Raw genomic sequence first — 144,179 nt, forward strand, 5'->3', positions numbered from 1 at the left:
ACTACTAGCTTACGTATAAACTATATGAAGTTGATGAGTAGTTCTATAGGCACAAGTACCAAGCAACAAAATTCCGGCAGCCAGACAACTCAGTCATTCCATGTCAACAGCACAAATTGTGCTATATCGTACAATGTTTTGTAATTAGATTATCGGCGGACTTTATTAACCACTCGAATTACGATCTGTTCCGATTAAATAATTTAATACATAATAAAGGTTTTTTTTAAACACACTTTAAGCTCAATATTGAAAAAGATTATGCGCCTATTCTCAAACTCCCATTACGTTAAGGACATAAAATATATTACTTCCTTTAATTATATGAATTACCCTAATTAAGCCGTGAAACTCCAAACATGCTCTAATTTAGGTTGACGTATATAATTAAAGAAGATGGTATATTTATGTTATTAACTTATCTGCGTAATAGATGCACTCAACATTCCTTTGCAAATTAAAAGGAAAAGTAGCGTTGGCTGCCGGACACAATCAACAAATGTGTCACTTTCACAGCCTCCGCCAAAAGGACATTCCTCTTCTTTTTAACATGGTTTAATCTTAGGTGAAGAATCACACAGGCTGCAACTGCCCAAATACAGTACGGGGGCTGCTGAAATGACGATAATTGAGTCAATAAAGCTATAATACCTATTTCCAAAATTTTGTTATGAGAATATATGGAAAGAGAAAAAGTTCCTACAATTTTTGAGTACTCATACGAGGCGAAAGGTATAATGATGTGGGGTGGGTGACAAAGAAAAGATGTATATGGCAAAATTTTGCATAAACGTAGCTTTTATTCCTCGAACATATTACTAACTCCCAAAAAAGAGAGGATTTTCAAATAGTGTCAATAATCGTGAAATCTTGATCCGGGAGTATGTTGGAAAGACGAAAACCGTCTATCTACCCACAAAGATAGAGGTAAGGTCAGCGTATACCTCATCCTACCCAGATCTTATGTGTGGGACTATACTGGATATGTTGTTATTAATAGTAAAGACTTTAGCACAACCAGTGACGGATTCAGAATTTTCACTCAGAAGGTTAGGAAAAACAACAAAAACTAAATATAAAAAATAATGTTATCCATGGGAATCGAGTCTAGGACACTAGAAACAATTTTGAACACCTTGAACCACGTGAGCTAACCTTTTGCATTTGTTCAGGGTATTCAAAAGTTAATACATGTTTTAACACCGAAAATCTACGCTATATATACAATGTAATTTTTTACCGAGGGTGTTCGGGTGAACACCCTCCCCACCCTCTAAATCCGCCCCAACTGTTCTTTATAGACGAAGCACATGACACCAAAGAGTTTAGCATGTAAATAAGATTTTACGTAGATCTGAATCTACAAAAGTTAATAAAAGCGAAGGCTTACCGATGTACTAAATCTTAGATAATCATGGTTTAACGAAAAGAATGTCACAATATTTAAGCAGGATCCTGACTTGACGATACAGCATTTACTACTTTAAGGACTAAAGGTAAATTGTAAAGTTGTTTTGTACGACTTTTGTTAATCCATGCTATAGCGTAATGGAAACATAAATTTAGGGACCACATAATTGGTCTATTAAGTAAGAATTAAGTGATAGGAGTACTAGGTTCGCTCCATTTTAAATCTTGTATTGTTTTGCACATCTAGTAATTTTTTTTAATTAACATCAATTATAAAAAAAATATTTGACGTTATTACCTTTGATCTCACAGGAAAATGATAATAATATTGTTAAGAGATTTATTAGAAAATTGTATACATCATTTATAAAAAAGATATAGATTTTAAAAATAATTAACTTTTTTTTTTAAGACCTATGCTTATTTTAGATCAAGTTTATTGGACTAAAACATACATTAAAATTGTAGGGGTAATTGATGTGTTCATTTGCTCGTGTGGCAACAAGATCTTCATCATGTGCTTCCCTATTGTCATGTCGTTATTGTCATTACTTGCTAATTCTTTTTCAGGTTCTCATTTAATGTTTATTATAAAGAGTTATTTTTATAATTACTTTGAAAAAGATATAGTTGAGTAATTTTTATATCATCGGTATGTAGAAAGTTAAATTTCTTTTATAAAATGTCGTGTTAATCGTATTTAATTCATTGACTCTTGGTGGTGGACAATGTTTTTAGAGGCATTTTAGGGGTGCCCAGGGACGGGGCGTAGTAAAAACGCATCTGGGCGTTTTCGAAAGGCAAAGATCCCGTGGGCGTACGCCTAAACGGCGAGGCGAACGCCGGCGTTAACTCGCCCCAAGACTAAGGCTTACGCCCACTGAAACTAAACTAATTAAGGTCAAAATTGACAATTTATCTCTTTTATTTTAATGCCCTTAGCCGGTTACCCACTTACCCTAAACACTCTTTCTTTATTTCACTAAGTCTTTGTCTTTTTAACATGGCATATGAATCTTGCAGATAAGGGACATCAAATAGCAACAGTTTCTTTGGCTCCAACCAAATCTAATTGTGAAGTATTGTTCATGAGAGCTCAAGAAAACACTTGAGAATATGATTTTTGTCGATGTTTACTTTTGTGGAAGATGACTCTCATTTGAGCTATTATGATGATATATCTGTATCTCTGACTAAATTTTTTGTATGCACCAATTATGTTTTAATATTTAGTAGTGGATGAAGTTTTATTCTCTCATGTTTTTAAGTATTGCAGAATTGGTCTTACAAATGACTATTTTTAGCTTATCTTGTCTAGATTATGATATCACTAAGAACATTACTGTTAAGATGTATTTGGTTAGTTTAAAAAGTCATATTTTTTTGTGTTGTTAGTTCACTCGTATAATAAGTATAATAATGTTTCCAATAATGGGGACTCCGCCTCTGGTAGTTCATTTTATGCTTATTAATTAGTTGATTAATAAGCATAAAATGGCCAAATCCCCCGCCTCAGGTAGTTCACTACTCGTCCCGTGTTTATGTAACAATCAAAGCCAAGCATCAATTTCTAAGTTTAAATATTGTAAATAGTTTAGCTTAAGTTAGTATTGTTCTTTTACATACTAACGATGTTTATAATATATCGATGAAACGAATGTTATATTTTCAGTGATGAAAATTATATTTTATAAATATATTTTGTTCTTCAGTTTTCTGAGTTTTTTACTATCGATTCACGTATTTTCTACTCCACATTTCATCATGTTACTTGAAAAAGAAAAGAAATTTAGCTTGCATTAAAAGCTTATTTGTAATGTGTAATCTTCTAGAGTTGACTTTCTCTGAGGAAAGCCACAGTCATAAATAACCAGTCGGTTGGAAGGGGGTTGTAAATTAATCTTTTAACTTTGATTAAACCTGAAAAAATCGTTTTTTATTTGCTTTTAATTGTTTATCCCCAACTTTTACTGTAATCGGCCCCTGCACCTTCATAATCAATTGTGTGACCCCCATCCTTTTTCTCTTAGAAAACCCCTTTTCTTAAATAAAGACTTGGGATCTTCTAGTCCAATTCTTTCCAAGCAAAGTCACATAAATTTTAAAGGGGTGAAGTATCTGTCAAGCTTCTTATATATGATCCAATTAAAAGCGTTGTGAAACATAGATATCGAGAAATTAATAACCTAAACCACAAGACACTAGTAACACCCTTTTGATTAAAACATGAAGCAGCCTCCCCTTTAGAAGTTTCAACTCAACAATTAAATATCCACTTGCCATGACTCCCCATATAGTGGAGGAGTCAACAAGATAGTATATAACATGTAGCAATTGCCTATGGGAGCTAGCTTCCAACTTAAAAAAACATACACATTCACGTCTTTTGATTTCATATTCCATTACAAATCATAATAACAGTTACTAGAAGATAAACACTAATTATAATTGACAATATCTCAAGAGCTGAGAGAAAAGTCAACGGTCAAAGATTTGCATCACTGTCTCTGTCTCCCTCTTATACCTACAAAAAAATTCTATCATGTGGGAAATATAATAATAATTGAAATGTTGTACGTATTTCTCTACACTTTCTTCTGTTTGTATGTAAAACATTCCCACAAAATCCTCAACTTGATACTCACATTGTCACCAAAAACGGAGAACAATTAAATTTATGCGTGACGCCAAAGATATGTGGCTAAATTCAATTCAAGATTAAATAGCGAGATAAGCCAATAAATGAACAGAGAAGCAGATCTGACCAACTGTTAAGTACGTCTGGCCTCGGGTATAGAAACCGAGGTCGATACCTTCCGTTAAGAACTTACACGAAGTATAATAAAAATGAACTTAAGAACATATGGGAATGGTTTTAAAAAGATTCTTATGATTGTTGATGTAAACTGTTTCTCTCCTTGCTATTGCCAACCCCCTTCATGAATGATAACCTCCTCTTTATATAGTAGAGGAGTTTCAACCCTAGTACAATTCTAAATAAAGCAAATAAATCTGGTAATAGTTGTTTTGCCGAGATTGACGCCGAAATATCCGGTTGAGGACGAATATTTCGGTCTCCTCGCCGATGGTCCAATCGCCCTTCCTTTATCGCCTCATCCCGGCCCGAACTCGAAGCCTCGTTCCCGGTGAGACGGTCGTATCGTGACCGAGCATAACCATAACAACGGGAAACCGAGCGTGCCTGTATCCTCGGTTTTACCCGTATACAGATAGTCCCCCATTTCCCGAGGTACAATTACTGACGGCGGGGAATGGACCCAAATAAGCTGAACAACCGCCTCCAATTACCTAGAGCAAGACCTTTCAGTCAAATCTCACTCTGCCCGATGCTAGGTCATTATTACCCAACCGCCAAATCTTTTTGGGAATCCTCCTTGTATCAGAATCCTTGATACGCTACAAGATCTCTTGAATCTCTTTCTATATAAAGCCCATGTCTTCTTTCTTTTCCATGCATCTGCACTTCTTCAAATCTCACTTTGCTCCACCTCAAAACCTACTGATATTCCTGTACTGAGCCCATAATACTCTTCGGATCTTCAATCTTCTTGTTCCAGGGTGTGAGTACTTATTGTTAAGGAGGACCTTCCACGATCATGGCTTACGTACCGTTATTGACTCAGGGTGAAGATCAGCATTCGTTCATGCCATCAACTGGAGCCGCTGGCTCTGATAGGGAGTTAGAATCTATCGCTGCTGGTATTGTTCCGTCGGGTTTTATTTATACGAACGACTGTAAAGTTCTTCGTCATCTTGACCCGGTGGAGAATTTCGAATCTTGTATCGGTGATAGCGCCATTACTACGGTCAGGGAAGATTGCCATCTAGGCGCAGACGTCGACATCCTCCCCGTTGGGGATGGTGTGAAAATAAATCATCATGTTGCCGGTTACTCGTTATCATACACTTATCCCTTTGCCATAGGGTTCACCCTCCCTGTTCATAGAATAATCGAGGACTTCTGTCGTCGGCATCGAATATGTATCGGCATCGCGCCCTGCAAATTTGGAGGCTCGTGTTCTGCATTGAGAAGTTGGCCAATGCGGCCGGAGTCGCTTTTACCCTCGATCATTTGCTTCATTTATATATACCTCGGGTGATCCGAGGGGGAATTGTTCAGATGCTTCCCAGGGGAAGCCGAAGCCTAATCGACCCCGAAGACGATTATGATCGAGGATGGCTTCACCGGTTCGTGATGATACGCACGGTTCAACTTCACCGTCCATCGTCTGTCGATTTTCCCGAAGTGTGGAACCCTTCACCGGATCCGGTTGAGCCCACGCTCGAAACTGCTATTTTTGAATGGGTGATTGCCCTTCTCCGGGCTTCTCGTAGCTTAGGCCGTTCTTGGAGAAGAATGGCACCTGAAGGGTGGAAAGGCAAAGACCATGGTAACTTCTTAATCTGATCGTTTCGACCCTCATTTCCCTGTATTATATCCTAACTCAATACCTTTGGTTTCCAGGACTTCGGACGAGGAGGGCTTCCAAGGGAAAGTCGGTAGCTGAGGACGTAGTTCGAGAAAGAAGAACACCCGCTCCATCGAGGCCACCTAGACGCAGGGAGGCTGGAAGTTTTCCCGTTGTGCATTCGGGGGTTGGATCTCGAGTTCGAACTCGCCATATTATGGGGACCCGTCGGGAAATGCCTTCGGGCGAAACTCCACCAACAATTGTGCTCGATGAGAAAGATTTACCGGGATTGGATATCCCTGGGTCATCCGCCTCTGGTGCAAGTCACGGGGATATCTAATCGGTATCACCCATCATTGCCGCATCCCGTGGATAGACTCGAAGATCTCATCCTCCGACTTGTTAGGTTGAGTAAGGGTGTGGCTGCCTTACTTTTGTTTTCCAATTACTGGTCGTAGAGTAGGGTTTCTTCTGCTTTTTCTGATGTACTGATGTATCCGAGATAGTCGGAATTTTGTGAAATGAAAAATTGGTTGTTATTGGACTTCATTGAGCATTCCATATGTATTATTTGTACCCAAACCTTTGTATATGCCCTTGTTATATTCGATCAGCAATCACTTACTCCATAATCCGTAAAAACCCGACATGTTTTGCTACCGGCCACCGTAATCGAGCATCTTGTTATTAAACTCGGCCACGACTGGTTCGAAACCATATCCTTTGCGACCTATTCGGAAGCTTTACTCGATCATAGAGGTGTTCGTACGAGGTCCCGATCTAGGTCTCTTCGGAAGGTCGACCCGTTTAAGCACGATCTGTTGGTTGAGTGGAAGCCCCGGTTCCTTCTCGCATACGCTTCCCATGATTAGATAGGATCAAGGTCACATCCATCACATCCGTCTGACATCGACACGTGTCGAAGCCCTGTTGGCTCTGAAGACGGTTGCGGAAGGTAGAGCGTCTCGGTCCCACTCTATAAAAGCAAGTTTTCCCCTTCTTTTTTCACTTTCCGACTTTTACCAAAGGGAATTTTACCTTCGTGTGCTTTGGATACGTTGATCTTCATATCTTCAAACCTTCATACCTTCATATCTTCATATCTTCTTATTAGTTTCCTATTCAATCTTCAAACCTTCATTCAAAACCTTCTTATCTTCATAATTTCAAAATGACGAGCAAATCTTCAAAGGCTAAAGCTGGTGAGACCTCTTCGGCTCCTAAACCAGAGCCACTGCTGACTGACTTTGTTCCTCAAGACTGTTCGACCATTCGGGACTTCAAAGTCGAGAAACCTTCTCAACAGGGGGATCGAGGTGTCGAAATATCAGCCTATTTGTGCACGATACCCCCGAATAAACTCGAGCAAGTCAAGGAAGATTGTGGGTGGAAAGGTAAGGAGGTCGTTATTCCCGACCAGGATGAAGCCATATCGACCTACGTGGAAGGGTACTTAAGTGTTTATACTTACCCTTTCACATTCAAAGACACTCGACCCTGTGGTGGTCGATTTCTGCAAACGGTACGAGATTACCCTCGGCCAAATTCACCCGTCATTTTGGAGGATCGTTGTGCTCCTCCGTTATTTTACTACAAACGTGAACATTCCGTTCACGGTGCACCACCTACTTCGGCTATATAGCCCCCGTGTCTTCAGAGGGGGAATGATAAAACTCTCAAAACGAGCTGGAAAAACGCCCTTCTCCGGTCTGGACGAAGATAGAGACCGAGGCTGGCAGGGCAGGTTTGTCCGAATCAGGACAGCGGATCTGATTCCCGCTGACAAATTGCCGTTTCCCGAGAAATGGAACCCAAACCGTAAGTAACTTTATGTTGATACGATTCGGCCACGTGCCTGCACCTATACTGAACCTTTTATTTGTTCGTGTGTATACAACGCTTATCCGAACCCTTGGTGCGGTTCCTAACCTCGACCAGTGGATTGGGAAAATCTGTTCCCAACTTACTTATGCCGAACGTACCTGGAGACGTTTGTCCCGGTCCCGTTGGGAGGCCGGGACCCACGGTAAGTCTTTCCCTTAGAGCGTCGTCCTTTCTACTCTGTGCAATACGCCACGTTAGTTAGGTAATGACTGTTCTTCTTTTTGCTTCACAGGTTTGTCAAAGGCCACCAGAATTCGGGGCCAGGAAACTGCCGAGGCCTCAGCTGACGAGCAGGATATCGAAGCTCCCGATCAGGGAGACCTAGTTGAAAGGAGGAAAAGAAAATCCTCCGAATCATCTCGAGCTCCTTCCCAGGCCAGGAAAAGATCGAGGGTCGTTATTCGAGAGACCTCATCGGAAGATATCTCGGCCCGTGCTTTGGACGCTGAGGTTGTTGGTCAATTATTGGACCATTCTGACGACGATGATCAGGCGTTGGGTGGGCATCGTCTTATTGACGAGCTCCTCGAGCATGATTTGACCGGTTCTGTTGCAATCACTCCACCATTGGTGGAAAGCTCAAGTCGAATTTCGGCTGGGTCGAGCGGCATCTCGAGGCCGACGGACGCAGGGATCATCGGGTCGAAGGTCGGGGCCTCCGATCACACTTCTACTCGAAGTATTGAAAAACTGCCAGCCGCAGCCGCTGGATCGAAGGCAACTTCATCGGTATCAGGCTCTAAGGTACCTACTATTCCGCCTTTGTACGGTATTGGTTCCGTCCTTCCGATACAAGCTGTGGCCTCATCTGAAACGATAATTTGCATACAGGATTCTCCGCCGCCATTGGTGGATATTCCCGCCGATGACGAAAAAGCCAAAGGCAAGGTGACCGAGCAAAGGGCAGCCGGTCATGAGGGTTATGAAATACCCGCTCCGGGTATGTCGGGTTTTGAGCATTTGTCCATCCCCGTGGCCGATCGTTTCGGGGTTAATTCCGGCCCTAGGTTGGAGAAGCTGTTTCCTGCCCCTAGTTCCGACCCGAATCGGAAGAGGCTAATAACCTTCAAGGTGCCGCCGACATGAACATGCTGTCGGGGCCGGTCGGGGTGGCCAGCTATTTATACCCTCTGGTGTCCCAGGAAGACCGTCGAAAAATGGATGAAGTCAGCGAATCATGCCTTTTTAACGAGGCCCAGCAGGCATTGAACCGGGTAAGTTTTGTTCTTGTGCTCCTTTCATTTAGTTTTAACTTCATGTCTCATTTTACAATCGTTCCTCTTTCTCTTATAGGCCTCCGTGCTTCATCATGCCTGCTTTCACCGGCTTAGGCATGAAGTGGGCCGGCTCAAGGAGGAGCTTAAAAGCAAAAGTCAGGAGGTGGACGAGCTCATGGATCTGTACGAGCAGAAATTGCAATACATCTCGTCTCTCCCTGACCTTTCTATCCTGAAGTCGGACTTAACAGTGGCTCGAAACGAAGCTGCCGAGGCTAAGCGGGAGCGCGATCAACAGGCAGAGAAGCTAAGGGCTTTCGAAGTTTTCAATAAATCTTTAACGGCCGATGCTAACGCCCTTCCTTCTCAGGCCCGGGCTTATGTTAGCCAGATCGATCAACTTCGGGCAGAGCTGGATGGGATCAAGCCCGAGTTTAATGTCCTCCACGAAACGACCATCGGTGCTGTGGCCGAACGTGATGTTCTCCAGGAGCAGCTTCGGGCGTCGGTGGAACAAATGAATGGCCTTAGCTCATCACTTGCTGCGGCCGAAGCTGAACGGGATCGATTGAACCAGGTCATCACCGATCTGCAAGCTGAGCATGGAAAGGCTCTTGACCAGATCTCGGGTTATGACGATATGTTAGAGCAGTACAAGGCCGATGTGACTGCTGCCGAAAAGGCCAGTAATCTTCGAGCTGAGTACGAGCGGTGCTTATCCCGAAGGAAAACCCTCGAAGAAGTTCAAGCCACTGGTGTGGACTTATCAGATCTGATCGAGGAAGCCAAGAAGCTTGAAGCGGAAGCAAAGGCTGCGTTCGACCCTGAGGATTCGGATATCGACCTCGAGTCAGCCGATGAAGAGGCCGAGGGGTCGGATGAAGATTAGGTTCGGGGCCTTGTGTCCCTTCTTTTGTTTTTACACCTTTGTTTTGAGGCCACTATTCCGAGCCTTTGTAAATCTACTTTATGTATGTATGAATCAAAATTTGTATTTGATATTTGCAAAGTACTCCTCGGTTCAATGTTTGTTCGGTTTATGCCATCATTATAATTTGCCATATTGTTTCGGCCAGGATAAAATTCAAATGGTAACGGCTCGTGATTGGGTTTTAGTCCGTGTTGACGTTAGTCGTTGCTTTATTCATAATTTGCAAGACAGACCCGATCACGACATTTTTGCGTTTTTAGACCGTGGTCTTTAACCGTTTTAGGTCGCAGCTTTCGAGCTTGCATATGTTTTTTAGACCGTAGTCTTTAACTGTTTACGCCATAGTTTAGACCGTAGTCTTTAACTGTTATGCCATAGTTTTTCGGTATTTGGCAACATTGGATCCTTTTGATCGAAGTAAGTTTTTTATTGAAAAAATTGGCCAGAGATGCATTCGCAATTGTTGCCGCGGCAAGAACAAACTAAGTGGACACGATTCAATCGATCGTTTGGTCCTTACATCTGATCCTATCGTTCAGGCCTTGGCTTTTACATAGTTATCACTTAACTCATGGTATAATAGTCCCCTAGTATTCGAGTCCGAAGTATGAGGGCTCGGTACTATTAGCCCGTATGTGCGATTCGATCTCCGATCTTTTGATCGGTATGCTCTATATGTGTAGCACACTGTTCGGCGCTGCCTCATTAAAAACCTTGCCGAAAACCCACTTCGGGATAAAACGGTCAAAGGGAAAAAGAGTGCAGAACGTGCTTTCAGTCCTAAGTCTATGACTTCCGAGTATCCGCTGTGCTGTTTCGTTGTCTCTCGGGCTATATCCCTGCGTGGTTAGATCGAGAGAGAAGAAAGCAAAAGAAAAGTTATTCGTACCTTTAACAGTAATATCGTTTTAGGTGTGCTACATTCCAGTTGTTTTTCAGCTGTTGTCCGTCTTCATTCTCGAGCTGATAAGAACCTTTTTCGGTTATTCCAGTGACTCGGTACGGTCCTTCCCAATTCGGGGCTAATTTCCCTTCGTGAGGGTTCTTCGTATGAAGTGTGACCTTCCTCAGTACCAAGTCCCCAATCTGAAAATGTCTGAGGTTGGTCCTCCGATTATAATACCTTTGCATCCTCTGTTTTTGTGCGGCTATCCGGATATGAGCAGCTTCCCTTCTTTCGTCCACGAGATTCAGATTGACGGACATTGCTTCATGGTTCGAGTTCTCAGTGGCATAACGGAATCTTAAGCTTGGCTCACCAACCTCGACGAGTATCAGGGCCTCGGCTCCGTATACAAGGGAAAATGGAGTCTCCCCGGTGCTTGATCTTACCGTTGTGCGGTAGGCCCATAAAACCTCGGGCAGAACCTCCTTCCATCGGTGCTTAGAGCCGTTCCATTCTTTTTTATTTAAATTTTGCGCAATTTTATTGATGGTTTTATTGGTAGACTCGGCCTGGCCATTCGCGCTCGGATGATACGGGGTTGATAAGATTTTCTTGATTTTGTATTCTTCGAAAAACTTGCTGACCTTGCTACCTATGAACTGCTTCCCGTTATCACACGCGATCTCCGCTGGTACCCCGAATCGACAGATTATATGGTCGTAAATGAAATCAATGACCTCTTTTTTCCTGACTTTCTCGAGTGCCTGTGCTTCGACCCATTTAGAGAAATAATCAGTCATAAGTAAAATAAATTGCATCTTACCTGGGGCCCATGGCAAAGGTCCCACTATATCCATGCCCCATTTCATGAATGGCCATGGGGAGAGGACTGGATGGAGCTCTTCCCGGGTTGGTGTATTGACGGGGCGTGCCTTTGGCATTCGTTACATTTTCGAACGAAGGTTTTGGCATCTTCCTCCATCTCGTTCCGAGTATCCTCGCTCGATCGCCTTGCAGACCAATGAATCGGCTCCTGAATGGTTTCCACAAGTCCCCTCGTGAACTTTCCTCAGAACATAGTCAGTTTCCCCTGGTCCTAGGCATCTCGCCAAGGGGCCGTGGAATGACCTTCGGTACAACTGGCCATCGACCAAACAAAATCTAGCTGCTTTGGTTCGGAGGGCCCTTGATTCCTTGGCATCGGATGGTAGCTTTCCTGTTTGGAGATAGTCTATGTATTTGTTCCTCCAATCCCAAGTGAGGCTGGTCGAGTTTATCTCGCGTGGCCGGTCTCTATGACTAATTTTGTCAACTGTACCACAGCTCCGGAGGCGAACCCTTCTGATTCGACCGAGGATCCCAGATTTGCCAGGGCATCCGCTTCATTATTTTGATCCCGGGGTACGTGTTCCAACGTCCACTCCTTGAACCGGCGAAGGACAACCTGCAATTTTTCTTGATATCTCCGCATTCTATCATCTTTGATTTCGAAGGTTCCGTTCGTTTGGTTGACCACCAGGAGAGAATCGCACTTGGCCTCTATGATCTCGGCTCCCAAGCTTTTAGCCAGTTCTAAACCTGCAATCATAGCCTCATACTCGGCTTCGTTGTTAGTTAAATCAGCCGATCTAATAGATTGTCTTATTATGTCACCTGAGGGAGGTTTGAGAACGATCCCTAACCCGGACCCTTTTACATTAGACGCACCATCCGTGTAAAGGGTCCAGACTCCCGTGCTAGTCCCCGAGGCAAGAAGCATCTCCTTGTCGACCTCGGGGATCATGGCCAGTGCAAAATCGGCCACGAAATCCGCCGCATATTTGGGATTTGATTGCAGTTCGGGTTTGTATTCAATATCATACCCGCTAATCTCCACAACCCACTTTGCTAGTCGGCCTGAGAGTTCGGGTTTATGCATGACGTTCCTTAGGGGGTACGACGTTACGACGCATATGGGATGACACTGAAAGTAAGGTTTTAATTTTCTAGATGCACTTAATAAAGCCAAAGCGAGTTTTTCCAAATGTGGGTACCTGGTTTCGGCGTCACCGAGGGTTCTACTTACATAGTAAACCGGGTATTGCGTACCTTTCTCCTCTCGAACCAGGACACCGCTCACCGCTATCTCGGACACCGCCAAGTATAGATACAACTGCTCGTTCGCTTTTGGTGTGTGGAGTAGAGGTGGGCTTGATAAGTATCTTTTGAGTTCTGCCAAGGCCATCTGACATTCGGGGGTCCATGCAAAGTCAGTCTTTTTCTTGAGCAATGAGAAGAAACGGTGACTCTTGTCCGAGGATCTGGAGATGAATCGGCTTAGGGCAGCTATCCGTCCCGTTAATCTTTGTACCCCTTTGATGTCGTTTATCACGGTGATATCTTCGATTGCCTTTATCTTATCCGGGTTGATTTCGATTCCCCGATTTGATACCATGAATCCGAGAAACTTGCCCGATCCGACTCCGAAGGCACATTTTTCCGGGTTCAGCTTCATGTTGTACTTTCTTAATATGCTGAAAGTTTCCTGCAAAAATTTCAAATGGTCCTCTCTCGCAGGGACTTAACGACCATGTCATCTATATAAACTTCCATGGATCTCCCTATTTGGTGTTCAAACATTCGGTTGACTAAACGCTGATAGGTGGCACCGGCATTTTTTAAGCCGAAAGGCATTACATTATAACAATATGTGCCAAACCTAGTTATAAAGGAGGTTTTTTCTCGATCCTCCGGGTCCATTTGTATTTGGTTGTACCCGGAATAGGCATCGAGGAAACTCAGCGTGTCGTGACCCGCGGTAGCGTCGATCATGCGATCGATGCTGGGCAAAGGAAATGAATCCTTCGGGCAGGCTTTGTTTAAATCTTTATAATCTACGCACATTCTAAACTTATTCCCCTTTTTAGGCACTACTACAACGTTAGCTAACCAATCTGGGTATTTTACCTCTCGAATGGATCCTATATTAAGGAGCTTGGTTACCTCGTCCTTGACGAATGCATGTTTTACCTCGGGTTGTGGCCTCCGCTTTTGTTTGACCGAGGGAAAACTTGGATCCAAGCTCAACTTGTGTGTCGTCACGTCCGGTGGAATACCTGTCATGTCTAAATGGGACCAAGCAAAGCAATCTGAGTTAATTTTAAGAAACTCAATAAATTCTTTCCTGAGCTCGGGGGTTAACCCCGTGCCCAGGTATACCTTCTTTTCTGGTAGATGGACGAACAATATGACTTGCTCGAGTTCTTCAACGGTGGACTTAGTGGCATCAGAATCATCGGGCACCACAAAGGTTCTCGGTACTCCGAATTTTAACTCTTCGTCTAGTGTGTCTCCGTTCCGATCTTCCGAAGATTCCGGGATCGGGATCTGTGATTGCTATTTGGCATTCTTCCCTTCGCTCCGATCTGGCGCCTTTATAGTCTTAACAGATTCTTCAACCGCGAACATTTCTTTTGCGGCCTGCTGTTCACCACGGACGGTTTTGATACCTTCTGGAGTCGGGAATTTCAATACCTGATGCATAGTCGAGGGAACCGCTCTTACGAGGTGAATCCACGGTCTGCCCAAAGAATGCATTGTATCCCATGTCTCCCTCTATCACATAAAATTTTGTCCGTCGCGTAGTTCCCGCCATACTGATCGGTAAAGTGATCTCACCCTTCGTCGTTTCGCATGCCATGTTGAATCCGTTGAGGACCCGTATTGCCGGCACGATCTGATCTAGTAGTCCCAGTTGTTCGATGACTCTCCATCGGATGATATTAGCCGAGCTACCTAGATCAATCAGCACACGTTTAATTCTAAACTTATTGACAAGGACAGATATTACCAGTGCGTCATTATGCGGCTGGGCGATGCCTTCCATGTCCTCGTCATCAAACGTGATGGGGCCATCGGGGTCATCGTTCCGGATACGCTTTTCCCTCGTTATGACAATTTTTGTGCGCTTTATAACCGGCCCAACGGGAACGTCAGTTCCTCCCATGATCATGTGTATCACTTGTAGAAGCTCTTCCGGCCTATCCTGCTTGTTGGAGTCCAGGTTTTTAAAATGGGTTTTTGCTCGTTCACTTAGGAATTCTCGAAGATGTCCCAAATTGAACAGACGGGCGACCTCCTCTCTCAGCTGTCGACAATCCTCGGTTCGATGGCCGTGAGTATGATGATACTTACAAATAAGACTTTTATCCCGCTTCTCCGGGTCAGATTGGATTGGCCTCGGATGCCTTGTTTCTTTGTTTCGGATAACGGCTGCCGCTATGGTTGCTACATCGACGCAAAAGTTGTACTCGGATAACCTTGGAGTTTCTCTGTTTCCCAGAGCTCTATCGACAACATTTCTGTTTACCAAACCACGACTATTTTGGCCTCGATCATTCTTTCGATCGTTTCTCCTATCATTCTTGCCCGATTCGCTGTTACGCCCGTTCCCCCTTCGATCGAGCGGGTAAGGCTGGTACCTGTCATATGACGATCTGGAATCTCGATCTATCACTCTCCTCGAGCGATCACTCCCTTTACCGGAATGCCATGATACTGAAGCAGCCCTCAGAATCTTATCATCTTCGACCCTGATCTTCGACTGATACCTGTTGTGTACATCAGCCCAGGCGATCGCCGGGTATTCTATCAAGTTTTGTTTTAGTTCCATAGATGTGATCGAGCTCCTCGAGTTGAGCCCTTGGGTGAAAGCCTGAACGGCCCAATCGTCAGTAACTGGAGGTAAGTCCATGCGCTCCATTTGAAATCGAGCCACAAACTCGCGAAGGGTCTCGTCATCTCGTTGCTTAACGTTGAATAAGTCCGATTTTCGAGTTTCGACCTTGATGGCCCCGGCATGGGCCTTAACGAAAGCATCAACGAGCATGGCAAATGAATCAATCGAGTGCTCGGGCAAGTTATGATACCAAATCATAGCCCCCTTTGACAGAGTTTCCCCAAATTTCTTAAGCAGCACTGATTCCCTTTCGTCATCGGCGAGATCATTGCCCTTAATAGCGCACGTATACGCAGTTACATGCTCATTTGGGTCCGTTGTCCCATTGTACTTCGGGATATCGGGCATGCGAAATCTCTTGGGGATTTTCATCGGTGCCGCACTCGGCGGAAACGGCATTTGAACAAACTTTTTTGAATCCGGTCCCTTCAACACTGGTGGAGCCCCCGGAATCTGATCGACCCTCGAGTTGTAGTTCTCCACCTTCTTGTCGTTCGCCTCTATCTTCTTTTCACCGGACTCGACCCGTTTGGTCAATTCTTCGAGCATTCTTATCAATTCGCTGCTTTGTCCGGGGTGGTTCTCGTTACCCCGTGGGATGTGTCTTTCCTCCGTATCCTGGGTCTGTTCTGATGGGGCAATATCGGGTGCCTGACCCCGATTTTGCAATTGTGCTATGATCTCTTGCTGGGCCTGCAACTGAGCCATAGCCATGTCTAACTGGTTTTGGAGCTGTTGCAGCATGACCCCGTTATTCTCGCCGGCCGGTACGTTGCCCACCGATGATCCGACTTGAACAGGATTAACGGGGGGCGCGTTGTTGTTTGGTACGTCCCCGTCGTCATGCTCGTGATGGCTTGGTTCCACTTGGAAGTTGACGGAATGGGAATCCGACATTTCTGGTATACCTGAAATCAAACCTTAAAAAACAAGTGTAAAATATCGAGCGTGACCAGAATGTTGTATTGAACCGCCACTACTATCTAAGGCCCCACGGTGGGCGCCAAACTGTTTAACCTTAAAACGGAGAACAATTAAATTTATGCGTGATGCCAAAGATATGTGGCTAAATTCAATTCAAGATTAAATAGCGAGATATGTCAATAAATGAACAGGAAGCGAATCCGACCAACCGTTAAACGCGTATCGGCCCTCGGTATAGAAACCGAGGTCGATACCTTTTGTTAAGAACTTACACGAAGTATAATAAAAATGAACTTAAGAACAAAAATGGGAATGGTTTAAAAAGATTCTTATGATTGTTGATGTAAACTGTTTCTGTCCTTGCTATTGCCAACCCCCTTCATGAATGATAACCTCCTCTTTATATAGTAGAGGAGTTTCAACCCTAGTACAATTCTAAATAAAGAAAATAAATCTGGTGACAGCTGTTTTGCCGAGATCGACGCCGAAATATCCGGTTGAGGACGGATATTTCGGTCTCCCGCTGATGGCAGTCAATCGCCCTTCCTTTATCGCCTCATCCCGGCCCGAACTCGAAGCCTCGTTCCCGGTGAGACGGTCGTATCGTGACCGAGCATAACCATAACAACGGGAAACCGAGCGTGCCTGTCTCCTCGGTTTTACCCGTATACACCAATAAAAAATAAATTTTCATTCGTAAACATTAATGCTCCTATCTATATTTCATAAATTGTTCATGTAAGCTTGTCTGCGTGCCCAACCGGTTGGTTGACTTGTATGGACAACTGGGGAAGGGGATGTTTTGGCAAGGACATATTGACATGGAAAAAATAATTCTAATTTCCCGACCACAATAAGAAAGGTGAGAATATTAATGTAAAACAATCTGAACATTAAATTTTGATTTGTCATGAGATATTTGGGTTCTAACATGGCGTACACATAATTTTTTTTTTTTTTTTTTTGGAATTACCATCGGCAGCATTCAAAGAAGCAAATAAATGGATAAATTAAAAACAAAATTACATATTGATAAATAAAGTTCAAATATATTATTACAATAGTTTTGAACGAATTTTCATTTTTCAAAATGTATTCATGATAACATCATTAGAAATATATTTCTAAAGAGATCATAAAAATTTATTTTATTCTTACATTTTATTCATATATAGTTAATTTTCCAATCAAGCAGTATCTCCGGATCGGACAATGCTTAGCTTAATGTGGCCACTTTCCTATAGCCAAAAGGTAGTCAGTTGAACACCTTTCATTCGAAAATTATATTGTATATATAAGTGAAATATTATTTTCTATTAAGACAACACATGATCTTGTTCCTATACCTGGTACTCCCTCCCTGTATTTGATTTAATCGACTCAACACAAAGTTGTGTTTCTTTTTTCTTTTCAAATTGTTCTTTCTTTTGATTATCTTCCCATATAATCTTATCCCATCCTACGCAAGTCCTCTCTGAAATTTAGTCAAACTACCTTATTATACAAATTAAAACGAAAGGAGCACCTACTAAATCCAAAAATTAAGTAGGCCATCCTATCTAATTTTTTATTAATATAGTCTCTTTCATTATCATGCACAGTCAAATAAGGCTAGGGTCTAAGTGTCAATCCTCCCGACATTTCTTGCTTTCTTTTCTTCTAACCGTGAAGTATTTTTATTTATATCATTTAACTTACATGGAAATGGCACACTAAACATGCTTCATGTATATACTCTTCTACCAGTGACTATTTCAAAGGAAATAAATAACACCATTGCTATCATGCTATTATAAGTTTTATATGCAGATTGCAGAAGAGCAGTAACCCTGTTGAAAATAATAAACTTAAATGTTTAAGTGTATAGATTCAAATGTATTTTAGTTATCCTAGGTGCATGATTTTTTGTATTACGGAAAAGGGCTAAATATACCCTTGTACAATTGGAAAAGGGCCAAATATACCCTTCGTTATACTTTGGGAATATATATACCCCTGTTGTTATACTTTGGAACAAATATACCCTTATACTTAACGGACTGCCACGTGGCAAGCTTAGAACAATAAACCCATACCCAATTTAAAATACCCATATCTAATTATAACCCGCCCCACCCCAATTAACCTAACCCGACCCAATCCCCTCAAACTTAAGCAACAGACATAACTCGTACTGAAGAACAACCTTGTTTGGATTCATTCGTCTACTTCTGAGTATTTATGCTCCTTTCATCCTCAAATTTATCTTATCTTTTAGTTTCATAACAAGGTTGTATTGGGTCCAAAAAGTGGAGTATAATGTCCGAAGATAGTTGTTCATCAAAAGAGGAATTGTCACTGCGCTGAAATTGCCAATTTCTTTACTTCAAAAACTGCTTCAAACCCCGGAAGGAGATTTTATTAAGTGTCCTAAACCTGAGGAATTTTCTTTTATTTTTCTGAATTGTCAGTTACCCTCTTTATATAATGGTTGATAATTTGAAGTTATTTTGATTGTGATTTACAGAAAAATTCATGAGGTTACTGCAAGTGCCATGACAAATTATTTCCGGATAGAGGTGTGATCGTAATAAATAATTTAAAGCTCAATGGATGTGGCTATGATTAAAATTGATGCTCTGAACGCTGTTGGATGCTGTTCATATTGAAAGAGATAACTTGAAGGAAAAAGTGGATGCAATGAAGGTTTTAACCATTTTTGAAGGAAATTAGAAGAGGAAGTGATGAAGATGAACAAATCGCTCTGTCGGCTCTTTTTCCAGTTGGTATATGTTGTTGTCGGCTGTTTAAGTTCAAGCGGATTGGGTCGGGTTAGATTAATTGGGGCGAGGCGGGGCGGGTTATAACTAGAACTGTGTATTTTAAATTGGGGATGTTTTTTTTTTGTTCTAGGAGTGCCACGTGGCAGTCTGTTAAGTATAAGGGTATTTTGTTCCAAAGTATAACAGCAGGGGTATCTATAGCCCCAAAGTATAACGAAGGGTATATTTGACCCTTTTCCAATAGTACAGGGGCATATTTGGCCCTTTTCCGTTTGTATTATCTAGATGACTCTTATGTTATCAATGTGGTTAGGTTCAAATGTGTGTGTGAAAATATTTAATTGACGTGACCAGAATATTCTATATACACCTATATAAACCCCTAGAGTGGAGTTCTTTATAATAATACGAAATGAGCGTAATGTTTCTCTCCCCTTTCCATCCTCTTTGTACCCTATGATATCATCAAGGACCCGCCTCATAGTTCCAACAAGTAGTATCAGAGCGTTGGTTCGATCCTGGAAAGTGTAAAGCTGAAATTTTGACAACCTCCATTGAAGGTGTGTCTCCAAGTTTGATGGTCTATTGAGAGGCCGACTGTTTGCAAAAGAAGAGTGAATTCTTCGGATTTGTGAAGAGAAGAACAACTCGTTGAAAAGGTGTGAGTCTTGAAGGACTTCATAAGATAGGAAGAGAAGACAAGAGAAGTCTTCCGTGAGTTTGTGTTTGGTACAGCCAAAAGTTAGAATCTGATGAAGAATGAATGGCCTATAATTGTGGATGCGTATACAAAGAGGACGTTGAAAATGAAGTTGAAATTGTCAAGAAAGATTGAAGAATATGAAAAGACATTTAAGTTTAAGAGGGGATGTTGAAAATGATAAACTTAAATGTTTAAGTGTCTAGATTCAAATGTATTTTAGTTATCCTAGGTGCATGATCTTTTGTATTATCTAGGTGATTCTTATATTATCAATGTGGTTAGGTTCAAATGTGTGTGTGAAAATATTTAATTGGCGTGAGTCTAGAATATTCTATAAACACCTATATAAACCCCTTTGGTGATCTTGTTATGCAAGAGTGGAGTTTTAATATATAATGAAGTGAGCTTAATGTCTCTCTCTCTTTCATCCTCTTTGTGCCCTATGATATTATTAAGGCACCGCCTTATATTTCCAACACCCTATATTATGTTCAACTGGAGCCTTCCTAATTCTTTGAAATCGGACAATATAAATAATTTTTTATGCTATTAAGTAGACCATATTTGCGGTCTCTTCTAGCTGGTAATATGTGTTATACTCAAGATTACCAATCTCATCTCTTATGGATATTTCGTTTGTGAAATTTTCTTTACAATATCAATGTATATAAGTTTAGATATTTATTAACACACATTATGCGGCAATGAGTTATGGCAAAATAAAAAGAAAATACAGTGGGTTGCGTATACTACAAGTAGTTAGCAACGTGAAGCAACAAGAGAGAAGTGTTTGTGTTAGAAACTAGTACCCCACAAAACCACGTTCTCTCTGTAACACGTGTACGTTGTCCCTTTTTGTAGCCAACTGTCAGCTCCAACATTTACTTAAGGCTCTTTCTTTTAAAAAAAAAGAAAAAAAAGAAAAAAGAATTAGTCTCTAGGCAAAATGCATTACATAATCACTAATGATAGAGCAATAAATAAATTTATTAATTTTTATTAAGGAATACGATGAAAAGCCCCGTTTTGTGTTACCGGGAAGTGAAACCGGGGACGAGCTGCTGGTATAGACAGGAACAGCAGCGGTACAAGCACATAATGATAATTACTGAGAAATTTACATCTACCAAAAGGTCTGGAGATGCTATACTCTTAACTAGGGTGTACCAAGAAAATCGATAAACTGCGTCAAACCGACAAATTGAGAAAAATTTGGATTAAAATCCGACAATAATAGGTTTTATTTGCTTTGGTTTTAACTAACTAAGGTCAAATCGAGTTCAAGTTGACCAGTGCTGACCAGATTACATATACAATTTTTAATTATTTATACATATATAATTTATGAATATTAACTCTATCAAAGTTTATCAACTTTATCAAAGTTTTAGTTTCATAATATTTTAACATCAAGTTTAGACGTCCAAAAATTAGAAAAAGCCCAAGCCAAAACAAAATTTACACCGCCTTAATTGTTAACAACAGATGAACATTGTATCAGCGGGCGGAGCTAGAAATTTTGTCAAGAGTGTTTAAATTCATATAATCTATATATTAAGGGTGTTCAATATGTAATATATGTCTGTAATACATAATAATTGATATATTAATTTTTCGGGTGTTTAATATTGTATCATATATATCACTGGAAGCTAGAAACCTTCCAGCGACAGTGCACTCGTTAATTAGTTCAGTTCTAGTCACTTGTTTATAAGAAGCCAGGTTCTCTTTTAAACTTACATAGAGATGACAGATCATGTCAAGATCATAAGAATTAAGATTAATGAAATACTAGTTAATCCACTGGTAACACAAAACCGGGTGTTCATACCATGCTCTTCTGATTTTGAAAATAATACAACAAAAATATTTTACAACATAAATAAAACATTCATGCAAATCAAAATTTGATGTGGATGTAGTTTAGTTTTATATCGATCATAACTATTGCTTGATGAAATTACATTTTATTATGGCTCCGCCACTGCATTGTATAAACCGAGTAAACTGCCCGATCACTGGGTTTGGTTTGACTTGGTTTGATATTAAAAAAACCCGAGGTTTGATTTGGGTTTAACCTTCCAGCGACAACCCGACATTACATGTATTCAATTTTTAAAATATTTTATACATAAAAATATATTTGTAATGTAATTATAAATATTTCAGTTCTAGTCACTTGTTTATAAGATTTTTATATCCAGGTTCTCTTTTAAACTTACATAGAGATGACAATAATGTTGGATATCATGTCAAGTTCATAAGATTTAGAGATTAATGAAATACTAGTTAATCCACTGGTAACACAAAACCGAGTGTTCATTTATGGCATGCAATATTCTGATTTTGAAATATAATACAACAAAATTTTATATTTTACAACATAAATATATAGTTGTAACTAGGACTTCAATTCATATGTTTTGTATCAAATCAAAAAAACCCGAAAAATGATGTGAGATGTTGAAAAACCTAATTTATTGGTTTGGTTTTATATCGAATTTAAAACTATTGCTTGATGAAATTACATTTTATTATAGGCAGTAGCTCTCTTTCCACATGTCCGTGGAAATTACTAACTTGAAAAGAAAAAAGAAAAAAAGGGAAAAAATGGACAAATACCGGACGTTTTTTTGGTTTGATTTTGTTTATAAATTTAAAAAATTTGATACTATGTATTGATTTGGTATTCAAAAAATCAGAACTAATCCGGTCCATTTACACCTCTACTTTTAATGTTTGTCTGCGTCTCAGCCTACCTTTCCATCTGTGAGTACGACAAATATACCATCCTCACACCAGGTAGTGTCGTTTTTCTATGATTCCGGAATCAAAATAACCCCAAAAAAAACCTTTTGAACCAAAATACCCCAACAAAAAAAAAAACATACAAAACTGCCTTTAGCGCAGTAAATTACTGCGCTAAAGCACTTAACTGGGACGGCACTGTCAGTAATTTACTGAGCTAAAGGGTTCCTTCTTTTTTTTTTTTTTTTTTTACTCTTTTGGTTAACCCCTCTTTCATTACACTTTTTAACGTACTTTGACCATAGATTAATCATGCTTCGGGACCCCGAAACTTTAATATTTTATATAGAATCCTACTTATTTTTGTGCGATTAATAAGGTAGGCTCAATACATCAAGGATAAGAAAATCTTCGGATTGCCGTTTGGTTGAAAAGTGCTCGAACGCCATTTTTGTTTGAAGGCTTGGTGTCATTAGCTTTAAGTTCTTCACGAATACTTGGGTTTAGATTTAAGTTTACTATTTTTTAGTCAAAATTACGAAAGATTCATACAAATCTCAAAATAATTAAATTGCATCATTCATAACAATATGAAAATACTTAAACTTGTTCATTAATAAGAAACCCAAACTTTTTAAAATACAATCATCAAAGAAAGAAAAAAACTTAAAAAACATTCATCAGTTAATGCCCTTGAGTTAATCTTCCGCTACCACCGCAAGATGTGCCACCACCACTAGATGTGCCACCACTGCTAGATCTACCACCACGAAAGTTTCTTCCATCACGAGAGGTACTTCCACCGCGAGATGTAGTTTGACCACCATGTCGTAAGGGACACTTGCGCTTATCATGACCAACATAATTGTAAAATGAGCATTTTCGAGTGTATCTCCCCCGGTGGAACATCCATTTCATTATGAATACGGAGTATGCTTTCTTTTTTAATTTACGGATAAATGCTTTATTTGCAACCATTGAAAATGGATCCGGTGGCCAATAACTCTCACTACCAAGTGGTAGAACCTTCAAAGATATGTTCTTACATAATTTTCAATTGTATATTCCTCAGCCATGTACGAGGAGGCGTTCTTTCCCATTGCGATAAAACACTTGAAGGCATGAGAACATGGCATGTGATATAATTGCCACTTGCCGCGTGTGCATGTTCTTAGAATCTCACAAATTGTGTGGACGTTACCTCCTTTATCTTGGTGCACACTTGTTGTGAGTTCAAATATGCGCTCTGCAGAGTTGTAATCCATCCGGTCATATTTCTGAGCCTTATATTTGTGGTACTCGAACAGTTGTGACGGTTTTGGCATCCATCTTAGACCTGCTGCTGCATGTCCTTTAGCCTCTTTTCACCATTGCGGTGACGGGTAGTCCCCATGCAGATTTCAACAAGCCATTGCAGAGCTGTTTGTTGTCAGCATGCCCCATCGCCTACCTTCATCCTGGTATAATGTCCATTTGTCTTTATCAATTGCATTCAACTAGTGGAAGGCTTCCTCATTTGCCCGCCTAATATTGTCCATCTGCAGTTAAACTTTTCTCTCCCGATGCTGCTTGCAGGCCCACATCCAATTGCAAATTGTTGGGCTTTGATATGCCTTTTGGAAGTTCGCCTTCAAATGCCTTAAACAATAACGATGGTAGGCAAAGGGTGGCTGCCACCCCTGCAAATTGAACATATTGTGCAATATGCCAGCATTTCTGTCTGAGATCACACATATTCCCATGCGATCCTTAATAACGTGTTGCCTTAAGTAGTCCAAAAACATACCCCACGTACTAATGCTCTTATTAGCTGCAATTGCAAAAGCTAGAGGGAATATAGCTCCATTTGCATCCATTCCAAGCGCAATTAGCTTGACTTTATGTCGTTTACCCCGTACACATGTGTTCCATCTATTGATATTACAGGCCGACAATGAGCAAAACCATCAATGCATGGTTTGAATGCCCAAAGCACAAACTCAAAAATATTACCTAGCACACCAGGCTTCGATTTGACCTTCCATTCAACAACAGTACCATGATTGAAGTGTTGTAGAGCCGCCATGTATATCGGCAACTTCTTGAAAGGGCCCTCTCAATTGCCGTAGACTATCTCATGTGCACGCCTACACCCATTATACACATTCCTCTTGCTAACAGTTTTGCTATATACTTTCAGGACGGCTGTAATACAATCTTTAATAGGGAACTTGAATAATTGAAATATCAGCATATAGCAATGAGGAACATTATATTAACACCAAAAATAAAGGATAAGAGTATTTAAGAGGTTTAATTGTAATGCAATAAATGTGAGTAATTGAAGAGTCTAAACGTGTATGAATAGTTACACAATTCATCATGGTTTAAAGAGTATAATAAAGTTCTAGATAACCAAAAGACTCAATGCATTATTTAGCTAATTTAAATAATACTATTTAATTAGGATTTGACTCAATGTTGATGAAAATTAATTACTGCTCTTGAACGTGTATGAACCTTCATAAAATTAAAATATAGTACTATTTCATATTTAATATATTAGATGTTTTTATTATAGTATGATTTATTGCAGGGGCAAAATTTTAATCCACCTTTAAAGGTTGGAGCTTCTCACTCTTATTATAGTATGATTTAATCTATTTTAATCCGCTCAAATTCAATTCAATCCATCATTTGATACTCCTAAATAGCACCATGTTTATGCTTGGAAAAGATTATGACAGAGACAAATTAGAAATGGATAAAACAACTTATCTGTACATTACATGTGTGTGAATATTGATTGGATAATTTCGTGGAGATGATAGAGAGGAATTTTACAGATACACGACACAATTATACAGTGCAGGCAGGATGAATCATATTATTAAAAGGGAATGTTAATTTAGTAGATGGTTGAGAACCAACAGGTTGCTATTCACTTTTTAACTTGCCAAAAAAAATTGGGACACAGATAACGAATCCATTTGTAGTCAAAAGATTCAATTGTCTAATTGAATTTAATATAACAGCACTAAGAAATTAAGCAGATTTTTGATACCTTAGCTTGTTTGTGATAAACATCATCAATTACCCCGTACGGTTGAAAATGAATGTCAACGAAAATATTTCTGGTGGTGAAAAATGTGGTGCATTGGAAGATCGTTTTCTTAATTATTTTACAGTATTTACTCAAAAAATAGATAACACCCTAAAATCATAAAATTTGATAAAACTTATTTTCCTTAATGAAAACAATTTCTTAACATTTCAAAGTAGCCAAAAACAAAACAGAAAATGACTTTATTAATGAAAAATTCTAGTGGAGAAAACTTTTTCTGTAATACAAGATACACAGTTCTAAGTCATATAACTTATTCAGTTATATTTCAAAAAACCTTGCTTCAAATGAAAGAAAGAATTGTCTATTCTTTCCACATATATAATTTGTCGGTCAGATCAACAATTCTCCTCTCAAAAGCTTTTCCAACATGATGAGCCATTGGCATCTAATTTAACTTTCCAAAAGAAATTGGACACATAACTAATTCGTTATTTGTAGCCAAAAGATTCAACAACAATATGCAAACTGACGTTAGACACGTTGTTTGAGATAAACATCATCACTTTTATCGTACAGAAGAAAATCATGACTTTCAAGGAAAATATTTCAGGCGAAAAATGTGGTGCATTAGAAAATACTTTGTATTTTACAGTGTTTACTCAAAAATAGGTAACACATTAAAATCATACAAGGTGGAGGATAAGACATCGGAATGGTGTGTTTTAGTGTTGTAATAAACACCGATGATAATGTTCAAGTATTAGTTAAATGCATGATAAAGTAAAAGAGTTTGAGATATTTATAAAGAAAAGGCTTCCATCCTAAAAAGTAATTGTAGCCAAATACAGAAATTGACTTTATTAATGAAAATTTCTAGTGGAGAAAATGTTTTCTGTAATACAAGATAAACAATTCTAAGTCATATAATGTTTTAGAATGAAAGAACCATCCCTTTGTATTTCTCGTTTTTTGTTTGTCCATAGAAAGAAATTTAGACCCATACATAGTAAGTATGAGTTCAATTATCAACATCGCAACTTCCCTAATCACCTATTGTGATTAAAAAACAAAAAAGATTTAAACCATAAAAAATTATGGTTGGATGGATATAACACCTTCACCCTTTTATAAGAGATTTTAGATATAAAAAAAATTTATTACAAGGGGTATAACCCCATATTCTCCTTTAATAAATTTTATGCGAATCTGAATTAATCAGAGATCAAATGCGGGGATATCGAATAAAGAACAAGAAAGAAAGATATATTCTTTTTAAACGCTATAGTAAGTTGGAATAGAGCCACCGCTATCCAAAACTTTTCACTATATAAAGCCCCTTTTTACCTGATCTACCCACACACCCAAAAATCAGTTTCCTTCTGATAACAACTCTTGCCTAAACCATCCTATATACTTTGACAATTGCACCTTTTCTCTGCCTCATTATATACATATTACAGGTTTTTACTTACTACCTTAACAATGCCTGAGGCACCAAAGACTTTTAGTGTTACAGAAGAAAACAAGAAAACTCTTCATTTCATTGAAGAGGTGACAACCAAAGCTGATGAAGTCCAAAAGAGAGTACTTTCTGAAATTCTCTCTCGAAATGCCAACGTTGAGTACTTGCAGCGCCATGGTCTTAAAAATGGCTATTGTACCGACAGAGACACCTTCAAGAAAGTCATGCCTGTTATTACCTATGAAGATATTCAGCCTGAAATCAACCGTATTGCTAATGGCGATACATCTCCCATCTTCTGCTCCCAACCCGTCTCCGAGTTCTTGACAAGGTCTGTCTAATTTTTTTTTTTTTTTCGAAACTCAGGGTGACTAAACAGAATTGGTTGCCTAAAGCCAAATTATAATAAGAGGCCCTAAATATAGTGCATAAAATTCATATTACTAATGACTAATGAGACACAAAAATCTTTTTTTATGATCTATGGACCAATCAAATGAGATAAACTTGCTTTATGATCTTCTGCTCCCAATCCATCTCTAAGTTCCTAACAAGGTAGCTTTAATTTCTTTTTTTCCTCCCATCTAAACTAACGTACTACAGTCACTCAGTCAACCTCTCTATAACAGGCTACCTTTATAATAACATTTCACTATAAGGACAAAGTTCTTTTTTTTTGGACCGATTTTCATATTACGTTATATTACATGTTCCCTATAATGATATTTCATTATAACAGTCAAAAAGTATACAACGTCGTTATAGAGAGGTTTGACTATACTACTATAATACAATAACAAGAAGGGAAATATTTATTGTCAAAAGGTGTGGTAGAATGGTAAAAGGAATATTAAAACTCCTCATAATGAGCTTTTATTCAGACAGTGGTTTCAGACACCGGACACTTAAAGAGAAAAAAATCCATATGTTTTCATTTTTTTTTATAATTCTGTTGGAATTTGTCATTCTTGCATAGTTCTTGTTTTGTAGCAAGTCTTTAACTAAATGACATTTTTCTATATGTAGTTCTGGCACATCAGGAGGGGAAAGAAAATTGATGCCAACGACAGAGGAAGAGCTAGGGAGAAGATCACTTCTCTATAGCCTTTTAATGCCTGTGATGAGCCAATTTGTTCCAGATTTGGAGAAAGGAAAAGGAATGTACTTTCTGTTCATAAAATCTGAAGCTAAAACCCCAGGTGGACTATTAGCTCGCCCTGTTTTAACAAGTTATTACAAAAGCCCTCATTTCAAGAACAGACGACCCGACCCTTATACAAACTACACTAGCCCGAACGAAACAATTCTCTGCCCTGATTCTTACCAGAGCATGTATTCCCAAATGCTTTGCGGACTCTGCCAAAATGCAGAAGTCCTAAGGGTTGGCGCGGTTTTCGCCTCTGGCTTCATCCGCGCCATCCGCTTCCTCGAGAAACACTGGCCTCTTCTTTGTGACGATATTCGATCTGGTACCATAAACGCCGAATTGATTACTGATCCTTCAGTGAGGGAAGTTGTGATGAAAATTCTTAAACCTGATCCGGACTTGGCTGATTTTATTGAGGCGGAATGTAGCAAGAAATCATGGCAAGCGATTATTACTAGGCTGTGGCCTAATACAAAGTACGTTGATGTTATTGTGACTGGAACAATGTCACAGTATATACCAATTCTTGATTATTATAGCAATGGTCTCCCTCTTGTGTGTACCATGTATGCTTCCTCTGAATGCTACTTTGGTGTCAACCTTAACCCCCTTTGCAAGCCTGCAGATGTCTCGTACACACTTATTCCGACCATGTGCTACTTCGAGTTCTTGCCAATTCATAGAAACAATGGTGTCATGGATTCTATCTCCGCGCCAAAATCGCTCAATGAGAAAGAACAGCAAAAGTTAGTTGATTTAGTTGATGTCAAGATTGGCCAGGAGTACGAGCTTGTTGTCACCACATATGCTGGTAAATTTAGACACATTTCTAATACTTCTTCTAGTTCAATTTGTTTGACTTACGTTCTTTTTTAGTCTTATTTTTTTTTTAAAAAAAGTTTTTTTTCTAATTTGACAACTCTTTAGTTTCAACATCCCAGGTGACATGTTTAAGACCACAAAATTAAAGAGCGTTTTGGTATCTTATACATCTATTTAGATTAACACTACAAGATTGAAAAGTAAAAAAAAAAAAAATTCCTAAATTTTTGTCAAGTCAAATATGACAAATTAATTGAAACAGCGAGAAAAATTGTTAGCGGTACTTTATCTTGCCACACACTTTAGTCTAAGCTTAGTTTAATCAATTTTATGTCGATTTCAGGACTCTATCGGTACAGGGTTGGTGATGTGCTTAGAGTTGCTGGCTTCAAAAACAACGCGCCTCAATTCAACTTCATTTGCAGGAAAAATGTAGTCTTGAGCATTGATTCAGACAAGACTGATGAAGTTGAGCTGCAAAACGCCATGAAAAATGCAGTGAGCCACTTGATGCCATTCGATGCACACGTGACCGAGTACACCAGCTACGCGGACACAACCACCACAATTCCAGGCCACTACGTCTTATTCTGGGAAATTAACGTGAATGGCTCAACCCCAGTTCCTCCATCGGTCTTTGAAGACTGTTGCCTCACAGTTGAAGAGTCGTTAAACAGCGTCTACCGCCAAGGCCGTGTGTCGGACAAATCCATAGGCCCTCTTGAAATCAGGATTGTGGAAGTTGGGACATTTGATAAGCTAATGGACTATGCTATAAGCTTAGGTGCTTCAATAAACCAGTACAAGACACCACGGTGTGTGAAATTTGCACCTATTATTGAACTTTTGAATTCAAAAGTCATGTCCAATTGCTTCAGCCCAAAGTGTCCAAAATGGATTCCAGGCCACAAGCAATGGAACAACATGAACTGATTAATCCCATGTCCTACAAAGAACAAGTGAACAATTGGGATTCAATTTAGTATTAGTGATTATTAAGAACATCCTACATAGGCTAATTAACCCTGTTCCCTTCCTCAAAACCACCACAAATTTTGTGGGTGTTATTACTTTTCCTTAATTAAAAATCTGTTCTTACGAGTTTCTTAGGAGCCACACTTTATCCATGAGAATTGTTTACTTTTTTCGGAATAATTTTTTACTTTATTTCAACATCAATGTTTGGTTATAAAATTTTAAATCTAACCTGGAGTTGGATTCCAGATTTGGAAAAGTGCTCCCAACCAGCTTTCCAACTCTATATTCATAAATTCTAAATAAAATGCTCTTTTCTCTCCTTTGCAAAAGGTATAACCAAACACTAACTCTATCCTCCAATTTCAAATATTCCAAATAAAGTAAAAAATATTTGAAATTTATGGCCAAACGCCTACTTAGTATTTGCAACTGTTTTTTTCTTTATGTTAGAAACTTTAAATTAGCCACGTACATAAATTCAGTTCCTATTTCAAGAAAGGCTTTTGTGGGAAATGTTTTCTTTTTTCCGGGCAAGAAATCTTGCCCACTGAACTATCTTGAACCACTTGCCAAAGTGGTGGTACCCTTTAAGCTGTTTTTGTTATCTAATCAAGGGCAGACGTGGAGTCGAAATTAAAATTTATGGGTCGGGATTTTAATCTTTTTAAATTACCGCATTCTAAATTAGATAATTTGTATTTGTACAAATACAGTATTTAGACTAAAGTTTCTAAATTCAATCAAACCTGTAACTTGGATTCTAGCTCCAGTAGTGTTCGCGGTTTGGTTAAAAATCGATCCAAACCGAAAATTGAACCAAACAGATTAAATAAACCGATGTTTATTTAGGTTAGGTTTGATTGGTTTTATATTTTTAAAAACCTCTAATATTTGGTTTAATTTTGGTTTTACTAAAAGCAAACCGAAGAAAAAACTGAACCGATAAATTCTATACAAAATATTTATAATTATATATATGCAATATTTTAAATTTTACAAATACTTTTAAATAATTTGTATTCTCTTTAAGCACAATGTTATTTATCTCTAAGCTAATGAACTTTATACCTTAAACCCGTTATTAGAAAGAAATCCATGAATTCAAACTCATTTATTCAAAGAAACAATTAGGGGTGTTCATGGGTCGGTTTTGAGTTAAAACCAAAACCAAACCAATCTAGTCGATTTTTAGAATTATTAAAATCAAACCAAACCAACTATAATACACATCCATCGGTTTGATTGTAGTTGGTTTGGTTCGGTTTGAGTCCATTTTCAGTTCTTAAGAAAACTAATGGTATTTCTCTCTTTCATGTTTTTCCCTACAATTAGGAGAGAATTTTCTATGCTTTTTCAACTTATAATTCATTATTACCCTTTTATTGTGAGTAGCTATAGTTGTCTTGGATTATAGAGAAATTCTCTTAGGATTTATAAGTTTTAATTAAGTGAATAAAGTTTATAAGAATACAAAAATTAAATCTTGGAAAATTTCATAATTGTTTCTTTGAATGAATGAGTTTGAATTCATGGATTTCTTTTTAAAAATGAGCTTAAGGTATAAAGTTCATTAGCCTATTAGAGATATTTGCTTAAAAAGTATACAAATTATTTAAAAGTATTTATAAAAATTAGAAGATTGTACATATATAATTATAAAAATCACGTATAAAATTTATCGGTTCGGTTTGGTTTTTGCTTTTAGTAAAATCAATACCAAACCAAATGTTATCGATTTTTAGGAATTTAAAACCAAACCAAATCCAGTCTAAGTAAATATCGATTTATTTAATCGATTTGGTAGCATTATTTTTGGGGAAAAGTGGGCGTTCCGATTTAAGCAAATCTTAATTATCCTCGTGGAACTTAACTAAAAGACCTGAATCTATACAAAACGCGGACACAGCTTCAGTCGATTTCTCCCGTAAAGTAGATTGGTCCACAAAAAGCTCACACTTAACAGTGAGATTGTTGACTAATTGAAAAAAATTTACCCCATCACAAAAAGCTACTTTTGAACTACTATTATGTTTGAATCTCTAAATAAGATGACTACTCAAATTAACCTGATTAATTGTCTTTGGTAAAGCAAACTGACTCAATAGTAGTACTATATCATTTCTGATTTTTTGCATTTTAGTATAAGGGACAACAAAAACGATGATAATTTTAATCCACCGTTAACGTAATATATTTGATTGTTATTTGTAATTACTAAGGACAGTTTTTGTAATTATCTTTCAAATAATGTGAATGTATTAAATAAAAATTAGACGTTGACTGTGTGCCAAAGTTAAAGGGTCGTTTAGTATACGGGATGGGATAAACAAGAATATCTCATGAAATAAGTTATTCCACCTTATATATATATCAGCTAGCTAATCTCATCATTTTAGTACAAGTATTAGAATAAAGTAAGAGATAATTACAGGGCAATTAGGATTGGCCTTCGCTAGAGGTGGTCTTTAATTTTTGTCCTTCAAAATGGTGTTCTTTAATTTTTTCCCTTCAGGCAGAATTTGCATATGGACAGAATTTGCAAATTTCTGCCTTGCGATTTTTTTTTTTACTGAGCTGGGGTTCGAACCCATAACCCCCATAAATTATTAAGCGAAGGGAAAAACTTAAAGACCACCAATTTGATGGGCAAAAATTAACTGCGCATAAAAAAAAGAAGATAATTACACTGTATATCAGTTGGATTGGGCCCATATTTGAGGTTCTTGCCCGGATTGGCCGATTTTCTATGTAAATATACTTTGCATTTGTTAACCCATTAAATTTAAATGTATCTTTTCTCTTCATACCGATTTTAACTTCTAAAGGTATATTCCATTGTTGGAGTTCAAGTTTCGTAGATCTTGAATTTGATTGGTTAAAGAAAACTCTATTGAAGCTTCAACTATATTTGAGATTTTGAGTTTGAAACCCAAACTTAGGTCTGAGAAATTTCTTTACCTAATAATGAATTACAATTGAAATTTTGAGGTTGTAACTGGAAGACAACCTTGGCAGCCATTGAAGCTTCAAAACTTCAATTTCGGGGTTTCGAAATAGCATTTTATTTGGATTGGGTGTTACTCTAAAAGTTCGGGTATATTCTAGAGAGCTTAAATCTTAAATTTGAGGGAGTTTGGAGGAAATTCAACATGTGTTTTGTTTGAGTTTAAAGGTGCTAAATAGAATGTAGCAGTTTGTATCAACACTGTATAATAATGTTTAATTGTGTAAATGGATGTATAAATATCTCTTAAACACTATTATACATGTTTATACAAGTTAATACATTATTTATAGTAGTGGACAGAAGGTGATTTTTAGTACAGATATTGCATAACAGGTATTTATACGCACATATACAATATTGTGTAATTATGTATAATTGTGTATAAATGCATCTATTTTTTTATAACGCTGTGTATTTTTTTTTTTTCCAGTTTATAGGGGATATACATTGTTAGCGTATAAGAGGCCTCCATGGAAGTTTTACTATTTCTTCTTCTCTTCTTTTTCTTATTTTACATTCTACCTAAAAAGATTGAAGGAGATCATCAAGATGATGCTTTGATTTAATTGATCATGGAAAAGAAACTGTATATGCCGGAAGAATTCTAAATTCTCTTATCAAATTTTATTTTTTCTTCTATTTTGTTGGATTAGCCTGTTGATTATCAAAGATTGTCCCTATTGTTTTAATTTGGCCAAAACTTTGTAAAGTAAGTTGTGGGATATATTTTTGCAATGTAAGTTGGCGAATTGTATTTTCTTGAAATTACCCCTATTTTACATATCTTTAGTTTAAGACCACAAGACTCAAAAGTCTTCTTTACTTTTTTAAACTTCATGTTAAGTCAAAATCAGACAAACAAATTGAAATAGAGGGAGTATATAATAAAGTGAAGGTTGAGTGGTACGACGAAGGGTACTTTCGTATTATCCTGACTACTAGCTTCTTTACTGTTTCTCTGTTCTCTCAAAATGTGACTGCTAGCTTCACTTCCTTCTTCGCCGCCTTAGACCTCTACCTATTTCTCTTCTTATCCTCCTTGTCCACACTTTCCGCTAGTGCAATGTAAGCCACCTTTTTGGCCTTAACTTTTCCTTGGACCTCTCCATTCCACCACGAATCCCCTTTATGCCCACCTCCCTTACCCCTCGAGACCCCTAACACTTCCCTAGTTGTGTTCCTGATGCAGTCGGCTATCCTAGCCCACATTCTATCTACGTCCCCGCTACTTTCCCAAGCCCCCATAGCCACCAACTTCTCCTCAATCTCCTCAGCTTTGGCCGCAGTTAGGCCTCCCTATCTAATTCTTGGCTGGTCATAAGCCACCCTCTTCTTCTTTCTCCTGGCCACTAAATCCATAACCACAAGCTTGTGTTGAGTTGTAAGATTCTAGCTCGGGATAATCTTGCAGTCCGTACAAGTACCTATGTCACCCTTCCTAAGGAGTAAGTAATCTATCTATCTGAGTCCTAGCCACTGCACTACTACAGGTCACCAAGTGCTCCTCCCTCTTCAGGAAGCTTGAGTTTGCTATGACCAACTCAAAAGCTTTCCCAAAGTGTAAGAGTAAAACTCCTCTTTCATTTCTATCCCCAAAGCCGAAACAACCATGTAGATCAACATATCCTTTTGAAATGTTCCTTATGTGACCATTAAAATTCCCTCCTATCAATATTTTCTCGATCTACAGGATACCCGTCACAACCTCGTCCAGCTCCTCCCAGAAGCGCCTCTTGTGCTCCTCGCCCAAATCCTCCTGCAGCGAATAGGCACTATTGATGTTAAAAGTTAACCCTCCCAAAACAAGCTTAATGGTCATCATCTTATCTTTCCCCCTCTTAACCCCTATCATGAGATCTCTAAGTTCCCTGCTAAAATGCCTACTTCACTCTTACTCCTCGATTCTCCTGAGTACCACAAATTAAATCTGTCCACATTTTTAGCCTTAGTACTTACCCATTTGGTTTTCTAGACACATGCTACATTAATCTTCCTCTTCTTAAGAATCTTCACTAACTCAATCGACTTCCCCGTCAGTTTCCCTATGTTTCAAGACCCAACTCTCAACCTAGAAGCCCCTCGGAATCCTTACCACCCCCGCCCCCTGCCCCCACCCCCAACCGAGGACACGACCTTAAAGTACCATCATGCCCCGAAGCCACTAATGCAAATTAGAAATAAACTGTAAAATAGTCAAGCGTAAGATAATAAGTGTAACTAACAAGCAGACAATATGAACAGCAATAGTGCTCGTAAAGCAAGCAAACAACACAAACAGTAGTGCTTCACTAGGCCTAATACAACAGCAAATACAAAGCGCGAATGGTAACTAAGAAATCCTACTAAACAATTCACTATGCCTAACAAAACAACAAATACAGAGCAAAAATGGCAACTAACAAAGCAAAGTAACACGGACAGAACAAACATTACCTTCCTACAGGGGCGGCTCAATAAGATCAGTGGTCTAAAACCAACTTTAACAGGAGGCCTTATTTTTTCTTCTCAATATTTTTTAAAAGAAAAATTAACAAATAAATCTATTGTAGGAATAGGCCTCATCCTCCCTTAACTAGAGGCCTTGGGTTCGAGCCTCAGAACAAAACATTTTTGCTCGGGAGGGCTTCCCTCTTTAATTGGCCTTGCGTGTCTCAAAATCGAATTAATCGGAAAATTCAATACAGTTACCGAACAGCGGATGAAAAAAAAAATGGAGCCCCCAAAATTTTGGGCCCTAAAGCCCCCGCTTTAGTGGCTTGGTCCTCTAGCTGGCCCTGCGTTTCTATGACAAAGAAGCACAAATTTTTTTTTTTTGCCGTTCGTTTATTTTTTCTCTCATTTAAGTGCTATACCAAAAAGTTCAAAAGTCACTTATTAATTATATTTTCTTAGTTACACCTCCCTCTTAACTCTTATTTATCCACCTTTTTTTTCCCCTCCAGTTTAGGAAGCCCAAAAGTCTATCATTAATTGTCTAAATAATTCCACTTAAATGGATGTTGACACCAAATTTTTGACCTCTCATAATTTATTTTTTACCCAAAATCTTTGGATATCAAACGGAGTGAAGAATATATTTTGTACAAGTCAAAATGACTTTATAAAATTTATTTAGATAATATTTTGCTATATCTTTTGGCAAAGTAACTTCTATAATATTATAAATCATTTGGAAATTAATCTACATATTTTTTATAATTAATATGGAAATTTGCTAAAATCAATCAACGGAATAATTTAAAACAATTATTTATTTAAATGCTCAAATTATCAGAAAAATCAATTAGCTAGCATTTTACTCCGTTTAATTCAAGAAATCTGATTAATTAAACGAATTAATCATTTTAACCCTCAATTATTAATTTTTCATATTCAACTTGTTAGAATTTATCATAATTAATTGAGTGTTTAATTGCGATTAATTCCATAAAATTATTTATTATTTAATTAATAGTGGCTACAATTGAAACAATCAATTATTGTTTAATTATGGCCCTAATTGAAAAGCCAATTCTATGGTTTAAGTTTAACTAAGGTCATTTTTGCAAATTAGCTCTTAATTGGTCTGTTATTTATAATCTGGTTATAATTGAAATGTTCAATTAATTGAAATTTTTTCAAATGTGGCTACCTATTACGTGTTGCATATTTACCCCTCCCTATATACATATATACATGGATATACACCGGTGTATACATATACACATGTATATCACATGTATATATATAATGGACTACCCGTTGTATCTTTTAATTAGCCTGGCCTGGTCCATTAAGACCGCAGCCTGGCCCACGAACACGTTTAAGGGGAGTAATACCCCTTTCATTCTCATTTCAAAGGACCAAACATGTCCCTCTCATTCCTCAAGGGTTTGAGGAAAACCTTAGCGCCACCTTGATTTCCTTTTTCTCTCTCTTCGTCATCCATGCCTGAAATGGCAAAAACTCAGAGAAGGACAGAGTTTGCTAGTCCTTGCAAGGCCGATTTGAGCGAAGCATTAGATGCTTCCACCACTTTTCACCTAATGCAATCCCAAACGCGGTATAATCACCCCCATCTCTCTATTTTTTTTTTTTGCTTTTCTGTGTATCAAACGGTCAAAACTCTGTAAATGTTTAATTATTTTTGTTTGCACTTGAATTCAAATTCTCGTCTCCAATTGGTTCATGAAGAACCGGTCGGTCAAGTTCATTTGGTCAAGATTTGACCCTTTATTTATTTGATTACTCGATTCTCAGCCATTGGATGTGGTTTAGACATGTAATTCTCAAATTACAAAACTCCCACATCGAAAATGAGCTAGGGTTTCTGAGATTTTGGGGTTCTGTAAATAGAACCCCCAATTTGCACTATTGGAAATCTGGCAACTGAAATATCACTTGCATACTCAATATACTTAAGTTTTTGAGCTTTCGCTTTTAAGAATGTAATAGTTTGAGTTAGTCTAAATTTTAAAATATTTTTCTGTTCTTGTGTGAGTTTGTGGCTGAGTGTTAGGGACTAAGGAGGCAACAAGTTTTTCCAAGTTCAAATCTCGACCTAGGCTGCATTCAAAACAGGTAATCCTTTTCCATTTTTAATTTCTTGTAATTTTTTTGCTAGATATGAATCATCTGTTAATTGTGTGTTTGGATTAGTTCAATTATGTATTTAGCATTATTAGTTAAAGTTTTAGTAAATATGTGTTTGTTTGTGTGTTAGCTTAGCATCATGTACTGTGATTAATATCGTTTGTTTTGAACTCTGGCTATATAGTTTAGATATGATTAGTGTATGGTTGTAGTAGTCTCTCATGTATGATTTGTAATCCCGCTACTTAAATTATGTTGGATTAGTCGCATGTTTGATTAACCTAGTAATGCTAATGGGTCAGATTCAGTATGCATATGTTAGATATTAGCTGTGTTTGAAACTGTGTATTCTTATGAGTTAGAGATGCATAAAAAAACCTATTGTCCCTGTTTCCTATGTGGTGCTGTCAATCTGAGGCTTGTTTAAGCATGTGAGTATGTGGTTTGATGGATATTGTGTCAACTTCAGCATGCTGTTTGGTCAAAACTATTATTAAAAATACTTAGTTTAGTCAATTTTTTTGGTTTGGTTGGTCTGCATATGGTTTCATTGTTTGTTTCCTGATAGTATAGAATAGCTTCTGAGCATATATGAGACTGGTTTTGGTTAAATGCAGCTGGCAACTAAAAAATGGTCGTTTTAAAGGATTTGAGTTTTATCTGCATGACATTGTTGATAAATCTTGATGTTGATTTGCATACAAACCTGTCTAAGTCTGCCTAGACCTAAAACCATTTTCATTGAGATTAAGTGACATTTGACCTGATTTATTAAGTGAACCAGGTGTTGACACCTAATTTTTGACTTTCCATAATTTATTTTAATTACCCAGAGTCCTTGAATATTAAACAGAGCGAAATATGTATTTTTAGAAGTCAAAATGATTTTATAAAATAATTTCTATAATGTTATAAATCATCTGGAAGTTAATTTTCAACAATTATGATATATTTGCTAAATTTAATCAAGGAAATAGTTTAAAACAATTGTTTATTTTATTGTTGAAATTATCATAAATCAATTAGCAAGCATTTTGCTCCGTTTAATTCAAGAAATTGATTAATTGAATGAATTAATCATTTACCCTCAACTCTTAAAATTTTTCATATGCATTTGTACAATTTGTTAGAATTAATCATAATTAATTAATTGTTTGATTTTGGTTAAATTCCATAAATTGTTTGTTGCATGAATAATAGTGGCTATGATTGAAATAATCAATTGATAGTCTGGCTTTAATTGAAATAGGCAAATTCATTGGTTCAAATCAATTTAGGTCATCGTTGCAAAATTAGCCTTTAATTATTTGATTAGTTTGATTTTCATTAAATTCCATTAAAGCTATGTTGGCAATTTGAGTCTATTTGCATAATTAACTGTGCTTATTAATTGTTTATTTGGTTAATTAATCTTAAGTTGACTATGATTAAGGGGTTAAATTAATTAATCTTTTCTTAATTGTGTTCAGTTATTAAAATAAGTGTCAGGCCCTCGTGCTTATACACATATATACACGGATATACTTGAGTGTACATGTATATCACATGTATATACATATGTATTTAGGGCCCATTTTTCCTATCTCTTTAAAGCTAGCCAAGCCCGATCCAATAAAGACCACGACCCGGCCCAAACCAAGTCTTAAAGGGGTAATACCCCGTTTTATTCCTTCAGCAACCAAACGAACCTTTACGCATAAAAGAGGGTTTCCTTAGCTGCTCTCGGTCTCTTCCTTTCTCATACGCCATTTGTTGCCAAATATGGCATCAGAACAGTGTACTATTGCTTGTTTCAGAGATTGGTCATCCGCTTTGGGTAGAACAATTAATGTTCTACCCTCTCTCTTACCAAACGCCACCGTTGAATCACCAAAGAGGTGAGGTTGCCCCTCTTTTATGCTTTTGCTGCATTTTTCAACGGTCATAGACTGCTTTCTCTTAATTATTTTTGTTGTATTGTGATTTGAATCCGCGATTCCTATTGGTTCTTGAAGAATCTCGCAGATTGACTATGCTTAAGCCAAATCTGGCCATTAATTTGCTTATATGTTTGATTTCTGGCTGTAGGATGTGGTTTGGAGAGAAGTTATTTTAAAAATTGCTATACTCCCACATCGGTCACAAATTAGGGTTTTTGAGAATTAGGGGTTCTATATAAAGAACCCCATTTCTACCATTTGAAGAGAAAGCAACTGAAAATATCACTTGCACACAAAAAGACTCGAAATACCTAGGGTTTCAATCAATTTGAGACCTTTAATTTTTCTAAGTCAAGTTAAGTTTTTATATCTTTGTTCTTCTTTGTTTTGTGGCTGAGTTCTGAGCTTGGGTGGAGTAGCTAGGGGTCTCCAAGTCCATTCTCAACAAAAAGGCTGCACAAAAAAGAGGTAAATTCCCTTTCTTTAGTTATTTCTGTTCATTTTAATTATTTGTTATTTATGTTGGTTTTGCTATTTAAGCTATGTGTTTAATTTTGTGTTAGTAGCAAGCATGATTAGGATGATTCTGTGGTTTTAATTATAGTAGTAAACGTGATTAAAGGTTGAAGTTATGACCTTTATTTAAGGTGATTAGTAGATAATTAGTATGTCTATACTATTTAAGTTAGAATCATTTTTTTAGATATTGTGAGCATGATTAGGGTAAAAATATGGTAACAAGGTTGTGATATTTGATTGAGGTTATAAGAATGTTATTAGTAAGCTTGGTTAGGAGTCTTTGGCATGCTAGTTAGGCAAATTTATCACTGAAATGCTTCTCTAAGTAGCCTGTTAGTTGATTAATTGGTCTATGTATGATTTAAGAGCACCTATTGATTTTTGTTGGCATGTTTAACCTCTAAATGATGGTTGTTGAGTATATATTTAAATGTGTATTGAGACTGATCTTCTGTTAATATGGTTAACTATAAAAAAATGATGTTATCTTAAGGTGTTTTGAATACTGCTTATGTGTCCTTGATGTTAAAACATGGTAATAACTTGCATGTAAGTTTGCATGAGCTTTTCTAGACCTGAACTGTGTTTAATGATAGTTTATTAAACTAAAATGGGAGTGGGTTGAATAGATCATTTGTGTGCTTCTTACAATGTTCAAATCCAAGCCATGAAGTGTTTGTAAATGATTTTGCCACAAATATAGTCTGTATGATCCTATAAACTAGAGGATATGCTTATTAAGGTTAAAAAGTGCTTTAAATTCAGATTCAGTACCTTTGCATATGTACAGTGTCCTGGTTGAATCTTGTAAAGATGTTAAGGTTCATGTTTGATAAAAGGGTGATAATTACCTGCTATTTGAACACTCTCTGTCAAATTTAAACTTGTTTTACCCTCCCTAATATCATTTAGGAGCATTGTATGAATTAGATGAGTGTAAATTCCTATGTAATACTTGTTTGAACTTGCAAAAATGGTGGTGTTGCTATATTAAAGCTATGTTTTGTTCAATATTGAAGTAATATTAGAATGAGAATGTCAAAATGCATGTTCATATGATAAGACACTATGCACGATCCATGATGCATCCATGTGCCTTCATGTGTTAAAATATTCATGGAGCTTATACAATTTGAAGTTTGGTACATGCTTTCAAGTATTGGAAAGACTTCACTTGACACTTGGTATATGAATGATTGTGAGTGTGACTCACCAGGACTAGGGGTTGGGTTGAATATGAATCGGTTATTGGTTAAACATAATTTGAAGTTTGGTACATTTGCTTTTTCAATTCAAGTATTGGAAAGACTAAAATGAAAAGAGATAGTAGACACTTTTACCCTATCTTATCTATATGAATGATTGTTGGAGTTGTGACTCAAGACAGGACCAAAAATAAGAAAAATTAAATTAATAATTAAAAGGAGAATAAATTATTTATGAGTTTATTATACATATAAATAATTATAAATTTTATGTATATAATTATCGGTTTGGTTCGGTTATTTATTCGGTTATTTTTACCATAACCATTCTAGGTTTTCAAATTTAAAACCAAACCAAACCAAACCAAATGTCGGTTTTTTTATTCGGTTTGGTTAAATTTTCGGTTTGGTTTTGGTTTTAACATAGGAAAAGGAGAATAAAGTTTGGAGTTTCTAGCTAATTTGACCCTCTAACTATTAAGAATAAGTAGGAATATATGTATACTTGCATTCTGAGTTACCCTTTAAAAAAAAAAACCTGAATTGATAGATAACACTTTGCCTTCTAATAATGAACTTTAACTCTGCTAATCCTGAATTGTGCATACTGTGCACATGATTTGGTTTTTCTTTGTATATTGTCTCACATTCTTTTATTCTGCTTGCCTTTTGTCATAAAATGAAATTTCAAAACGTTGAGGGCCTTGATATGCTTTCCTCATGTTTTTTGCCTTAAAATGATTGATTTGCTTCATGATGTACAAGGGGATATACTCAGACATACAAAGTATATCCAGTTTTCTATACTTGTAGGTGTACAAAACTTGGTATATTCAGTATATCATGGGTAAATCACCCATGTAAACCCACAAAACATATTGGTTTTGGTGTTAGTGTTTTGTTTAGTTTTAGGCCTCTTCTCCTATGTTTTATTGTTGGGCCTCGGCTTCCTCTGCTATCATGTTATTCTGTTTGGGCCACAGTCTTGGGCCAAAGTTTGTTCTGGTTTGTATCTGTTAGTTTTCATTGGATTTTCCTTGAGTATGTGATCATGTTTGGGTTGTTTTCTTTAAAAATGTGAACTTTGCATAAGTATGTTTGTCATTATAGCATGCCTTGTAGAAAAATGAGTAATTGAAGCCCCAAAACATTTGTCTAATCCTATTACCTTTTTTACGCTGCATGTGACACCTCTACGAGCCATTTGGGCCATTGATACGCTTAAATTACACCTTTAATTAGCGTAAAGCGGATGATGTCAAGTATAGTAACTCAATTAGGTTGGGGTCGAATCCCACAGGGAATATGGTGTGAAAAGGTTACTAAATTTGTAGAATGCTTAATTTAGATCTAATGTCTTAATCCGATGATTTTTGTAAAGGTTTGATTGTATAGGACTAATGGATAACTAATTTCTTAGGAATGTAATCTAGGATAAAAGAAACCAAGGTTGTGTCCCCCTTTAGATAGGGCATATGATCATGGGTATTGATCTCGAGATACTTCTAATAGATTGCTATATGAATGCACTTAACCTCTATGCGAATCTCTACTATTTCCCAGTAAATAAAGACTATTTCTTTCTATGATTTTCCCAAATATAAGAAAGTGATATGAAGAACGGTTAACTATGCCAAGTAAATTCTTCTTATTCCTAAGTGAATTTATTAAACAAAGTTTAAAGCTTTGAGTTCTTGTTATTTATTCTTACCAACCCTAATTATTTTCCCAAATAAATCAAGGGTTATGTCTTTAATCAATGTTTGCAACCATTAACTATGAATAAAGAATTAAGAATAAATAAAACCTAACAATCCATTATGCATATAACAATTACAAATCCAATCACAAAACACCCATCATTGGGTTCACAACCCTAGTAAGGAAATTTAGTTACTCATAGAAGAAGAAGAACAATTAGAAATAATTGAGATTATAATGCTTACGAATTGATTGCTTGGTATTGAGGAGAAATTAATTCCAATTGTTTGTAATCCAAAAGACTTCAAAAACTATGAGTATTTAGTACTAAGAAGAATAAAAATTGAAATCTGATGTGTTATGTACAAGAAACCTATATCAGGTATTTATAGGACCCTAAGTTGTGAGAAGTGAAAAGACAAAATTGCTCGTCGGGTCCATTCTACAGTCCGTAAATTCGTTATGCGGACCGTTAAATTGTCTTGCTTCACCGTCGAAACGATCTCTTGTTTTTCTACGATACACTTTGACGGACCGTCAAACATTATGCGGTTCGTGTAATTGTTCTGCAGGGTGGATCTTCGATGCACTGCTTACTGTGACCATTATACGGTCAATTTGACGTTTCGCAAAAAGTTCTGCGGTCAATCTAATTGCTCCGTCAAATTGCCTCTTCAGTGATATGTTATTTTCTCCACTTATTTATGCATTTTCACCTAATTCTCCAACATTTGCCATCAAAACACTTAATACCTGAAATTCAATAAAAACACGTAAAATAACAGACTTGCTTAAAAACAAGTAAAACTTATAGCCGAAAAGCATCTTGTGGCGTAAAATCACGCCACATCAGCCATCCTTCTGCATATGAAAACCTGTTGGGCCCGAGGTCCAATATAACTCCTTGATCGAGTCTGTGAGATAAAAATTGAAAGGGAAGCTAATATTATTGAAGGCCCAACCATGGGTGAAAATAGCCAACTGGTGAGCTTAAGTAGGCCCACCAGCCTAGCCGCCTCATTTATATTCATTTATATGTATGTATATGTAATATGTAAAAACGCGTGAAATATTAGAACCCTTATGCATGTTTAGAATATAGGAAACGCATAGTATTCTAGGAAGTCACCCTAAAAACATTTTGCAAACTCGGTTGGTCATAAATCTGCATAAGTTTGATACTTAATTTAATTTTGACCGAGATTTAAAATTGGTTTTACATGGCAACAAGGCTAAATGATCGTTAAATAAGCTAAGTTGCAACTTTTTGGCCCTCTTCCCTTAGCGAAATCTGATGACTTAACAGGTTTTGGGCCCTAAGCCCATTATTAACATTTTTCGAACTGCTTATTGGATTTCCCACCAGAGTTGAGTTAAAAAAAGAAAAATGATCTCAAGTGTAATAGTTTGTGGTTAAAACTTGGATAAAACTTTGAGAACAAAGAGGCGCCTAATTTGGAGATTTTTTATATGACAAGGACTGTGATTATGGACTTGAAAACTTTCAGAATTTTTTTTAGAGCTGACGGGTCATGTCACGACCCAATTTCGGGTTCGTGCGGGCACCTACCTTCCTACCTTAGTAGGCGAACCCTATCATGTATACAACGTTCAATCACACAACATCTCATTAAAAACGTTTTATAAGTAAGAAATACAGCAGAAATCCATTTATAAATATTCAATAACATAAGGTGTACAGGTTTACAACAACACCTATTTACAGACTTGATACGATTTCCCATGACCTAGTTTAGACTAGTACAAGAGTGACTATTGACTTAGATTACCATTACATTCTACGACGCATCCTCCGTCCCGGATGAAATGGGAGAAGGCCTTCCGGATAGGCATCGTGAGTTCCTCTTCACATAAACAAATACCTGAAACAATCTACACTACAAAAAGGGTGTAACAAGTGCAATATCAGTACAAAACATGCGTACTGAGTAAGTATCATAGGCCGACAATGGTTAGTGGTACATATCGGTAAAGAATTCACGAATAATGATGATAATCACTAAATCAGATCACATATCCCAAAACAGTAGATCACAACGTCAATATAACTTAAGTCACAACTACTCTTCAATGAATTATAAGTTGGCCAAACACCTATACTGATTCTCAACATCTTTGTAATTCATGCACTAACAATGATTTCGGGATAACATCGGAATTGGCCATGCAACAACGATGCCCGAATATAACCATCGGACATTAGCCTCCTCACAATCACTCAAAAGAGTTTGTCAAATATCAATTTCACAAATCAACGATTCCGGAATTGAACCTCGGACATCAGTCTCATCACAATCACTCAAGTAAAAGAGTTCATCAAGTATCAGTTTTGATAAATCAATGATTCTGGAATGCATCTTCGAACATCGGCCTTTTCATAATCACTTAAGTAGATGAATTTATCAAATACCAGTTTCACTCAATCAGCGATACCGAATCATCACCCTGTATTGGCCAGGCATGATAAATATGAGAAATGCATGCAATGCATCTGTCAATCATTAACAATCAAGTCCAATATCAGAAGTACCTCGACGGGGTGCGCCAATAACATATCGCATCACCATACCAACAGTGGGTATGCCAATATATATCAGGTTAAGTACCGATAGTGGGTACGCCAACATATACCTATAACTCAAGTACCAACAATGGGTACGCCGACATATATCGAGCACAAATACCAAAGAACGGTATGTCAATTCTATCAAAATCAGGACGACAAACAGACCTCGATATCTACCAACTACACATGGCATCAAGCTAACACAATTAAACAATCAGGCACGTATAACGGGGTGGCTAGCCCCAACACACATCAAGTCAATCATTTTAACATACGGTATTACTATTTCCCTAATCGGCATATTTGCTTAGGATAAGAATCTCATCCTACACTCGAGTCATTCATCGCCATTTGACTAGGACATCTTTCGTTACCGTGATACATTTTACATTCCCAACTAGCGTCTAGATTTCACTACAATAATTTCATCGATAGGCATAATTAGATTTCGTCCGTTACTCCCAAGTTACATTAATCCACCGATAATCAACAAGCCACATCAATACCTAAGGAGTCTACAGGCCACTAGCCCGAACAAAGAAGTCACACATAACAATACCAACCTAAGGTTCTGTGCCATATCTTCAATTTCCTATACATGCATTCTCCGTTTCTTCTGCACAACAATACGAAAAACTAACCGTAGTCTACCGAAAAGAAAGCCGTAACCTACTTCATGGCCGAGCGGGTGCCATGAACATCCAATGACGCTTCAATTAATCACCACCGCGTAATCCATACGAAAATCTTGGAGACAACCATGAGACCCAAGAGTAGAATTCACTATTAGAGCTTTTTCCAAGTACTTCGAAATTGCTAAGGTAGATATGAAAATTTATTCTACCTATAAATTCACTATCATAATGCTAGATGATCAATCACCTTCTTTTATGACTTCGTGATACTATTTCAAGTTACTAGCTATGTCAAGTTGCCATTCCTGGTTTATTTCAAGAAACCCATTTTCAAGATCTAAAGGAGAGACTTATTTGTGTCTTGATAGGAGATAAAGGTAAGATTAGGAACCAAGTTGGGAAATGAATAAGGGAAAAATAATCCAAGGGTTTATTTCTAGAAGACAAAGGATTCTTCTTTTTGGGAACTTAAGGGAATTTGAGATACCCCTTTATGACTCTAGACAAGAACCTTTAATGAGAATCAATGCTAGGATGAATGAATGGAAGAAGTTAGGGGGATAATCCTCCCTAAGGAAGTATCATTTTTGTCTCCAAAATTGCTCCAAAGGCGGCTGGACTTTTTAGGATTTTGAAAAATGAAACCAACTCTCAAAATATCACTTAAATAGGTAGATTCACTATTCGTGACTGCTGGGGCGGTCTCATCACTGCTTCAGCATCAAAGGGACCACTGGGGCGGCCGTTGAGAATATTCGGCTATGTCGCTTTTGCGGTTACGAAACCGCTGCTGTGGTAGCGCTGGGGCGGCTAGCATGGCGCTGAAGCGAAAAACTGGGCCCCTCGCGCGTATCTCATATTATTTCCTGATCAAATTCACAGTTCCCAAGTTGCAAGAGAAGGTTCAAGCATGTCTCCAAGAGCCGGCGTCACGACTATTTGAAATTCATCGTAACAATGGAACGGATCGTTACATCAGATACCAATTAAACAACCGTTCGTCTCCGAACAGCAAGGGCTCGTCAAGGGTAATGACTAAGGTAAGTTTTAAATAATTTTTTACACATAGGCCCACCGGGAACACATGGGTAAGACTTAATCGCAGTTACAATCAGTAGACTGGTGGATTTAACTACTGTTTACTGCCTCTGCGGTTTGTCCGGCGCTTCAGCAGTACCGCCGAAGCGGCCGATTTGCCGCTGGAGCGGCTGACGGGGATTCAGAAATATAAATCCTTTCCCCTTCTCCACCTCTTCCCATTCCATAACCACTTCCCCTTACCCCCGACTCTTCTCCCACTCCCAACTGATTACAAACTCTCAACCTCCCTTTTCAACCCCATAAAATACCCTTAACCCGCTCCCACTTCAACCCACACTCAATTCTAGCCTTAAACTATAACAAATTTCTCTCTAAGATGAAGGAAGAAGAAGGCTTTCATGATCTTCCACCACCATCACCAACCACACCCGAATTTCCTAACTCTCGAGGTAAGAATTTTCTCCTCTCTACTTGTAATAGAGTAATGAAACACAATTTTTGGGTCCTTATGCTTGATTAATGGGTTTGTTAACCGCCTAAGTTGGGGTTTTTGGTTGATGGGTTCATGGGGTGTTGATAGGCTGAATTTTATAACTAATTTAGTGTTAGGGTCGTCTAAACATCGAATGTTGCATAGTTGGTGAACAGATTTGGACCTAAAAACTCAAACATAGTAAAGAAAATTTACTCAAGAACTTGTTCGGATATTCTCGAAATCTATGTTGGTTTGTTGTTAGAACAGTCCCTTAATGGACTTTGACTTCGTGCACACTGGTTTTTGGTTATATCCGTGCTGGAAAATGATGTTTGGGTTGTCATTTGGGGTCGTGGACTGAAATTTCTCGATGGGTCTGTTGGGGACGACGATACAGCTTCAGCGGTACCGCTGTAGTGGTCGCCCTACCACTTTAGCGGTCAAGGGGAAATTTGCACATTGTCACTATAGCGGTCTACTTATCGTAACGAAGGCAAGTAACGACGATACTGCGGTTTCTACAAGAAGCGAGATTCTTTGACTCTCTCGGGGGGAGGGGGGGGGGGGGGGGGAATTTCGTTCGGTTTTTCAAGTTGTTCCCTTCTAGACTGATACAAAATTGCTAAGATGTGAATCTAACACCTTCCTAAATCCCTTGCAGGTAAAATGGCGCAAAATTCGAAAGAAATTCAACAAGTTCAAGGCGAGGAGGAGGTTCCCGCTTATGAGAAATTTCCAACACCCGAGAGCTACCAGTTGTACTTACAGTAGTTGCCCATGTCCGTATTATTAGAGCGGGGCTTCAATATAACCAATGGGGACAAACGGTCTTCGGATTTTCTCGCTTGGTTAGATCGAATGAAGCAGAACCGTCTGGTTGAGGATCCCGATTTTTGCAATGTAAGTTGGGTGAGGGAGTTTTACGCTATGTTGCCTATGGTGGACTGGGATTCTCCTTTCCCAGAGATCGTTATCGGGGGGTACTAGAGTGAAGGTGAGACCCATGGCCATCAATAGGGTGTACAACTTGACAATCATCCAGAGGAGCCCCTTGCCGCTAAGGCCGCGGAGCAGGACTCGTGGTGGTTGTCTTCGGTATTGGTTCATGAGAGTGAGATGAGGTATGCCATTTGGGCCGACGGTAAAATTGCGATTTCTAGTGACTGTTTTATTACGGAGGCAAAGAGGTGGTTGAACATTATCTCCCGTAGGGTGCGACAGTCAAAGAATGTCCGGGATGTGACTTACCCTCGTGCTTTGGTTGTTACTTGTATCCTTGCGGACATACCAGTTAATGTAGGTTTTCAGGTGGTCGCGGAGTGGAAGGGCTTCTCGAGAAAGGATGTGCGAGTCTGATGTTCCCATTCTTGATCACCTCACTATACAAGAGATTTAAGGTGCCCAGAGAGAAGGCGACGGACGAGTGGGCCCCTAGTGATAACCTCTTTCACCCGCTTCTGGTGAAAGGTTGGGGTACTACCGTTGTTAGCTGGGATAGTAGAAAGAGGAAGAAGGTTAGTGATGCCCGGGAGGGAGGCAGCGGGGCTGAGGCTGATGACGAGATCGGTGATGAGGGCGGTCAGGAGACCGAGGTCGGGCCTCTTGCCTTCAGGGTCCTTTTAAGCGCATCGATACGCGCTTTGATAAGATGGAGGCCATGTTTCGGGCGATGTCCATGCCAGCTAGTGGTTCCAGTTTATCAGGTGATGCTGCCGCCTTTGTCACCAAGGATGAGATGAAGGGTTATTTCAACACCCAGGAGACTATGGGAGAGTCTTTTGCCTCCATGCTGACAATCTATTCCACCTTGGCCATAGATCACAGAAAACTGCGGGAGGAGTTTGATGCTGAGGTTGCATGGAACAGATCCCAGGTCAAAGTGTTCGTTTATAACTGGAGTGGGACCAAGGCCATATGGGACACCATGCGCCCTGGCGTGTTGGTTCCCATGGGCGACGAGGACGACTTGGACAGGTATTCCTTCCTAGAGATGCACCATGAGGCTGGTGGTGCGGCTGGGTGGGTGGAGACAGTTAGTAGCTCTGACGATGATGACGCCATGAGCAAGATGGATGATTAGAGACCCCTTTCCCCCCTTTTCCTTTTGGTGATGTTATGGTTGCCCATGTCGGGTTCTGCAGTTTTAGACAATCTTTCTTTTCCTTTGGTTTGTTTTGTTCCTCCTATTTGGATGATGTTGTGTTTGGTCTTCGGTCAGCCTGGTTCATGGCTCATGTTTGGATAATTGTTTTGTGATGTTGAATGCTTAGTTCCTTTCTTTTGGTAATAGTAATCGTTTTCGTAGTAGTGACTTGAATGATTTTTTCCCTTGTCGAGCTTGTTGCGACATAACTGCTACTTTTGAATTGCTGCTGCTGTTTATCTGGTCTGTTAATTGACTGAAACAGAGGAAATCAAACTGGGAACAGGGGAAGGTTCAGGTCTCTGATTCTGGTAGTACCGCTTCGGCGGTCTCTTAGACCGCAACAGCAGTCCCGCTTCGGCGGTACTTGGGCCGCAGAAGCGGTAGAGGGGAAAAATGGAAGGAGTCACCTTAGCTGCTATATTATACTAACTTGGATCGATTCGCGACTAAGATCTTAACTCGACCACGCTCCACACATATTAGACCAAATTTCAATTACAACTTGCTTTTCGCGCATAGATACCAATTGGGCACACCGAGATACCAATTTGATCGGAGTAGCACATTTTGAAAGAAAGAAGAGATATTTTTCTAGATGCCCTATTTTTCTAGATTCCCTATAGCCTCCCGTGAATGGGTACGGACGTATACGTGCCATTCCGCGAGACTCTACTAGACATTGCTCTTGTACCTAGTAGACCGGTAACCTGGGATCTGATATCAACTTGTCATGACCCAATTTCGACTTGGTGCGGGCACCTACTCTCCCACCTTAGTAAGCGAACCCTCTCATTTATACAACGTTCAATCACACAACATCTCATTAAAAACGTTTGATAAGTAAGAAATACAGTGGAAATCCATTTATAAATATTCAATAACATAAGGCGTACAGGTTTATAACAACACCGATTTACAGGCTCGATACGACTTCCCATGACCTATTCTAGACTAGTACAAGAGCGACTATTGACTCAGATTACCATTACATTCTAGGACGCATCCTCCATCCCGGATGAAGTGGGAGGAGGCCTTCCGGATAGGCACCGTGAGTTCCTCTTCACATCAAACAAATGCCTGAAATAATCTACAACACAAAAAGGGTGTAACAAGTGCAATATCAGTACAAAACACGCGTACTGAGTAAGTATCATAGGCCGACAATGGTTAGTGGTATATTTTGGTAAAGAATTCACGAATAATGATGATAATCACTAAGTCAGATCATATATCCCATAACAGTAGATCACAACGTCAATATAACTTAAGTCATAACTACTCTTCAATGAATTATAAGTTGGCCAAACACCTATATAGATTCTCAACATCTTTGTAATTCCCAAGTCGCTTGTTCTTGGTTTAGGAGCGAGGTCATTGTTACTGCATCTTTTTATCCTACCTCGCTTAACAATTTACTACTAATGTTCGGTTAATTTAACAGGCATAAGTCAACAATATAATTCACTATCATAGAGTCCAAATATTCATCGTCGTCAATGTATAGCATCTAACCCAAATAGAATATTATGAGTATATCCGATTCAATCCAATTACCACGATAGAATCATCACAATACGATCATCACAACAGAATCATTAAGATCTAATCATCACAACAGAATTGGCACAATACACAATAGAATTGTCACAATATAATCATCACAACATCCCTATCAAGTCATAATGCAATGCAATGCAATGATGGTATGAATGGGATTCCATGCCATGTAATGAGGTGTACACATGTACTTCAGATGGAAATATCGACGTTTCGGTAGCACAACCTAGCATGACTCGCCAAGTCTAACTGCAACCCATCCCGGATCTTTGCCCAACAGACAGACGGGACCCTGACTAATTGCTCACAGGGGGAGTCTCACCGGCACCACCCTGGGGGACCCGCGGAGTCCATGCACTAACAACGATTCCGGAATAACATTGGAATCGGCCATGAAACAACGATGCCCAAATATAACCATCGGACATCGGCCTCCTCACAATCACTCAAAAGATTTTGTCAAATATCAATTTTACAAATCAACGGTTCCGGAATCTAACCTCGGACATCGGCCTCCTCACAATCACTCAAGTAAAAGAGTTCATCAAGTATCAGTTTCATAAATCAACGATTCCGGAATGGATCTTCGGACATCGGACTTTTCATAATCACTCAAGTAAAAGAGTTTATCAAATATCAGTTTCACTCAATCAACGATACCGGATCATCTTCGGGTATCGGCCATGCATGATAAATATGAGAAATGCATGCAATGCATATGTCAATCATCAACAATCAAGTCCAATATCACAAGTACCTCGACGGGGTGCGCTAACAATGTATCGCATCATCATACCCACAATGGGCATGCCAATATATATCAGGTCAAGTACCGACAGTGGTTACGCCAACATATACCTATAACTCAAGTACCAACAGTGGGTACGCCGACATGTATCGAGTACATATACCAGTAACGGTATGTCAATTCTATCTAAATCAGGACGACAAACAGACCTCGATATCTACCAACTACACATGGCATCAAGCCAACACGATTAAACAATCAGGCAGGTATAACGGGGTGGCTAGCCCCAACACACATCAAGTCAATCATTTTAACATACGGTATTACTATTTCCCTAATCGGCATATTTGCTTAGGATAAGAATCTCACCCTACACTCGAGTTATTCATCGCCATTTGACTAGGACATCTTTCGTTACCGTGATACATTTTACATTCCCAACTAGTGTCTAGATTTCACTACAATAATTTCATCGATAGGCATAATTAGATTTTGTCCGTTACTCCTAAGTTACATTAATCCACTGATAATCAACAAGCCACATCAATACCTAAGGAGTCTACAAGCCACTAGCCCGAAAAAACAAGTCACACATAACAATACCATCATAAGGTTCCGTCCCATATCTCCAATTTCCTATACATGCATTCTCTATTTCTTCTACACAATAATACGAAAAACTAATCGGAGTCTACCGAAAGGAAAGCAGTAACCTACTTCATGGGCGAGCAGGTGCCACGAACATCCAATGACACTTCAATTATTCACCACCGTATAATCCATATGAAAAGCTTGGAGACAACCATGAGACCCAAGAGCAGAATTCACCATTAGAGCCCTTTCCAAGGACTTCAAAAATGCTAAGGTAGATATGGAAATTTATTCTGCCTATAAATTCACTATCACAATGCTAGATGATCAATCACCTTCTTTTATGACTTCGTGACACTATTTCAAGTCACTAGCTATGTCAAGTTGCCATTCTTGGTTTATTTCAAGAAACCCATTTTCAAGATCTAAAGGAGAGACTTATTTGTGTCTTCAATGGGGAGATAAAGGTAGGATTAGGAACCAAGTTGGGAAATGAATAATGGAAAAATAATCCAAGGGTTTATTTCTAGAAGACAAAGGATTCATCTATTTGGGAACTTAAGGGGTTTGAGATGCCCCTTTGTGATTCTAGACAAGAACCTTTAATGAGAATCAATGCTAGGATGAATGAATGGAAGAAGTTAGGGGGATAATCTTTCCCAAGGAAGTATCATTCTGGCTCCAAAATTGTTCCAAAGGCGTCTAGACCCTTTAGGGTTTTGAAAAATGAAGCCAAATCCTGAAGTGTCACTTAAATAGGCGGATCACTGTTCGTGACCACTGGGGCAGTCTCGTCACTGCTTCAACGGTGCCGCTTTTGCTTTAAAGGGACCGCTGGGGCGGTCGTTGAGAATTTTCGGCTATGCCGCTTTTGCGGTTACCAAACCGCTGCCGCGGCAGCGCTGGGGCGCCCAGGATGGCTCTGAAGTGGCAAAACTAGGCCCGAGGGGCCCCGATCTAATCTTTCGTGAGCATCTCATATGATTTCCTGATCAAATTCACAGTTCCCAAGTAGCAAGAGAAGTGTCACGACCCTAATTACCGATCGTGCGGGCACCTATCTTATTATCACTAGCCCAAGTTCCTTCCATAGGTTGAGTCACTAATCCATAATTTAACTCAGTCAATGATCATATCAATACCACAACAACCATTTCAGCAAACACACCAATATCAGAAACAACGAGCCATATAATAATGCAGAATAAAATGTAATGATATGCACTGCAAAATATAATGATGTGCAATGCAATGCCTTGGCCAAATACACACTGTACACACATGCTACTGATGTCATAGCTCAGTAGTCATGACTTGCAGGGGACTCATGGTGTCCATGTACCACTCGTTCCGGATTCACTTCTCGGACCCGAGCATAAACCTCCGCTCCGGAACGAACTTCGAACGCGGGCCACATTAATATATCCCTTATTTTCGGAACGAACCTCGGACCACGAGCCATAATCTAGGTTACATATGTTCCTTTCCATATATATATACATAACGGTATTTCCTACCCTCTTATTATCCATGCTCAAATCATCAAGTACCATGCATCAAATAGTATCACAAGAAGATTATATTAACTTCTTGACTAATTTCACATCACAATGTATGTCTCAACGTATTCCAGTTCATTAGTATGTATGAACTATGAACAATTAGCAATATCAATGTCAAACACAAGGCATTATGCCACAAGCCTTCCAAACCATTTCCATCATGCATGAGTGTATGGATGCATAAATAAGTGTAAACGTGGTAAATTAATGTAACCAATAAAGTAACAGTGAAGGTAAAAGTCACAAAGACACAAGTCATATCAAGACTTGGATCAACTCAGCCATGAAATGAATCATACAATCGTCCCAACCAACATAATTGTCTATGTCCCTCTTTACCTCCACAGATAGCAAGTACGCTTCACAACTAAGTCTTGTATCACTAAGAAGCTCGACTTTTCTATATATTATCATCAACAGTAAATCATACATCAAGTGTTCATCTACATATTATCATAAATATATAAATCACAATTCAGGTCTAAACTCAGTATTCTTTCCTTTCTCCGATGATATGTGTCACAATAAGAGAGAACTGAGTACAATACGACAACTTAGGTAATCACGATATAACAGGGAAATAAGCCACCACCCAACAACAATCAACCTAGCAAAAATTCACCCTGAACCACCACAATATGAATACAACTACACCTCATATCTCAGTACATAAAATAATGGCGACGAGCCTACAAAATCAGAAATCATACCAATCTTGCTAATATCTAACCAAAACACCATGTCTGAAGACCTAGTCATGCTTTCTCCTATCAATTCTACACAATACATCCGTTTCGCTAATCAAAGTCTAACTAAAGTAAGCCATAACCTACCTGGAATGCCGAGCAACAGTCTCGAATCACCAAACCTTAGCCTTGCCTTCCTCTTTCTAGAACCTCAAAATGATTAACATCTATCAAATATGAATTCTATGTCAGAATACGAATCTAAGGATACCTATATTGCCATAGTTTTACGTAAAACCCAAAAATGAACCAAAAATAGCCAAACTCGAGCCCTAAGGGCAAAATTGTAATCTTATTGAAACTTCAAATACAATATAGTGACAATAGTAATCTACGAGTCTAAATGAGTCCAACGATACCCATATTGCCATACTTTTAGAAAAATAACCAAAATACCCCTACAATATGAATCCGGGTTCATGAGGGTAAAGCGAAAAATTTAGCGCATAATTATGATACCCATCATCTAATCTTAATTTCATGAAATTCTATTCATCACAAGATATCCAAATTCATTTTTTCTATTTTTAGCCTTGGGGTTCTTAATCCATTAGTTCTTCACAATTAGGGTGTAGGATGACTATGAGATGATGATAACGACAAATAAATAATGAATACTAGGTTAGAATCTTACCCCCAAGTACTTGTGAATGCTTTTTCATTGTTATCTCCTAAACCTTCAATTATTGAAGGTTTCATCAATTCTTGGGTTCTAATCTTGCACCCATCATTAATGGAGCTTAACCTTGTCATGGAATTTGAGGAAGGAATGATAATGAATCACATAAGGGTTTGCACTTACGTTCAAAGAGGAACTTCACCCTCGCCCTAGGAAAATAGCCTCTCACATCTAAGGAAGTGTTTTTGGGTTTAGGATGGAAAAAATTGAAAAAAAAAAAAGACATTAAAAATGGACCTACAGCCCAGTTGGTTGCTGCTGCGGTCACCAGACCGCTACGACGGTCACTAGCCCGAACGAAAACGGGCATAACTCCCTCATCGGAAGGCTAAATGCAATGATTCTTTTTCCTACAGCTTCGTAATTTCGATACGGATCTAATGGTTCAAACCTCACCCAAAAAAAGGTCGGATGATTAATGTGGAGCCATTTATATCCACAGACCTTTGGCGAAAACACCGAATACGAGCGCGACAAAACCCAAACCCATCTGAAACTCTTTGGAACCTCACCAAAACTTGTGGACAAGTTCAAAATCATCATATTAACATGTTGAAACTTTCAAAACATTGACACGGGGTCATCCTAACACGGCGTTGACCGTGGTCAACTCTAACTCGTCAATTTAACTAGTTTCTCCATGAATGACTCGATTTACACTCGAACATTGCGGGAACCAAACCAATGACTTTATTAAGTCCTATATCATACTAACGCAACTTGGAGAAAGGTCAACAAGGATACATGGATCAAAACCACTGTAACGACCCGTTGGGTCATTATAAGAAGGTTCAAGCATGACTCCAGGAGGCGGCATCACGAGTATTTCGAAATTTACCATAATGACGGAACGGGTCGTTACAGGCCAAAGGACCAAAAACTTGTGGACAAAAAGGAAAAAGGATGTTCAGTTGGGCTGGTTTGAGGTCAAAACGGCTTTGGACTTAGAATATGGACTGATTACATGAGCTTCAACGATAAAATTGGACTTAAATAAATATTTGTGCTTTCTTTATATATATGCATACAAAAATCAGATATATATTCCATATTTTTCTATATATATGTATGATAAAACCCGTAAGAACTAAACTCATTTTATTATGACTAGAATAGTAGTGACTCTACTCGGGAGAAATCCCGGGTGTGTCCTATTAGGGCCCAAACCAATGGGCCATGACAAGTGCCCGAGCTCTACCTATCGAACACCCCTAGACACACATCCGAGACACAAACATGAAATATAGATGGGTCGTATATAACTTCTGACAATATCCTGCTATCTCATGTGCATAATAAGCGTAATGAACTGAAACTCTCTCTCTATATATAAATAAGAACAAAGGTTAAGAGAAAGAGAACAAAGGTTAAGAGAAAGAGATGAACAGTATAACAAATTTCGTGACTGGACAAAGTCCAGATTAAGATTTAAAAAAAAAAGTTACAGTTCATTTCTTGTTCAAAAAAAAAAAAAAAAAAAAAATTAAAAATTTGGGAGATAGACAGAAAATTAATTATAACTACATGATAAGAAGAAATATAGGAGTGCGGAAGTACCGAGTAGGATTGGTAAAAAAATATTTAAAAACAACATTAATTTCCTGCTTTGTCCTTTGAACTTTTCTTATTGAAAGAACTTATTGAAAAATTCACTACCCCCTATAATATTGGTATCAGAGCGAGACGATTTTTGGAACCTAAGACTTATCTAAAATTATATGAGAATATCTTTTTCTGCTAGAAGAAGAAAGCAAGCACCTGTACCTACTGTTAGACAAGAGTTAATGAGACAACACCCTTTTGCTAAACATATAAGTTTTCACCATCGCATGATCTATATTACTAGAAAAAGATTAGAAAACCTTAGAAGCTCAAGAAAGTTCCTTACCGAACACATTAACTATTTAGGCACAATTTATAGAGAAGAATGAAATCATAATACAGCAGTATTAAGTTTTCGAAATAATCTCCTTTGGGAAGTTCATTTTACAAACGACGCTATATTTAGAGCGAAGACTATATTAGACAATAGAACAACAAGTAAACTTTATGCCTTTAGGTTAATAGATGCAAGATCATTATTTAAAAATCAAACAAGAATTAAATAACCTATACCCAGAATATATTAAATTAAGTATTACCAAAGAAAATCAGTTAAGACTACAAGAATTAATAGATATAATATCAAGATTAGAATATAAGTTACTAGGATATATAAAATCTAGAAAGACCTATAAAAAGACCTCTTTTTAAAGGCTTTAATGATTTCACTGAGGCATTAGACTATGCTAGAGGAGTATTGAGACCAAACTATTATATTTCTCCAGCTCTCAGAGAAAAAAATCCAAATAGAACCCCTCAGTACGATATACAAAAAGACACAGTCAAGGTGATTTTTTGCGATCACTGCTCTACTATGACTGAGACTGTCTTATATATATATATATATATATGAATGACTGTGTAAGCCGACAAGGCTACCATAGATAACTGTACATCAAAAATAGAGGCCGACAAGGCCACATAACGTCCCACCATAACCGACATGTCTACAGACCTCTAATGGAATACAACTGTATAAAGGACGGGACAGGGGCCTGCCGTAACCATGAATATATGCAAAATATCGTACCAAAATACTAGACTGAATCTCATAGATAATGGAGTGCACCAACGTACCACTGAACTGGAGCCTTAAGAATATGGACCGCCAACTTGTCTATCCGAACCTGCATGGCATGAACGCAGCACCCCTAGGCAAAGTGATGTCAGTATGAAAAATGCATTGAATGTGTAAGATAGCAAGAAGACATAATAAATACTATATGAATTAGAAGGGATACGAGAATCAACCTGAACTGTAACCTGTCACTAAGAGCCATGAGTATGCATGATAATCTCTTGAAAACATGTAAATCATATATGCATATATACCTTCACCCATTCACTGCCCCCTCGGGCATCATATCATATTGGCCCCTTCGGGCATCATAATCATCGTATACCAGCTGATCAAGTGGTTTGCGTATATAACACCGTAGCCCTTCCCCTTTCCCATAAAATCATGATATATGATGTATGCAATGCATGACAGAACTAATAAGTCCTGGAACTCCCCTCGGAGGAACTTTCAAGCTGAACTCCTACATTATGAGAATCATTATTATTAACAGGTGACCCCTTTGGGACATTAGGACCAATCATGAAAGTGTATCTGAAAGATGATAACTTTATCTATGTCCCTTCGGGACGTAGGAACTCAAGGAACAACATACTTTAAAGCTCAACTATATGAATGACAAAGGATAGGCCACTCTAATGCTCTAAGAGTAGAGTTGTTATCGAGTAACGTTCAATTACGTTTTGTTTCATCTCATATAGGTCATGCCAAAAGAAAGAAGGGATAGCCTTAACATATATGGTCTTATCTCAACGACTCAAGAACTCAACTCGTATCTTTTCCTTGACCTATATGATAACAATAATGATACTATCGTTAACCATACAAACGATTCTCTTAATTGTATATTCTCTTAATTGTATAATGAAAATTTAACTTATCCTAAAACAAAATAGGCAATATCTCCCCCATTCTTCTCATCTCACCCAACTCCATATATCAACAATAACAACCAAAACAATCCAACAAGTATATATATCAATAACAAGATACCATGTAGTAACAAAAAGTCATAAACATTTCACGACGAGCGACAAGCCTGGATACGATTATCAAACACACTTCTCCAATCTTTTCTTTCTTTCAAAATACATATCAATGACAACAACAAGAATATACTCAAGTTACTCCAATAATTTCCAGCCACAACATAACCCAAAAATATACCTCAAATCAGCCCACACAACAACAACAATAACTTATCCGATTTCCAGCAATAAATTTCAGAGTTCCCATTTCACAATTTAGCTATGACCGGGATGAACTTAAATGTATCAAAAATAGAAAAATTCTTACCTCTTATGCCAATAACTATTCTTCTTCAATCTTACTTTACTTTGAAGAAATTACTATGATCCATAGGAAATTGACGTAATGAATCACGTAACCGACATGGCGATAACTTTTAAATCATTATTATTCTCCTCTATTTGTCACCTAGAACTTGGTCTCTCTTTTGCTTTCATAAGAACACGTTATTGCAACTAATTGAAGTGGAATATAGGTCTTTGACTTACACTTTGAGATTATATCTACTAACTAGTTGCATGAGGCCCGTGTCAAGCCCGGGCCCAAACTCATAATCTAAAAATAACAAAATTTAATTATTAAAATATAACTTATTTGTATCACATTTTTCTATTGTATAATTAATTTAATTTAAGAGCACATTAATCATGTCTTATTGGTAATTATTAAAGTTTCTTAGTCATAATTGAATAATTTTAAAGAACAAATTATTTATGAGGAAGTTTTGAAGGAGAATTAGCAAATACAAAGGGACACAATATTCAATATTCACTAAAGAAGTAAATTTTTGAAGGTTTAAAACAAAAAAAGTGTGTGTTTGGTATGGAGAAGAATAATTATCAAAAAATATTTTTTAATTTTTTCATATTGGGTTGGTCAAAATTATTTAAAAACATTTTCTCTAGGAGAAGCAGGAAAATCGAGTTCCACAAATGAAATTTCACATTCATTGTGTCTTCCCCGCCCTCCAATACACCTCATTTTTAGTACCCCCACCCCCGTAGCCCCCATCCCCACCACCCATCGCACCCCAGCCCCAACCCACATCCCATAGTACTTGTTTAGATTATATACAAATGATTTTAAGATAATATTTTTTGCTTACGTACCCATATAAGAAAATAAGTAAGAACACACTTATTTTTGATGAAAAATAGTTTTAACATAATATTTTCCTTCATAAACACATCCAAAGAAAAGAATTAGGGTACTAAGTAGTAAGATCTAATAAATGCTCGATTGAAATGAAATAGTGACTCCAAAGTTGCATAAATTTTAAGAAAATATGTAATAACAAATAATGTAAAAGGTACTCCCTTGATTCTTTTTTACTTGTCTCTCATTGACTCAAAGACTTATCTTAAGAAATTATTTATTAGGAGTAAAATATACTAATTACCCTTATTAATTATGCTTTGAAAATTTAAGTTTGATTATCAATAATTTATATAGTTACTTAATGATAAGGGTAATATAGGAAGAATTAATAAAGCTTTCGTGATTTGTTAAAATAAACAAGTAAAAAATACTCCCCTGTTTCAATAGTAAAAAAAGAGTTTACGAGATGGACCACGTTTTTCTTACATTTTTTAAATTATTTGAATTATAAAGTATCTTTTATTTTTTATATAGTTTCTAAATATATAAAGTATATTTTTACCAACTTGAAAAATTAACGTTTATAAAGTTTGATATCTCCCGGAAGGAGTATATTTTTAGACATACACGAAAGAAAAAAGAAAAAAAAGACATATGATAGTGGAGAGGCAAAATGGCAAAAAAAAAAAAAGTAAGCAGCCACATGGTGCAATCACGGAGGGCAAAGCATTATGTGAGGACTACAAAAAGTCCCACATTTACTCTTATATATAATAGTAATATGGATGTTATATAATATTTATTCATAAGTGTGGGGTCCATAACCTTGTTCCTTACTTTAGATAAGGGCACCTAATCATTTCATGCAACAATAAAATATATTTATATATAGAAACATGAGTTTCTATATAGTGGATCGTTCGATCACTAAAAAAAAAAAAAAAAAAAAAAGGTGAATAGAAAAATTATATAAAAAAAAAATTAAGGTGGGGCTTCACTCTTCTATAATAGTAGAGATTAAAAAAATTAAGGTAGGATCCACGTGTGTTGGGGTCCACGTGAAGAAGTAGGAGATAATTGCAATATTTAAATAATGATAATAAGTTCAGAAAATGGTAAAGGTACGCTTAGAGAAAATGTAAAGAAGTAAAGTTCGGGAAAAAAGAAATAACGATTTAAATTGAACACAAAAACTGCTAAAGAAGTCATAAAATCAAAAGATTTAAAACTTATACCTTTGGGTATAAATTTAGACACATTGTCTCACACCATAATGAGGAATAACATTATAAATTGTCTTCTATAATAGTAAATTTAAATAAAAGGAATTAAGGTGGGGCCCACTCTTTTATAATGGTAGAAAATTTTTAAAGAAAAATTAAGTTGGAGCCCACTTTTCTATAATAGTACAAAAAAAAAAAAAAATTAAGGTGGGGCTCTCTCTTCCGTAATAGTAGAGATAAAAAAAAAATTAAGGTGAGATTCAGGTGAAGAATTAGGAGATTCACTTTCTACTCATGTAAAAAATAAAAAAATAATGTGGGGATCCACATGTGTGTTGTGGGTCCTATCAAAACTTTTTCCCCATTTTTTAGGCTCATTGTCACTTATGCCCTTATTTTGTGTTGCTGTTTAATTTTTGTCCCTAAAAAAATTGTGGGGTATAAATTTATCTTTCTGCATCATAATATCTCACAATTTATGTTCCGCACCATTAAAAACTTATGGCCACTAGGCATAAAATTTAAGGAAAATAACAGCCTATGTCTATTTGGGAAAAATATTTACCTGAAATGACTCATATTTTTAATATTACCCAAAATAATCCTTTTATACATTATTATACACTTTTATATAAGATCGACATATTATTTACAGTAAGTGTATAATGTTGTATATCGTGTGTATAAACACTATTGTAAAAAAAGTTGTCCATATATATGTAAATTAAAAATATAACTACGTGAATATAATATTTTATGTTGGATTGTATATTATTGAAATTATTCCCAAAATTAATTGCTAAAGGCAAAAATTAAATACCAGCCCATTTGAAGGACAATTCGTGCAATTTCTTCCATTTTTTTAGTTTTTAATTTGTAATAGACAAATTCCCTTTTTAAAAACTAAATTATATAAAAGCACGAGTTGAAGAAGTGGATCGTCAACCAAGGGCAATTTGGTCAAAGCACTTGCCATTTCCATTAGTTAAAAGTAGAATCTTACTGTAGCTTAGTATTGAATATATTCGTACTTTTTCTATTTTGCCCTTGCTCATAAAAATTTCATCACACCAGATGATGTCATTTCAAGTGGCAGGTATTAATTATGTTTTTGGCTACGTGTCACTTTTACACTCCTTTTGCTTTTCACTATTTTATCATGCTAACATAATTTCACTTAATAGACAAATAACATTTGTGTATATGTATTAATGTTCATCTATATATGCATCGACAGTGCAAATTTAGGTATGTTTATTAGCAATATAAAATATATATACTATCACTACCAATACATAAATCTTTATAATTGTACACAACTACATACACATAGATACACTATATAATCCAAAGTGTTCGGTCAGTGCTGCCATCTAGTAACAAGATAATAGTCACCTTACTTCCTCTTTAAAGGATGCCACGTTGATGGCTATGAAACAATTATCCAACTAATCATTTTAATTAATTACCATAATTAATTCCTAACTCTCCCACTGTATTCCAACATTTAACCAATTACTCACATAATTAATTCTTTGATCTCTACACACTTAAATAGTACTTATATACTCATTGTTATACTCATGTAATATAGCACTAGTCCATAACCTCATTTGGCGCACATAAAATATTGTTTGCAATCATCGTCGTTACACTTTTTCATCTTAAATCTTTTCGGGACTTCATTCCTTGTATATACCGAGCTTTGGATTTTCATGCTTGAATATTGTAGCGGTTCTATTTTTTCCGATTTAGATTTGCACTTGCCTCATTTAAAAAGAAAAGTGTCCCGGGGAAGTACGGCTGTCAATCGTACCGGGAAAAAGGAATAAATATACTTCTACGTAGATGGTGCTCTAAATGGATATTGTTTAGAGTTGTCACCTAATTTTTAGGAAATTAGGAAAATCGATTCGAAAAGGGTTCATTTAAAATGGTTAAATTTTTAAAAGAATCGTAATCTAACCAAAGTATGGGTAAGAGTTCTGGTGATCCCTCGGGGAAGGTGTTAGGCATCCTGGTATTAAAGATCCGTAAAACACAGTTGACCTACGAGTTCTAATAGTATGTCTTTGTGGATATAAATTGTTTATAGTGAAAAAACTGTTTCAGTTTATATTTCCGCAACAAAAAGTTAGTCATTCATGCAAAATATATTACATTTCAAGAAAGAAAAGTGGTAGAGTTTTGTCCAAAATAGGGCGTTGTGTTTCGGATTAGAACACCTAGGTTAACTCCCGAAGGCCTTTAACCTAGGTAGAACACCACGTAAGCCCACCCGAGTTTTGGGAAAAGATTTTTTGTCTTTAAGTTTTATAAAAATCATTTTTTAGGCATAATACTATTATCCATTTATAATGATATTATATATTTTTAAATTTTTAGTCATTTTAGTCCAAGTCAATTTTTTAATGGTCCAAGTCCACATTTTGTCCAAAACGGTCCACGATGTCCATGGGTCCAAAATTGTTTTGTCATAAAATTGATTAAGGTGCCGTTTGGCCATAAAAAAATTTCACCTTTTTCCGGAAATTTTAAAATTTTTTCACCTTTTTCCGGAATTTTTTTTCACTTTTTTCACTTTTGGGCGTTTGGCCATAAATATTTCGAATACAACTTGAAGTTGTATTCCGGAATACTAAAAACTCAAAAAACTTGTTTTTCAATTTTTGTTTTTACTTTTTTACAACTACATTTCACCAAAAACTACAATTTCAAAAATTATGGCCAGACACAACTCCAACTCTAACTTAAAAAATTTCAAAAAAAGTGAATTTGTTTTTGGTATCTATGGCCAAACGCCTACTAAGTCGTTTCTTTTTTCCAAAATCATGGTTTTGTTTATTAATGAAATATCCATTTACATAAATTAAGATTAGTCCCCAAAAAATTGTTTTGCACGAGAATATTTGTAAAAAATCAGTTATTATACTTAGTAAAAACAGTTTTGGCAACTCTAATGTGCGATAATTTTAAAGGGTTCCAATAAATCATATTTAATTATTTTTAAACAAATAAATAGTAAAGAGGTAAGGAGTTGGATCGACCAAGCCCAACAGAGAAAGTGCATAGGTAATTTTCCCGCTCCCAATTGTTCTCCAACGCTTTAGTCCATCCATGATTGGGGTCAACTCGACCTAAGAAGGTTAATGGGTCTCGTTGAACCCACCAACGAATAGGGTAATCACAACAAATGGGTATACATTATATTAGTATTTGACTAAGGACATTAATTAAATTACAAAGTCAAAAATTAAATTACAACCGGTTTGGGCCAGGCCCGTGATTACTAAATAAACGGGGTGGGAATAGTTTGTGCAAAAAGGAAGCTAATAGCTTAATAAATCAGTAAAAGAGATAGGCAAGCCCAAGTTAGGTCCAACTGCTAATTAGCCACGAATTTTTCTAAGTGTCAGAGCTGTGATATGCGCAGTATATCACATGATATACTATCACAATGGAGAGCAAAACACAATGAAGGACATACCTTCCATAAACGCCTGATATACACTATATACTCCCTCAATACTCAACCCTCAAATACCACATTTAAGCCACTGACAAAATTATCAAACTTCCTAGTAATGTCAAAGACTTTTTCCAGGTTCATACTATTCAAGATTTAGCTAACAATCAAGGCAAGTAGGCAATCAAGGTCACAATTTCAAAATAGCCAGTTCAAGCAAGAATGTCAAGTGACAATTCAGCTAGCACAAGAAGGGAACAAGCAATTTCAAACCAAGACAAGTATACATGAACCAGTTTTCAAAACACTAGTGAAAAGAGCAGTTTTAAAATCAAATTGTAATTCCAAGAACATGATCCGTTTTGACAAGAGTAAGGCAACACATGACACATTATTGATAAGACTCTTAAAGTTTCCAGTTTTAAAGCTATTAACACAGATTCCACAAATCTAGTCACAGACAAAATCTATAATTCAAGTTAATTTATTAATTTAGGAATTCAAGGATGCTAGCAGGTAAAAAGATGCAACTAGAGTCTCTAAATTCAAGTCAATGCCACCCAGGACACCAAAAGTGTCCAGTTCCATAAAGTTTTTTACAGATTCAAAAGAAAAATTAGATTTGCAGGTCTCAATCTATTTTAACTTTTCATCAAACTGGTGGAAACAGTTAACAACTATACACATGATTTTGGGAGTTAATTAGGTGACAAATACCTCACACAGATTTCAACACAATTTCAAGTAAGGATCAAAGTAAAAGAAGACAGGAATTCTTGATGGAAAAAACTATGTCTAAAAGTCATGGAGGAGCTATGTTTAATAACATAGCAATGTGCATCAAAGGTGAAAGGAATAGAACTGTACAATCTTCTATTGGTCAAGTATATCAATCCAAGAAAAAATTCAAAAAGAGATTTAAAAGTAGTGTCACAGATATTTCAAGGCGAGATCACACACTAGGCGAGCATTTTTCATATTTCAAAAAATAAAAAAACTTGCAGTTCCCTCTTTAAACTTTTGTAATCCATTTTTAGAGAAAAACAGGTCTTAAATCTTGTACTTAGCCTCTTTTCAGTCATATTTCAAACAAGTTTCCAGAATTCAAAATGTCACAAAGAAGCAGGCAATAGGGAGCAGTGAGGCAGGTAGACACACAAATGGTCAAAATTATGCACACACATAGAGTCTCCTCTTCTTTTCAAGTCAATTTTGAGTTTTCAAAACCAAATGCAATGCCTTTTCAAGCTAATAGAGATACTTCATGGTTTTGTAAAGAGTATCCAAATAAATGAGAAGCTGAATCTCCACAGAATCCACTAAACACTACATGTAATACCAAATAATTTTTCTGGTTAAGAACCAGTTTTTCAGACTAAGTTTTGACACTATGAAGGAACTTCATGCAAGTATAAGGTCAAAATAAGCAGTCAAATGAGTTCAAACACACACAGTTTCACAAAAGAGATTTAAGACCCTACTTTTGACAGTTTTAGTGACTTGCTACTCAAATAACTTAGTGGTCAATAGTATACAAAACAAGTTTCATGATCTTAACTTCATTAGCTAATTCAGGTTCCATTTCAACACTTAACAAGAATCATAAGGAAACAGTCTTTGCACAGGAAAGGATTTCACTTAGTTTTCAGTTTTCAGACTTGGAAAAATAAGCAAAACTGCAAGTTGTAGCACAATTTCCAATCACATTTTTGCTGCTCTAGAGTCAAATATGTCCATTTCTTATGATTTTTAGTCTTAAGAGCCTTGTTCAGCAAATAAAAAACTTCAGTTTTAGACAAATAAGTTCAAGACAGTGTCAAGTTACAAGCTAATGCCAATTTCAATGCACAGAAGTGTGTTCCAAACCAAATGGATCACAATGATCCTAAGCAATTACTTAATAAACACAATTTAGTCTAAAAGTAAATTTTGAGGCAAGTTCACTCATTACAGATCCGAATAATTTTCCACAAAATTGCATCGGTTCCCACAAAATCTAAGGAAAGAACTCATAAAGGGTACATGATCCTATTCTAGGGTCATAAAGGTATACAGAACTGAACGCACACTAGATCACACAAAAACGAGGTTGGCAAATGCACACTTTGAAACTGTTTGTAAGCAAGGAGAGATAAAACTGAAACTCAGCAAAGATATTACACATTTTGAAGTTATTTTCTCCTTAAGGTATCCAGTTATTCAATTTCCAGGAAAAAAAAACCAAGTGTTTTGAAGTCTATGATCAGCTAAGCAATTTAAAGAGAAACTAAGCTATGAAGACAAACAGTTCTGCACACTTAGAACACAGAGAAAGGAAAAACAACCTTTACAAATTTTGAAGTTGCATATCAACTATGATACCGATTTGAACCTTTTATACTTACTTTTAGAAAACATGATTCATTTTTTAATCTTGTTATAACTTAGGTGATTCCAAAAAAGCAAGTACCAAAACAAAAGCAATTCTGGCCTAATTTATCACTTGAGCTTTCCAAAAATTTCAGATAAGAACAAATACAAGTCTGCATAGACTGATAAGACTATAGTTTAGCAAAACAGGTTTCAATTTTATGATTAGCACCACTTAGTTAATTCCAGGGTCTCAAAACTCTACAAACCATACTCAATACTAATATCAACCTAATAACACTTAGGTCTTAACTAAGTTAAAAAAAATAACAAGATTATGACACAAAAAACATATTCAGTGATTTCAAAGGCTAAAACGGTGTCAAGATAACACTTCATACTCTCAATCAACACAGAAGACCATAAGAGACAAGCCAACAAATTCTTATTCGAGGATATCAATAAAGTAGTAATCTAGGACAAAAACAGACCCTCTATTCCATCTAAAGCTATTTCCAAAGCCAGAATCCTTCAAAACACCTCATGTCATCACTCAACCATACTATAACTCAAAATCTATAAGTCCAAACTTCCGTAGTCTAGAAAACTAATAGAACAGTAAATATAGAGGTTCCAAATAACTCTTTTTAAATCAAAGAGCCATTTTTTAATTCTGAACTCTATTAACAACACTAAAAGCATTCAAACAATCCCATTATCTCATTTAACACACCTAAACAGTTTGAAAAGTCAAATAGCACAACATGATTCAAACAATATAAATGGCAATATAAACTAAAAAAAAAAAGAGAATAAAATAAGATTAAAATGGTAGTATTACCTTTTTGTAGGGCAACCTAAAGATCAAAATGGGGATTGAGTCTTCAAACTTCAAACACCAACAACCAAGCACCCTTAAAAAGCCCTTAACTCTTAGATTTTTCCAAAAATAGTAGTATTGTTATATGATCGTCTAATACATTGATATTATTATAGTGTATATTAAGTTCTATAATATTTGTATAGGTATTTTGGGGGTAGTATATTAATATATGTAAAGCTAGTGTAGAAACTTAATGAGAATTTCAACTTTAGCCGTGGGAGAAAATAAAAATTGGGATCCCTTTTTTAGTCATGAACACTAGATATTTATAGGACAATAGTGAGAACCTTAAAGACCAAAATAGAAAGTTCTAGGTGCTCCTCAAAATTGATTCCCCACCCCCCTCCCCTCCCCCAATTCCAAGAATATCGCAAATAATTTCAAAATCGGATAGGACAAAGGAATTTTTCAAAATAGTACCAATTCGTACTATTTTCAATAAAATTTCAGATAAATCCCATACTACAACTAAGAATCCAACTAATTATACCCAAAAGAAATTCCAATAAAATCAGAAAAATCTAGGATAGTACGCCTTGTCACAAATAAAACAAATTCACCTTATCCAAACGATACAATAGCACCAAAATCGTATAAAACAAGATAGAATCCCCAAAACATGGTATTCAAATTATGGGAAATTACCCTAGGTCCTTCCTTTAGTGTACATAGCGCACAAGTTAGCTAAGGGCTCGGGGCCTTTCCCATGGCAACTATATACATGAGAAAACCCGAGAAACATCCCAAAACAAATTAAATTCGAGACCAACAAATGAAAAATTATATGAAATTGAACCTGACAATCGTGATAGCCCTATAAAATCTGGCAAAAAATGGCCTAAATCATTGCGAATTGGACTCCAAAGGCGGAAACCCAAGGTTTCACCTCAAACAGAGGTGAGGGGTGTGTTGTTTTGAGAAATAAAGAAATGGGGGTTGAAATGTTTATTTGATAAACTTTCATCCCCCCCCCCCCCCTTTTTTTTTTTTTATAAATATCCTCCCCCCCCCCCCCCCCTCCCTCCCTCTTTTATAAAAATTCAAATAAGCCCCTTCCTAATTTAAGTTATATTAAGCCAAATATTATAAACACCTATATTACTAAGTAGAAATAATTATTTAGGCTAATTAAATTTCCAAACTCTCAAATTTAAAAATTAGCTTCAAAACAAGCCTAATTTAACATAGTTCCAGGTAATATTTAAAAATGTGAAAAATGCAATAAAATGAGCCGTAATTGATACGTTGTTTAAGTTAACAATTTTTCCGAACTAAATGGAGCAGGATGAGAATAAATAACTCGTATTTCTTATATTTTTCAGTTTTCATTTAGGAAATAATAATTAAACGTCATTTTTGCAATTTTCTTAGAATTTTGAATTTTAGAATTGAAAGAAAATATCCTTACTCTGCCTTTGGCTCGGGAATTTTGAAAACTTAAAATACGTAACTTATGAGGTCAAAATTAGGTGTCAACAACTGCTCCTTCGGAGTTCTAGGATGGCAAGGCTATCCTTGAGCTACGAATTTCGACGAACCTAATTTTTACCGAATAAGAGATACTACAACCTTCTTTTTATGCAAAATTTTGAAAGTATGGCCGGACCCTAATCTCTAGGCTTCCTATATATCTCAGGTTATATGAGAATTCAGGCCACTTGTAGTTCTGAATCTAGGAGGACTATGAAATAACGAATCTTTAAACTATCCCGAGATGTCCCGGGATAATTATAGGAATTTGGCCGATCCTCGAAGCTTGAGTAGCCTACATATCCCTGGCTTTGGGAATCAGGCCAATTGTAGTTCGACTCGATAGCCTGAAAAGGAATGTCCCTTTATGTGGGAATCCCTTGGACTATTTCCGGTGAAAAATCTGACCGGAAGCAGTTTTTTGAAGAGGTTTATGAGTGTTGATGCTTGAAGTGATTTTCCAATCCCTAGTGTAGAGAGCTTGACGGGTAAATGATTTTTGACTAGTTGTCTAAGAAAAGTTCCACGTTCGCTCCGCATGTCTTGAGTCTGGCTTCTTGCTTCCATCTTTGTAGCTTTTAGTCCGTCTCCAAGTGCTGAGTCCTGCTGTTACTTATTTGAAATTTTTATCTTTATCATAAATGCCAAACCTGTTCGGCATTCTTGCCATTTTCTTTATAAGTTAACTCTGTCAGTTTTCGTCATTTGTCCGGCTCTTAGCGAACGCTTATCCGTCTTTTTTCTTCTTTTCCTGTAAGTGTGTGCTTTTGTGTGTATATATATATATTTGAAATAATTTTGACTACTTTGGATAATAATCACGACACTTTGGCCGGCTCTTTTCACATCATTTTTGGATGTTTTCATTTTTCAATGAAAATTTCCGTTGGGATCTGGGCCGGGCTATACCGTATTCCTGCGAAACCTTCACACCCCAGTCCGATTGTCATTTTCGTAAGCAGGATGCTATTAATTAAAACCATATTTTCAAGTGCGGGGTCAAAGTCATCAACAAGAAGAACCTGAGTGAAGTGATCAACCGTCTTTTAGACTCCCTATGTCATCTGCCCATAGAGAAAAAAATGCTACTACTCCTCCAGGGGAAGATGCTGTCAAACCAATTAGTGGAAGACATACTGACCTGACGACGTAAGAGAGGACTAGTAGTCCCTTATGTTCCTCTTGTTAACAGTGAGGATCTTTCCCTTGAATTGGGAAATGTTAATATGCCTCAAGATGAAGAGAGTGAAACTAACCCTGAAACTTCTGATCTTGATCTTACGATTGCAGTCAGGAATGGGGTTCTTAATATTCTCTTAAGCTCATTTATCGAAGCTAAGTCATTACTAGAGAAAGCAATGTCATCCACGCAGAAGAAGGACAATACTTGATGTCGACCTCCAACTAAACATTGAATGATCCGATTTACTTATTTGAAAATCGGCTCCCCCTCTCACTCTCCCCCACACCTATTTGTTCACCCAAGATGCAGAACTCTTTTTTTTTTTAATGAATAGATAGAGCCATGATACGTACAAATTTTTGTTTCTTATGACATCTGCTACCCCTAAAAATTTGGACTCACATCATTTTCACACACTGCGGTGACAGTCGCAAATTTGGTGTCTCTGCATTGTTATCCTCATATGAAATCTGCGATATACGAGTTTGGGACTACATCACTTATAGTCAAAAATACCCAAATGAAGATTGGACAATCAGAGTGCAATATCATATTCCTTTCATGATGACTACTAACCTTTGTGGTCAAAATTACAACATTTAGTCAGAATATTCAAGTTAACTACTGCATACTCAAGTGCAGAGCCTTTTCTCATGACTATCACTATCCCTGAACCAGGATTACTTTAGCTTGAAATAAACCACAGTAGCAACCGCAAATCTTGATGTAGGAATCACATTCGTATTTCAACGATTGTGGACATCAAACTTGGAACCATGCTACCTATTTTTTGGCTATATCTATGGATGATGACTTAGCCCCTTCAAAGACGTAGTCGCTTAATCCATATCATCATATTTAGGAATGAATCTTACCTCGGTGGCAAGACTGACACCTTCCTTTTTTGACTCCGGAGAAGAATACCCGCTCGTCGACAGGGTTCACATCTTCCGAAAGGAGTAGACTCTTTTGCTTGTGAATACGACATTTCAATGTCGATATCAACGCGTCATCTTCAAATAACAGAATGTCAGGATGAAAATTGTGACCACCCTTCGGGTCAAAATTAATCCATCTTTGCTGACATTCTGCGTCGACGATCTTAAATTTGATGTCAGAATTACGTCACCTGGTTCAGGTGAGGACTATGCTTACCAAATTTAAGACACCTAATCAGTCATTATATCATGGCAAGCCATGCGACGTCTAGGCCGGGGTCTCAATACCTTGATACGATACTGTTTAGTGGAGATCAGACTTGGGTAAACCGTCATTATATCTTTCCGTAGTCTTAAAATTTTCTGTTGTAAAAATCTTTGTGCTCTGTAAAATGAAAAAACTTGTCAGCGTAAACGAACTTTACTTAGGGAGGGCTTCATTACCCTTTCGTATACTCTTCTTTGCCACTATTCCTTGAAATTTCTTCTTCACTTTGCTCGTTGTCGTTATCCTGTTTCAAACATCTTAGCAAACAAGTTAGTATAAAAGTATCCATGCTTGTTTATTCCTGCATCCACAGAAAAATTCGTCAGTTTCCTATATGGTCGACCGCTCTTCCTGCACATGGACTTCTTCCGTTCACACTTCGGCAGGATAGAATGTTCATTTTCCTTAAAAATCTTTTATTTTTTAGCAAAGTTGAAAATTTTTGGACGATGATTTTGGAAAACATATGTATTTTTTTTAAATGATATATTTTATACACAGCCTTTTAATGTCATGACATTAATTACTCAAACAAGGTCTTCCATCTCTTCTTCTTCTTCTTGATCTTGATTGGTAAAATTTTCGAATCCCTTTCGAAATTTTTTCCCTAGTTTGTATACATCTTTGTACCAACTCGAATTTCGCTACATCAAAGGAATGTTTTAGACCCTCTAAAAAATTCTGCCCCAAAGGTAAGTGTGTACTTGTCGATTATGAATTTTACTGCACCTGAGAAATTTTTGAGATGCTTCTCAAAAGTTCTGCCCCATTGTAGAAGTTTTAGTCAGTTCGTTCCTTTGAATTGATATATTTAAAGAATTTTTGAGGTCCTCTCAAAAATTTTGCCCCAGTTTCTGTGTGGGGTTACTTTCATCTCCCTCTTGCTAGATTAATTCTGAGGTTTCCTAAGGTTTATTAGGAATTTTATTTGGAATGACCAAGCTCGGGAGAGCGCCTATGTAACCCGTTTTGGGAATCAGGTCGAAATGTAGTTCAGGGTAAACATATTGGGATTTTTTTTGTGTGACTGAACTCAAAGAGTGCCTACGTATCCCAAATGGGAATCAGGTCATAACGTAGTTTAAAATTCATAATTTTGAATTTTTTGGTTTAAAGTGACCGAGCTTGGAAAAGTGCCAACGTATCCCCTTATAAGTATAGGGAATCAGGTCCTCGCGTAGTTCGTACATAATTTTGAATTTGGTTTTTCTATGAAAAATGCAAAATTACTATCAAAGGAAATGTAATTAAAGCAGCATAAACTATAAAAACTCTGAATCTTCGTAGTCATCTTCTTCTTCACACGTAATATCTCTTGATGGCATCTGAATTTATTACTCTTGGCCATTCCTGGCCATCCATTTCAGCAAGTACCACTACTCCTCTTGACAGTACCTTTCGCACCATATAGGGCCCTTGCTAGTTTGGTGCAGACTTTCCTTTGTATTCTTCTTGATTTGCGAATATTCGTTTGAGCACCAATTGCCCAATTTGAAAAACCCTGGTTCTTACATATTTGTTGAAAGCTCGTGCCATTCTTTGTTGGTGCAATTGACCATGGAAAACAACAATCATCGCTTTTCATCTATCAAAGCTAGTTGTTCATACCCCTTGCGGATCCATTCTGCATCGTCCAATTCAGCTTCTTGTATGATTCGAAGTGAAGGGATTTCTACTATGGCTAGTACTACTGCTTCAGTGCCATACACCAACAGTTACGGAGTGGCCCTAGTTGAAGTCCTGGCGGTTGTGCGATATGCCAGTAATGCATATGGCAATTGTTCATGCCAGTCTTTGTAGTTATCAATTATCTTTCTGAGGATATTCTTGATGTTTTTGTTGGCGGCTTCCATAGCCCCATTCATTTGTGGCCGGTATGCTGTCGAATTCTGGTGAGTGATTCGAAACTGCGCACATATTTCTCTCATCAAGTGGCTATTCAAATTAGCCCCATTGTCTGTTATGATTGATTTTGGGATGCCAAATCAGCATATGATGTTGTTGCGCACAAAATCTGTGACTACTTTCTTTGTTACTGATGCATAAGATGCTGCTTCCACTCACTTGGTGAAGCAATATATGGGGACCAAAATGAAGAGGTGTTTGTTTAACGCTTCCAGCTCAATTGGCCCTATGACGTCCATGCCCCCAAGCGACGAGTGGCCAAGGCGATATCATTGCGTTTAGTTCTGTTGGAGGAACCTTTATCAAGTCTCTATAAATCTGACACTTGTGGCATTTTTGGACGAATTTGCTACAATCATTCTCTATGGTCATCTAGCAGTAACCTGTTCTTAAGATTTTCTTTGCTAGCACGAACCCATTCATGTTAGGCCCGCAGGTTCCAGCATGCACTTCTTCAATCAATCTTGTGGCTTCGACGGAGTCAACGTATCTAAGCAATCCCAAATTCGGGTTCTTTGTACAGAATGTTCTTGTTGAGGAAGAAACCATTCGCCAAATTCTTGATAGTCTTCTTCTAATTGATGGTGATTCCTTCAGGATATTCTCCTTTTTTCAAATACATTTTTATGTCAACATACCAGCGTTTCCCATCGATCTTTGCTTCTACAAAAGCGCAATGGGCTGGTTGATCTTTGATTTTGATTGGATCAATGTACCTACTGTCAGGATACTAAATCATGGATGCTATTGATGCCAATGCTTCAACAAACTCATTTTGTGTGCTTGGTATATGCTTGAACTTGACTTTTTGGAATCGATCTGCTAGTCTTTGCACAAGTCTAACATACGGTATGATCTTTCCATTTTTGGTGGTCCATTCCCCTCGAACCTGATGAATTAACAGATCTGAGTCGCCAATTATCTGAAGATCTCTCACATCCATGTCAAGGACTAAATGTAGAACCAGGATACATGCCTCGTATTCAGCCATGTTGTTGGTGCAACTGAAGTTCAACTTGGCGGCCACTAGATAATATTGGCCTGAGTCTGAAAACTAAAACGGCGTTGATTCCCGATCCTTTAAAATTGACCTCTCCATCAAAGTGTACTTTCTAGCCTAATTCATCTTCATTTTCTTCTCCCTCAATTGTTATCACTTCTTCATCATGGAAATAAGTCCACAAAGGTACGAGCTTGTCATCTACTGGGCTTCCTGCCAGTAAATCTGCTAATGCTTGCCCCTTAACTGCTTTCTGTGTGGCGTATTAGATGTTGAACTCACTAAATAGCATTTCCCATTTTGCCAATTTCCCTATCGGCATAGGTTGGTGAAAGATGTATCATAGGGGGTCCATTCTTGAGATCAAATGAGTCGTGTATATAGCCATAATGTCTTAATTTCCGAGACACCCAGGTTAGAGCGCAACACGTTTTTTCCACCAAAGACTATTTGGATTCATAGGGTGTGAGCTTCTCACTGATGTAGTATATAAATCTCTCTTTCTTGCCTGTTTCGTCATTTTGTGCCAATATGCACCCAAAAGCATTCTCTATTACTGACATGTACAACGGTAAAGGGCTTCCCAGCCTTGGCGGAACCAAAACGGGTGGATTTGACAAGTATCTTTGATTGTGTCGAAGGCTTTCTGACAATCTTCCGTCTATTAAGTCGGAGCATCTTTCTTGAGGAGTTGGAGGATTGGTTCTACAATTACCATGGATTGAGCGATGAAACGTCCAATGAAATTCATCCTCCCTAGGAAGCTCATGACCTCTTTCTTTATGGTTAATGGTGGGAGTTCTTGAATTGCTTTGATCTTTGTGGGATCCAACGCAATACCATGACGGCTGACTATGAATCCTAAGAACTTTCCAGAAGGCACTCCAAATGCGCATTTAGTAGGATGCAGCTTCAAATCGTATTTGCGGAGTCTGTCGAAGAATTTTCTCAAATGTTTGAGGTGATCCTCACTCACTCGGGACTTGATGATGATGTCCTCCATATATACCTCGATCTCTCTATGTATCATATCATGGAAAATGGAGGTCATCGCCCTCATGTAAGTAGCGCCAGCATTCTTGAGCCCGAAAAGTATTACCCGGTAGAGATATACCCCCATGGTGTGATGAATGCTATTTTCTGAGCATCTCCCTCATCCATCAGTACTTGATGATAGCCCGCGTAACAATCCATAAAAGATTGTACCTCATGCTTGGCGCAGTTGTCAATAAGTATATGAATGTTAGGGAGCGGGAAATTATCTTTTGGACTAGCGCGGTTAAGATCACGATATTCCACACATATCCTTACTTTCCCGTCCTTCTTTGGTACAGGAACTATGTTCGCTAACCATGCCGGGTATGGTGTCACTTCCACCACCCCTGACTGAATCTGCTTTTCTACTTTTTCTTTAATTTGGATGCTGACATCAGACTTAGGTTGCCTGATTTTCTGTTTCACCGGGGTGAATCCTTCTAGGATTGGCAACCTATGAGCGATAATGTTGGTACTCAAACCCAGCATATCGGCGTATGACCAAGCGAAAAAATCCTCATACTCTCTCAATAAGCTCTGATACCCTTCTTTCTCAGTTTCTGTCAAATGTACACTTATTCTAGTTTCCCGAATCAATTCCTCATTTCCTAGATTAACTGGCTCTATTTCCTCTAGGTTTGGTGTTGGTCTATTTTCATATTCCTCTTCAACGCCTATCAACCCTTCCGGTCCAGTTATCTCTTCTTCTTGATCGTTGTTTTGTTCGTCGTCGTTTTTACTTATTTGTGGCCTCTGTATTATTACTGTAAAATAAAATAACTCCGTTATCAATCATGTAAAAGAAATCTTAATTATGTATGTATGTATATATATATATATATACATATACATAAAGTAAAATAATTTTTCATTGAAATTTAAAAAGAGTGATACAAACTGTGGTCCTGAATCGAAATGGAACGTCGAGCCATTTTCGTTATTAAACAACACGCAATAAGAAAACATGAAAAGGGGACAAGCCGGGCCTCAAAGCCGACTTTTACCATTTTTTCTGAAAGTGAGCATTCTTTCTACCGCCGAGTGAACAACGGGGTAAAAGTCCATCCACTTATTGTTTCCCCTGGCTCAAAGACGACAAATTTCCAATGCTTCAAAGCATTCTTCGATGATGGCTGCGCGCTCCTCTTCCGAAAATAACGTCCTTAAACCCTCTTCTAGATCTTTTCTGTTGTGACTCAATAAGCATGCTATGGAGGATTGGTATAGATGAGGGAATGGCTTTCTCATTTCAAAGAGGACCTCTCGGTCCAAGTTCTGCTTCTTCTTCTTTTGCTTCACACGGCTCGTATCCAACCCCAAATCGATACTTCCCATTTTTTATATTCACTGGTTCTTTAATTACTTGTAAGTTCCTTCCCAGACCTTTTCCGGGCTCAAACCCACTTCTTATCATAATCGTAGCAACCATTTTGTAGACCGGTGGCATAGGGATATCTTCATTATTTTCCCTGCGATCTATCATGGCTAATTCAACGGTGTGAAAATTAGTACTAACTGGTGACTTCTCTATGATGCGTATTGAATTGTCTGGATAGTTATGGATACTCCCTTTATCTTGAATTACAACTTCTTAATCATCTCATATAGATTTGAGATACTGGTGCAAAGAAGATTCCACGACTCCAGTGGCGTGTAACCATAGGCGTCCCAATAATAAGTTGTAACTCGTTTTGACATCTATGATGACGAACTTTACCACGAACTCTGCGGGACCTATTTGTATGTGTAGATCTATTTCTCCAATTGGGTCGCTGGTTGCGCCATCATAGGCTTTTACATTTGTTCGACTTTGGCGGATTTTGCCAACATCATATCCAAGCTGTTTCAAAGTCATCACAAGGCATACACTTCAACCCTCCATCAATCGACTTGAGGATAATCTTGTGCATTTGATCAAGTATATGTAAGGCCTTGTTGTGGGTTTTACCCTCTTTTATGGTAATTCGTCATCAGAAAATGATAGCCCATGCGCTCATACAACATACCCCACAATCTTGGCCAACGTTTCACTTGTAGTGTCGACGGACACTTGGACTTCATCCAAAGCTTTCATTAAGGCTAAGTGATGTTAAGACGAACTGAGTAATAAGGACGTTATTGATATCCTGGCAGGAGTCTTATGTAGGTGCTCAACAATCGGATAATCCTTGACCAAAAGATTTGCCTCCAAAAATTTTCAGCTTCGCTTTCAGTGATTGGTGTTTTCTCAGGATTTTCATGATGTAGCGCTTCGAGTACAGGCTTTTCTGGAGCATAACATCTTTCGGACTTATTTATACCCTGAACCACAGCGGCTATCTCTTTTCTTTTATTGACCATCATCAGGTGCGGTGGTTTGATAACAAAAGGTGCATTCTCAACTGGCCCTGTTGTTTTGAGTACAAATGGCTCGTTCTAAATTCGAGAGACTGTTGATGGATATTTGAGAATGAAGGGCTCTTTCTTGGCTAATACACATGACTGGGACATCTCAGATTTCCTTGTCAAAGGGCCCAACACTTCTTTTCGCTCTTGTAAGGACAACGAGGCAACAGTGCTTTCCAACCCTTCAATATCTGGACAAATGATCGCAGGGCTCTCTTCCTATTCATCACCTCTTTCTATCATGTGAATTTGATTCCCTCCATGCTTCGGAAAAGGATTTGTGTCCACATTTAGAGGTGTTGGTTCCAGGATAAGCTCATGATTGTCAATCATATCTTGTAGCTTGTGCCTTAAGTTTATGCAATATTCGGTATTATGGCCAACTTAGTTAGAATGATAGGCGCAAGTGAAATCTGGCCTGTACCATCGATCCTTGGGATTAGCAGGTTTTGGTGGAATAGCATTCATTCGACCGGTATCTCTTAGCTTGGCAAACAAACTAGCTCTTGATTCTGGCCAAGGAGTGAATACTTTCGGAGGTTTCTTTTGTGGTGACTCATAGTTTGCTGGTGGTTGGTCTTTGAAAGTCTGGTTTTGTGGAGCTTGGTTATTGGGTGCTGCCATTCGATAATTTGGTCGTGAAGCTTGGTTGCTAGGTGTTGGTATTTGGTAATTTGGTTGTGGAGCTTGGTATCCAGGTAGTGCGTAGCACACAAACATTGGGCCATATTGAGTGAAGTGGTTATATAGCTGGTTGGTGGAGGCGATTGGTAGTTGTCTTGATTTTTGTTGGTTATCTCTTTTCCTCGAATTTTTGGGCTAGTAGCTCTAGAAACATAAGCTACATCTCTCTTTTCTTTTTGGCACTTGCGGCGCTAGACGCACATGATCTGTTTAGTACACTGACAATCTTGCCGGTCGTGAGGCCATCTTTGATGTCTTCTCCAACGGCGACTAAATCTGCAAAGGAGCTCTCTTTCATAGTTATCATTTTGTCAAAACAATCAGCTTCTTGGTATAGTATAAATGCAATTTCCCACCAACTCGAAGGATTGGTAAGTCATAGGTGGTTTCACATGTGCCGCCTCGTCTCTCCAGCCACTGGCATATTCTCTATAGGTTTCGATCGATTTCTGACGAATTTTCTCCATTGACGAATTTCGCATTGTGGGAAATGGTCAGGGATTGGTAAGTCCTTATTTCGGGGAAAAATGGGTCTTCTTGGTTGATTTTTCGTGTGCCATCTAGCCAACGTCGGTATTAGTAGCATTTTTCTTTTCGGCCTCTTAAAGTGCCTTCTGGCGGTCCTTAGTTCTCTAGCTTTAGCTAATTACCTCTCTTAGGTCAAACGGAGTTAACGGCTTATCTCTTCACAAAGGCATTCTAGCTATGTCAGCTGTTGGGATATCCTCGGCTAAGGCAATTCTATTCTGGTTGTTGATTAGTGGCAGAGTCTCAGGCAAGTTTTCTTCTTGAGGGTTTAAGGACGCTGCAGCAACTTTTGATTGAGTAATTGGTGCTAGCAAATCGACCCGTGTCTATAAGAGAAAATAACTCAAAGGCTCCCAACTTAGTGTTAGTTTAAGTACAAAATAAAAAATATCACATTGTTTGCAGTTTATAGCACATAGATTCATATATCTTATTTCAACTCTTGATTAATTTACATTTCGAGGGTACTTCTGTCTTTTTGTGTTCTTAGGAATATTGACTTTTGGTAAATGGTCTTCTTGGTTGATTTTTTTCTACCCATCCTGTACTATGCTGCCCGAAACTTAGTTTTTTACCCTAACCAAGCCTTACGTAGGCTTTCAACGTATCCCCAATGGGACATCAGGTCAGCGTGGTTCCATTTATATATAAAAGGGAAAGGGATATTCTATTTTATTAAAAACAGTAAAGGGATACTTATGTTTTTCTACCCAACCATATTAAGCAGGTATCCATTGTCTTCTTCATCTCCATCTTCTGTCCTTATCTTCCTGCGACAATCCAAATATGGCCTTCATTCACGAGGCGTTCCAATTCAAGCTTGAAATCCACACATTCCTCAATGTTGTGGCCAGGGCGACCATGATGAAATATTCAAACCCTTTCTCTTGGAGGTCCTGGGCTGCCTTAACAGGTTTGAGGCACTACTCTTATCTTCTTCACACTACACAGTAGGGAGTGAATCCTAGCATATGACTCCTTGAATTTGGAGAAGTCGCTCCTCCAGAACCTAACCCTCGATATCTTTTCTAGATGATTTTTCCCTTGGTCATGGGTCAGGAAAGAGTGGGCCCCCCATAGTTGGCTAATTCTGTCTTGGTTAATCCATTAGATCAACTTCCTTTCCAGTGCTCCACACTTATTGGCTGTATACCCCGACTGACTTCGGTGGTAGAGACATTTTTTGTAGATTATGGAAGGAGCACACGATGGCAACAGATTTGGGCTTTGCGCGTACACTCCAAAACTCCTCAAAGTCTCTAAGAGTTTTTGTTTGGACATTTCTACTGGCGTACGCTAATTGTGCGATCTTGTGCCCTTGAGAACAATTGTGCATGAAATCGGAGGTTCCTCGAGCTAAGATTCGGGCAGGTCTCCATAGACTTTCAAATTAGGGATAAGTAGTTCGTCATCCCCGTAAGGTACGGGGCCTAGTCTATCTTGTTGACTGAGTGAGACATAACTCCCAAGTAGCACTTCAGGCGCCTATCCCCATTTTACCCGATTGGCAGGGTGTTACTTAGTTAGCTCCTCAACATAAGTTAGGAGAGTTTTAGCTTCTTTCATATTCTCATTGGCCGCCTTAGTGGTTTGGATAGCCTCTTTCATTCTAGCAGTAGCCAGGGCCATACTATCGTCCCACTGTTGATTTTTCTTACTTGTTGCTTCCAAGTTCTCATCGTCACTGACTAGGTTGACGTAGGGAGAAGTCGCACTCATGCTGTCTGGAGTCTCCATTTCCTATTAGCAAACCAACCTTTTAAAAGTGGGGCTAAATTTAGTTTTAGGGGTTGTTTTCTTGGTTTTTCTTTTAGGTAGTGTACGAATGTGGACCAATCAAGAGTTTTAATAACATATATGATTTTCACACAAAAGGTATATGAAATAAGCATTTAGGCAATATATGATTCATTTTCGTATACCCCGTTACTCCAAGGCTAATAACGCATGAAGCAAAATTGTGCCATATGTAAAACAAATTTATTTTTCCCTGAAAAATAAAAAAATCCCAATGGTTTTCATTAATAATATCTTCCCAAGTGGGATTACAAGGCTTTAAAGTAAATAAATGTAAAACATAAAAAAAAAATCAACTCCTCGGATTGAAATCTGCTTTCTCTCAGCCAGTGCCTTCTTGGCCGTTCAAAGGGCGGTCTGAATGGCTACATGGGTCAGCATCAATGCTGTCCCGATCCACTGGCCCCTTTGATTGTCAGTCAATGACGTCTCTGTATCTATGGCTCTCTTAACAAAAGTGTCAAGCCATTCTAAGCTCTTCAATGAGGCATCCGCCTCGTTTGTTAAACTCTTAATTATCTCTTGGTCATACTCTATTTTTGACTGATGATCCGCTTCTCTCCCTTCCACCCGTCGTTTCATTCTTCTAAACTGAATTGTATGCAAGCTCTTTCCTAGGCAGAAAACGTGTACGATATGGTTACAGGTTAGTACTATGGTATGCTCGGCCTCGAGCCACTCGTAGTAGTCTTCATCATTACTTGGATTGTTTGGATCCTCATCCAACTTATCTTCCCTTATCACGTTCTTCTAATCTTTCTGGGTATCCTTTATACCCTCGATATGACCTTCTCCGTAATCTCGTACAAATTCTTCCATATTTCCCACATTTGGAATGACCTGCCTCATACCAAACTGTCTAAGCACTCTCAATGGTGCATAGAGTCTGATAGCCCTAATGCCCATAAGCGATAAATAGGGACGCTTACGGATCTTAACACAAGCGGTCTTGGAATGAAAATCAGGAACTCTCCACATGATATGTTCTTCTCTTAGTTTGGAAAAGATGTGCGCGCCTATCCTCTTTTATCTTGAACCCCACAAGGTACAACAGTGACTCCCAAATCAACCTCTCTCAGGGCTGGATCTCGGTGGGCAGATAAATCGCTTCTATCTAAATGCTTAAGTATGCACCATTGGACTAAGAGGTTGCAACCCTGGAAGTAGTAATAATGGTTGCGGCACTTTCCTAATCCTCGTTATATATCTGATAGGATGATAGGGATAATGTTAAAATATTTGGTAAGCCCATTTGTTGTGACTCCTTTAAGAACAAAGATGGGCAACAAAAATGACCCGGGCGTCGATAGCTAGGGAGGTATTTAATGGAAATACCATGGTTCCCAATAGGCAGGTGATAAAGGCTAGCGTTTGGTTAGCTTCCCTGGACTGGAGTGAAGAAAACTCAAGAATGTGATTTTCGTACCCCTGTTTGGATGAATACCTCCCATATAACTCTCTAAAGGCTATAGTAGGTCCATGTGCTTAATCGGCTTTGTTGATAGCAAACATGTCTTTAATTTCTTTTGTGGTGGATTTGTGAGGGACGAGGATATTTTCAGCTAACTTCTTTTTGGACCTGTTAGCACTTCCCACGCTTTCCAAGACATCTCTAATTTCTTCTAAAGTGGGGGTCATCTCTATTTCTCTAAATCTGAACACCATTCTGTCATTATCCCTATAACTAGTAATAATCTCTAATAAAACCCGGATCCCCAGTCATATTCATCAATGAAGGTAGATGCCCTATGCAACCCTTTATCTATTTCTTCTGATCATTAGTCAAACCTTCCCACCATGTCACTAAACCTGGTGGTGGACCCACAATCATATCAAATTGCACATCAGGAGACATCTGCAAGACAGAACACTGTTAGTTCCCTACCCCCAGGAATAACAATTTATTTCACACGAGGCATAATAATGCTTCTAAATAGCAAGTAATGGGATGCAATGTCTTTAGATTTTTCACACCGTCTGAACATAGTAAGGTGTCTACCCTGTCCGATTCAGGTAAGTCTGAGATACCCAAACCTGTCTATGGTCAGCATATCAATGAGGATTTGGTTCCGCTCTACACTAGTTATTCTAGAGTGATTTTTCAAGAAAATGACACTGGTTATCCAAGCGGACAAGCTGGGGGTGGGCTCTCTAAGGCTGTGAGTTGACCGCATGCCCATTCGACCTTAGAGACCTCCAAGAATATAGCAAAGGGTTTCTTAGTGAAGGAATGACCACAGCTCATCCCGCGTCGTCACCCTTGAAAAAATGTAAAATAAATGCGTGGCGGAGTATGCATGATGAATGATGGTTATTTTGCGGGAATTTAAACACATAAACAGTTTATAGACTTAGACAATTTATATCATAGAAAGTAAACAAATTATTGGAACCTTTATGGTTAGAACCTTAAATTGTCCCCAGCGGAGTCGCCATCTGTAGCGGTTATATTTTTTCCGATTCGGATTTGCACTTGCCTCATTTAAAAAGAAAAATGTGCCGGGGAATTACGGTTGTCAATCGTACCGGGAAAAAGAAAAAAATATACTTCTACGTGGATAGTGCTCTAAATGGATATTGTTTAGAGTCACCACCTAATTTTTAGAAAATTAGAAAAATCGATTCGAAAATGGTTCATTTAAAATGGTTAAATTTTTAAAAGAATCCTGATCTATCCAAAGTATGGGTAAGGGTTGTTTAAGGGTGCTTGGTTGTTGGTGTTTGAAGTTTGAAGACTCAATCCCCATTTTGATCTTTAGGTTGCCCTACAAAAAGGTAATACTACTATTTTAAGCCTATTTTATTCTTTTTTTTTTTAGTTTATATGGCCATTTATATTGTTTGAATCCTGTTGTGCTTTTTGACTTTTGAAATTGTTTAGGTATGTTAAATAAGATAATGGGATTGTTTGAATGCTTTTAGTGTTGTTTAATAGAGTTAAGAATTAAAAAATGGCTATTTGATTTGATTTAAAAATAAGTTTCATCGAGATTCAAAATTTTATTCGAATGAAACACGGTCCATTCCAAATAATTCTTTTTAAATAACTCTTTTTAAATCAAATAGCCATTTTTTATTCGAATGGACAGTGTTTCATTCGAATAAATTTCGAATCTCGATGAAACTTATTTCTTCGATTTGTTTAACTTCTAATCCTTACGACACATCTGTACCAACCTATAAGCTTGGGGGATAACCTCGTTTTTGTTATAATGTCATTTAACTCGCACGCTTTCCAATGCATTAAAACATGAGATGTAACATCGTTCTCCCTTTTAGAACATTCGTCCTCAAATGTTGGATTCACAGAACGTCAAGATAGCCTTGCTTATAACTATGGTAGTATCCATTCATCCTGTAGCAAGCCAACAATAGTTTGCTATACAGGGCCATATTAAACAACTATAACAGAGCCTCAAATGATCAATTGGCACTACTACTAACATCTGACGTATTTAGGAATGGTGATATCTTAATCTGGTTCCCTTCAGAGAGTGAAGACGAGTGTGGATGCCTGAATGTCATATATCCTAGTCGTCTTTCCTAGTCATCCCTTTGACTCTCTTTATTCCTTCTAGCACACGTAACAACCTCCATATGTCATTGTTACACTCATTCTAGATGCAAGAACAGACTATCTTTCTGCTTCACCCCTTAATGACTATTAAACATAGTTCTCTAAGGTTAACTTGATCACCCTAATAAGCTACTCTTAAAAGTCGTGGTGTTACCTTTTCTATTTACATATAGGTTGGGACTCACAGTCAATTCTAAGATAGCATGACACTTATTGATGCCTCTAGTTCTATAGATCTACTAGGTCAGATGCCTCTAGTTCTATAGATCTACTAGGTCACAATACTCCTTCACATAATCCTTATATACCTTGCCAACTATTACGAAATCATATATGAGGGGTAACTACCTCTAAGAGTTTATTTACTAACTCGGTTTTCCTACCAAACTTATGGTCAATAAAAGTAATTTAGCATCCGATCTCACCAATATATATATTTCATCAGGACCTAAGCGGACAATGTACCTGTGGCTACATTGGGTGACGACTCTAGATCTGGCCGCCCTGCGCAAGCATAGATACGGTTCAGATCAATGCCAGAGCTAGATGCTTCACCCTTGCCTCTACCCCAACTAGAAAATGTCTGAATTCCTCGCTCTGGGGCACGCACCGAAGGTGATGATGCGACGACCGATCCCTCTGCTTGTGTCATACTGTCCCTAACACTCATTAGAAACTCCCTATCAAAATGACCAAGATCTCCACAAGTATAACATGCACCCAACGACACGGTCCCGGGTAGTTCTTACCATAAATAGCACACCGCAGAGAAGGTAGCATTTCCTGTCTTAAGCCTATCTGTTGCTGAGAACCTGTAGTACAGGAATTCTGCCCTTGCCCAGAATAAGTACCTCTATCATACTAAGATCCCCAAAATTGTGGAGGTGCACTGGCTGCTGAATGGGCCGAATATCTAGAATACTGTTACCTCTAGCCCTCTCTGAACTCACTGGCAACATTTGAAGATCTGGCCCTCTTGCCGTGGCCCTAGTCATGCTCATGCTCTGCCTTCCGCTGTTGCTTAAGCTTCTCAAGGTTCTGAGCATACGCATGAATACGGAAAATATCCACATCTTGATAAAGCGAAGCTTTTATACAGTCATCAATAAGATGTGGCCCTAAACCAACTACAAACCGGTAAACTCGGTCCTCTATATCAGCCACCACAGCTAGGGCATATCTAGCCAAGGAATCAAAAAGTAAACTGTACTCTCAGACACTTATGCTCCTCTGCCTAATGTTCAAGAACCTATCTGCACGAGCCCGTCGAATCTCTGGCGGTACGTAATGGTGTATAAAAGCCTCTGAAAACTCTCGTCAAACAGCTGAAGGAGCATCCTCCCCTATAGATAACTCCTACGTCTCATACCACTGTATCGCAACATCACGAAGTCTATAAGAATCCAAATCCATTGACTCAGTCTCACTAGCATGCATTACCCTCAACGTCCTCTGCATCTTATCGATGAAGTCCTGGGGGGCCCCATCTGCTTTGAACTAAAGAACTCTGGAGGGTCCAAATTAAGGAAATCCTTGACCCCGGCAGTAACTGCTCGGGCTGTATAGTCAACACCAACCCCCTGACGTCAAGCTTAAGTGGCTACCAACCTGGTTAACAACTGAATGACATCTCGCATTTCCTGACCGGGGGCGTCTGGCTGAGGAACTGGTGCCCCTCTGGAGAGGGTGGGGTATGTGAAGTTTGCGACGGAGACTCACTCTGAAACTCGCCCCTAGCCCTCATAGCCCGTAGAGTACGGCTAGTCGCCCCACCTATCTGTGACTTGCCCTTCTGGGCAGCTGTAGCTTTTTTCGGAGGCATCACTGAAATCATAACATATTAGTAAGAAGCAAGTCCTTATTACACAGCTCTATCGCACGATCTAAGATAAGAAAGAATGACAACATCCTGAATGTCCTACAGCCTCCTGTCTATAAGTGTGGTGCACAACAAACCCATAAATAAGACTCTACCAGAAACGGTCTGTAGACAACCCAACACATACATCCGAGACACAAATATGAAATATAGATGGGCCGTTTATAACTTCTGACAATATCCTGCTATCTCATGTGCATAATAAGCGTAATGAACTAAAACTCCAAAAGATATATATATATATATATATATATATATATATATATATATATATATATATATATATATATATATATATATATATACATACATATGCATGCTGAATGACTGTGTAAGCTAACAAGGCTGCCATAGTTAAATGTACATAAAAAAATAGAGGCCGACAAGGCCACATAACGTCCCACCATAACCAACATGTCTACAAACCTCTAATGGAATACAACTGTATAAAGGAAGGGACAGGGCCCCCTCGTACCCATGAATATATGCAAAATATCGTACCAAAATACTAGATTGCATCTCCGAGACGATGGAGCGCACCAACAGCCGCTGAACAGGAGCCCTAAGAATCGGGACCGCCAACCTGTCTATCCGAACTTGCAAGGCATGAATGCAAAGACCCCCAAGAAAAGGGGTGTCAGTACGGAAAATGTACTGAATATGTAAGGCAGCAAGAAGACATAATAAATATGATTTGAATCAGAAGGGATACGAGAATCAACCTAAACTGTAACCTGTCACTAAGAGCCATGAGTATGCATGATAATCTCTTAAAAATATGTATATCATATGTGCATATATACCTTCACCCATTCGCTGCCCCGTAGGGCATCATAATCATCGTATACCAGCTGATCATGTGATTTGCGTAAATAACACCGTAGCCATTCCCCTTCCCCATAAAATCATGATATATAAGTATGTATATATATATATGTGTGTGTGTGTGTGTGTGTACGCATATGATGTATGCAATACATGACAGAACTTATAAGGCCTGGAACTCCCTTCGGAGGAACTTTCAAGTCATCATTATTATTAACTCCTTCGGATGTTAGAATCAATCATGAAAGTGTATTTGAAAGATGATCATTATTATTAGGAACTCAAGGAACAACATACTTTAAAGCTCAACTAATGAATGAAAAGGATGTTAGAATCAATCATGAAAGTGTATTTGAAAGATGAAAGGATAGCTTTACCTGGTTTTAGCTCAATGGCTCAAGCCCTCAACTCGACTATATGATAACATCAAGGAACAACATACAAACTTTAAAGCTCAAAATTTAACTTATCCTAAAACAAAATGAATGACAAAGGATATATCAACAACAATAACCACAATCCAACAAGTATATATATCATTAACAAGATACCATGTAGTAACAACAAGTCATAAACATTACGTCGAGTAACGTTCAAACACACTTACGTATTTTCTTTCATACTAGCAATATATACTCTAAAATCAGCCCATACAATAACAATAACTTATTCGATTTCCCGCAATAAATTTCATAGTTCCCATCTCACAATTTAGCTATGATCGGGATGAACTTTCCTATATCAAGAATAGAAGAATTCTTACCTTATATGCCAAGAACTACTCTTCTTCAATCTTACTTTACTTTGAAGAAATCACCATCCGTAGGAAATAGACGTAATGATTCACGTAACCGACATGGCGATAACTTCTAAGTCGTTATTCTTCTCCTCTATTTGTCATCTAGAACTTGGTCTCTCTTTTGCTTTCATAAGAATACGTTCTTGCAACTAACTGAAACTGAATATGGTGCTTTGCCTTACACTTTGAGATTATGAGCCCGTTTGGATTGGCTTATAAGTTGCTTATAAGCTGTTTTAAGCTTTTTTGAGTGTTTGGCTGGCCAGCTTAAAGTCATTTTGTGCTTAAAATAGGCTCAAAAAATAATTGGGCCCGTTTGACTTAGCTTATCTAAAGCAGCTTATAAGCTGTATAAGCCAAAAAAAAAAAGTTGAGCTACCTCAACTTATTTTTTTTAGCTTATAAGCTGCTTAAAATAAGCCCATCCAAACAGGCTCTATATCTACTAATATGGATGTTATATAATATTTATTCATACGTGTGGGGTCCATAACCTTGTTCCTTACTTTAGATAAGGACACCTCATCATTTCATGCAACAATAAAATATATAACAAGATAATAGTCACCTTACTTCCTCTTTAAAGGCTACCACGTTGATGGCTATGAAACAATTATCCAACTAATCATTTTAATTAATTACCATAATTAATTCCTATCTCTCCCAATTTCCAACATTTAACCAATTACCCGCATAATTAATTCTTTGATCTCAATCCACTTAAATAGTACTTATATACTCATTGTTATACTCATGTGATGTAGCACTAGTCCATAACCTCATTTGCCACACATAAAATATTATTTGCAATCATCATCGTCACAATTTTTCGTCTTAAATCAGTTGGGGAATTCATTCCTTGTGTACACTGAGTTCTTGATTTTCATGCTTGAATCTGACCAAATCCTTCAGGCTCGGGCAAATTTGCTCATGTTGGACGGTTCAATTTCCTAGTCCAAAAATACGGGATATTATAGCTTGGACCGTATTTCATTCGAATAAATTTCGAACCTCGATGAAATTTATTTTCTTCGATTTGTTTAACTTCTAATCCTTACGACACATCTGTTCCATCACTTTAACCACCTATAAGCTTGGGGGATAACCTCGTTTTCAGTTACTAATGTCATTTAACTCACACGCTTTCCAACGCATGAAAACACGAGATGTAACATCCTAGTCTGACAATAGAGTGAATTGAACATTAATGCGGATTTTTTAAACCCAAACCCCCCTTTTTAGGGGCACTTTTCGCCAATTTTTTTTTTGTCGAGTTTATGATAAAAATGAATGACTTTTTTGGGGAAAACTAAACACTTTTTAGCAAATAAATACATTAATCATACATTGAAGCTCGTAAGTCAACCGTATTCTACGGATCTTTAATACTAGGTTGCGTTAAACCTTCCCTAGGGGATCACCAGAACCCTTACCTCGAACTTTTGTACCAAAAAGATTTCTCTCTTACTTGAAAAATCGTTTACCCTGTTTTCCTTTAATAAATTAGGTGGCGACACTAAAATACTAAAATCCAATTAGAGCGCCAAAGAACCTCGTAGTAACTTTTATACTTTAACCCACGTAAAAGTGAATCGTAACACCAGGCCTTTGTATGCTCCCTCCTAATGACTTTATTTAAACTATAAGGCCTGTTCAAGTAGCTTGTTGATTAATTTTGGTGTTGTAAATCTCAGAATATGATCAATAAGGTTAGAAAGTACCCTAAACTCACTTTCAGTATCTTGGAATATGTATTGGTACTCTGTTTGAACCCTGGAGAATGTTTGAAATTCCTTAGTGATAAAACTTGCTAACTGTATGGTGTATGATCACTCCCTGCTAAATCTGAACTTGTTTACTATCATTGAACTCACTCAAAAGTATGACATGAATTTGTTTAGGTGTACATCTCTATGTGATATTTATTTAAACCTGCAAAAGTTATAATGTTGTCATATTTTACTGAGAAGAACCGTGTCTCACTTAAGTCTCATAGATAATTATCTCAAAATGAAAAAAGGAACCAAGCATGTTTGTGCACATGACTTAAAGGTTCTGTTGCTTTGTTTGCATGCCTATGTTAAAGTACCTTCAGTCTGATATTTGGGACACTATGTATTTGCTTTTATATGAGTCTGTATAAGCAAGAACCTATGTATATCATGTATACTATTAGATAAATGTATCACTCTTTCTTCTCCGGTTCTGTCTGTTTGAGTCTAAATGAACATTACTTTACTACCATTTAGAAAGTTCAACCCCCCATTAAAAAAAAATGTCTATTAATCAAGCCCCAAAAAAAAAAAAAAAAATTTTTTGGGCCCCATATTAATCAAGCCCTAAAAAAAATAAAATTGTGGGCCCCATATTAAACTTAAAAAAAAATTGTGGGCCCCATATTAAACAACATCGAGTATTAAAAAAAAAGTGGAACCCACCACATCCAAAATCATGGGAAAAAAAGTGGACCCCATATTAACAAAATCAAGAATATAAAAAAAAAAAAGTGAATCCATATTAAAAAACACAATGTACTTAAAATACAAAAATGCTTAGAAAATCAAACAATTAAATCAATAATGATGGATTTATTGTTACATGCGTATCAACCCATTAGTGAGAAAGAAATATACAACAACATACTTCAAATACTTATATATATATAAAATAGTGGAACCCACCATCTCCAAACTCACTAAAAAAAAAACGGACCCCATATTGACAAAATCAAGCAATATAAAAAAAAAAAAAAAAAAGTGAGTCCCATATTAAAAAAACAAACAATGTCAAAAAAAAAAAAAGTGCAGACTTTGTATTCGTAGCAAACACTAATATAATAAAGGTTTAGATACGAAGCACAAACTACAATGTTATATTAATCGTGTTTTGAACATAGTCTATATATATATATATATATAAATATATAAATAGTGCAAACTAATAATTACTACCATTTAGAAGAGGGAGTTTGGGGCACTTTTTCGTCGTCCGTTGTGGACCCCCCATTAAAAAAAAAAAAAAAAAAATTTGGGCCCCATATTAATCAAGCCCTAAAAAAAAAAAAAAATTGTAAAAAAAAAAAAAAATTTTTTTGGGCCCCATATTAATCAAGCCCTAAAAAAAATTGTGGGCCCCATATTAAACAACATCGAGTATTAAAAAAAAGTGGAACCCACCACATTTAAAATCATGGGAAAAAAAAGTGGACCCCATATTAACAAAATCAAGCAATATAAAAAAAAAAAAGTAGATCCCATATTAAAAAACACAAGAACATACTTAAAATACAAAAATGCTTAGAAAATCAAACAATTAAATCAATAATGATGGATTTATTGTCACATGCGTATCAACCCATTAGTGAGAAAGAAATGAAATTATGTCAACAACATACTTAAAATACTTATATATATATATATAAAATAAAGTGGAACCCACCATCTCCAAACTCACTTTAAAAAAATGGACCCCAAATTGACAAAATCAAGCAATATAAAAAAAAAAAAAAAAAATGTGAGTCCCATATTAAAAAAACAAACAATGTCAAAAAAAAAAGTATTTGTATTCGTAAAGAAACACTAATATAATAAAGGTTTAGATACGAAGACAAACTACAATGTTATATTAATCGTGTTTTGGAACATATATATATATATATATATAGTGCTAATAATGTCCAAAAGTGGTGGGCCCCATACTAAATAACACCAAGCAATATAAAAAAAAAAAAAAAGAAGAAACTATATAAAGCATGGGTTTAGACTCATGCTTCATCGTCCGTTGTCCCTTAAAAAAAAAGGGGTGGGCCCCATACTAAATAACACCGAGCAATTAAAAAAAAAAAAGGAAGAAAAAAAATTGGAACTCACCATCTCCAAACTCATGGGAAAAAATAAAGTGGACCCCATATTAATAAAATCAAGCAATATTAAAAAAAAAAATTGAACTCCATATTAAAAAAAGAATCACAGACTTTTATTCGTAGCAAACACTAATATAATAAAGTTTTAGATACATAGACAAACTACAACGTTATATTAATCGTTTTTAACATAATATATGTATATATATTATATGCATAAAAATAGTAAAACTAATAATGTCCAAAAAAAAAAAAGTGCTTAAAGGGTGGACCCCATACTAAACAACATCAAGCAATATATATAAAAAAAAAAAAAAAAAGGTGGAACCCACCATCTCCAAACTCACGATAAAAAAAAGTGGACCCCATATTAACAAAATCAAGCAATATAAAAAAAAAAAGTGAATCCCATATTAAAAAAAAATAATGTAAAAAAAAAAGTGCCGACTTTGTATTCGTCGTAAACACTAATATAATAAAGTTTTAGATACGGAGTACAAACTACAATGTTATATTAATCGTGTTTTATATATATATATATATATATATATATATATATATATATATGCATAAAAATAGTGCAAATTAATAATGTCCAAAAAAAAAAAAAATGCACCCCATATTAAAAAATCAAACAATATTCATGTAATTTCCAAAGTATCTCATTAAGTCAATAATGATGGATTCATTGCCACGTTATCAATCCATTAGTAAAATGTCTTCAAAAGGTTAGGTAGTCAAACCATACAATTTTCTTTTCTTTTTTTATATTAGCCCGAGATCTAATCTAGCTATTAAACTCGTTGTATTTGCTATTCCGCCATGTCATTTATTTGTTATGTTTACTAAAATAAATATACTTAAAATATTTATATTTTAAAATAAGATAAAATTTAATTACTTTTTTATTTTTATTCTTACTCCAATAAATGTGAAAAGAGATTAATGTCGTAGAAAATATATATCAAATGGAAATCAAATAATGAATAAGGTAAATTAGTAAAATTATAATTCTAATCGACGTTTTCTTAAAAACCATGCAAAAGACAACATGAAAAATGAGCTAAACCGAGAATATTTATCAAAAATTAAAAAATAGTATTTCTTCGTTTAAATAGAAAATCAATTTCTACTTTGTTTTGTTTTAAACATGTAAAATTAATTTAATAATTTAAATTAGAATTATCCAAATCAAAATTTGATAAAAAATAATAAGTATTTTACACTTTTAAACTAATCGAATTAAAATTAAAAGTATCAATTGATGCTTAAATATTGCTATTGTTTTATCTCAAAGAGAGGGAAAATAGTTTCTTTTTAAACAAGTAAAAAATATTAATAAATTTGCCGATTTTGTATTCGTAGCAACCATTAATATAATAAAGTTTTAGATACTAGCACAAACTACAATGTTATATTAATCGTGCTTTGAACATAATATATATATATATATATATAATCACCATTCAAAGATAACTATATACACATACGCACTATAATCTAGTTATTACCAAGTGCGCAGATCCGGCATAGACCGCTAGTCAAGTGTAGAAAGTTCAAATATGTCTTCTTGTTGTTTTTCCTTTTGTATGGTGATTCTTTTCATGGAGATACCCAAGTATACAAAGATATATACTCAATTCTGTATACATATCAATGTATAAAGGTTGGTATATTCAGTATACAGAGGTATATCACTCATATAAACTCATCAATTTTGGCTGCTGATAAGTCTTTTTTGACCTTTGGGCCTATCCCTTTACATCTTGTTGTTGGACCATGATTTCTATGCTGTTTTGATTATCCTGTTTGGGCCTGTTTGTTTGACTTTGCTAAAACAGCCCATCTTGGCCTTGAATTCTCTTTGATGCTATTTGATTTGGGCCTGAATTTCTTCCCGAAGTGTTCTACTTCATTTGTTATATATTTGCTTGATTTGTCCATTTAACTTGTTTAAGTATGAAATTACCTATGCCTTAGTTTAACTTCATAGATTTAGGCATTTACTAATCTTTATTCCTTTTATGTGCTATGTGATTCAACCTAGGCCATTCGGGCCTCTTCTTGCATTAAACATGTTGGGTCAGAGGCCCAACCATCTTACCTGATCGAGCCTGTTGTAAAAATCGAAAGGGAACCAAATATATTGAAGGCGCAACCATGGGTGAAAATGGTAAAAGCACAACTATGGGTGAAAATATTAATTAGTGGGCTTAGGTAGGCCCATCAGCCTAAACTTTTCTTCTTTTATTTCAAATTATATGCAAATGTATTGTAAATACTTGAAATTATTGACACCTTTATGTATTCTGGAACTTAGGAAAAACGCCTAGTATTTTAGGAAAGTTGACCCAAAACGGTTTTTTCAAACACTGCTAACTTTCCACTTTGCATATATTTGAATTTACTAAATTTCCTAAGTCTAAAACTGTTTAGTGCTTTGCTAAGGTAAGTGATTCTCAAAATTTCTAAGTATAAATGTCGGGCCTTTTTGCCCCTTTGGAAATTAAATGAGTAAGAAAAACAGAAATGGGCTTTGAAACTTTGAGGAAATTTTGAGACTTAAATGGGTTGAAAGCCCAGAACCCGCGGACTGCAAAAATAAAAGAAAAAATATGCATTTGAGCCAGTTTGAGGAATGACGGATCTGGGACTCGGAATAATGACTTGACCATATGGTCTTCAATGAAATTAATTGGATCTAAATAAAATATCTTCATTTTCCATATATAAAAACCGGATATACTCCATATTTTCTTATAGTATACGTATCAAACCCATAGGTAGTATTATTAAAATCACAAGCATCTTCATTTATGCTTAGTCGAAATGGTGAGATGAACACTTTCTTTTTAAACCCAAAAACCCCTTTTCTAAGCACTTTTGCCAAAAAAAAAAAAAAAATCTTGAGTTTATGATAAAAAATGAATGACATTTTTGTTGAACGTTAAACATTTTAGCAAATAAATACATTAATCAAACATTGAACCTCATAGGTCGACCGTATTCTACTGATCTTTAATACTAGGTGCATAAAACCTTCCCTAAGGGATCACCGAACCCTTACCTCGAACTTTGGTACCAAAAGATTTTTCTCTTGCTTGAAAAAAAATCCTTTTACCTCATTTTCCTAATTTCCCTTAATAAATAGGTGGCGACTCTAAAAAACTAAAATCCAATTTAAAGCACCAACAACCTCGTAGTAACTTTTATGCACGCGCATAAAAGTGAACCGTAACAATATATGCTAACTATATAAATTAAACCTCAATGGAAGGAGGTTATATATCTTAATATTTTATAATCACAAGCATCTTCATTTATGCATGGTGAGATGAGATTTCTCTTTACCTTTCTCTACGCGCTTAGTTATTTAAAAGAGATTGTTTTCTCTTATAAAAGTATGACATTACCGAACAATTAGAAAAAGATATAACATGAAGTGTTAATAATAAAAGACATCAATGCTTAAAACCTAATCTATATGAATTTGTAGGTTAAGAATAATTTTTGAAATATTTTAAAATTTAGATATTAAAAAAATAATTGAGGTTTTCCATCACAAGTGAGTGTATATAAAAGTTTTTTATTTAGACGAAACACAAAATGCCAAACAAACATCACAAGTAAATAAATTACTTTAGCTTTTTAACCTATGCAATTAAATATCTTTCCAAAAAAGAATGTTGGAGAATAAAATGACTTTACTCTTTTGTTCCCTTCCGTGGCAAGCGGTTTGGTAGTACTATATTTCAAGATTACTTAGCAATAATATGCTGACCCTTCTGCACACTTTATCATCCATAAAAGCATTTAAATTTTAATTTGAATCCGTCTTCGCCGCAAATATTTCAAAAAAAAAATGTAAAAGTTTAATCAATTAGTAATTACCTCATTTTCTTTTTAGGTAATTTTTTTAATTTTAACTTTTTATTTTTAGTATATTTTGCATATCTTTAGTTTAAGATCGATAAGAATCAAAACTCTTTTTTATTTTTTTAAATTTTGTAGCAAATCAAAATCAGACAAAATAAATTGAAATGGAGGCAGTATGTTGAGTTGTACACATGAGTACTTTCGTATTATCATTATTCCTTAGGGGCATTTTAAGACTTCGATTTCAACTCTTTTATCTCCCTACAAGCTGACACGTATAATATTTGTGGGATACAACTAGCTACACGTACTCCTTCCTGCTTTCTTACCATTTATTCACAAAAAATTAGTTTTCTGTAACAAAGAAGCAGAGCTTTCTTCCTTGTGTAAAGAAGAAAAAATGCATGTTAGCTTCAATTATTTTGCTTCCTTAGCCAGCAATCAGTACCCATTTCAGTTATCTTTGTTTAATACCCACTGTCCCCCAGAATTAACAGTTATGGTGTATTTGCCTCTATTTATTTGCAGGCAAAAGGTGTCATTATGCATGAATTGGAACGTCCCTAATTCCACACCCCAAAAAGCTAACGTAAGTAGTAATTCATATTGTCCTCCTACTTGATCCCTTTCTCTATCGTTTAATTATCCTTTGGTTTTCTCCTTATTAGTAGTGTTGGTTAGTAATCGGTGTAATTTAATTTTTCCATGTGCATTATACTATTTGTTGCACCATTTGGTTTTTTACCTTTCATATTTTGTTGTCGTATTTTTCTTGATATCATATTTCAAATCCTTTTCCTTTTGAGTCAAGGCTCGGCCAGAAACAGCCTGAGAATGTAAGTTCTGCATACATACTACGCTCCTTAGACCTCACTTGTACGACTACACTGGGTGTGTTGTTGTATACACTCTCCAAAATACATATGCATCACGGTCGGCTAGATAAAATCAAAAAGCTAAAATAGAGGAAGAAAATACTTCTTAGTTCTGCTAAATTTTCCTCTATTCTAGCTTGGTTAGAATGAAAACCTTTGATTCTATGCTATTCACTTGCCAATAAAGTTCTTTTTGCGTTTGTGCTTTTGTTTTCTTTTAATTCGATGAATAGTGGAGTTTGGTTTATAAGAATATGTATTTTCCTCTTCTTCTTCTTCTTTTTTTTTTTTTTTTTTTGGTGGGGCTGTTTGGGCACTAGGCACATTGAGTTGCCATCTTGACAAAAAAATCTTATTATAAGGGAAGAACTTTATGAAATTAAGGTGTTTAACTATTTTTCTAAAACAACCGAGTAGTTTTATTTTCCCATAAGTGATTTTATCATAAATATCTGTCCTTGTTAGTTAAACTTGACCTCGACCCTGATCCTGATGTAGTGGATGACCACCTATTGCAAATTGCGATGGTGTCCAGGTTATCACGATCACGATCTACTATTTAAGTTTTACTTCTCTAAGAGTGCGAACTTGTGACCGCTTTCGCAGTGCACTAGTTGACAACAAAAAACTGTAATGTTCTAATGGGTTTCAGGTGATTCGAAACTCACCCGAGCTTCTAAGATCTCAACCCGAACCACCCAACAAGTTTCAAATGGTAAAATCAACTTGTAAAACGGGCTAAAATTTTACATTGGGACATAAATACTAAAAACGAGGGATTGAATTACTATACCAAGATACTCAAATGTCGACTTCATCCCTAAACAACAACAAGTACACATGACCACCCCAAGCAAGATGTTTTCCCGCTTCTATGGTGGTAAATTAGACAACAACAGCTCAGATAATCACCATGCATAGACATACGTTGCCTAAATGCTCCATTTAACTGCCTCAACCGATTAATTTGGCTGACCTTACAAATCTTTAGGTCTCAAGAAAATAAAATTTGAGAATATTTTGACATGTGTATGATTCTAATGTTGTGGTTTTCTATTCTAAGGCCTAATTTCCTGCTACTCCAACTTATATCGTTGGTCATCCACCTATATATAGATCGTTCTGAAATTCATTAATCAGGGTCAATATATCTTTTGCAACATATATATTTTACCAAGTACACCTTCAGAATATTATTTTTTTCTCAATCCATTTGCATTCTTTTTATGTTATAATCAAAATCTCACCCATTCTTTAATTTATGTTTTACAGGATGATGATGGTTACGAGATCTCTTCAACTTTGTATCTTACTTGTTTGCTCTTTGACCATCGTCACAATTAAATGTGCAAAAGCAACCCAAACCCCAGATATATATAATGTCACAACAACAATAGTTCATAGTGCCGTGTCAAAAGGAGCAGGTTAATTAATATATATCACTTATGTACAAGTATAAACTTTTAATTAGAAAATTAAGTAGTGTATATTGAAGAGTTATGTTAACATTATTTACTTGGCAGTGTGCTTGGATGGATCACCTCCAGCATACTATTTTGAACCAGGATTTGGAGAAGGAGTTGAAAACTGGATTGTACAACTTTCTGTAAGTTGTGTATAACACATGTTTAATTTTACTAAACCCCACTTATTTGGAGTAGTTTTCTTACTATGTGAGACGAGCATTATAAGTGTACGTATTTATCCTCTAGCTAGATATAGTGCTGTTTCAAAAGTTTATCAAATCTTCGAAAACATTGACTTTGTTCATATAAGGGAGGTTTTCCCTCTAGGATGGTGTGTAAAAGTTTACAAATTATTGACTTTGTTCATAAAACGTGCCAATCGTTCCAAGGCTTGGTTCATCAAAACATATGAATCCAATGGAATTTAAAGGAATTCACAGCAAGAATAAGATTGCAAATCCAGGTGCTCTTGGATTAATATCTCATGAAATTTGAATGAATTGTTTTTCTTGAAAAACGAAGATAATGAAACATTTCAAAGATCTAGACATAATTATGTTGCAGTGTTGCATTATTGTTCACATATCATGTGATTATTTTATGTAAAATATGCAGATTTTTACAATTGGAACAAAGTCATTGTTGCATACTGTGATGGTGGATCGTTCACAGGAGATGTTGAACATGTTGACCCAGTATGTTTTATTCAAAGCTATAATTCTTAATTCCAATTTATAATATTTATTTTTGTTGAAAATCATCTTTTTTTATCATTCCATACAATTTGCTTTGTTTAGGCTACCAAACTGCATTTTAGAGGGGCAAGGATTTATACTGCGGTAATGGAGGAGCTGCTAGCAAAAGGATTAAAGAATGCCAAAAATGTATGTAAATTCTATTACAATTAAAATAATTGACTGCGTAATTATGCTGCTACTTATTATCATTTCAGCTCTTTTATATAAATACATAAATTTTGTTATATAGAATTAATTTCAACACTTAAAAAGTTTATTGATACTTAATGCTTATCATCAATTTACAATTAGCTAACCTAGACAGTCTCTACACATCCCCTATAACATGATTTAGTTATAGACACATATATATATATATATATATATATATATATATATTTCAAAGTAAAAAAATCTACCCAAAAAAACAAAGTTCAACCCTAAAAGTTTTTTTTAATATCTATATATCACTGTATATGTAATATTCATTTTTTGCAAATCAGTCCTTGCTAGCAAATATATGGAACAATAATATATATATATATATATGTATATATATAGCGCGGATTTGTTTCGATAAACAAAAGATATAGAATCAGATAGAGATCTAATTGTTCTAATATATACAGAGCCAGGATTAGTCATTTTCTGACCAAACTATTAATAGGTTATGTAATTTAGGATCTATTTTATATAGAGGTATTAACCGTGACTTTAGAATGTAAGGAGTATGTCTAAGACTGAATTATATTATAGGGGTATTTAGTACAGTTTTTTTTCTAATTAATTAGTATGTTAAGTTTGTAACTCATAGTTTCATTATTAAAGCAGTTTTTAAAAATCTTCTGTATTTCAATATTTATTTTGCTTTTGCAGGCTATCCTAGCTGGTAGTTCTGCTGGAGGATATCCAGCAATATTATATTGTGATCGCTTCAGCAATTTATTGCCAAAGACCTCTAGAGTAAAATGTTTGGTTGATTGTGGCTATTTTGTTCATTTGTAAGATTGTTAACGACTTTACATTGCAAATGACCATTTATTAGCAAATGATATTATATGATTTATAAGAACTATCATCTAACTTTAATTTGAATATCTATTTTTCTTATAATAGCAAGAATCCTGTGCTCGCAAAACCTTGGCAATCCATATATGGAGGAGTCGCCACTTTACAAGTAAAATCTTGTCCCCTTCTTATAAGTGCTGACAAAGAATTATGTTTATTTTCAAAAATTCATACGTCAGTTATTTCAGCCGTTTAAATTTATGTGATTCTGTTTTTTCTTTAGTTTATTCTAAAATAATCATCTTTTTTTAGATTAGAAATAATCTAACTTAAATTTTCTATGTTACTCTTAATGACAAACTTCTATATGTAGCTACACGGATGTTATGATTTAGAACCACAAGGCACACATATGTCATTACTTGTTTAAGACTATAAATTTCAAAGTCATAATTTCCTTCTTAAACTCTATTTCCATTCAAAAAAATTCACATAAAATAAAATCTTCTCCCCTTCTTAAAAAAAAAAAAGTGTCAATGGTTAGTTTTTATCTTGTACACTAATTAGAGGTTATTGTTTCCTAAAACCTCTTTATGTGAGTTGCAGGAATCTGCCAAAACGCTGCCAAAATCATGCACTTCAAAAATGAAACCAGAATTGGTACAAACGGTTCCTTTGATTGATCAGTTGTTTGTTTGTGTCTTTTGCAAATAAATTAATGACCATAAAAATCTTCCAAATTGCTGCAGTGCCTCTATGCAGAGAACATCCAACAATATATCAAGACACCGATCTTTATTTTCATGTCAGCATTTGATAATATCGAGGTAGGTAACTGATATAATTAATTGTCATCCTTTTTTATTTACTTCAAAAGAGGAAAAACCTTTTGTGATATTTCAAATGCTTTTTTCGCACTCAAAGTCTACTTAATTAGACTAAAGTAACATTTATTATTTAGTGTCTTCTCATAAATGAACTGTACTTTGCAGACACAATATACTTTAAAAGGAAATATATATGATTGCATTGACAAGGGGACATGCACAACAAGTCAGAACAATTACCTGAAAGGTTAGTACACATCGGCTAAACAAAAATAACTTTAGTTCCACGACAAGATTTTAATATATTTCGAAACATAGATTGAAAGAGAAGTACACAACTACAGTTAAATTTCTAATATTTTTGAATTTGTTATATATTTCAGAAATGAGGTCCGATTTCCTAAATGCATTACCCAAAGGAAATAATCCTAAACATAGAGGAGTTTTCATAGATGCTGTCCATCATCATACCTCCATTTTAAAGAGGTGGACTCCTGAAAGTGGCATCGTGGTTCATAACGTGGTAAGATATTTTGGAAATGCAATTTTAAAATGATGCTTGTTGACTATGAGCCCGTTTGGATTGACTTATAAGTCCCTCATCATAATTTTTTGAACATTTTGTTAACAAGGTGTGTTTAAAATAAGCAAAAAAAATAATCCACCGTGATTCATAATGTGGTAAGATATTATTTATTTATTTATATTTGGAAATGCAATTTTTTTTTTTGATGCTTTAACTATTTTTTTTACTATTTGCATATGGTTTTAACCATTTGTTTGTTTGTGCAGTCTGCCCCAAAGGCATTTGCTGATTGGTACTTCGATCGGAATTACACCTATTTGATAGATGAACGTGACTTGCCGCTCCGAAATAAAGTCTAAAACGTAACTTATCCATCATAGGCTGCCCGATAAGAAGGATAATCTTTTATAGACTTGGGTTTATGTATTCCAAGAAAAAATGATCAAAATTCATTTATGTAAAACTTTCATTCACCTCGCTGCTAGCACATCAATTTGACAACTTTCTGATGTATATGTAACTATTGCCGTATTCCGTATATACCAAATCCGGTGACAAGGAGGTCCTTTTGACAAAAGTAATAAAAACATGTCATTTTATAATTTCTTAATAATATATAGCTACAAGTTTGCAATTTATAAAATCGTAGCTAACTTTTTATATTTTCGGTTGTATTTACATAAATTTAAATACAGAGGAATACATGTATCCTAAAAACAGAGTGGAGTAAAAATAGGCTTTATATTTGGACCAAAACATTTTTAAAAATGGCAAATCAAATTAAATCAAGCATAATGGTTCTTCTTCCAGAATATTTCCCGACTCTCTCTCCCTATTATTCCATTCGAAACTTTTTGAATTCAAAAATCACAAAACGAAAACTTGCAAACACAGAATAGTGACTTTCATTATCAAATTCGAACTTTGCAAAATCTAGAACAAATTCACTCAATAATACAAGAACGAGTGTATATACAGTGTTTTAGTGAAGATCAGCTGTGAATTTCGATTTTCAATTAGGTGTGTTTGAATTTTTGAATGATTTATTTGGTATTAGCTTTCGAATATAAATACTCTGTTTGATACGATCAAAAATTTCGACTGCAGGTGTTATTTAGATCGTTTTATTGTATTTTGAAACATAAAAAATGGCCAGCATAACAGCTGTTATATGACACTCAGGGATTTAGACCGACCAGAATTGCTTTGTGAATTTCAAAATAGACACAATTGTCTTCAAAGATTATTGTTCATTCGCTAATTTGGTTGCAACAATTGCGAATACATACTCGCATAAAAAACATATCAATCAAATATGAAGTTGATGGATGCCCTATGCCCATGGAAATACACAACGATATGGGAGTTAGGGTGTATGTTGAGGTTAAGAGAGAAAACAAGGGATTCGGGCTGTATCTCATGTGCGTTAGTATAACGGATAAGGAAATTGAGGGTTGTGTATCTGGAGAAACTATCGTTAGAGACAATATGCTTCAACTTGAATACAATGATAATATGTAGGGTATGGATGTAGTTGATTCAAGTGATTTGGTGGGGTCAAATTGTAGTAAGGCTATTGTATTAGTCAGAACAACAACTTGATAATTTCCAACAAGGATAAAAAAGAAGTTGTTGTCGATCAAATTTACAAGGATAAGGATACACTAAAGGCCGTTATGGCAAATTATGCAATTCGCAGAAGATTCAATTTTAGGACCGAGAGGTCAAATGCCATAAGGTAAGTTTGTCTGTATTTAGTGGTATATTTTACAATAGCTGTTTTTTTTTTTTTATTATTATTATTCTTTATAATGTCATTGTATTGTATTTGTGAATTTACATTGAAATACACCGTATCTCTGAGATTTTATTGTGTAGATTCATCTATATTTCTATATACTATATTTAAATTACACAATACATATGGATATCAAATAAATTTTAGATTTGAAATGCAATGTATTTAGCATCAGACTTGTGTGTGAACATTCATATTGGGGAAATGGATCTTATTGATACAGCAAAATATGTGTTTTTGAGATGTACCATATACATATCTTATTATATTATACATGATCAATAACTTCAACTAAATGTACATGTTTTTTTTTTTTGTAGCTATACCCTCTTACGCATGTCGGCTGAATGTGAATGAAAATTCCAAGCTTCGAGTATTGGGAAATCTAAAATGTTTAGAGTGAGATATTTTCATGATGAGCATACGTGTCCATTGAAGGATAAAGCGTATTCGCAACACTAAGCAACAAGTTAATTTATAGGGGAATCAGTTGTTAAGCCAAAAATAGCCAACCATAAGAGGAAATACACCCCTGGGGATGTAGTAGACAATGTTAGAAATGAATTTGGCGTTGACATTTCTTATATGCTGGCCTGGAGGGCTAGAGAAAAGGCTATGAATGAGTTAAGGGGGGAACCAGTAGATTCGTACAAGAAATTACCCGGATACATGTACATCTTGGATAAAACATATCCCGGATCACTCATGAGAATGCATAAATCACGTGAAAATGAGTTCTTGCATATGTTTTAGCACTCCAAGCATTCATAAAAGATTTTGAGTGTTGTAGACCAATAGTGTTAGTAGATAGTTCCTACCTTAAAACCACATATAATGGGACATTCGTATTAGCCTGCATGATAGATGGTGCAGGTAGGTGAAAATATATATTGTAACAACCCGCTAGGTCGTTGTGGGGAATTTGGCCATTTTACCCTTGCTAGTACCTTCCCGAGAATAGAAATGAGCAATGGAACTCAAAAAGTTAGAAAACTAAAGACTGAACCTTGTGTTGGTTGTGTTATGCATTGTTTGAAACTAGTCTTCATTTCCGTTGGGGGTGACTTAGTAAATTAAACCTCCGTTGGGAATTCTGAGGTCAATGGTGAGTCCGTAGCATGTTTTTATGTAGATGTACATATTTGGTTTGCGTATGTAGGACCTCGGATTGGTGTTGGGATTTTTGGGTAAATAACTAGTGGAAAAACCAGAGCTACTGGTCAATATGGACCGCTGCAGCGATGGTGGTACAACTATAGCAAGTCCGCCGTAGAGGGGAAGCGGTCGCCACCGCGAGAAGCGGGAAAATTAAATAAGGTCCGCCATAGCGGGATCATTCCGTCATAGCAGGACCATTCCCGTTATAGCGGGACCGCCGTAGCGAAACGTCGACCGCTACAGCTATTGACGGGAGACAAAAACAGTATCTTATATTCCATACTTCGAACCCGTTCCCCTCATAATACCAAAACAGTTCCCAAGAACAATAAGTGGCGATTTTCAAAGGCTAGGGCATTACTCCTCATTGAAGGTGAATTCTAATCTCTATGTAGTTCATTTTCTATTCTTCCTCAAGTTCCATGACTAGCTTAAGGTCCTGTAATAGTGAATGAAAGATTAGAACCCTAGAAATAGTAAACCCTTGGATAACGAATGGGTTGCTGATTTTATTATTGTTTATTCATCTAGGAGTGTAGAGTATCACTTTCTAGGATGAGAATTGATTACTTATGGTGGAAATTTCTTATTGATACTTAGGGTTCTAATAAAAATGGGAACTTTAGCCTAAAAACTACTCCCTCCGTCCCAAAAAGATTGTCCGCTTTTGACTTGAGTTTAAGAAATAAAGGAAGATTTTTGAAATGTGTGGTCCAAAACAAGCCTTAGATATTTGTGTGGCTGTAATTCATCTAATAAAGTTAAACTGTTTTTAAATATAGAAAAGGGACAATCTTTTTGGGACAGACTAAAAAAGAAAGGAGGACAATCTTTTTGGGACAGAGAGAGTATTTGAAAGAAGGTGAAATTATTAGAAAACTCATGAGTTGGAATAGTATGATGGTTGGGATCTCTTTTCTCAATTGTTATTTTGTTGAGTAGCTAATCCGACACTCACTTAGCGTTATAATTTCTAGACTTTGAATGTTCCGAAGCTTTACGAAAGGGGAAAGTTGTTGCAGAATAATTGCATTGTTCCAGTTCAGTTTTGAGGTAGGTTACGATTTACTTGAGTTATACTTTGGTTAATTGATTGTATATGTAATGAAGTTGATAGGAGAAAGTATGATTTGGTTGGTATGAATTCTGATTATGTGGGCTTGTTGCCATTTCTTCAAATGCCGAAACTTGCGATGAAATTGTTGTGTTTTAAAAAGGAAGGAGTCAATATATACTCTTCTTGTTGATTGAGATGGTTTCACATTCATGCTGTGTTGGGTGAATTTATCTGAGTCTTATTGACTTGTGGCTTGGTGCCTTGTATTCATTGATAATGAAGTTATTGACTGATCGTGTTCCATATTGTTTTTTGGACCGGAAATACGTTGAGATTCATGCTGTGATCAGATACAGAGATATAAATATATAAAGGCATGTTTGACAGAGGGTGAGGATGTGGCCTAGTTACAGGCTCGTGATCTGAGGTCAGTTCCGGAGTGAGTGGTACATGGATATCATGGGTCCCCTGCAGGTCATGACTATTTGGAGAAACAATACCATTTAGCATGTGTGTACAAGGTTGAGATACTTCCATTATTTTATTGCATTGAAATCGGACTCATGTTACTTATGTTGTTGGCTGATGACTGAACTTATATCAAATCGGTGATTGATTGATACTTGGATTTATCTTATTCCTATGTGGGTTGATTCCTGCTGATGACATTATTTGATTATATGTTGTTGTGCTTATCTGCCTATCTTATTGATTTTATGAACATATGCGTGATACTAATCTTAGTGGGCCTATGATATCTACCGATACATAGTGTTTATACTGATACTATCTTGCTGCACTTTCTATTTGAGTGTAGATTGTGTTCCAGAGATATCTTCCAGACCTCATCTCTAGTGTGAGACCAGTCCCCGATTAGATCCAAGGGTGAGCTCTTATCCATGCCATGCCGTCTGAAGATCTCTCTTTGTTGATGTCTACTTTCATTCCAGACATTATTTACGCTTACAAACAATTATCTTTTCTTTAGACAATTATGTTTTAGAGCCCTTGTACGATGACTTTCGGATCTTTGGGGTTGTAATAGTTAGATTTCCGCACTTTTATTTATTGATGGAATGACTAGACAGTTTTATGATTTAATTACGTTATCGATTTATAATTGTTTAAAACGGTTTGATAATTAGGTAAGGGGATGGTTCGCCCACTAGGGGATTTGTATGGGTGTCACTTACGGCTAGTTGGGTCGCGACATATACATAAACTTTATACATATATGTGTGTGTGTGTGTGTGTGTGTGTGTACACACACTGTAAATACACACTGCATTATATCCAAATGAAAAATGTTTGAGATGAAGTTTTATTTTTCTAATGCAACTGTATATGCAGGTAATATACTACCACTAGTGTCTGGTGTGATAGATTAAGAGAATGATAAGTCTTGGATGTGGTTCTTTGAGCATTTTAGGAAAGCTTATGGGGTTAGGGAGAACAAGTGTGTTTTATCCGACAGACATGAGAGCATAATACAGGTTGTGTCCAGAGTGTATCCTATTGTTCCACATTTGGCATACATATGGCATCTATGGAAAAATGTGACAAAGAGATACGAGTCGAATGATGTAGTATTGAGTCCTATGTTCTATGCGATGGCAAAATCATACACACAAGATGAGTTTGATAAGCTAATGAAGAAGGTTGAGAAGGCTAATATTCGGGTAAAAGAATACTTGGAATTAGCTGTAAGGGAAAAGTGGGCTCGGCTGTATTCACCGGTTAACAGAGGATGGACAATGACATCAAACATAGCCGAATGTATTAATGAAAAACCAGTAGCAGCAAGAGTCACGATCCAAACTACCGATCGTGCGGGCACCTACTTTATTATCATTAGTGGGCGAATCCTTACCCGTTAACTCTTTAATCACTAGCCAATTTTAACTTCTTTAATCATTTATACTTAAACAGTCAATGAACATGTGAATGAATATATAGTCTACCAAGTCATAAATAATAAATGATACAAGTGCGGAAGTCTAACTATTACATCCCCAGAATCTGAAAGTCATCCTACAAGGACTCTAACTAACAATGTCTAAAGAATGAAGTATATCTGAAATATAATAACTAATAATGTCTGGAATAAAAGTAGACATCTGGACAGAGAGATCTTCAGGTGGCGTGGCATGGATAGAAGCTCACCCTTGGATCCGATCAAGCTAACTAGCTTCAAGCTAGAGATGTGGTCTGGATGAAATCTCTGGAATAATATCTGCACTCAAAAGGGTGCAGCAAGGTAGTATCAGTACAAAAATTATGTATCGGTAAGCGTCATAGGCCGACTAAGATTAGTTCACGCATATAAGTATAAAACCAACAAGATAAACAGATAGGCACTTAAAACTCAAATCCAAATCACAGAATATCTCATACCAGAGCCACAACCTAAGATGAAGCTTCTAAACCACAAGGCTGTCAAGTTTCAATAATCTCACCTAATAATCACGAGTCCAAGTTCCGTCCCTAGGTAGAGTCACTAATCCACAATTTACTCTGTCAATGATCATATTTATATCATAATAGGCGTTCAACATCCATACCAAAATCAAAACCAAATGGGCATATCATAATGTAAAATAAAATGTAATGATGTATAGTGCAAAATATGATGAAGTGCATGCAATGCACTGGACAAATACATATTGCACAATCACGCTCACTGGTGTTATTGCCCAGAAGTCATGACCTGCAGGGGACCCATGGTGTCCATGCACCACTCGTTCCGGGTACCTATTGGACCCGAGCCATAAATCCTCCGCTCTGAAAAGAACCTCGGACGTGAATCCACATAATGTACCACTAGTTTCCGGAATGAACCTCGTACCACGAACTCACAACAAGCATCAAATAGTATCACAAGTTCAACAAGAAAACTATATTAGCTTCTTCACTAATTTCACATCACAATGTATGTCTCGACATATTCCAGTTCATTAGTAGGTATAGACTATGAACAATTAGCAATATCAATGTCAAACACAAAGCATCATGCCACAAGTCTTTCATGAATCCTCATTGAACCATTTCCATCATGTATGCGTGTATGAATGCATAAATAAGTGTAAACAGGGTAAAACAACGCAACAAAAAAACAATGAAGGTACATGTCACAAAGCCACAAGTCATGTCAAGACTTAGATAAATTAGCTCAACCATGAAATGGATCATACCAACCATCTCAAACAACATAAGGGTGTATGTTCCCCTTTACTTCCCAACAAAACACGTAAACCTCCCAACTAAGTCTTGTATCACCAAGGTGCTACATTTTTCTATATATTATCATCAACAGTAAATCATACATCAAGTTTTCATCTACGTACTGTCATAAGTATATATCATAATTCAGGTCTAAACTCATTATCCTTCCTTTCTCTGATAATATGTGTCACAATAAGGGAGAACTAAGTATAACACGACAATTTAGGCAATAAGTCTTGTCATACCCTATTTTAACCGGGGTCAAAATAGTTTACAACATCCCGGTAATTCCGGGGTTAATTAAAGTCTAAGGAGTCGCCACCTAATTATTATGGTGAATTAGGGCACCTAAAATTATTAAAGTAATTATCTAAAGTTGATTTTATTTTTAAAGTCTACGAAACCAAAATTCTGAGTAAGGGTTCAACTAACCTAGAGGGAAGGTATTAGGCATCCTCAAGGTTCCATTAATAATGGTTAATCCGACCGGACTTAATAGTTAATTAGGCTAAGTGTGTAGATATAATATTTTAAATATTTAAGAAAATAATCTTGAAAATATTGTTAAAGTTATAGGTAGAAGTAGAATGTTGTTTAAAATAAAACTTATAGAAAAATAGTGATTGTATAAAAGAGTTTAGTTATACATAACTCAAAAGAAACGGGATGTGTAAAGTTTGTATTTATTTGGAAAGTGGCTTATGCCTACTAGCAAGTTTAAAAGAGTTATTGCAAGATTAATATTAATGTTTTAACAAAATGTATTTCAAGTATTCTAAGATAGTGAGAGTAAATCTTGATTCTCTTATCTCAAAAACATATAGTCATGCTAAAAAAATCAATTTGTTCTTGAAGTAAATATTATAGGTATTATAAATCACTTTGATGTACCTTGTAGAGTTAATTAATGGTTTAACTACCTATTATTAACTAAAACCCTTTATGTCATCAAGGTCTACCTAAACTAACAAACAAACAAAAAAAAATGTTAGTCATATAATACACATTAAATGCACACAAATATAAAAAATAGCTAAGTGGATAAGTTGGGCTCAGCCCACTTTCTTGGACTGCTGCGGATCTGGCTACTGTTGGGCTTCGGCCCAGATTCCCTTTGTATTGCTGCGGACAGATTTGGACAGAGGGAGGAGTGGTGTTTCGTTGGGCCTTGGCCCAACACCGAATGCGGGAGAAGACGACGAGTCGCTTGGACTCGTATGCGAGATGTCATGCATAGAAACGAAAAGAAGAGGATTAGTATATAATCGATGAATAAAATTAAACACTTAAAAGATACACTTAAAACAGTTCAGTAGATCGTGCACATACTATGTATATTTTAAGTATACGTCATGTATACACTAATCAGCCACCACATACTACATATAAACAAGGCAACAACCAATCATAGATGAATTGAACCTTATAACCTCTATTGTGCATTAGACATATATAGAGTTCCGTCACACGCAATAACTGATATATGCACAGTATTCAGAGTATACCTGGTATGCCTGAAAGGTATACCCTGATATGCAGCCCTCGTATACACTTGGTGTATACTAAGGTTCATATACAATATATACTTCGAGGCATATCATACCACAAACAGAAAATCAGACAGGGAATATACGGAGATAAGTCCACATGAGCCTTTGGAGCATAAATGTAACCAAACAGACAGCAAGCATCAAGGATTAGGCTCTGATAATGAAGTGAGAGGCATAATTATCAACCGACGTGTAATCTAAACCAAAGTACCATATAACTAAGCAAAACTGAAAACTGAACTGAACTAAACTAACAGAAGACATAAACATATAGATGTTGTTAACTACTATACTGAAACTAAACAGAACCAACCCGCGAACATATAAACATTGTTAATCACTAAGTCGAAGTTGGAATAACTAAAACATGAACATGCGTAATACTACTAAGCTGCAAAACTGAAATTCAATCAAACTGAAATAGTAACATGTGCGAACACATCACAGAATTTAGATTCGAAATAAAAGAACCCACTGACCTTTTGTGGGTGCAGTGAACAGGGCGTCGAGGTCTCGGATCTATGCTCGAACTCAAACGAACCCGAACCCGATTAAAGTGAGTAAAGTTTCAAACCCAAAAGCCTTTTTTTCAGAGATGGTGAAAAAATGTAAATGTTTCGAAGGGGGTTAGGACGGCTAAAAAAAGCTCTCCTTCGGCTTAGGAGTTAGAGATGTATATATAGGTGTAAAAATTAGGGTTTCGGTTCGGAATTGGGCGGGACTTTAAATCAAATTCATTTCAAAAATCAAAACGTTAGGGATTCATTCTGAACTGAATCAGAAGCAAAGAAGATGGAGACAAAACTTGTACTCGAGAAATCAAAAAAGCTGATAAAAGCGAGATTTCCATTCACAAATGGACGAAAACATAAACAGAGGACAGCGAAAGAAAACAAAACCCAACCTTTCACCCGTTGAGAATCTGGAGGAGAAACGTTGGGATAATTAATTCCTATCCCTAAATTGACCACGCGCGATCTGTATTAAACGAAAGGTAACTGTGATTTTGCCGAATTTGTCGAAGAAGACAGAGGATAGAGAGAAGGCAGAGTATTATACGAAAATGGAATGGCAAAGTCTGCCATGGTGAAAGCAGTGTGGACCTTTGTTTGAAAGGGGAAGGAGATGACGAAATGAAGGGAAAGGGAGAGGTGAAAGCGAAAGGAAAGAGGAGTGCGGCTGCTTTGTTTTAGAAATGAAGAAGAAAGAGATGGGCCGGGTCGGGGTGAATGGTGTGGGCTGGATCGGGGCAAGGCCTTGTGGGCTGACGGATTAATTAAGTATGGGCCATTTATTTGGCTGGAATTGTGGCCATTCCTCCTTCATTTAAATTATTCCTAGGCTTCTAAATTAACAATTAGTACAATATATACTATGTGAAATTAATATGTGGAAAATAAAGACTTGATAAAGTATAATTAATTTGACGAGTACAAATCTTAAAATGTTCGATATGACGAACCATAAAACTTGTAATAACGTAACGCTAGTAATATTGATAGTAAAAATAGTGAAAATGAAAGTAGAGATATTAAAATAAGTAGTAGTGAAAATAAAGTATTTAGCTCGTTAACAAATTTAGAAGCCCGAGTAAATAAAAAAAAATAGGAACAAAGGAGGGACAAAATTGGGTGTCAACAAGTCTCATCACAATAACAGGGCAACTAGCCACCATCAAGAACAATCAACCTAATAAAAATCCATCCCGAATCGCTATAGTATGAATACAACTAGACCTCATATTTCAGTACATAAAGTAATGGCGACGAGCCCACAAAATCAGAAGTCATACCATCCTAGCTAATATCCAACCAAAACACCATGTCCGAAGACCGAATCATGCTTTCTCCAGTCAATTCTACACATCGCTAATCAAATTCTAACTAAAGCAAACCGTGACCTACGTCGAATGCAGAACAGGAGCCACGAACTACTCCACACGAGCCTTCTATTTCCGAAGCGCCTCATAATGGTTAAAGTCTAACAATATGATGCTAAATAAGCAACAAACCATGTATTTAAACAAGAACAACAATTTGGGTAAGAAGACCCACTTACTTCTACCCTTTTCAATGGATGAAATCATCCTTTAATGGTGAATTTATCACAACTTCTATCTCTACAATCATTAACCTTCAATTCATGAGTTTCTAATCAATTTACCCCTTTCAAATAGATTTTAGGACAAAATTTTCATTTTTATTAGAACCCTAAGTCTCAACATTTTTCAACCATAAGAAATCAAATTCCCTTCCTAAAAAGTGATAATCTATACTCTTATATGATTAATCAACAATCTACCAATTATTTAAGGGTTTACTAATTCTAGGGTTTTAGGATTTTCACCCACCAATGATGGACCTTAAAATAATCATGGAACTTGAAGAAGAAAGGAAAAGGAACAAACAAAGGTGGGGACTTACCCTCCAAGATGCTTTCACCAAAGAATGGAATGAAGTTTGCCTCTTTCTCTCTTGAAAACTGACTTTGGGGTCTTGTAGGTAACGGTTTGGAGTTGATGTATAAAAATAGGGATTTCTTCCCCCGTCGGTCACTGCATCGGTCAGTGGGTCGCTACAGTGGACCCGCTATAAAAGCCATGGGTCCCCTATAGCGGACCTACTGGAACAGCCCGAACGAAATGGCATAACTCCCTCATACTGAGGCGAAACACGACCATTCTTTTTGCTCTAGCTTTATAATTATGATACGGAACCTCATACCAAAAAAAGGGTCATTTGATCAATCTGGACCCCTTTCTATCCAAAGACCTACGGCGAAAATATCGAATGTGAGCGCGACAAACCCAAACCCATCTGAAACTTTTCGGAACCTCACCAAAACTTGTGGACAAGTTAAAAATCATCATATTAACTTGTTGGAACTTCCAAAACATCGACACGGGGTCATCCTAACCCGCCGTTGACTGTGGTCAACTCTAACTCGCTAACTTAACTAGCTTTTCCATTAAAGACTTAATTTACACTCGAACCATGCGGGAAACAACCCAATGTACCTATTTGGCCTAAGTCGTGCGGGCACTTACCTTTCCACCTCGGTAAGCGAACCCTCAACCCAACAATGAATAAATACATAAAAGAATGAAATTAAGCAACGGAATAGAACAAATACGTAAGTCTCACAATATATATATATATATATATATATATATATATATATATATATATATATATATATATATATATATGTATAAGTAGTACAAAGTGCGGAATGACAATAAACACCCCCCGAGGTCTAGTCGAATAATATAAGAGTATCTAAGGGAGCTAACACAATCTGGAATACCAATACATAAAATGTCTATGTCCCTAAAATAAAATAGGACATATCATAGGGAAGTCTTCAAGGTCAGTGGACGGCCATGCTCACCTTGGAAACTCGAGAGAAAGCTGAAGCGTCGATCAACCACGGGTCATGGAAGTGGATCCGACCTAATACTCTATATTCGTAAAAGAATGTAGTAAGTACAGGTCAGTACAAACAACAGTACTGGTAGGTATCATCGGCCAACTAAGCATAGTTAACACAATTCAGATAATAAAGAGGATAAGCTAATAAACCAGCAAGAATAAGACAATGCAATCAATTTCAAATATCCGTCATCACCAATGTAAAGCATCTAATCCCAAATGTGCCAAGTCCAAGTATACCCAATCCAATTCCAAATTACAATACAACACCGAAACATCTCAAATCAAATCACAATGCAATGCAATAATGGTATAAATGCGATGCAATGCCATGCAAATGCGATGTACAAATGTACTATGGACGAAAATATCGACGTGTCGGTAGCACAACCCAGCCTGACTCGCTAAGTCTAAGTGTCACTAGTCTCAAATATTTTTCCCAATAGACAAACGGGACCCCGGATCTTTGCCCACGGGGGGTTCTCACTGTCACTACCCTGGGGGACCCGCCACTAACAATGATTCCAAAACTAACATCGGATACCGGCCATGCAACAACGATTCCAAAATTGATCATCGGACATCGGCCATCTCACGTCACTCAAGTAAAAGAGTTTATCAAATATCAATTTCACTCAATCAACGATTCCTGGATGAACATCGGCCATCTCACATCACTCAAGTAAAATTGAGTCCAACTCATGAGGTATTCATCAATATCTCAACAGTGTATCATGAAAATGAGAGCGCGTGCAATGCATGAATCACATCAATAATTATGCTCAATATCACAATTACTAACAGTGGGTACGCCAATAATATATCCAAATCATAAATACCAATAGTGGGTATGGCAATAATATAACCGAATCACAAGTACCAACAGTGGGATGTCAATAATATAATCGAATCACAAATACCAACAGTGGGTATGCCATGCCAATAATATAACTGAAGTACAAGTACCAACAGTGGGTATGCCAATAATATAACCGAATCACAAGTACCAACAAAGGGTACGCCAACAACATATCCAAGTACAAATACCAACAGCGGTATGTCAATTATATCACAATCAAGATGATAAAACAGAATCCAATATCTACCAACTACTCATGGTATCAAGCCGACACAACGGAACAATTAAAGCATATGTAACGGGGTGGCTAGTCCCAAAACACAACAGGGCCCAACCTAAGGTAATATCCAACCCGACTTCATACCCGAAGGTCCACATGTTGTCTTTGACAATATAATCAAAATATGTGCTTCTCTATACGAAGTCTCACCAAGAGTAAGCCATAACCTACCTGGATGGCCAAACCGCAGCACCAACAACTCACTCATTTGCCTTGCCTTTCTGCTAAACCTCAGAACCAAAGTAGTCTAAGCATAATTGAATTCTAGATTAGAAATCATGAATAATGATACTAATATTGCTACTATTCAAATTAGGTCAATTCTACCCCTAGAAATTGGGAAAACGAGCCCACAAGGGCAAAACAGGAAATTCGAAAGCAAATTACAAAATTAAGTGCTGGGTGATCATAACCCAACCACTAATTGCTGATTTCACTCAAAGATTAGCCTAATTTCTGATTTCAAGCAAAACCCCTAAATTGAGTATAAACCCTAAGTCTTTGATTTCGAAATTCAACGCTAAAAGTGGAAGATATATGGTTAATAAGCTTAGATTAGTCAAAATATAACTTAAACATCATCAATTTCATCATACATGAGCCTAAGGAAAAATTCATCAAAACCCTCCTTCAAATTCCATCACTAAGGGAGTGTTTAAGGGAAATGGGAAATCTAAGATGATTGTGATTAAGGAAGAGTAAAGGATTAGATAAGATTTACCTCCAAGAATGTCTCCAAAATATCCAAGAACTGTTTCCCCCCAAAGCTTTAATTTCGAAATGGGAAATAATAAAGGTCTAAGGCTTATTTAAATCACGCTTAATGAAATTACCTGACCCATCACAGCCACGATGGTAGTGGTGCCGCTACAGAGGCGCCGCTACGGTGCCTGGGATGACGCCACAGCGATATGGCCAACACCACACATGGCCGCCCCAGTGGCCGGGCACTAGGTACCAAAATCCCTCTAATTTTTCTAAGTCTTAAATCGAAATCCCGGGCCATTCCCGAGGCCATCTGCTCATAAACCATACACATAGACCCATATAAAAATACGCTACAAACGCGCTCGTGGCCTCGAAATTCCCAACGGAGGTCTCATTGACCGATTCAATGCTCAATGCCTCGATTCCAATTTCCCAACCCAAGTCCCGAAATGCACCCGAGTGCATTGGGAACTGAACCAAATACACACATAAGTTCTAAACGACCATCCGGACCACTCGAAATCGATGGAATTCTAAAAAAAAGATTTGTTTACCCAAAAGTCAACTTTGGGTCAATCATTTTTCGCTTTAAGTCTATATTTCACAAAAGTTGCCCGAATTCGATCTAGACACCTCGAAAAGCGTGCCAATGGTCCCTCGGGGTCAAAAGTGAGCTAATCAATGCTCTGGAACGGGCGAAAATGCTGAAAAGACTATAATGACCAAATGGGTCGTTACATCATATACCAATTGAACCGTCGCTCGTCCTCAAGCGAAGAAAGAAGGAAAGCAGGAAAGTACTTGAATTAGTGAACAACTGGGGGTATAGGCTATGCATGTCAGATTCAATCTCCCAGGTAGCCTCCTCAATAGGACGGTGCTTCGATTGCACCTTCAAAGAAGCAATCTCTTTTGACCTCAACTTTCGAACCTGTCTATTCAATATCGCGATAGGCTCCTCCTTATAAGTCAAATCCTTATCAAGCAATATAGAATCCCAACGGATAATGTAGGTACCATCGGCATGGTACTTCTTCAGCATTGAGACTTGAAAAATTGGGGAACTCCCACCAAGCCTAGCGGTAATGCCAACTCAGAAGCTCCATCACCGATACAGTCCACAATCTCAGATGGACCAATATACCTGGGGCTCAACTTGCCCCTCTTACCAAATCTCATAACACCCTTCATGGGTGAAACCTTCAACAGAACACGTCACCAATAGCAAACTTCAAATCACGGACCTTCCGGTCTGCATACATCTTTTGCCGACTCTGAGCTGCCAAAAGCTTGGCCTAAATAACTCTTACTCTATCAAGGGACTATCTTAATAGATCCGTGCTCCAAGGTCGAGTCTCGAACCCATCAAACCAACCAATCAGAGATCTACATCTGCTGCCATATAAGGCTTCAAAAGGCGCCATGCCAATACTCGAATGATAACTATTGTCGTACGCAAACTCTTACCAAGGGTAAGTGCTGATCCCAATGACCACCAAAATCAATGACACACGCTCTCAACATATCCTCGAGCACCTGAATGGTCCGCTCGAATTGGCCATCGGTCTGGGGATGAAAAGCTATACTAAGGTCCATCGGGTACCCAACTCCTCATGAAATGCCCTCCAGAATCGGGAAGTGAAGCTATTACCCCGATCAGATACCACAGAAATAGGGACCCCATGTAATCTCCCAATATCCCGAATGTACATCTTAGTTAACTTCTCCGCGGTATAGGAAACCTGAACTGGAATGAAGTGAGCGGCCTTAGTCAACAGATCCACTACCACCCAAATAGAATCAAACTTGCCAAGGGTTTTCGGAAACCCGTGATGAAATTCATGGTAATCCTCTCCCACTTCCATTGGGGAATAGGCATCCTCTGAAGCAGCCCACCGGGTCCCTGGTGCTCATACTTTACCTGCTGACAATTTTCATACGTAGCCACAAAATTAACTATATCTCTCTTCATATGACGCCACCAATAGTGCTGTCTCAAATCACGGTACATCTTAGTCACCCCTGGATGAATGGAATAGCGTGAGCTATGGGCCTCAGATAAGATTAACTGAATCAGATCACCGACATGAGGAACACACACGTGTCCTCTAATCCTCAGAATCAATCACAGCCTCCTTGGCCTCACCTCTAGAAACTCTATCTCGGATCTTTCTCAACCGAGCATCCTCAAACTGATGAGTCCTGATCTGATCCAATAAAGACGACCTCGCCTCTATACAAGCCAAAATCCTGCCCGGGGCTGAAATATCAAGACGGATGAAATTGTTAGCCAGAGTCTGAACCTCCATGGCCAACCGATACTCAAAAATAATCAGTCGAGCTAAGCTCCCCATACTCACTACCTTGCGACTCAAGGCATCAGCCACCATATTGGCTTTCCCGGGATGATACAGAATAAAAATATCATAGTCCTTCAGGAGCTCCATCCATCGGCACTGCCTGGAATTAAGATCTCTCTGAGTAAACATATGCTGAAGACTACGGTGAGCGGTGAAAACCTCACAATGAACACCGTACAAACTCCAAAGTTTCAAAGCGAAGACTATGGCCAACAACTCCAAATCATGGGTAAGGTAATTCTTCTCATGAACCTTTAACTGACGGGAAGCATAAGCTATCACTCTAACCTCCTACATCAACACTGCACCCAAACCCATACGGGAAGCATCACAATAGACAGCGAAATCCTTACCTTCCACCGGTAAGGCAAGGATCGAGGCTATAGTAAAAATAAATAACAAAAAGCTTAAGCTTTTGAAAGCTCTCCTCATAATCATCCGTCCACTGGAAGGGAACATCCTTTTGTGTCAATTTGGTCAAGGATGAAGCAATGGCAGCAAAACCCTTCACAAAGCGACGGTAATAACTGGCCAAACCCACAAAACTATGAATCTCAGTAACCGTAGTAGGCCTCGCCCAACCCTTCATAGCTTTAATCTTCTGTGGATCAACCATAATCCCCTCCTTGGACACCACAAGGCCCAAGAATGCTACAGACTCCAATCAGAACTCACACTTAGAAAATTTAGCAAACAAGCTATGTTTCTTCAACAACCCAAGAACGGTACAAAGATGGCTCTCATGCTCCTCTCTACTATTGGAATACACCAAGTTGTCATCGACGAACACAATCACAAAGGAATCAAGAAATAGTCTAAAGATGCCGTTCTTCAAGGTCATAAATGCAACCAGGGCATTGGTAACCAGAAAGACATTACTAGAAACTCATAGTGGCCATATCTCGTCCGAAATGTTGTCTTTAGAATATCCTCCGCCCTGATCTTCAACTGGTATAGCCGGAACGCAAATCAATCTTTGAAAACACCGAAGCACCCTAAAGCTGGTCAAACATGTCATCAATACGAGGCATAGGGCAATTGTTCCGAATAGTGACCTCGTTCAACTGTCGGTAATCAATATACATCCTCATGGTCCCATCTTTCTTCTTCACAAATAACACAGGAGCACCTCAAGGGGAGACACTAGGTCTAATGATCCCCTTGTTGAATAATCCAGCAACTATTCCTTAAGCTCCCTCAACTCGGCAGGTGCCATCCGATATGGTGGAATGAAAATAGGACGAGTGCCCGGGTCCATGTCGATATAGAAATCAATGCCGCGATTGGTTGGTATACCCAGCAGATCTGACGGGAATACCTCCGCGAACTTGCTCACAATAGGGATAGACTCAAAAGGTGGAGATGCAACAGTCGTATCCCGAACATGCGCCAAATACGCTAAACACCCCCTACTTACTAACTTTTTTGCCCAAAGAAAAGAAATGATCTTCTTCGGAGAGGGACTAGAAGTACCTCTCCACTCAAGCCTAGTAATGCCCGGCATAGCTAAGGTGACTGTCTTGACGTAACAGTCAAGGATCGTATAATAATGAGAAAGACAGGACATACCCAATATGATATCAAATTCCACCATATCAAGGATCATCAAATCTACCCAAGTGTCATACCCCATAAAAGTAACCAAACAAGATCGGTAGACTCGATCAACAACCACAAAATCTCCAATCGGAGTAGACACATGAACAGGTATATCTATGCTATCACAAGGCAAATCCCAACCAACGGCATGAAATGCAGATACGTATGAATAAATAGATCCAGGATCAAATAACATAGATGTTGCTCTATGACGGACAGAAATGGTACTTGAGATCACAGCATCTGAGGCCTCTGCCTCGGGCCTACCAGGAAATGAGTAACAATAGGCTCCACCAAGCCTAGTCTGAGATCCCTCTCTAGTACTCTGAGTACCACCTCTAGTTGGCTGGGACTCACTTCTAGAACCATGGGAAGTACCGCGGCCTGACTGAGCACCACCTCTCTGAGAAGTCCCACCTCGACCACCAAATGATACAGGAGTCCTCGGCGGCTGATAATCCCACATAAGTCGGGGACGTCTCCTGGCAACATGCCCAACCTCTCCATAAGAATAACAGTTAAAAGGAGTAGAGTGCTGAAAAACGGAAGCTGAAGACCCGGATAAAGCAGCCCTATCCATTGGTCTGGAGAACGAACTCTCCGGAGCTCTCCTCCTAGGTGGCTCACTAGAGAAAGTTGGTAACGTTGAATGCACGGGAAAACCGGAATAGAGCTGAGGTGGCCTCAAAAATTGACCGGCGCCCTTCGAACCAAAACCCTAAAACTGCCAGTCCGACAAAGCCTCTTATCACCACCACCAAAAGCACGGGCCTTAGCGCCCTCAACCATAGAAGCATGCTCAATAATGGACTGGAAAGAAGCCCCCATAGACTCCATCTGAAGACAAAAAATCTGTAGAGAGCCCACCAGTCCTCCAGCGAAGCGCCTAATCCTATTGGCCTTAGTAGGGATCAACGGAGTAGAATAACGAGCCAGATAAAGAAAACGGATCACATAGGACTCCAAAGACATGCCCCTTTGCTCAAGGTGTAAAAAGTTCTCCCTACGCACCTCTTTCAACGACCAGAGCGCATACTTCTCAAGGAAGGCCCAGTAGAACTGAGTCCAAGTCAAGGGAGGAGAACCCTCTGGTATGCACGCCACGAAATACCTCCACCACGTTTTCGCATCGCCGTGAAACTGGTAGGATATATAATCAATGCCGTGGGTCTCCACTATCCCCATATAGTACAGCAACTCATGCATATCAAGAATAAACTTATAGGCATCCTCAGACGAAGTGCCAGAGAACCTCGGTGGCTCTAACTTCCTGAACCTCCCAACCAGGTCCTGATCAGCAGCACTCATAACAGCACCCTCCATGCGCCTAATATCCTCGCTAGGGCAGGTATCGCATCAATGCGAGGAGCCATAGGCACGTTGCGGGATGTGCTGCTTGTGTAGGCCCCTGCTCAGGGGTCTGCGCCCCAACCTTAGTCTTTGAACTCTCGTCGGGAGTAGTAATATTGGAAGATGCCTGCTGGGCATCAAGCCAAAGTAGAATCCTAGCCATAGTGTCATGCACAGCCTGGTCAGAAGTAACCTCAGGCTATATCCATGTTGGGGCCACACCATTCTCTGCTGCCTGGTCTCTACCCGGCCGATACTCAGGCTCGGGATATGGAGACCTTTCTCGTCGCTGGCCCATTGTAGGAGCTCTTCCCCTAGATGGGCCGGCCCCACGGCCTCTCGCTCTGTCGCGTCCCCTGACTGTAGCGCACCCTCGGGTGCCAGCCATAGCTGCGGGCTCTGGCACCTGACCTCGGGCATCATTGCTCGAGTCCTAACCCTCTGTGAGAGAAAAGAAGAGAGTCAGATGTCAGTTTGATCTTTCCAGATACCAAATTGAACGAGTACGAAGAATGAAAAGAAAGTGAGATTTCCTAAATGCCAAGTAGCCTCTCGTAGATAAGTACGAAGCTCATCGTACCGATCCATGAGACTCTACTAGACACACTCTTGTATTAAAGACCGGGTAACCTAGGGCTCTGATACCACTTTGTCATGACCTATTTTGCCTAAGTCGTGCGGAACTTACCTTTCCACCTCGATAAGCAAACCCTCAACCCAACAGTTAATAAATACATAAAAGAATGAAATTAAGTAGCGGAATAGAACAAATACGTAAGTCTCGCGATATATATATATATATATATATATATATATATATAAGTAGAAAGGGAGGAATGACAATAAACACCCCTAGGCCTATTCTGAATAATACAAGAGCATCTAAGGGAACTAATACAATCTGGAATACTAATACATAAAATGTCTATGTCCCTAAAATAAAATATGGAATATGATAGAGAAGTCTTCAAGGTCAGCGGATGACCATGCTCACCCTAGAAACTCGAGAGAAAGCTGAAGCGTTAATCAGCCACGGGTCACGGAAGTGGATCCGACATGATACTCTACATTCATAAAAGAATACAGCAAGTGCATGTCAGTACAAAAAACAGTACTGGTAGGTATTATCGGCCGACTAAGCATAGCTGACACAATTCAGATAATAAAGTGGATAAGCTAATAAACCAGCAAGAATAAAACAATGCAATCAATTCTAAATATCCGTCATCACCTATGTAAAGCATCTAATCTCAAATGTGCCAAGTCCGAATATACCCAATCCAATTCCAAATCACAATACAACGCCAAAACATCTCAAATCAACTCACAATGCAATGCAATACAATAATGGTATGAATGCGATGCAATGCCATGCGAATGCGGTGTACACATGTACTCCGGACGGAAATATCGACGTCTCGGTAGCACAACCCAGCATGACTCGTGAAGTTAAAGTGCCACCTGTCTTAGATCTTTTCTCAACAGACAGACGGAACCCCGGATCTTTGCCCATGAGGGGTTCTCACGGGCACTACCCTGGGGGACCCGCAGCGTCCATGCACTAACAACGGTTTCGGAACTAACATCGAATATCGTCCATGCAACAACGATTCCAAAATTGTTTCACTGGACATCGCCCATATCACATCACTTAAGTAAAATAATTTATCAAATATCAACTTCACTCAATCAACAATTCCGGGGTGAAAATCAGACATCGGACATCGGGCATCTCACGTCACTCAAGTAAAACTGAGTCCAACTCATCAAGTATTCATCAAATATCATCAATATCTTAACAGTGTATCACGAAAATGAGAGTGCATGCAATGCATGAATCACATCAATAATTATGCTCAATATCACAAGTACCAACAGTGGGTACGTCAACAATATATCCAAATCACAAATACCAACAGTGGGTATGCCAATAATATAACCGAATGACAAGTACCAATAGTGGGTATGCCAATAATATAACCGAATTACAAATACCAAAAATGGGTACGCCAATAATATGACCGAATCATAAGTACCAAACTGTGAGTATGCTAATAATATAACCGAATCACAAGTACCAACAAGGGGTACGCCAACAACATATCCAAGTACAAATACCAACAGCGGTATGTCAGTTATATCACAATCAAAATGATAAAACGGAATCCTATATCTACCAACTACACATGGCATCAAACTTGCACAATGGAACAATCAAAGCACACACAACGGGATGGATAATCCCAACACACAACAGGGCCCAACCTAAGATAATATCCAACCCGACTTCATACCCGAAGGTCCACATTCTATCTCCGACAATATAATCTAAATATGTGCTTCGCTATACAAAGTCTCACCAAGAGTAAGCCATAACCTACCTGGATGGCCGAACCGCAGCACCAACAACTCACTCATTTGCCTTTCCTTTTTGCTGAACCTCAGAACTAAAGTAGTCTAAGCATAATCGAATTCTAGATTAGAAATCATGAAGAATGATACTAATATTGCTACTATTCAAATTAGGTCAATCTTATCCCTAGAAATTGGGGAAACGGGCCCACAAGGGCAAAACAAAAAATTCGAAAGCAAAATATCATATTAAGTACTGGGTGATCATAATCCAACCACTAATTGCTGATTTAACTGAAAGATTAGTCTAATTTCTGATTTCAAGCAAAACCCCCAAATTGGGTATAAACCCTAAGTCTTTGATTCTGAAATTCAACGCTAAAAGTGGAAGATATATGGTTAATAAGCTTAGATTAGTCAAAATCTAACATAAACATCATGAATTTCCTCATACATGAGCCTATGGAAAAATTCATCAAAACCCTCCTTTAAATTCCATCACTAAGGGAGTGTTAAAGGGAAGGGGAAAATCTAAGATTATTATGATCAAGGAAGCGTAAAAGATTAGGCAAGATTTACCTCCAAGAATATCTCCAAGAACTGTTCCCCAAAGCTCTAATTTCGAAATGGCAAATAATGAGGGTTTAAGGCTTATTTAAATCACACTTTATTGAATTATACTATGTGACTAGAACGTCACCGCTACGGAACATGGTAAGTCGGTCCAACTAATTATGGAACATGGCATCGCTTTTATGGCAGGATGCCGATATTACGAAACGGTATGGCCAACACTACACATGGCCGCCCTAGTGGCCAACACACCGCAACAGCGGTGCCGCTGTATCGGGCACCAGGTACCAGAATCCCTCTAATTTTTTTAAGTCTTAAATCAAAATCCCGGGCCATTCTCGAGGCCATCTGCTCAAAAATCGTACACACAGACCCACACAAAAATACGCTATGAACGCGCTTGTGGCCTCGAAATTTCCAACGGAGGCCTATTTGACCAATTCAATGACCCGAGTGCATTGGGAACCGAACCAAATTCACACATAAGTTCTAAATGACCATTCGGACCTCTTAAAATTAACAGAATTTCGAAAAAGGTTCGTTTACCCAAAAGTCAACTTTGAATCAACTATTTTTTGCTTTAAGTCTATATTTCATAAAAGTTGGTCAAATCCGAAAAATCTATAAAAATGACACAAAATATAGAAAAAATGCTCGAAATATAGTGGTAAGCATGCCAACGGTCCCTTCGAATCAAAAGTGAGCTAATCAATGCTCGGGAACTGACAAAAATGCCGAAAAGACTATAACGACCAATTGGGTCATTACACCCAATGACTTGATTAAGTCATAGATCATACTAATGGGACTCGGGAAAAGGGTCAATAAGGTTAAATGGGTCAAAACACTATAAGACCAAATGGGTCGTTGCAGAGAATTGAACAATCTATTAATACAAATTTCCTTGAAGGATGCAACCTAACCGTAAGAAATCTTTAGGAGATAGAATTGCACTAATTGAAGAAATGGTACATACACATTCACAACACTTGGAAAGCATTTAGAACTATTATTGACAATCCTACTAATCCTAGTTCAGTCATTATTGCATTTTTGAAAAGTTTAAATAATAAAATCATTTTTACGCTCGGAGTGGTTTTAACCCATCCCCAAGCCTTATTAATACCATTTTGACCCGTGGGCACAAGTGCTCTTTAGTGGTTCCTTAGGCATTGGAGTGAGTTTTGATGTGACTTTTGGAAAATTTGTCTTTTAAGTGAAATTCGACCGTTTGACTACATAGTTGACTTGTTTATAGCTTCCGGGTAAACGGACCTTTTTTGGATATCCATCAATTCCCGAGAGGTCCGGATAGTCGTTTAGAATTTGTGTATATTTCTTTCAAACTCATAAATTATGTCCCAATACACTCGCCAAAGTGCATTTTTCCATTTGGGACTTGGGTGGGAAAGTTAGTTTTGAGGTATCGGGGGTTGACTTGGTCAACAAGACCTTCGATGGGAATTCTGAGGCCATAAGTGCATTTGTAGTGCATTTTATATATATATCTGCATATTTGATTTGTGTCGGGAGGTTTTGGGATGGTTAATAAGTGTCAATTTTTGGAAGATTGAAGGCTAGGAATTTTTCTCTTTCCTTTTCTCTTTCTCATTTCTCTTATGTATTTCCTCTCTTCTTTTTTCTTTGAATTTTAAGTGACCGTGATCGGTGGTTACGGGACGAGTGACCGCCAAAGTGGTCGGCCGCAAAAGAGTCAGATGACGAGCAACGTTTGTTGACTGGGTATTTAATGATATAAAACCCTAAGTCTTTTTATTCATTTATTATTCCAAAAGTGGTTCATCTTGGGAGCTTTTCTAGAGGTTTCTTGGGGCAAACTCTTAGAGGTAAACTCATGCATCTTCTCTACCTAATCTTGATTAATTATCTCACCTAGTTATTATTAATCCATGCTAGAATCTTCCTAAAGTTATGAGAACTAAGTGGGTTTTGGATTGTCTTCCTCTAATGAACTTGTGAGTATAAAACCTTGTTTTGTTAAAGAATTTAGCATGGGTTAGCATGGAATTGATGGGTAATATACACATTTTATATCGACTATAGTAACAAATTGAATCTTCCATTTCTAAGGCTTAATTTGTGAATTAAAGGTTAGGGTTTATACCAAAATTGGGGTTTTCTATATAAGATCCGAATTTGAGTAATTGTTAGCTAATTAGTTGATTATTGATGGGAATTGAACATCTAGAACACTAATTCAATGGTGAGAGCCTTAGATCATTATTTTTACTTTATTAGTTTATGAACCCTAGTTTATGGGTAGGAATTTGGGGATTTAAAAAGAGTTAAGTTTATTAAATGCCTTCTTCTTGTTTCTAATTCCGCAATCGAATATGGTAGACTTTGATTATCTTGAGGCCCAACGTAAAGGAAGGGCACAAGTTTGACTTGAGATTGCTGCTTGGCCTGCCAGGTAGGTTACGGTTTACTCCTATAGTGAGACTTCAACTAGCGAAGCGTATATTTAGATGCTATTGTTGGAGATTTCATGTAAACCTTCGGGTGTTAAGTTGGGTTGGATGTTGCCTTAGGGTTTGGTATTGCTTGTGACTTGTTTATCAACCCCGATGGGGCTTTAGAAAATAATATATCACACCCCGCCGGAGTGCGGACTTTATACTTTCTTTAGCTAGGACCTTGTTTGGTACATTGTGTATAATGTTTGAACATTTTCTCAACAAGGGGGATTGTTTGTGATTTGGGAGTAAATCATAGATATGAAATTACTTGATATTGCGCCTCATTATTGGTGTAGCCATTGTGAGATAGTTGGCTCTTATTGTTATGGAAATTGGAAATTCATTATGATTACAACGCGTGGATTACTCATTGATGATATTGGTGCAAGACATTCTAACCCAATGTATGGCACAACTTGAGCTTGATATTCTTCATTGTATTTAGTTGCATCGTTCCATATTCATTTCATATCATCTTATTATACTATGTGACTAGAACTATTGATGGAAATGAGAAGGGACATTGATAACTATGGAACATGGTAAGTCACATAATACACGAAATCTCATGTTCCATTCATCTCCAAACTACAACACACAAACCATGAGGGGCTAATTATGGAACATGGTAAGTCACCTCTAACTGTGTGCGGAGGAGCAAGTATGGAACATCGATATTACGAAACTAGTTGATAATTGAGTCCTCTGGGCTGTGTGCGGAATGACGGTGCCTGTACTTCACGGGTCCCCCATGAGTTGTGTTGCTGAGGCGTGGAGGTATTCCACTATCGGAGTACAAGAGTACAGGCATTGCATTGCTTTATATTGCATTCATATCTCATATTGCATTGCTTGATTATCCTTCATGGTTGCTTATGATTTAGCTACTGTGTTGGTCATATTCTTAGATTGTATTGATATGGGCTACGTGCTGATTTGACTTGATAAGAGTTGATTTTCGATATACTTGGATATTTATTTCACTCGGGGCAAGTTGTTACATCAAGGCTTGATTATGTGAGTGGATTTCTTGGGAGTATGACTTGTACTCTATGGTCATTACACTTTTTGCTTGTTTTTATCCTGCTTTCCAAACATATATATCTTGTCTTTACTTACCTACGTCAACTAGTCTTAGTCTTAGTCGGCCTATCGGGGTAAGGAGTCCAATGACTTGTTGTTTGAAAGAAGAGTTGACCTACACTTGTTTCATTCTTTTATGAGTGAACACTCTGAGTTTGTCACACCCAGATTACTAGGGTGTGATGGAAGAGTAAAATCTTTTGCCCGTTTCAAGATGAATATTGCCTTTAGTCGACCTATTTTTATCAAATCGGAGACAACCCTTTAACATCTATAGGTGAAGACGTATGATATACAAATACCATGACATAAATGCCCGACTCGGATTCTCTCCCTGACGAGAGTGAATGGAAGATTCCCACATACAAATCTGATGAAGTTGTTTTGCCACCAAGATATAAGATGTATACATGGGGTCTAAGTAAATAATACAAATGCCACAAGAAAAAGCGAGATAAGCCATTAATGGATTTGTTGCTTGGTAAATAATAATAATAATAATTAGTAATAATAATAATAATAATCCCCTTGGTCATAATGCGGCCTAAGATGGCCTTCGGAGCGTTGCTCTAATAAGCCCGTAAGGCTATCCAGTAAATGTTCCTAGCTTATAATAATAATGAGATATCGCATTCTTGAAAAGTAAATAATAAAATCTCACACCCCCGTTATTTGTACGCACCCCGCCGAGATATTGATAATCAAGAAAAGCTTTAAAAAATTTAATTCATTGTATCATTACTTTGTTATCTATTTTTAAGAGTTATGCACTGATTTGTTTAAATACATAAGTGTGTTATACTTGGATTCAAAAAAATGTGTTCATGCCAAAAGAAGGAAAGGGGACAACTTTTCCTTTTCCTTCTTAAGTTCTCCAAATTCGACTTCATGGTCATGTGTGGAATGAAATATGAGTGCATATCATTTTGTGTGAATGGAAATTAAACTATAAATTCAAAAATATATAAAAATGATTCGTATACAAAATATAGAAAAAATGCACTAAATAAATACATTGAAATATGACTTCCGTTTGCATTCCTGCCGATAGTTCAGTTTGTAACGTCTATAATTCTCTACATGTCTATCAATGAACGGTTTGTTGCATTAAATACGACGAACTTCATTTTAGGCTTTTAAAACACCTTAAAACTCCATAAATTCCCTCATAGTTGACTTAAAAATTCAAAAAACTTATTTTCTTGATACTCGATCTCGAAATATTCCAACGCACAAAATGCGGTATATAACACAAATAATGGCTAACCATGAATTTCAGTTAAAAGCTAAAATTGCGAAATAATTCACACAAACAAAGGATTACAAGTTTCGTATAGAAATACAAAAGAATCCACTGAATAAAATACATAGAAATACAGTGATTTTGCATACTGAGTTCATAGATACATGTGACTACACATTATAAATATAGTGCATATCATATAAACATTAAAATACACAGGAATGCATAGCATACATACATCAAAATACTGCTTGTATAAAGAACGATGTATCTGAAACAAACGTGTGCATGGAGTTGAAAAACATAAGTACATTCTAATTATATGCATTGTAATAGACATCAAATTAATTCATTCAAAGAATACACTACACTAGGTGTATTCTTAACAAAACAAAGTACAAAAATCTACCGAGTAATAATCAAAACACTACTGTGCATTACAAAACCACATAAAACCATTCATAGTAATTAGCAACTACTGTTTCAACTGCATCGTAATCTACGGCAGGCCTTACTGGTCTTGCTGGCAACTCGTTATCGCTGAAAGCATTCTCGTCCGCCTTCCGACCTATGTAATCCCATAGTAGTGCACCGTATCTCTTACAGAGTATCTTTGCATCAAATTCAGATGGAATGCCTTCACCCCAGCTTAAGTATTTAGCAAATGCTGCCACTTACACACCACAATCCCTGAAAATTTTGAAAACTAGTTCATTAATGATTCACAAATGTGATAACAAAAGAAAAAATATATAATCTGTTCGAAAAAAACATACATGCTCCAGGGGCTTGTTGTGGAAGATCGTCAATATACACTACATTGAGGTTCTCATTCTGTGTTTTGTCCATGTATGTTGGGTGTTTAAGCCAATTGATCCCCTTTTTTTTATATAGAACCCTGATAGATGTAGATGATGTGGCAAAAGAGTCACCAGTTTGTGTATTTCTCTCTTAACAACTGCATCATGGCCCACAGCTCGGTATGAGTTGTAGACGCATAGACGCCTGCACGTAACTGAAACATACAAGGCACATAAATACAGACATATGAAACTATATATCTTTTCATACAAAATGTATATACAAAAATACTTGTCCATGAATGATAGTACAGCCAAGATCCAGTGATTTTCCTCTTTGATATTGACCGAAATGGATACATTGTCAACGGTATGCCGTGGTACATTAGCAAGCAGTCTGTGCCCGTTCACGTGCTCACATATTTCATTTTCCAAATTGGCTACACTGGTGGCTCCTTCCGGGTTTTCAAACGCACGGTAAATATCATCAATTTTGGTCTTGAAGATACAGTTAACACAGGTGAATGTGTAAGTGCTCTTCTTGTCGTACTTGCCTTTCTTCGGCAAGTAGTAGAGAATGACGTCAATGTGCTGAAATATATGTTGAATATAGTTAAAAAATGACAACTATATAACGCAAATGCAGTTAGATAGAGTATATAGTATGCATTTGTAAATAGGGAATACACCACCTCATCATTCCAAAGTTACTCATTCATTGATAAGAGATAGAACCAGTTTTTGTCTTCGACGCCTACAACACCAAATTTAAAGACCAAATCATCGTCCTCATGATCCAAAGCTTACTTCTTCTTTTTATAACGATTTTCCTTGTTCTTTCTATAAAGAAAAATTCAAAGTACATATGATTACTATTTCTTTGATATGTGTATCTGTAAAATAATTCAAATTTCATAAAAACCAACTTATTCTCGTGTCTGTCAAGCAGTCCCTGCTCGAGCCACTTTTGATACTCTTGAAAAAGTGAAGTATCAGGTGGGCCATTGATGGGATCTTCTACAAAGGATGCTTCTTTTTAAAAATACACAGCCCAGGTGATACAATAGAAGTTTCTACTGAGCCGTAATTGGTCATAAAAGGCAATATCTTGTATTTACTGGGTTTCCTATCTCGACCTACATCTGGATGCACGATGATTCCTTTTTCACAAGTTTGGCTTGGTAATAGATGGTCAGGAATTAAAAACTGAGATAAAGGTATCACGTCCTCGACGGGGTTGGTTGGCGTCTTTATATTTGAATGTTCGACGCGGTCCTCGACTTCTATTTCAGCTACCTCTTATGGAAATGGTGTTTCAAGAGGTATCTCCGATAGCACCTTTGCTACCATTCCCTAAATAGAAAATGAGACTTCATTTCATATGACCGTCTCTTGTAGAGTGATAATTTTGGAGGTAGACTAATATACCTCTATGGAGTTGTAATCCTCATCCACAGATATTCCAGTAGGGTGCTGAACTTCGACCTCCTATGAAAATCAATTGAATGAACATACTTAATTATATTGTATAAACAGTTTTTAATACAATTTAAAATTTCATTAAAAGTACCTTTGGTTGCCTATGTTCTGTTGAAATGTCACCAGCACCTTGAATCTCTTCAGTTGAAGCCTTCAGTGTATCCCCGATCTGATTGCCATAAGTCACTCCAATATCTGGCACCTCACTAGATAACATGGTTGCAAACCCCTTGGATTTAAAAAAGTTTAAACAAAATAATTAATCAAATTATAGGTATATCAAAAGAATAAATATATGGATACAGTTAAGTACTTCATGTAAATACATACACAAAGATAAAGGAATACAAGTTTGTATAGAAATATAGAAGAATCCACTGAATAAATACATAGAAATACAGTGGTTTGCATACTGAGATCTTAAATCATGTGACCGCACATGATAAGTTCAGTGTCTATAAAATCATATATTTCACCAACGTCAAAAATACTACAAATGAGCTAAATATTAAATCTAACTATACGCAAATTTCCGCAAAACCATAGATTTCAAATAAAACCCAAATCTGAGAATACGTTTACACAAATGAAGAATACACATACTTAATTATACTCTATTAGATGTTTTTTATTACAATCTATAATTTCACTGAATGTACCTCTGATTTTCTTCGTTCTGCGAAAATGTCACCTCCACCTTGAATCTCTCCATTTGAAGCCTTCAGTGTATCCCTACTCTGATTGTCATAGGTCACTCCAATATCCGGCACCTCACCAGGTAACATGGTTGCAACACCCTTGGTTGTAAAAAAAGGTTTAAAAAAAAAATTAATCAAATTATAGGTAAAGGAAATGATTAAATATATGGATACAGTTAAGTACTTCATGTAAATACATACAAACAAACATAGGAAATACAAGTTTCATATTAAAAAAAAAAGAATAATCCACTAAATAAATACACAATAATACAGTGTGTTTGCATATTGAGTACAGAAACACATGAGGAATGCAGATGATAAATACAGTATCCACAGCCATAGATTTAACCAGTGTCAACACACTACAAATGAGCTAATTTTATACCTATCTATAAACAAATATTCGCGAAGCATGGAAAAAACGCTCCTTTCTCTCTCCTAAACTCATGCAAACCTAGGAGCCGTCATCTAAACTCATGGCCACCACGGCCACTGGTCAGCAACCTCCGGTGGCTGGCCAATCTTTTTCCACCCCCTCTTCATCTATCCAAATAGTTCATAATCACGTAGATGCCTCTAAAACAAATTATAATGATTTCTTCAAACCTACAACCCTAAATCTCATGCAAAACCCTACTTCCAAGTCCAATATTCCAATGAAGAAGGTTTTGTTTATTAATGGTACTCCAGTTTTATGTTGGACACAAAAGGAAGTTGATGAAATGGAAGTTATGGAGAACCTTAAACATGCTGTCATAGGACAGTTTTCGAATGGTTGGCCATCACTGGAGGAATTCAGAACCATCATTCCCAAACAATGTAGGCTAAAAGAAAAGTGTGACATTGGTTTATTTCGATCTAGGCATTTTTTGATTCGATTGTCTCTGATGGAGGACTTTATTTAGTTGTGTTCCCAGGGTTCTTATTACTTACAGGATAAAGATGGTTTATCATATCAAATGAGACCATTGATATATGACTCTAAGTTCAAGATTGATGAAGAAACTTTGAAGGTAATAGGTTGGATATCTTTTCCCAATCTAATGCCAACATATTTTAGTCGAGAGTCTTTGTTTTCACTTGCTACTACTGTTGGAAGTCCTTTGCAACTAGATCTTGCTACCATTAATCGTACAAGACCTAGTTGTGCTAGTGTCAAAGTGTTGGTACATTTACTATCAGATTTACCACAATTTGTTAATATGGAAGTCGAAGATAAGAAGACAAAGGAGATTAATGTGATTAAAGTTAAGATTCATTATGATTATCTTCTAAAATATTGTGGAGAATGTAGATTGCAAGGGCATACTGTGGATGAATGATGGCGTATTCATCCTAAACTTTATGAGGAGGAGGAGTTACACATAGAAGAGATGCCCGAGGATGATAGAAAGGCTAAGCATGTTGTAGAGGATCCTAGTATTGGTAATAGAGATAAAGGGAAAGCAATAGTTGATTCTCATGCAAACAAGGTGGAGCAACTGTGATTGTTGTAGGTCAGGAACAAAAGAAGAAGAAAAATGCTTCCTATAATAGAAGGAGATTTAATGCTAGGTTTTTATCAAGTGGTAGAATGGTTAGGGATCCAGGAAACTGGAATATTGTAAAGGATAATAGAAACTTTGATATACAAGGTCAAGAAGACATTGGGAATGCAAAGGAGAAGGATCAGCAATAGCTAGTGGAAAATTCAACTATGGTTATCCACAACAAGTTTGATGTGTTACAAGAAGATGATCAAATGGAATAAGCCAACAAAGAGGAGATTAATAACAAAGAAGATGAGGATCTATCTAAAGCCAAGCAGGGAGGTTCACTTGTGGTTGATGTTGTACGATTGAAGAATCCTAGATTTATTAAGGAAAAGATGAATTGGAGTGAGAAAGAGGAAACTGAAGACGGGGAATGTGTGGATGTGCAGTCAAATCTTGATCGTACTAAGAATAACCAAGATCATCATGTCCAAGTGCTACAGGATCCTTCAAGCAGTAATGGTCCTAGTGAAGATAGCATAGTTGACGGAAAGTGTACTGAGGATATTGCTAATCAGTCTCCTAATCAGATTGTTGAAGGTGTCACTTGTGTTGTAGGAGATGAAATGAGTGTTGACAGAGCTGTAGATGTTTCTGTCAAACTGGCTAATGAAAATGTGATATGTGCCAATAGAAAAGAGGTTGATCATGATCCAGGAGGAGGAGGGCGATATGGATAGCTCGAAGTCTTTGAAACTGAGAAGACTAATCCTATATTGGAAATTGATTGTTAGCAATTAGTAGTAAGGGAAGAGTGTGAAGAGGCTTTAATAATTAGCCCTCTTCCATTAAGGATTGAATCACAATATGAGGATCAGCCTATTTTTTCTAATCAAGATATAGTGCCTATAACTAATTCACAAGATCATCAGTTGGATGTTGTTAAGAAGGTGTCACCTATGAAGGAATTGCATGATCTGGTGTCTCACAATATTGACTTAAATGATACAGAAGTGGTGGAACAAGTCTCTAAAGAGGGGAAAGTAGATTCCAATATCACAGAAGATGCTGAAGCTGTTGCTTTGGTACTTGAGAAAGTTAGTAAGGAAGCTGCTATTTCCAAAAACTTCAAAGTCTTATGCTAAGGGTAAAAGAAAAAATAAGAAGCAACATATCATTGACCAATTGCCTACTAGGGTGAATCCCAAGAGGGGTGCTCACAAGTCTAGTTCCAAATGATTCTCAAAACATTATTTTGGAACATTAAATCTGTCAGAACTCAAAAGGCCTTCCATAGAGTGCAAATGTTGCACGGACATCACAAGTTTTTTCTTATAGCATTGATGGAGCCTTTTCAAAATGCTAATACAATTCATCAGTGTAAGGGAAGGATTGGTATGCCTTATGCTAACAATAATTGTAATGGGAAAATATGTTTCTTTGTAAATGATAATATTGATGTTGAGATTTTAGAGGACACTTCTCAACAAGTCACTCTGAAGCTGTTTTTCCAGGAGCTGGACAAGACCATGGTTGTGACATTGGTTTATGCAAAATGTGATGCTCTTGAGAGATTGTCTTTATGGGATAGCATGTATTGCTTAGCAGATGGTATGACTGCTCCTTGGTTGATTGGAGGTGATTTCAATGTCATAATGAATGAAGAAGAAAAGATCAGTGGTATACCTGTTTTTCCTCAAGAATATAAAGATTTTGCCTTTTGCATCAATTTTTTTGAATTATCTGAAATTAGTTTCAAGGGCAGTCCTTTCACTTGGTGGAATGGTAGAGCAAATCAAGAGTGTATTTTCAAAACATTAGATAGGATCCTATCTAATGAGCAGTTTCAAGATTGGTTTGGACATTTGGAAGTTGATCACTTATCAAGAACTAGTTCTGATCATGCCCCCATGCTCCTTTCTTGTGATGATCAAACTCAACACCTTGTGAGGCCATTCAAGTTCTTGAAATTATGGACTGAGAATAAAGGGTTTAAGGAGATAGTGAAGCATAACTGGTTGGCAGATGATGGGAATGATGTCTTTATTTCTTTCAAGCAGAAGGTGAAACAAGTTAAAATTGTTTTTTCTGTATGGAGTAAGTAAACTTATGGAGATATTTTAAAGCAGCTCAGCATCAGGGAAAATATTGTTAAGATTAAGGAACAGTTGTTTGAAGAAGTTCCATCTAAAACAATTAGCATAATTCTCCAAAGAGCTCGAAAATGAAAAAATATTTGCATTATGAGGAGGAATTTTGGAAGCAAAAAGTTGGTTTCACTCACTTTGCTGAAGGAGATAGGTATACAAGATTCTCTCACAACATGGTTAAGGAGAGGAGGAAAAGAACTCTTTTGAAAAAAATAAAGGGTGCTGAGGGTAGTTAGATTACAAATGCAGATGAGATTGCAAGTGAAGTAATGTCTTTTTATCAAAAGCAGCTTTCTTAGGAAAATGATCATGCAGATGCTTTATTCTTGAATCATATTCCTGAAATGGTGGGTCAAGAGGATAATGAGATGATGTGTGCTACACCGACTATTGATAAAGTCAAAAATGTTGTATTTGAATTATCAGGGAAGAGTGCAAGTGGTCCTAATGGCCTTCGGTGGCCTATTTTACTAGGCTTGTTGGGATATAGTTGGTAATGATATACTGAGTATGGTTAAAGCCTTTTAGGAAGGACATACACTTCCTAAGTCCATTACACACACTAACTTGGTGTTGCTGCCTAAGAAAAATGATGTAGAGACCTTCTCAGATATAAGGCCTATTAGCCTAAGAAACTTCATTAATAAGATTATTTCAAGGGTGATTCATGACAGGATGGATAAAGTTCTGCCAAGTCTGATCTCTGCTAATCAATCGGGTTTTGTAAACTGTAAGAATATCATTAAGAATGTGTTGTTAGCTCAAGAGATTATATCTGACATTAGATTGAGAGGTAAGCCAGCAAATGTGGTCATTAAGCTTAACATGGCCAAGGCCTATGATAGGGTGTCCTGGTTGTTTTTAACTAGGGTGCTTAGAAGAATAGGATTTGCTGAGTCTTTCATTGACATGATTTGGAGGTTGATAGCATATAATTGGTATTATGTGCTCATAAATGGTCAATTTCATGGCTTTTTCCATTCTACTAGGGGAGTTAAACAAGGTGATCCCTGGTCACCTGCTCTATTCATCCGGTCTGCTGAAGTTCTTACAAGGGCATTAAATGCACTGTTTAAGGATAACAAGTTTAAAGGATTTGGTATGCCAAATTGGAGCCCTGAGTTAAATCATCTTGCTTATGCATATGATACAATCATTTTCTCTGCCGACAACTACTCTTTGAACTTAATTATGAACACTCTACAAAAGTATGAGGAGATTTCTAGACAACTAATCAACAAAGGAAAGAGTTCTATTTACATGTATTCTAAGGTTACAAATAGTCTGATTCAGCAGGTGGAAACTATCACTGGATTTTCAAGAGGATCTTTTCCTTTTGTATTTCTACGTTGTCCTATTACTCATGCTAGGAAAAGGAAGGTTGATTATAATGATCTCTTCAAGAAGGTAAGGGACAAGCTACATGTATGTAAAGGAAATGTGTTATTCCAGGGGAAAAGCAGTGTTAATTACTAGTGTATTGCAAAGCATTCCTATCCACTTGTTATCTACTATTAAACCTCCAAAGTGTGTAATCAAGGACCTTCACAAGATTTTTGCAAGATTCTTCCCGAGTAGTAAAAAAGATATTAAAAAGAGACACTGGTCTGCATGGTTGAATATGTGCTATCCAAAACATGAAGGGGACTTAGGATTTAGGCCTATTTTTGAGGTATCAAAAGCTCTATGTGCTAAACTGTGGTGGAGGTTTAGAACTACACACTTATGGTCAAATTTTATGTGGATCAAGTATTGTAAAAAATAGTATCCTTAGAATGTTCAATGGAAGGGTGGATCTCAAGTTTGGAAGATGATGCATGAAGCTAGAGACAATATAGAGTAGGAGATTTGGTGGAAAACTAGAAGTGGCACTACAAATGTCTGGTTTGACAATTGGACAAGGTTAGGAGCTTTATACTATGTACTTCCACAACAATTCCCTATTGATGAGAGAGTGAAGGATGTGAAAGAGCTTATGAATGGAGGAAGTTGGGATATTTTCAAGCTACAATAGTTATTTCCTGAAGAGATTGTTGATCACATAATAGCCGAACTAGAAATAAAGGAAAATTCTCAAGAATGGGATAAGCCTTGGTGGATGATGACTAGTACTGGTGACTTTTCTGTGGCAAGTGCATGGGAGCTGTTAAGGCAAAAATCTCACTTTTCTGAGATTTGTAAGGGCATGTGGATAAAGGTTTGCCTTTTAAAATCTCCTTCTTCTTATGGAGATTGTGGAAGTTTAAAATTCCTGTTGATGAAGTTCTAACCTCAATAGTAATCAATATGGTCTCTAGATGTGTATGCTGCAGGGTTCACCAACAAGAGACCATTGATCATCTATTTTTAAATAGTACATTTGCAACTTCTATATGGACTGTGTTCAACAATGCTGTTGGTCTTACTATTACTTGTACACAGGTCAAGAAAGTAGTGATAAAATGGTGGCATACTCCATGTCATTACAAATTGAGTCCTGTTTACAAAGCAGTGCCAGCCATCATATTGTGGCATTTATCGAAGTACAGGAATACAACTTTGCATGGAGGCTCTATGTCTGTATTCAAGGTGCTGCATGAGATTAACTTGAGCATTTACTTATTTTGTAGAACCAAATTTCCTCTCATGCAGGACATGCCAAAGAAATGGCCTGATATCATTGATTTCTTTGAGAAGTTTAAGCCAAAACTCAGTTGCAAGACTGTCTCATAGAAATTGCCAGCAAGAGGATGGGTAAAATGTAATTATGATGGAGCAGCAAAAGGAAATCCTAGTCCAAGTGCCATTGCCTTTTGTGTTAGAAATGAAAAGGGAGATTTGATGTTTGCTAGAGGACAGAAAATTCCTGATGGAAACAATTTGGTTATTGAGGCTGTTGCTATTAAGAAAGGAGTTGAGCATTGCATTGAAAATGATCTGGTTCCTTTGATAATTAATACTAGCTCTCTAGCTATGCAAAAGTTCATTATGGGTGAATGGGATATCCCTTGGAGTATTGTGATGATACTAAAGGAGATCCAAAGATTAATGAAGGGAAAGATAGTGAAGGTGGAGCACATTTTCAAAGAAGGCAATAGACTAGTAGATTTTTTGGCTAACTTTATTTTTGGTTTTGCAGGTACACAGCAGTTCACTACTTTCCAGGAGTTACCAACTATGGCCAGAAGAATCCTTAACTCAGATAAATCTCAGACACCATATTTGAGAATCAGATATGCCACAGATACTATACAGCTACAAACTTGAGGAGGAAAAGAACCTTAACATCTGCAGATATGCTATAGCTGTTGCTTTATACTGCCATACATGAGATATTGTTGCTGAATTGATCTAGTGTAGTTGGAAGGTATTTGTATGGGTGGTATTAGTGTGATTACATGCTCATTCCTACACAGAGAGTTTTCAGTTGTTTTAGTCTCAAAACACAACAGGAATGGGACACATGGCACAAGGAATACTTGCTGAATTGCTTAAGGGCGAAAATGCAGGAAATGTGATTTGGAAATTATTTTGGAGGCCTGAATTATATTCATCTAGCAAATATACAGAAGCATAACTTGCAGGAACATTTTCTGCGAACAAGGGATTTTACCTTATTTTTATCAACATGACGTTTATCTGTAGATGTTTGTGTGGCAGAATGATGACGTAAGTTGTTGTTAGGCGAGAAATGTATGCCACCATCATATTGATGAAATGGAGCTTCACTATCATCAGCCTTCACATATAAAAAAAGAATTTGTATTCTTCATAATTGAATTTCGTGACGAAGGTCTAAAATGATACATCAATGAATCATCAATTTGGTATTACCTTTTCCAAAGAATTGTTCCTCTTTATTGCTTCAAAAACCTTTTTGAAGTTGTCGTCCATGTAGTTGCGAATATTGGTGAACTCACCAAAGACCTATTAATTCAACAAAATCAACAACTTGTTACCTACAATATATTAATACATAACAAAAGACTTGCGATGTAACCAAATAACTTATCAATTTCTTAAAATCCTAAAGATCTTGCCTAAGCAGTTTCAAATCATATATCTTGGTGTTTGTAGGGACATCATGATGACTTGGGGTGGGTGGGTGTCTATTCATTCTATCCTTCATCTTTGGTGAAGCAGGCATTTGTAAAACACACTTCTGAACAACTTTTTGACCCTTCAGAATATTCTTCGAAGTTGTGAGTGGTTCGGTCCGAGGTGGTTGTTACTTTGCTGAAGAAGCTATAACAGGCAGTTGTCTGCGTTTCTTAGGAGGTGGAGAATCTGATAAACCCTTCCGTTGCTGTTGTTTACCCTTAGCATTGTGGGTGGTGTAGAACTAAAATCATCGTACTCATCCTCTGGCATATCTGTGTCATGTGTACCTTCACGAGCAGCAACTAAAACATCTATGGCATGAGTATTTTTCCAGACAACAAGAGGAAGTAATTGAATAGCCTCCAACTTACTGATGGTGGCAATTGTGTTATCAAAAGTACAAATCTGAGAAAGAAACAAATAAGAGTTTTAAGAGGTTAGTCTTAAAATATTCACACCTGTAATATAAATAAATACAGTCAAATACAGTGAAATACAAGATAACAAAATCACAGATAACACAGATAAATACAGGTAAATACATTCAAAATATAGATATCCAAAACACATCTAACACAAATAAAATAGATTAAAAAAATGAAATACAGATAATCAAAAACACATACTTAAAAATACATGCTATGAACAAATACACAAGATTGAGTGTTCAATAATACCGGCTCTTTGTCTTCTCTAAAAATGCCTTCCATCAAAATATTGTATTTTGGCATACTTTCAATGGACCTCCAATTCAACATCTTGGAATGGAACTTCCTGATTTAACGGCAAGATGGGATGGAACGCTTGAACAACACTCATAAAAACAAACTTGCATAGCAAGGGACATTCCACGAATCCTGTAATACTGTTTGAAGTCAGCGTACTTCTTGTTGATGCTTATGATCAACTCGCAAAAAGATTCTTTACCCCATGGATAATCTATGTATCTTCCATCCTCAACCACTTCAAAATAAACCCTTGGTATATTTGTTTTATTTGGCTTACCACTAAACATGTACGTATTTATAAAATACAGTAATGCAATCTTAACAGTGTCCTCATCATTATCTCCCCATCTTTTTTCTAAGCAATCAGTCAACTCAAATCTTTTTACTTTTCTTTTAGATACACCAAAATAGTTATCCATAATCCTATTTGATTCCTTCTCATCATATGTAAATTGATCTTCATCAGCTATACAATTTAGCCCGCTCATGAGGGAAAATTCTCTAATGATAAAGCGCAAGACGGTACCATTTATATCCATCGTAAAACAAATAGGAGTACTTCCCTGAAGCTCTCTTACCATGAAGCACCTAAACATCTATGCTTGTACCTCAAGGTGCTACAATCCGAGGAATTTGCCAAATATGATTTTAGAAAACATTTCTAACTATAAGCAGTTAGTTTTTTCCTAAGTTTCTTGAATACTTTATTGGTTGTGTACCATTGAATGTGTGGAGCCTCTTCAGGATGGCTCTTAACATGGAATTTAGTTTTTTGAATACAGTTCAAAAAAAAAAAACATGTCAAAACTAACATTTAGACAAAAACAAACATAAAAAATATTGACACCTATAATATAGATAAATACAGGCAAATATTTGGTGGTATACAGCTAACAAAAACATGTATAACATAGATACATACATTCAAATACAGATACATCAAAAATAAATACAATAATTCAGTTTGAGACCCTCTTGAAGATCAGTTGTCGACCATTGTTTGGTATGCTTAAATATAACACATATAAATACAGCCAAAATACAGATAACCAAAACACATCTAACATAGATAAAATATACATAAATACAGTGAAAGCTCTGCGCTTCACAGAATCACTCTAGATCCAATTGAAGATTGCACAATTAATATTTACAAGTTGTTAGCAATTTTCCTAGCTACTGTTCATAGATCAAAAGACACTGCTCAATTAAATTTGGGCTCGATCCAACGGTTAGTTTATCGCAAAACACCAATTGAATATGGCTGGCCGGAGGGGATTCTACAACAAAAGTACTAGGGTTTTAACTTTGATGGAGTGCATTTAAATCAATCCTATTTCATGATTCTACCAACCATTCAATGTTTAAAACATAATAACAACTCCATATAATCCATTACCGAGTGAGGGGCTTAGCTTTTGAAGAAATCTCAAAGCTTCATCCCAAATTTGACCTTGAATAAATTTTCCACAATCTAGCTATTTGATATAATGATTCGGTGTTAATATAGTGTTAAGTTAATGTAATTGGCTTAGGGATTTGAGTAATAACTCACCTTAAGGGGGTGGTAGAAGCCACTGGTCGAAAAAAAACCTCTCTTTAGGCATTTTTGGGTTGTATTTATAGGTTTTCATAAAGGCTTGGGCTTTAAAATCTAATCCTACAAGAATCGGGATTTTCATTTTACACGTCTTCAATAATTTGGTCATAGCCTCCGTTTGACCTGGGCCTTATATGGATAGAAAGATATTTCAAAGGGCTACAAGTTTCATGTTTTGAGTTTTCTCAATTTCCTTAATGATTTCGAATTATATTATCTTAAATGCAGGCCTGGTGCAAACTGCGTTGGAACTTTTAATTTCTATGCACTTTTCAACTTTCCTTGGCTTAGGAAATTATTTACACCCCAAATTACTTCGGGAAAAAAAAACTTTGTATTACTAATGAATCACATTATCACACCCTTCAAGACTAACCACAAGCATTTAATGAGTTCAAATCTAACCCGAATTTACAGAGTGTTACATGTAACCTCATCAATGTGAGGGCTGAGTTGACTCGTCCTAATCACACCTTAGCTGAGATTGGATGTATTCCTCCAAATGTTGCTTATATTGGGTCTATATATTGAGAAACAAAATATAGATAATATTACAAACGCATATCAAGAAAATTTAAATAATATTATTCTTTTGGACGACATTAGACTGGATGTTTGTTCATATATTGCTCAACCTTATAAACAAATCATTAGATTGTTGTTTAACATATGCAATAACTTAAAAAAATAGATCATGATATAACTATTTCTCATAAAATTTTCAATTTACTCAAAAAACAATTCTTTAAATCATGATCTAAAAAGTTTGTAAATTACAAAAAATAAAAAGAAAATTATTTATTAAACAACTATCGTGAAAAGGGAAAATAACTAGCCATTTTTTCTAGAGCAATTTCTTGCCAAACACATATTGGGTTTTACAATTATCGCGGTTCAAATAGAGAGTTTTTACATGTATAGTCGTCCACCAAAATAATAGCCAACAAATATATATTTTTTGTATATACTAATTATAATATACAAAAAAAAATACATCCTTTATACAAAATCGATGTATAATTTTTGGGAAAATTTACATAAATGTATCCTTCGACCATATATACAAACATGACCGAACCGATACACTATTTGTACAATTCTGCTCTATAGGCAGTGTATAGCTATGTATATTATATGTTGTATATAGTTATGTAAAGTATATGTGTATTTGGTATAAACTATACACTACCTTTATACCAGGTACATACTTTGTAAGCTAGATGACCGAATGATATTTGACTATAAATTTTTTTTAGTTTTTGTGTATTGGCTAGAGGCTGCAATTATTGTGGCCGAACAGCCAAAAAGTTATTGCACTATTTGCCCTCCAAATGGGCTGGTCTTTAATTTTTCCCTTCAAATGGGCTAGTCTTTAATTTCTGCCGTTCAAAATCGAACTTATGCCTAGTAGGGCACAAATTATTTAAGGACACCGAAATAACTTGTGGATATTAAGTATAACTTATGCCCCTCTAGGTTTAAGTTCGGTTTTAAAGAGCAAAAACTAAAACCTGCCCAAAGGGTCATTTTCACTTTTGGCCCTATTTTGTGTTGTACTTTAATTTTTGGCCTCCAAATAGGCTGGTATTTATTTATTTTTCCTTGAAAATCGAACTTATGTCTGAAGGGGCATAAGTTACACATCATAATATTCACAAATTATACAAGCTCCCTTAAAGAACTTATGCCCCTCTAGGCATAAGTTTGATTTTGAAGGGCTAAAATTAGAGACCAGCCCATTTGAAGGGCAGAAATTAAAGGGGAAAACAACACCAAATACCCCTAAAATATAAAATAATTACCCGTCTCATGCCCCTCCCAAAGTAATTTCGCTTCTGCCCCAGCCGACCGAAAATATTTACGGGACGTAGCACCTCGCCCAACCCCTTCCTTTGTGATACCATAGTATATTTATATATCTTGATGGTATCATGGAGGACTAAGAGCAGAACTAAAGCAGTTCTCCAAGATACCATCTCACTATATTTATATACCACGATGGTAGCATCGTCCTGAGGAGTGTCTCATTAAAGGATTGAAGCAGTCCTCCATGATACCAATATAATGTATGTGAATAAGACAATGATATCATAGAGGTTTTTTTGGGAAAAGTGTGTCTTTTGGAAAA

The 144,179-nt window shown here is 37.1% G+C and overlaps 4 protein-coding genes and 1 pseudogene across 8 annotated transcripts; 4 read left to right on the forward strand and 1 right to left on the reverse strand.

Annotated features, from left to right (window-relative positions):
* Positions 1 to 8,438: 8,438 nt before the first annotated feature.
* Positions 8,439 to 10,486, forward strand: LOC132029396 (uncharacterized). The gene is made up of 2 exons (XM_059418673.1): positions 8,439 to 8,941; positions 9,021 to 10,486. Exons 1-2 carry the CDS (start codon positions 8,810 to 8,812, stop codon positions 9,831 to 9,833), a joined length of 945 nt encoding a protein of 314 aa, XP_059274656.1. The 5' UTR covers positions 8,439 to 8,809; the 3' UTR covers positions 9,834 to 10,486.
* A 3,741-nt stretch (positions 10,487 to 14,227) lies between these two features.
* LOC132032081 (uncharacterized) lies at positions 14,228 to 16,192 on the reverse strand. The gene has a single exon (XM_059421885.1). The coding sequence runs from the start codon at positions 16,190 to 16,192 to the stop codon at positions 14,228 to 14,230; it is 1,965 nt and encodes a 654-aa protein (XP_059277868.1).
* A 10,834-nt stretch (positions 16,193 to 27,026) lies between these two features.
* LOC132031335 (indole-3-acetic acid-amido synthetase GH3.6-like) lies at positions 27,027 to 30,265 on the forward strand. The gene is made up of 3 exons (XM_059421255.1): positions 27,027 to 27,454; positions 28,150 to 29,081; positions 29,436 to 30,265. Exons 1-3 carry the CDS (start codon positions 27,144 to 27,146, stop codon positions 30,023 to 30,025), a joined length of 1,833 nt encoding a protein of 610 aa, XP_059277238.1. The 5' UTR covers positions 27,027 to 27,143; the 3' UTR covers positions 30,026 to 30,265.
* Positions 30,266 to 36,872: 6,607 nt separating this feature from the next.
* LOC132031336 (uncharacterized) lies at positions 36,873 to 95,051 on the forward strand. 5 transcript variants are annotated; one of them, XR_009408239.1, is made up of 3 exons: positions 36,873 to 37,637; positions 39,967 to 40,036; positions 94,671 to 95,051. XR_009408239.1 is itself a non-coding variant. In XM_059421256.1 (2 exons), the coding sequence occupies exon 2, from the start codon at positions 49,380 to 49,382 to the stop codon at positions 49,809 to 49,811; it is 432 nt and encodes a 143-aa protein (XP_059277239.1). In that variant the 5' UTR covers positions 38,981 to 40,036; positions 48,393 to 49,379; the 3' UTR covers positions 49,812 to 49,995. The 5 variants fall into 5 exon arrangements, 1 of the variants encoding a protein (XP_059277239.1); XR_009408240.1 differs by having other exon boundaries at positions 39,988 to 40,036; XR_009408238.1 differs by lacking the exon at positions 36,873 to 37,637 and having other exon boundaries at positions 38,981 to 40,036.
* A 1,886-nt stretch (positions 95,052 to 96,937) lies between these two features.
* Positions 96,938 to 102,551, forward strand: LOC132029397 (pectin acetylesterase 11-like; annotated as a pseudogene).
* Positions 102,552 to 144,179: the final 41,628 nt, after the last annotated feature.

The sequence above is a fragment of the Lycium ferocissimum genome, chromosome 9, assembly GCF_029784015.1.
Source record: "Lycium ferocissimum isolate CSIRO_LF1 chromosome 9, AGI_CSIRO_Lferr_CH_V1, whole genome shotgun sequence".
Classification (NCBI taxonomy): Eukaryota; Viridiplantae; Streptophyta; class Magnoliopsida; order Solanales; family Solanaceae; genus Lycium; species Lycium ferocissimum.

Excerpts from the sequence above, each read along its gene's own strand:
- LOC132032081 (XM_059421885.1), bottom strand. The coding sequence starts at position 16,192 with ATGGCTATGGCTCAGTTGCAGGCCCAGCAAGAGATCATAGCACAATTG.
- LOC132029396 (XM_059418673.1), top strand. The coding sequence starts at position 8,810 with ATGAACATGCTGTCGGGGCCGGTCGGGGTGGCCAGCTATTTATACCCT. Across the intron at positions 8,942-9,020 it reads CCCAGCAGGCATTGAACCGG|GCCTCCGTGCTTCATCATGC; the intron begins GTAAGTTTTGTT and ends TTTCTCTTATAG.
- LOC132031335 (XM_059421255.1), top strand. The coding sequence starts at position 27,144 with ATGCCTGAGGCACCAAAGACTTTTAGTGTTACAGAAGAAAACAAGAAA. Across the intron at positions 27,455-28,149 it reads GTCTCCGAGTTCTTGACAAG|TTCTGGCACATCAGGAGGGG; the intron begins GTCTGTCTAATT and ends TTCTATATGTAG. Across the intron at positions 29,082-29,435 it reads TGTTGTCACCACATATGCTG|GACTCTATCGGTACAGGGTT; the intron begins GTAAATTTAGAC and ends TGTCGATTTCAG.
- LOC132031336 (XM_059421256.1), top strand. The coding sequence starts at position 49,380 with ATGGAGGCCATGTTTCGGGCGATGTCCATGCCAGCTAGTGGTTCCAGT.